The sequence below is a fragment of the Taudactylus pleione genome, unplaced genomic scaffold (genome assembly GCF_031769625.1).
Source record: "Taudactylus pleione unplaced genomic scaffold, aTauple2 ptg000467l, whole genome shotgun sequence".
NCBI lineage: Eukaryota > Metazoa > Chordata > Amphibia > Anura > Myobatrachidae > Taudactylus > Taudactylus pleione.
Genome location: NW_028284869.1, coordinates 1 through 144,179, shown reverse-complemented (window position 1 = coordinate 144,179; position 144,179 = coordinate 1). Strand labels below are relative to the sequence as shown.

Here is a 144,179-nt window from a genome sequence, read left to right as displayed (position 1 = left end):
CCATATCCCATAAGTGCTACACATACCAACAAAGCTTCCCATTTGTTGAAAGGGCATTTCTTGGTCAGTGTATTCCTGATTTCTTCAAAACAAGAAACATTCTCTAAGGAGCTTATGATCTTAAAAAATGAAAAGAATACACAAGAAAAATCATGCGTTGGCCAGTGCGACACATACCAACAAAGCTTCCCGTTTTTTGAAAGGGCATTTCTTGGTCAGTGTATTCCTAATTCCTTCAAAACAAGAATAATTCTCTAAGGAGTTTATGATCTTAAAAATTGAATACAAACTATGCGTTGGCCGGCAATCGAACCCGGGTCAACCACCAACGCTTCCTGGTTTTCAAAAGGGCATTTGTTAGTCAAATCTGTAAGCCACAACACCTGATTGTATGATTTCAATGCTCTACACTGTTAATCCATTAATTGACTGCAATGCACTTCTTTTGATGATGGAAAATATTAATACAATGCACAAATTAGGTTAAAAATGCAAATGAATAAATAAACATGATCTACACTGAAGTCCACTTTTTGGCACTTTTGGAAAAGAGAATTTGAATCAAATGTTAAAGCAGATAATAGGAAAATATATTTAATAGCCTAATTTACATAAGACTATTCAGAGTTGGATATTTTTAAGATGCCATAAATCTAGTATTCTGTGAATGACAAAGCCATGACTCTGTCCATACCCCATAAGTGCTACACATACCAAGAAAGCTTCCCATTTGTTGAAAGGGCATTTCTTGGTCAGTGTATTCCTGATTTCTTCAAAACAAGAAACATTCTCTAAGGAGCTTATGATCTTAAAAAATGAAAAGAATACACTGTTAATCCAGTAATTGACTGCAATGCACTTCTTTTGATGATGGAAAATATTAATACAATGCACAAAATAGGTTTAAAATGTAAATGAATAAATAAACATGATGTCCACTGAAGTCCACTTTTTGGCACTTTTGGAAAAGAGAATTTGAATCACATGCTAAAGCAGATAATAGGAAAATATATTTAATAGCCTAATTTACATAAGACTATTCAGAGCTGGATATTTTTAAGATGTCATAAATCTAGTATTCTCTGAATGACAAAGCCATGACTCTGTCCATATCCCATAAGAGCTACACATACCAACAAAGCTTCCCATTTGTTGAAAGGGCATTTCTTGGTCAGTGTATTCCTGATTTCTTCAAAACAAGAAACATTCTCTAAGGAGCTTATGATCTTAAAAAATGAAAAGAATACACTGTTAATCCAGTAATTGACTGCAATGCACTTCTTTTGATGATGGAAAATATTAATACAATGCACAAAATAGGTTTAAAATGTAAATGAATAAATAAACATGATGTCCACTGAAGTCCACATTTTGGCACTTTTGGAAAAGAGAATTTGAATCACATGCTAAAGCAGATAATAGGAAAATATATTTAATAGCCTAATTTACATAAGACTATTCAGAGCTGGATATTTTTAAGATGCCATAAATCTAGTATTCTCTGAATGACAAAGCCATGACTCTGTCCATATCCCATAAGTGCTACACATACCAACAAAGCTTCCCATTTGTTGAAAGGGCATTTCTTGGTCAGTGTATTCCTGATTTCTTCAAAACAAGAAACATTCTCTAAGGAGCTTATGATCTTAAAAAATGAAAAGAATACACTGTTAATCCAGTAATTGACTGCAATGCACTTCTTTTGATGATGGAAAATATTAATACAATGCACAAAATAGGTTTAAAATGTAAATGAATAAATAAACATGATGTCCACTGAAGTCCACTTTTTGGCACTTTTGAAAAAGAGAATTTGAATCACATGCTAAAGCAGATAATAGGAAAATATATTTAATAGCCTAATTTACATAAGACTATTCAGAGCTGGATATTTTTAAGATGCCATAAATCTAGTATTCTCTGAATGACAAAGCCATGACTCTGTCCATATCCCATAAGTGCTACACATACCAACAAAGCTTCCCATTTGTTGAAAGGGCATTTCTTGGTCAGTGTATTCCTGATTTCTTCAAAACAAGAAACATTCTCTAAGGAGCTTATGATCTTAAAAAATGAAAAGAATACACAAGAAAAATCATGCGTTGGCCAGTGCGACACATACCAACAAAGCTTCCCGTTTTTTGAAAGGGCATTTCTTGGTCAGTGTATTCCTAATTCCTTCAAAACAAGAATAATTCTCTAAGGAGTTTATGATCTTAAAAATTGAATACAAACTATGCGTTGGCCGGGAATCGAACCCGGGTCAACTGCTTGGAAGGCAGCTATGCTCACCACTATTCCACCAACTCTTCCTGGTTTTTAAAAGGGCATTTGTTAGTCAAATCTGTAAGCCACAACACCTGATTGTATGATTTCAATGCTCTACACTGTTAATCCATTAATTGACTGCAATGCACTTCTTTTGATGATGGAAAATATTAATACAATGCACAAATTAGGTTAAAAATGCAAATGAATAAATAAACATGATGTACACTGAAGTCCACTTTTTGGCACTTTTGGAAAAGAGTATTTGAATCAAATGTTAAAGAAGATAATAGGAAAATATATTTAATAGCCTAATTTACATAAGACTATTTAGAGTTGGATATTTTTAAGATGCCATAAATCTAGTATTCTGTGAATGACAGAGCCATGACTCTGTCCATACCCCATAAGTGCTACACATACCAAGAAAGCTTCCCATTTGTTGAAAGGGCATTTCTTGGTCAGTGTATTCCTGATTTCTTCAAAACAAGAAACATTCTCTAAGGAGCTTATGATCTTAAAAAATGAAAAGAATACACTGTTAATCCAGTAATTGACTGCAATGCACTTCTTCTGATGATGGAAAATATTAATACAATGCACAAAATAGGTTTAAAATGTAAATGAATAAATAAACATGATGTCCACTGAAGTCCACATTTTGGCACTTTTGGAAAAGAGAATTTGAATCACATGCTAAAGCAGATAATAGGAAAATATATTTAATAGCCTAATTTACATAAGACTATTCAGAGCTGGATATTTTTAAGATGCCATAAATCTAGTATTCTCTGAATGACAAAGCCATGACTCTGTCCATATCCCATAAGTGCTACACATACCAACAAAGCTTCCCATTTGTTGAAAGGGCATTTCTTGGTCAGTGTATTCCTGATTTCTTCAAAACAAGAAACATTCTCTAAGGAGCTTATGATCTTAAAAAATGAAAAGAATACACTGTTAATCCAGTAATTGACTGCAATGCACTTCTTTTGATGATGGAAAATATTAATACAATGCACAAAATAGGTTTAAAATGTAAATGAATAAATAAACATGATGTCCACTGAAGTCCACTTTTTGGCTCTTTTGGAAAAGAGAATTTGAATCACATGCTAAAGCAGATAATAGGAAAATATATTTAATAGCCTAATTTACATAAGACTATTCAGAGCTGGATATTTTTAAGATGCCATAAATCTAGTATTCTCTGAATGACAAAGCCATGACTCTGTCCATATCCCATAAGTGCTACACATTCCAAGAAAGCTTCCCATTTGTTGAAAGGGCATTTCTTGGTCAGTGTATTCCTGATTTCTTCAAAACAAGAAACATTCTCTAAGGAGCTTATGATCTTAAATTAAAATTAATACAATGCACAAAATAGGTTTAAAATGTAAATGAATAAATAAACATGATGTCCACTGAAGTCCACTTTTTGGCACTTTTGGAAAAGAGAATTTGAATCACATGCTAAAGCAGATAATAGGAAAATATATTTAATAGCCTAATTTACATAAGACTATTCAGAGCTGGATATTTTTAAGATGCCATAAATCTAGTATTCTCTGAATGACAAAGCCATGACTCTGTCCATATCCCATAAGTGCTACACATACCAACAAAGCTTCCCATTTGTTGAAAGGGCATTTCTTGGTCAGTGTATTCCTGATTTCTTCAAAACAAGAAACATTCTCTAAGGAGCTTATGATCTTAAAAAATGAAAAGAATACACAAGAAAAATCATGCGTTGGCCAGTGCGACACATACCAACAAAGCTTCCCATTTTTTGAAAGGGCATTTCTTGGTCAGTGTATTCCTAATTCCTTCAAAACAAGAATAATTCTCTAAGGAGTTTATGATCTTAAAAATTGAATACAAACTATGCGTTGGCCGGGAATCGAACCCGGGTCAACCACCAACGCTTCCTGGTTTTCAAAAGGGCATTTGTTAGTCAAATCTGTTAGCCACAACACCTGATTGTATGATTTCAATGCTCTACACTGTTAATCCATTAATTGACTGCACTTCTTTTGATGATGGAAAATATTAATACAATGCACAAATTAGGTTAAAAATGCAAATGAATAAATAAACATGATGTACACTGAAGTCCACTTTTTGGCACTTTTGGAAAAGAGAATTTGAATCAAATGTTAAAGCAGATAATAGGAAAATATATTTAATAGCCTAATTTACATAAGACTATTCAGAGTTGGATATTTTTAAGATGCCATAAATCTAGTATTCTGTGAATGACAAAGCCATGACTCTGTCCATACCCCATAAGTGCTACACATACCAAGAAAGCTTCCCATTTGTTGAAAGGGCATTTCTTGGTCAGTGTATTCCTGATTTCTTCAAAACAAGAAACATTCTCTAAGGAGCTTATGATCTTAAAAAATGAAAAGAATACACTGTTAATCCAGTAATTGACTGCAATGCACTTCTTTTGATGATGGAAAAAATTAATACAATGCACAAAATAGGTTTAAAATGTAAATGAATAAATAAACATGATGTCCACTGAAGTCCACTTTTTGGCACTTTTGGAAAAGAGAATTTGAATCACATGCTAAAGCAGATAATAGGAAAATATATTTAATAGCCTAATTTACATAAGACTATTCAGAGCTGGATATTTTTAAGATGCCATAAATCTAGTATTCTCTGAATGACAAAGCCATGACTCTGTCCATATCCCATAAGTGCTACACATACCAACAAAGCTTCCCATTTGTTGAAAGGGCATTTCTTGGTCAGTGTATTCCTGATTTCTTCAAAACAAGAAACATTCTCTAAGGAGCTTATGATCTTAAAAAATGAAAAGAATACACTGTTAATCCAGTAATTGACTGCAATGCACTTCTTTTGATGATGGAAAATATTAATACAATGCACAAAATAGGTTTAAAATGTAAATGAATAAATAAACATGATGTCCACTGAAGTCCACATTTTGGCACTTTTGGAAAAGAGAATTTGAATCACATGCTAAAGCAGATAATAGGAAAATATATTTAATAGCCTAATTTACATAAGATTATTCAGAGCTGGATATTTTTAAGATGCCATAAATCTAGTATTCTCTGAATGACAAAGCCATGACTCTGTCCATATCCCATAAGTGCTACACATACCAACAAAGCTTCCCATTTGTTGAAAGGGCATTTCTTGGTCAGTGTATTCCTGATTTCATCAAAACAAGAAACATTCTCTAAGGAGCTTATGATCTTAAAAAATGAAAAGAATACACAAGAAAAATCATGCGTTGGCCAGTGCGACACATACCAACAAAGCTTCCCGTTTTTTGAAAGGGCATTTCTTGGTCAGTGTATTCCTAATTCCTTCAAAACAAGAATAATTCTCTAAGGAGTTTATGATCTTAAAAATTGAATACAAACTATGCGTTGGCCGGGAATCGAACCCGGGTCAACCACCAATGCTTCCTGGTTTTCAAAAGGGCATTTGTTAGTCAAATCTGTAAGCCACAACACCTGATTGTATGATTTCAATGCTCTACACTGTTAATCCATTAATTGACTGCAATGCACTTCTTTTGATGATGGAAAATATTAATACAATGCACAAATTAGGTTAAAAATGCAAATGAATAAATAAACATGATGTACACTTAAGTCCACTTTTTGGCACTTTTGGAAAAGAGAATTTGAATCAAATGTTAAAGCAGATAATAGGAAAATATATTTAATAGCCTAATTTACATAAGACTATTCAGAGTTGGATATTTTTAAGATGCCATAAATCTAGTATTCTGTGAATGACAAAGCCATGACTCTGTCCATACCCCATAAGTGCTACACATACCAAGAAAGCTTCCCATTTGTTGAAAGGGCATTTCTTGGTCAGTGTATTCCTGATTTCTTCAAAACAAGAAACATTCTCTAAGGAGCTTATGATCTTAAAAAATGAAAAGAATACACTGTTAATCCAGTAATTGACTGCAATGCACTTCTTTTGATGATGGAAAATATTAATACAATGCACAAAATAGGTTTAAAATGTAAATGAATAAATAAACATGATGTCCACTGAAGTCCACATTTTGGCACTTTTGGAAAAGATAATTTGAATCACATGCTAAAGCAGATAATAGGAAAATATATTTAATAGCCTAATTTACATAAGACTATTCAGAGCTGGATATTTTTAAGATGCCATAAATCTAGTATTCTCTGAATGACAAAGCCATGACTCAGTCCATATCCCATAAGTGCTACACATACCAACAAAGCTTCCCATTTGTTGAAAGGGCATTTCTTGGTCAGTGTATTCCTGATTTCTTCAAAACAAGAAACATTCTCTAAGGAGCTTATGATCTTAAAAAATGAAAAGAATACACTGTTAATCCAGTAATTGACTGCAATGCACTTCTTTTGATGATGGAAAATATTAATACAATGCACAAAATAGGTTTAAAATGTAAATGAATAAATAAACATGATGTCCACTGAAGTCCACTTTTTGGCTCTTTTGGAAAAGAGAATTTGAATCGCATGCTAAAGCAGATAATAGGAAAATATATTTAATAGCCTAATTTACATAAGACTATTCAGAGCTGGATATTTTTAAGATGCCATAAATCTAGTATTCTCTGAATGACAAAGCCATGACTCTGTCCATATCCCATAAGTGCTACACATACCAAGAAAGCTTCCCATTTGTTGAAAGGGCATTTCTTGGTCAGTGTATTCCTGATTTCTTCAAAACAAGAAACATTCTCTAAGGAGCTTATGATCTTAAAAAATGAAAAGAATACACTGTTAATCCAGTAATTGACTGCAATGCACTTCTTTTGATGATGGAAAATATTAATACAATGCACAAAATAGGTTTAAAATGTAAATGAATAAATAAACATGATGTCCACTGAAGTCCACTTTTTGGCACTTTTGGAAAAGAGAATTTGAATCACATGCTAAAGCAGATAATAGGAAAATATATTTAATAGCCTAATTTACATAAGACTATTCAGAGCTGGATATTTTTAAGATGCCATAAATCTAGTATTCTCTGAATGACAAAGCCATGACTCTGTCCATATCCCATAAGTGCTACACATACCAACAAAGCTTCCCATTTGTTGAAAGGGCATTTCTTGGTCAGTGTATTCCTGATTTCTTCAAAACAAGAAACATTCTCTAAGGAGCTTATGATCTTAAAAAATGAAAAGAATACACAAGAAAAATCATGCGTTGGCCAGTGCGACACATACCAACAAAGCTTCCCGATTTTTGAAAGGGCATTTCTTGGTCAGTGTATTCCTAATTCCTTCAAAACAAGAATAATTCTCTAAGGAGTTATACCACCAACCACCAACGCTTCCTGGTTTTTAAAAGGGCATTTGTTAGTCAAATCTGTAAGCCACAACACCTGATTGTATGATTTCAATGCTCTACACTGTTAATCCATTAATTGACTGCAATGCACTTCTTTTGATGATGGAAAATATTAATACAATGCACAAATTAGGTTAAAAATGCAAATGAATAAATAAACATGATGTACACTGAAGTCCACTTTTTGGCACTTTTGGAAAAGAGTATTTGAATCAAATGTTAAAGCAGATAATAGGAAAATATATTTAATAGCCTAATTTACATAAGACTATTTAGAGTTGGATATTTTTAAGATGCCATAAATCTAGTATTCTGTGAATGACAAAGCCATGACTCTGTCCATACCACATAAGTGCTACACATACCAAGAAAGCTTCCCATTTGTTGAAAGGGCATTTCTTGGTCAGTGTATTCCTGATTTCTTCAAAACAAGAAACATTCTCTAAGGAGCTTATGATCTTAAAAAATGAAAAGAATACACTGTTAATCCAGTAATTGACTGCAATGCACTTCTTTTGATGATGGAAAATATTAATACAATGCACAAATTAGGTTAAAAATGCAAATGAATAAATAAACATGATGTACACTGAAGTCCACATTTTGGCACTTTTGGAAAAGAGTATTTGAATCAAATGTTAAAGCAGATAATAGGAAAATATATTTAATAGCCTAATTTACATAAGACTATTTAGAGTTGGATATTTTTAAGATGCCATAAATCTAGTATTCTGTGAATGACAAAGCCATGACTCTGTCCATACCCCATAAGTGCTACACATACCAAGAAAGCTTCCCATTTGTTGAAAGGGCATTTCTTGGTCAGTGTATTCCTGATTTCTTCAAAACAAGAAACATTCTCTAAGGAGCTTATGATCTTAAAAAATGAAAAGAATACACTGTTAATCCAGTAATTGACTGCAATGCACTTCTTTTGATGATGGAAAATATTAATACAATGCACAAAATAGGTTTAAAATGTAAATGAATAAATAAACATGATGTCCACTGAAGTCCACTTTTTGGCACTTTTGGAAAAGAGAATTTGAATCACATGCTAAAGCAGATAATAGGAAAATATATTTAATAGCCTAATTTACATAAGACTATTCAGAGCTGGATATTTTTAAGATGCCATAAATCTAGTATTCTCTGAATGACAAAGCCATGACTCTGTCCATATCCCATAAGTGCTACACATACCAACAAAGCTTCCCATTTGTTGAAAGGGCATTTCTTGGTCAGTGTATTCCTGATTTCTTCAAAACAAGAAACATTCTCTAAGGAGCTTATGATCTTAAAAAATGAAAATAATACACTGTTAATCCAGTAATTGACTGCAATGCACTTCTTTTGATGATGGAAAATATTAATACAATGCACAAAATAGGTTTAAAATGTAAATGAATAAATAAACATGATGTCCACTTTTTGGCACTTTTGGAAAAGAGAATTTGAATCACATGCTAAAGCAGATAATAGGAAAATATATTTAATAGCCTAATTTATATAAGACTATTCAGAGCTGGATATTTTTAAGATGCCATAAATCTAGTATTCTCTGAATGACAAAGCCATGACTCTGTCCATATCCCATAAGTGCTACACATACCAACAAAGCTTCCCATTTGTTGAAAGGGCATTTCTTGGTCAGTGTATTCCTGATTTCTTCAAAACAAGAAACATTCTCTAAGGAGCTTATGATCTTAAAAAATGAAAAGAATACACTGTTAATCCAGTAATTGACTGCAATGCACTTCTTTTGATGATGGAAAATATTAATACAATGCACAAAATAGGTTTAAAATGTAAATGAATAAATAAACATGATGTCCACTGAAGTCCACTTTTTGGCTCTTTTGGAAAAGAGAATTTGAATCACATGCTAAAGCAGATAATAGGAAAATATATTTAATAGCCTAATTTACATAAGACTATTCAGAGCTGGATATTTTTAAGATGCCATAAATCTAGTATTCTCTGAATGACAAAGCCATGACTCTGTCCATATCCCATAAGTGCTACACATACCAAGAAAGCTTCCCATTTGTTGAAAGGGCATTTCTTGGTCAGTGTATTCCTGATTTCTTCAAAACAAGAAACATTCTCTAAGGAGCTTATGATCTTAAAAAATGAAAAGAATACACTGTTAATCCAGTAATTGACTGCAATGCACTTCTTTTGATGATGGAAAATATTAATACAATGCACAAAATAGGTTTAAAATGTAAATGAATAAATAAACATGATGTCCACTGAAGTCCACTTTTTGGCACTTTTGGAAAAGAGAATTTGAATCACATGCTAAAGCAGATAATAGGAAAATATATTTAATAGCCTAATTTACATAAGACTATTCAGAGCTGGATATTTTTAAGATGCCATAAATCTAGTATTCTCTGAATGACAAAGCCATGACTCTGTCCATATCCCATAAGTGCTACACATACCAACAAAGCTTCCCATTTGTTGAAAGGGCATTTCTTGGTCAGTGTATTCCTGATTTCTTCAAAACAAGAAACATTCTCTAAGGAGCTTATGATCTTAAAAAATGAAAAGAATACACAAGAAAAATCATGCGTTGGCCAGTGCGACACATACCAACAAAGCTTCCCGTTTTTTGAAAGGGCATTTCTTGGTCAGTGTATTCCTAATTCCTTCAAAACAAGAATAATTCTCTAAGGAGTTTATGATCTTAAAAATTGAATACAAACTATGTGTTGGCTGGGAATCGAACCCAGGTCAACTGCTTGGAAGGCAGCTATGCTCACCACTATACCACCAACGCTTCCTGGTTTTTAAAAGGGCATTTGTTAGTCAAATCTGTAAGCCACAACACCTGATTGTATGATTTCAATGCTCTACACTGTTAATCCATTAATTGACTGCAATGCACTTCTTTTGATGATGGAAAATATTAATACAATGCACAAATTAGGTTAAAAATGCAAATGAATAAATAAACATGATGTACACTGAAGTCCACTTTTTGGCACTTTTGGAAAAGAGAATTTGAATCAAATGTTAAAGCAGATAATAGGAAAATATATTTAATAGCCTAATTTACATAAGACTATTCAGAGTTGGATATTTTTAAGATGCCATAAATCTAGTATTCTGTGAATGACAAAGCCATGACTTTGTCCATACCCCATAAGTGCTACACATACCAAGAAAGCTTCCCATTTGTTGAAAGGGCATTTCTTGGTCAGTGTATTCCTGATTTCTTCAAAACAAGAAACATTCTCTAAGGAGCTTATGATCTTAAAAAATGAAAAGAATACACTGTTAATCCAGTAATTGACTGCAATGCACTTCTTTTGATGATGGAAAATATTAATACAATGCACAAAATAGGTTTAAAATGTAAATGAATAAATAAACATGATGTCCACTGAAGTCCACTTTTTGGCACTTTTGGAAAAGAGAATTTGAATCACATGCTAAAGCAGATAATAGGAAAATATATTTAATAGCCTAATTTACATAAGACTATTCAGAGCTGGATATTTTTAAGATGCCATAAATCTAGTATTCTCTGAATGACAAAGCCATGACTCTGTCCATATCCCATAAGTGCTACACATACCAACAAAGCTTCCCATTTGTTGAAAGGGCATTTCTTGGTCAGTGTATTCCTGATTTCTTCAAAACAAGAAACATTCTCTAAGGAGCTTATGATCTTAAAAAATGAAAAGAATACACAAGAAAAATCATGCGTTGGCCAGTGCGACACATACCAACAAAGCTTCCCGTTTTTTGAAAGGGCATTTCTTGGTCAGTGTATTCCTAATTCCTTCAAAACTAGAATAATTCTCTATCGAACCCAGGTCAACTGCTTGGAAGGCAGCTATGCTCACCACTATACCACCAACGCTTCCTGGTTTTTAAAAGGGCATTTGTTAGTCAAATCTGTAAGCCACAACACCTGATTGTATGATTTCAATGCTCTACACTGTTAATCCATTAATTGACTGCAATGCACTTCTTTTGATGATGGAAAATATTAATACAATGCACAAATTAGGTTAAAAATGCAAATGAATAAATAAACATGATGTACACTGAAGTCCACTTTTTGGCACTTTTGGAAAAGCGAATTTGAATCAAATGTTAAAGCAGATAATAGGAAAATATATTTAATAGCCTAATTTACATAAGACTATTCAGAGTTGGATATTTTTAAGATGCCATAAATCTAGTATTCTGTGAATGACAAAGCCATGACTTTGTCCATACCCCATAAGTGCTACACATACCAAGAAAGCTTCCCATTTGTTGAAAGGGCATTTCTTGGTCAGTGTATTCCTGATTTCTTCAAAACAAGAAACATTCTCTAAGGAGCTTATGATCTTAAAAAATGAAAAGAATACACTGTTAATCCAGTAATTGACTGCAATGCACTTCTTTTGATGATGGAAAATATTAATACAATGCACAAAATAGGTTTAAAATGTAAATGAATAAATAAACATGATGTCCACTGAAGTCCACTTTTTGGCACTTTTGGAAAAGAGAATTTGAATCACATGCTAAAGCAGATAATAGGAAAATATATTTAATAGCCTAATTTACATAAGACTATTCAGAGCTGGATATTTTTAAGATGCCATAAATCTAGTATTCTCTGAATGACAAAGCCATGACTCTGTCCATATCCCATAAGTGCTACACATACCAACAAAGCTTCCCATTTGTTGAAAGGGCATTTCTTGGTCAGTGTATTCCTGATTTCTTCAAAACAAGAAACATTCTCTAAGGAGCTTATGATCTTAAAAAATGAAAAGAATACACAAGAAAAATCATGCGTTGGCCAGTGCGACACATACCAACAAAGCTTCCCGTTTTTTGAAAGGGCATTTCTTGGTCAGTGTATTCCTAATTCCTTCAAAACAAGAATAATTCTCTATCGAACCCAGGTCAACTGCTTGGAAGGCAGCTATGCTCACCACTATACCACCAACGCTTCCTGGTTTTTAAAAGGGCATTTGTTAGTCAAATCTGTAAGCCACAACACCTGATTGTATGATTTCAATGCTCTACACTGTTAATCAATTAATTGACTGCAATGCACTTCTTTTGATGATGGAAAATATTAATACAATGCACAAATTAGGTTAAAAATGCAAATGAATAAATAAACATGATGTACACTGAAGTCCACTTTTTGGCACTTTTGGAAAAGAGAATTTGAATCAAATGTTAAAGCAGATATTAGGAAAATATATTTAATAGCCTAATTTACATAAGACTATTCAGAGTTGGATATTTTTAAGATGCCATAAATCTAGTATTCTGTGAATGACAAAGCCATGACTCTGTCCATACCCCATAAGTGCTACACATACCAAGAAAGCTTCCCATTTGTTGAAAGGGCATTTCTTGGTCAGTGTATTCCTGATTTCTTCAAAACAAGAAACATTCTCTAAGGAGCTTATGATCTTAAAAAATGAAAAGAATACACTGTTAATCCAGTAATTGACTGCAATGCACTTCTTTTGATGATGGAAAATATTAATACAATGCACAAAATAGGTTTAAAATGTAAATGAATAAATAAACATGATGTCCACTGAAGTCCACTTTTTGGCACTTTTGGAAAAGAGAATTTGAATCACATGCTAAAGCAGATAATAGGAAAATATATTTAATAGCCTAATTTACATAAGACTATTCAGAGCTGGATATTTTTAAGATGTCATAAATCTAGTATTCTCTGAATGACAAAGCCATGACTCTGTCCATATCCCATAAGAGCTACACATACCAACAAAGCTTCCCATTTGTTGAAAGGGCATTTCTTGGTCAGTGTATTCCTGATTTCTTCAAAACAAGAAACATTCTCTAAGGAGCTTATGATCTTAAAAAATGAAAAGAATACACTGTTAATCCAGTAATTGACTGCAATGCACTTCTTTTGATGATGGAAAATATTAATACAATGCACAAAATAGGTTTAAAATGTAAATGAATAAATAAACATGATGTCCACTGAAGTCCACTTTTTGGCACTTTTGGAAAAGAGAATTTGAATCACATGCTAAAGCAGATAATAGGAAAATATATTTAATAGCCTAATTTACATAAGACTATTCAGAGCTGGATATTTTTAAGATGCCTTAAATCTAGTATTCTCTGAATGACAAAGCCATGACTCTGCCCATATCCCATAAGTTCTACACATACCAACAAAGCTTCCCATTTGTTGAAAGGGCATTTCTTGGTCAGTGTATTCCTGATTTCTTCAAAACAAGAAACATTCTCTAAGGAGCTTATGATCTTAAAAAATGAAAAGAATACACAAGAAAAATCATGCGTTGGCCAGTGCGACACATACCAACAAAGCTTCCCGTTTTTTGAAAGGGCATTTCTTGGTCAGTGTATTCCTAATTCCTTCAAAACAAGAATAATTCTCTATCGAACCCAGGTCAACTGCTTGGAAGGCAGCTATGCTCACCACTATACCACCAACGCTTCCTGGTTTTTAAAAGGGCATTTGTTAGTCAAATCTGTAAGCCACAACACCTGATTGTATGATTTCAATGCTCTACACTGTTAATCCATTAATTGACTGCAATGCACTTCTTTTGATGATGGAAAATATTAATACAATGCACAAATTAGGTTAAAAATGCAAATGAATAAATAAACATGATGTACACTGAAGTCCACTTTTTGGCACTTTTGGAAAAGCGAATTTGAATCAAATGTTAAAGCAGATAATAGGAAAATATATTTAATAGCCTAATTTACATAAGACTATTCAGAGTTGGATATTTTTAAGATGCCATAAATCTAGTATTCTGTGAATGACAAAGCCATGACTTTGTCCATACCCCATAAGTGCTACACATACCAAGAAAGCTTCCCATTTGTTGAAAGGGCATTTCTTGGTCAGTGTATTCCTGATTTCTTCAAAACAAGAAACATTCTCTAAGGAGCTTATGATCTTAAAAAATGAAAAGAATACACTGTTAATCCAGTAATTGACTGCAATGCACTTCTTTTGATGATGGAAAATATTAATACAATGCACAAAATAGGTTTAAAATGTAAATGAATAAATAAACATGATGTCCACTGAAGTCCACTTTTTGGCACTTTTGGAAAAGAGAATTTGAATCACATGCTAAAGCAGATAATAGGAAAATATATTTAATAGCCTAATTTACATAAGACTATTCAGAGCTGGATATTTTTAAGATGCCATAAATCTAGTATTCTCTGAATGACAAAGCCATGACTCTGTCCATATCCCATAAGTGCTACACATACCAACAAAGCTTCCCATTTGTTGAAAGGGCATTTCTTGGTCAGTGTATTCCTGATTTCTTCAAAACAAGAAACATTCTCTAAGGAGCTTATGATCTTAAAAAATGAAAAGAATACACAAGAAAAATCATGCGTTGGCCAGTGCGACACATACCAACAAAGCTTCCCGTTTTTTGAAAGGGCATTTCTTGGTCAGTGTATTCCTAATTCCTTCAAAACAAGAATAATTCTCTATCGAACCCAGGTCAACTGCTTGGAAGGCAGCTATGCTCACCACTATACCACCAACGCTTCCTGGTTTTTAAAAGGGCATTTGTTAGTCAAATCTGTAAGCCACAACACCTGATTGTATGATTTCAATGCTCTACACTGTTAATCAATTAATTGACTGCAATGCACTTCTTTTGATGATGGAAAATATTAATACAATGCACAAATTAGGTTAAAAATGCAAATGAATAAATAAACATGATGTACACTGAAGTCCACTTTTTGGCACTTTTGGAAAAGAGAATTTGAATCAAATGTTAAAGCAGATATTAGGAAAATATATTTAATAGCCTAATATACATAAGACTATTCAGAGTTGGATATTTTTAAGATGCCATAAATCTAGTATTCTGTGAATGACAAAGCCATGACTCTGTCCATACCCCATAAGTGCTACACATACCAAGAAAGCTTCCCATTTGTTGAAAGGGCATTTCTTGGTCAGTGTATTCCTGATTTCTTCAAAACAAGAAACATTCTCTAAGGAGCTTATGATCTTAAAAAATGAAAAGAATACACTGTTAATCCAGTAATTGACTGCAATGCACTTCTTTTGATGATGGAAAATATTAATACAATGCACAAAATAGGTTTAAAATGTAAATGAATAAATAAACATGATGTCCACTGAAGTCCACTTTTTGGCACTTTTGGAAAAGAGAATTTGAATCACATGCTAAAGCAGATAATAGGAAAATATATTTAATAGCCTAATTTACATAAGACTATTCAGAGCTGGATATTTTTAAGATGTCATAAATCTAGTATTCTCTGAATGACAAAGCCATGACTCTGTCCATATCCCATAAGAGCTACACATACCAACAAAGCTTCCCATTTGTTGAAAGGGCATTTCTTGGTCAGTGTATTCCTGATTTCTTCAAAACAAGAAACATTCTCTAAGGAGCTTATGATCTTAAAAAATGAAAAGAATACACTGTTAATCCAGTAATTGACTGCAATGCACTTCTTTTGATGATGGAAAATATTAATACAATGCACAAAATAGGTTTAAAATGTAAATGAATAAATAAACATGATGTCCACTGAAGTCCACTTTTTGGCACTTTTGGAAAAGAGAATTTGAATCACATGCTAAAGCAGATAATAGGAAAATATATTTAATAGCCTAATTTACATAAGACTATTCAGAGCTGGATATTTTTAAGATGCCTTAAATCTAGTATTCTCTGAATGACAAAGCCATGACTCTGCCCATATCCCATAAGTGCTACACATACCAACAAAGCTTCCCATTTGTTGAAAGGGCATTTCTTGGTCAGTGTATTCCTGATTTCTTCAAAACAAGAAACATTCTCTAAGGAGCTTATGATCTTAAAAAATGAAAAGAATACACAAGAAAAATCATGCGTTGGCCAGTGCTACACATACCAACAAAGCTTCCCGTTTTTTGAAAGGGCATTTCTTGGTCAGTGTATTCCTAATTCCTTCAAAACAAGAATAATTCTCTAAGGAGTTTATGATCTTAAAAATTGAATACAAACTATGCGTTGGCCGGGAATCGAACCCGGGTCAACTGCTTGGAAGGCAGCTATGCTCACCACTATACCACCAACGCTTCCTTGTTTTCAAAAGGGCATTTTTAGTCAAATCTGTAAGCCACAACACCTGATTGTATGATTTCAATGCTCTACACTGTTAATCCATTAATTGACTGCAATGCACTTCTTTTGATGATGGAAAATATTAATACAATGCACAAATTAGGTTAAAAATGCAAATGAATAAATAAACATGATGTACACTGAAGTCCACTTTTTGGCACTTTTGGAAAAGAGAATTTGAATCAAATGTTAAAGCAGATAATAGGAAAATATATTTAATAGCCTAATTTACATAAGACTATTCAGAGTTGGATATTTTTAAGATGCCATAAATCTAGTATTCTGTGAATGACAAAGCCATGACTCTGTCCATACCCCATAAGTGCTACACATACCAAGAAAGCTTCCCATTTGTTGAAAGGGCATTTCTTGGTCAGTGTATTCCTGATTTCTTCAAAACAAGAAACATTCTCTAAGGAGCTTATGATCTTAAAAAATGAAAAGAATACACTGTTAATCCAGTAATTGACTGCAATGCACTTCTTTTGATGATGGAAAATATTAATACAATGCACAAAATAGGTTTAAAATGTAAATGAATAAATAAACATGATGTCCACTGAAGTCCACTTTTTGGCACTTTTGGAAAAGAGAATTTGAATCACATGCTAAAGCAGATAATAGGAAAATATATTTAATAGCCTAATTTACATAAGACTATTCAGAGCTGGATATTTTTAAGATGCCATAAATCTAGTATTCTCTGAATGACAAAGCCATGACTCTGTCCATACCCCATAAGTGCTACACATACCAACAAATCTTCCCATTTGTTGAAAGGGCATTTCTTGGACAGTGTATTCCTGATTTCTTCAAAACAAGAAACATTCTCAATGGAGCTTATGATCTTAAAAAATGAAAAGAATACACTGTTAATCCAGTAATTGACTGCAAATGCACTTCTGTGTATACACATACCAAGAAAGCTTCCCATTTGTTGAAAGGGCATTTCTTGGTCAGTGTATTCCTGATTTCTTCAAAACAAGAAACATTCTCTAAGGAGCTTATGATCTTAAAAAATGAAAAGAATACACAAGAAAAATCATGCGTTGGCCAGTGCTACACATACCAACAAAGCTTCCCGTTTTTTGAAAGGGCATTTCTTGGTCAGTGTATTCCTAATTCCTTCAAAACAAGAATAATTCTCTAAGGAGTTTATGATCTTAAAAATTGAATACAAACTATGCGTTGGCCGGGAATCGAACCCGGGTCAACTGCTTGGAAGGCAGCTATGCTCACCACTATACCACCAACGCTTCCTGGTTTTCAAAAGGGCATTTTTAGTCAAATCTGTAAGCCACAACACCTGATTGTATGATTTCAATGCTCTACACTGTTAATCCATTAATTGACTGCAATGCACTTCTTTTGATGATGGAAAATATTAATACAATGCACAAATTAGGTTAAAAATGCAAATGAATAAATAAACATGATGTACACTGAAGTCCACTTTTTGGCACTTTTGGAAAAGAGAATTTGAATCAAATGTTAAAGCAGATAATAGGAAAATATATTTAATAGCCTAATTTACATAAGACTATTCAGAGTTGGATATTTTTAAGATGCCATAAATCTAGTATTCTGTGAATGACAAAGCCATGACTCTGTCCATACCCCATAAGTGCTACACATACCAAGAAAGCTTCCCATTTGTTGAAAGGGCATTTCTTGGTCAGTGTATTCCTGATTTCTTCAAAACAAGAAACATTCTCTAAGGAGCTTATGATCTTAAAAAATGAAAAGAATACACTGTTAATCCAGTAATTGACTGCAATGCACTTCTTTTGATGATGGAAAATATTAATACAATGCACAAAATAGGTTTAAAATGTAAATGAATAAATAAACATGATGTCCACTGAAGTCCACTTTTTGGCACTTTTGGAAAAGAGAATTTGAATCACATGCTAAAGCAGATAATAGGAAAATATATTTAATAGCCTAATTTACATAAGACTATTCAGAGCTGGATATTTTTAAGATGCCATAAATCTAGTATTCTCTGAATGACAAAGCCATGACTCTGTCCATACCCCATAAGTGCTACACATACCAACAAATCTTCCCATTTGTTGAAAGGGCATTTCTTGGACAGTGTATTCCTGATTTCTTCAAAACAAGAAACATTCTCAATGGAGCTTATGATCTTAAAAAATGAAAAGAATACACTGTTAATCCAGTAATTGACTGCAAATGCACTTCTGTGTATACACATACCAAGAAAGCTTCCCATTTGTTGAAAGGGCATTTCTTGGTCAGTGTATTCCTGATTTCTTCAAAACAAGAAACATTCTCTAAGGAGCTTATGATCTTAAAAAATGAAAAGAATACACAAGAAAAATCATGCGTTGGCCAGTGCTACACATACCAACAAAGCTTCCCGTTTTTTGAAAGGGCATTTCTTGGTCAGTGTATTCCTAATTCCTTCAAAACAAGAATAATTCTCTAAGGAGTTTATGATCTTAAAAATTGAATACAAACTATGCGTTGGCCGGGAATCGAACCCGGGTCAACTGCTTGGAAGGCAGCTATGCTCACCACTATACCACCAACGCTTCCTGGTTTTCAAAAGGGCATTTTTAGTCAAATCTGTAAGCCACAACACCTGATTGTATGATTTCAATGCTCTACACTGTTAATCCATTAATTGACTGCAATGCACTTCTTTTGATGATGGAAAATATTAATACAATGCACAAATTAGGTTAAAAATGCAAATGAATAAATAAACATGATGTACACTGAAGTCCACTTTTTGGCACTTTTGGAAAAGAGAATTTGAATCAAATGTTAAAGCAGATAATAGGAAAATATATTTAATAGCCTAATTTACATAAGACTATTCAGAGTTGGATATTTTTAAGATGCCATAAATCTAGTATTCTGTGAATGACAAAGCCATGACTCTGTCCATACCCCATAAGTGCTACACATACCAAGAAAGCTTCCCATTTGTTGAAAGGGCATTTCTTGGTCAGTGTATTCCTGATTTCTTCAAAACAAGAAACATTCTCTAAGGAGCTTATGATCTTAAAAAATGAAAAGAATACACTGTTAATCCAGTAATTGACTGCAATGCACTTCTTTTGATGATGGAAAATATTAATACAATGCACAAAATAGGTTTAAAATGTAAATGAATAAATAAACATGATGTCCACTGAAGTCCACTTTTTGGCACTTTTGGAAAAGAGAATTTGAATCACATGCTAAAGCAGATAATAGGAAAATATATTTAATAGCCTAATTTACATAAGACTATTCAGAGCTGGATATTTTTAAGATGCCATAAATCTAGTATTCTCTGAATGACAAAGCCATGACTCTGTCCATACCCCATAAGTGCTACACATACCAACAAATCTTCCCATTTGTTGAAAGGGCATTTCTTGGACAGTGTATTCCTGATTTCTTCAAAACAAGAAACATTCTCAATGGAGCTTATGATCTTAAAAAATGAAAAGAATACACTGTTAATCCAGTAATTGACTGCAAATGCACTTCTGTGTATACACATACCAAGAAAGCTTCCCATTTGTTGAAAGGGCATTTCTTGGTCAGTGTATTCCTGATTTCTTCAAAACAAGAAACATTCTCTAAGGAGCTTATGATCTTAAAAAATGAAAAGAATACACAAGAAAAATCATGCGTTGGCCAGTGCTACACATACCAACAAAGCTTCCCGTTTTTTGAAAGGGCATTTCTTGGTCAGTGTATTCCTAATTCCTTCAAAACAAGAATAATTCTCTAAGGAGTTTATGATCTTAAAAATTGAATACAAACTATGCGTTGGCCGGGAATCGAACCCGGGTCAACTGCTTGGAAGGCAGCTATGCTCACCACTATACCACCAACGCTTCCTGGTTTTCAAAAGGGCATTTTTAGTCAAATCTGTAAGCCACAACACCTGATTGTATGATTTCAATGCTCTACACTGTTAATCCATTAATTGACTGCAATGCACTTCTTTTGATGATGGAAAATATTAATACAATGCACAAATTAGGTTAAAAATGCAAATGAATAAATAAACATGATGTACACTGAAGTCCACTTTTTGGCACTTTTGGAAAAGAGAATTTGAATCAAATGTTAAAGCAGATAATAGGAAAATATATTTAATAGCCTAATTTACATAAGACTATTCAGAGTTGGATATTTTTAAGATGCCATAAATCTAGTATTCTGTGAATGACAAAGCCATGACTCTGTCCATACCCCATAAGTGCTACACATACCAAGAAAGCTTCCCATTTGTTGAAAGGGCATTTCTTGGTCAGTGTATTCCTGATTTCTTCAAAACAAGAAACATTCTCTAAGGAGCTTATGATCTTAAAAAATGAAAAGAATACACTGTTAATCCAGTAATTGACTGCAATGCACTTCTTTTGATGATGGAAAATATTAATACAATGCACAAAATAGGTTTAAAATGTAAATGAATAAATAAACATGATGTCCACTGAAGTCCACTTTTTGGCACTTTTGGAAAAGAGAATTTGAATCACATGCTAAAGCAGATAATAGGAAAATATATTTAATAGCCTAATTTACATAAGACTATTCAGAGCTGGATATTTTTAAGATGCCATAAATCTAGTATTCTCTGAATGACAAAGCCATGACTCTGTCCATACCCCATAAGTGCTACACATACCAACAAAGCTTCCCATTTGTTGAAAGGGCATTTCTTGGACAGTGTATTCCTGATTTCTTCAAAACAAGAAACATTCTCAATGGAGCTTATGATCTTAAAAAATGAAAAGAATACACTGTTAATCCAGTAATTGACTGCAAATGCACTTCTGTGTATACACATACCAAGAAAGCTTCCCATTTGTTGAAAGGCCATTTCTTGGTCAGTGTATTCCTGATTTCTTCAAAACAAGAAACATTCTCTAAGGAGCTTATTATCTTAAAAAATGAAAAGAATACACAAGAAAAATCATGCGTTGGCCAGTGCGACACATACCAACAAAGCTTCCCGTTTTTTGAAAGGGCATTTCTTGGTCAGTGTATTCCTAATTCCTTCAAAACAAGAATAATTCTCTATCGAACCCAGGTCAACTGCTTGGAAGGCAGCTATGCTCACCACTATACCACCAACGCTTCCTGGTTTTTAAAAGGGCATTTGTTAGTCAAATCTGTAAGCCACAACACCTGATTGTATGATTTCAATGCTCTACACTGTTAATCAATTAATTGACTGCAATGCACTTCTTTTGATGATGGAAAATATTAATACAATGCACAAATTAGGTTAAAAATGCAAATGAATAAATAAACATGATGTACACTGAAGTCCACTTTTTGGCACTTTTGGAAAAGAGAATTTGAATCAAATGTTAAAGCAGATATTAGGAAAATATATTTAATAGCCTAATATACATAAGACTATTCAGAGTTGGATATTTTTAAGATGCCATAAATCTAGTATTCTGTGAATGACAAAGCCATGACTCTGTCCATACCCCATAAGTGCTACACATACCAAGAAAGCTTCCCATTTGTTGAAAGGGCATTTCTTGGTCAGTGTATTCCTGATTTCTTCAAAACAAGAAACATTCTCTAAGGAGCTTATGATCTTAAAAAATGAAAAGAATACACTGTTAATCCAGTAATTGACTGCAATGCACTTCTTTTGATGATGGAAAATATTAATACAATGCACAAAATAGGTTTAAAATGTAAATGAATAAATAAACATGATGTCCACTGAAGTCCACTTTTTGGCACTTTTGGAAAAGAGAATTTGAATCACATGCTAAAGCAGATAATAGGAAAATATATTTAATAGCCTAATTTACATAAGACTATTCAGAGCTGGATATTTTTAAGATGTCATAAATCTAGTATTCTCTGAATGACAAAGCCATGACTCTGTCCATATCCCATAAGAGCTACACATACCAACAAAGCTTCCCATTTGTTGAAAGGGCATTTCTTGGTCAGTGTATTCCTGATTTCTTCTAAACAAGAAACATTCTCTAAGGAGCTTATGATCTTAAAAAATGAAAAGAATACACTGTTAATCCAGTAATTGACTGCAATGCACTTCTTTTGATGATGGAAAATATTAATACAATGCACAAAATAGGTTTAAAATGTAAATGAATAAATAAACATGATGTCCACTGAAGTCCACTTTTTGGCACTTTTGGAAAAGAGAATTTGAATCACATGCTAAAGCAGATAATAGGAAAATATATTTAATAGCCTAATTTACATAAGACTATTCAGAGCTGGATATTTTTAAGATGCCTTAAATCTAGTATTCTCTGAATGACAAAGCCATGACTCTGCCCATATCCCATAAGTGCTACACATACCAACAAAGCTTCCCATTTGTTGAAAGGGCATTTCTTGGTCAGTGTATTCCTGATTTCTTCAAAACAAGAAACATTCTCTAAGGAGCTTATGATCTTAAAAAATGAAAAGAATACACAAGAAAAATCATGCGTTGGCCAGTGCGACACATACCAACAAAGCTTCCCGTTTTTTGAAAGGGCATTTCTTGGTCAGTGTATTCCTAATTCCTTCAAAACAAGAATAATTCTCTAAGGAGTTTATGATCTTAAAAATTGAATACAAACTATGCGTTGGCCGGGAATCGAACCCGGGTCAATTGCTTGGAAGGCAGATATGCTCACCACTATACCACCAACGCTTCCTGGTTTTCAAAAGGGCATTTGTTAGTCAAATCTGTAAGCCACAACAACTGATTGTATGATTTCAATGCTCTACACTGTTAATCCATTAATTGACTGCAATGCACTTCTTTTGATGATGGAAAATATTAATACAATGCACAAATTAGGTTAAAAATGCAAATGAATAAATAAACATGATGTACACTGAAGTCCACTTTTTGGCACTTTTGGAAAAGAGAATTTGAATCAAATATTAAAGCAGATAATAGGAAAATATATTTAATAGCCTAATTTACATAAGACTATTCAGAGTTGGATATTTTTAAGATGCCATAAATCTAGTATTCTGTGAATGACAAAGCCATGACTCTGTCCATACCCCATAAGTGCTACACATACCAAGAAAGCTTCCCATTTGTTGAAAGGGCATTTCTTGGTCAGTGTATTCCTGATTTCTTCAAAACAAGAAACATTCTCTAAGGAGCTTATGATCTTAAAAAATGAAAAGAATACACTGTTAATCCAGTAATTGACTGCAATGCACTTCTTTTGATGATGGAAAATATTAATACAATGCACAAAATAGGTTTAAAATGTAAATGAATAAATAAACATGATGTCCACTGAAGTCCACTTTTTGGCACTTTTGGAAAAGAGAATTTGAATCACATGCTAAAGCAGATAATAGGAAAATATATTTAATAGCCTAATTTACATAAGACTATTCAGAGCTGGATATTTTTAAGATGCCATAAATCTAGTATTCTCTGAATGACAAAGCCATGACTCTGTCCATACCCCATAAGTGCTACACATACCAACAAAGCTTCCCATTTGTTGAAAGGGCATTTCTTGGACAGTGTATTCCTGATTTCTTCAAAACAAGAAACATTCTCAATGGAGCTTATGATCTTAAAAAATGAAAAGAATACACTGTTAATCCAGTAATTGACTGCAAATGCACTTCTGTGTATACACATACCAAGAAAGCTTCCCATTTGTTGAAAGGCCATTTCTTGGTCAGTGTATTCCTGATTTCTTCAAAACAAGAAACATTCTCTAAGGAGCTTATTATCTTAAAAAATGAAAAGAATACACAAGAAAAATCATGCGTTGGCCAGTGCGACACATACCAACAAAGCTTCCCGTTTTTTGAAAGGGCATTTCTTGGTCAGTGTATTCCTAATTCCTTCAAAACAAGAATAATTCTCTATCGAACCCAGGTCAACTGCTTGGAAGGCAGCTATGCTCACCACTATACCACCAACGCTTCCTGGTTTTTAAAAGGGCATTTGTTAGTCAAATCTGTAAGCCACAACACCTGCTTGTATGATTTCAATGCTCTACACTGTTAATCCATTAATTGACTGCAATGCACTTCTTTTGATGATGGAAAATATTAATACAATGCACAAATTAGGTTAAAAATGCAAATGAATAAATAAACATGATGTACACTGAAGTCCACTTTTTGGCACTTTTGGAAAAGAGAATTTGAATCAAATATTAAAGCAGATAATAGGAAAATATATTTAATAGCCTAATTTACATAAGACTATTCAGAGTTGGATATTTTTAAGATGCCATAAATCTAGTATTCTGTGAATGACAAAGCCATGACTCTGTCCATACCCCATAAGTGCTACACATACCAAGAAAGCTTCCCATTTGTTGAAAGGGCATTTCTTGGTCAGTGTATTCCTGATTTCTTCAAAACAAGAAACATTCTCTAAGGAGCTTATGATCTTAAAAAATGAAAAGAATACACTGTTAATCCAGTAATTGACTGCAATGCACTTCTTTTGATGATGGAAAATATTAATACAATGCACAAAATAGGTTTAAAATGTAAATGAATAAATAAACATGATGTCCACTGAAGTCCACTTTCTGCCACTTTTGGAAAAGAGAATTTGAATCACATGCTAAAGCAGATAATAGGAAAATATATTTAATAGCCTAATTTATATAAGACTATTCAGAGCTGGATATTTTTAAGATGCCATAAATCTAGTATTCTCTGAATGACAAAGCCATGACTCTGTCCATACCCCATAAGTGCTACACATACCAACAAATCTTCCCATTTGTTGAAAGGGCATTTCTTGGACAGTGTATTCCTGATTTCTTCAAAACAAGAAACATTCTCAATGGAGCTTATGATCTTAAAAAATGAAAAGAATACACTGTTAATCCAGTAATTGACTGCAAATGCACTTCTGTGTATACACATACCAAGAAAGCTTCCCATTTGTTGAAAGGGCATTTCTTGGTCAGTGTATTCCTGATTTCTTCAAAACAAGAAACATTCTCTAAGGAGCTTATGATCTTAAAAAATGAAAAGAATACACAAGAAAAATCATGCGTTGGCCAGTGCTACACATACCAACAAAGCTTCCCGTTTTTTGAAAGGGCATTTCTTGGTCAGTGTATTCCTAATTCCTTCAAAACAAGAATAATTCTCTAAGGAGTTTATGATCTTAAAAATTGAATACAAACTATGCGTTGGCCGGGAATCGAACCCGGGTCAACTGCTTGGAAGGCAGGTATGCTCACCACTATACCACCAACGCTTCCTGGTTTTCAAAAGGGCATTTTTAGTCAAATCTGTAAGCCACAACACCTGATTGTATGATTTCAATGCTCTACACTGTTAATCCATTAATTGACTGCAATGCACTTCTTTTGATGATGGAAAATATTAATACAATGCACAAATTAGGTTAAAAATGCAAATGAATAAATAAACATGATGTACACTGAAGTCCACTTTTTGGCACTTTTGGAAAAGAGAATTTGAATCAAATGTTAAAGCAGATAATAGGAAAATATATTTAATAGCCTAATTTACATAAGACTATTCAGAGTTGGATATTTTTAAGATGCCATAAATCTAGTATTCTGTGAATGACAAAGCCATGACTCTGTCCATACCCCATAAGTGCTACACATACCAAGAAAGCTTCCCATTTGTTGAAAGGGCATTTCTTGGTCAGTGTATTCCTGATTTCTTCAAAACAAGAAACATTCTCTAAGGAGCTTATGATCTTAAAAAATGAAAAGAATACACTGTTAATCCAGTAATTGACTGCAATGCACTTCTTTTGATGATGGAAAATATTAATACAATGCACAAAATAGGTTTAAAATGTAAATGAATAAATAAACATGATGTCCACTGAAGTCCACTTTTTGGCACTTTTGGAAAAGAGAATTTGAATCACATGCTAAAGCAGATAATAGGAAAATATATTTAATAGCCTAATTTACATAAGACTATTCAGAGCTGGATATTTTTAAGATGCCATAAATCTAGTATTCTCTGAATGACAAAGCCATGACTCTGTCCATACCCCATAAGTGCTACACATACCAACAAAGCTTCCCATTTGTTGAAAGGGCATTTCTTGGACAGTGTATTCCTGATTTCTTCAAAACAAGAAACATTCTCAATGGAGCTTATGATCTTAAAAAATGAAAAGAATACACTGTTAATCCAGTAATTGACTGCAAATGCACTTCTGTGTATACACATACCAAGAAAGCTTCCCATTTGTTGAAAGGCCATTTCTTGGTCAGTGTATTCCTGATTTCTTCAAAACAAGAAACATTCTCTAAGGAGCTTATTATCTTAAAAAATGAAAAGAATACACAAGAAAAATCATGCGTTGGCCAGTGCGACACATACCAACAAAGCTTCCCGTTTTTTGAAAGGGCATTTCTTGGTCAGTGTATTCCTAATTCCTTCAAAACAAGAATAATTCTCTATCGAACCCAGGTCAACTGCTTGGAAGGCAGCTATGCTCACCACTATACCACCAACGCTTCCTGGTTTTTAAAAGGGCATTTGTTAGTCAAATCTGTAAGCCACAACACCTGCTTGTATGATTTCAATGCTCTACACTGTTAATCCATTAATTGACTGCAATGCACTTCTTTTGATGATGGAAAATATTAATACAATGCACAAATTAGGTTAAAAATGCAAATGAATAAATAAACATGATGTACACTGAAGTCCACTTTTTGGCACTTTTGGAAAAGAGAATTTGAATCAAATGTTAAAGCAGATATTAGGAAAATATATTTAATAGCCTAATTTACATAAGACTATTCAGAGTTGGATATTTTTAAGATGCCATAAATCTAGTATTCTGTGAATGACAAAGCCATGACTCTGTCCATACCCCATAAGTGCTACACATACCAAGAAAGCTTCCCATTTGTTGAAAGGGCATTTCTTGGTCAGTGTATTCCTGATTTCTTCAAAACAAGAAACATTCTCTAAGGAGCTTATGATCTTAAAAAATGAAAAGAATACACTGTTAATCCAGTAATTGACTGCAATGCACTTCTTTTGATGATGGAAAATATTAATACAATGCACAAAATAGGTTTAAAATGTAAATGAATAAATAAACATGATGTCCACTGAAGTCCACTTTTTGGCACTTTTGGAAAAGAGAATTTGAATCACATGCTAAAGCAGATAATAGGAAAATATATTTAATAGCCTAATTTACATAAGACTATTCAGAGCTGGATATTTTTAAGATGTCATAAATCTAGTATTCTCTGAATGACAAAGCCATGACTCTGTCCATATCCCATAAGAGCTACACATACCAACAAAGCTTCCCATTTGTTGAAAGGGCATTTCTTGGTCAGTGTATTCCTGATTTCTTCAAAACAAGAAACATTCTCTAAGGAGCTTATGATCTTAAAAAATGAAAAGAATACACTGTTAATCCAGTAATTGACTGCAATGCACTTCTTTTGATGATGGAAAATATTAATACAATGCACAAAATAGGTTTAAAATGTAAATGAATAAATAAACATGATGTCCACTGAAGTCCACTTTTTGGCACTTTTGGAAAAGAGAATTTGAATCACATGCTAAAGCAGATAATAGGAAAATATATTTAATAGCCTAATTTACATAAGACTATTCAGAGCTGGATATTTTTAAGATGCCTTAAATCTAGTATTCTCTGAATGACAAAGCCATGACTCTGCCCATATCCCATAAGTGCTACACATACCAACAAAGCTTCCCATTTGTTGAAAGGGCATTTCTTGGTCAGTGTATTCCTGATTTCTTCAAAACAAGAAACATTCTCTAAGGAGCTTATGATCTTAAAAAATGAAAAGAATACACAAGAAAAATCATGCGTTGGCCAGTGCGACACATACCAACAAAGCTTCCCGTTTTTTGAAAGGGCATTTCTTGGTCAGTGTATTCCTAATTCCTTCAAAACAAGAATAATTCTCTAAGGAGTTTATGATCTTAAAAATTGAATACAAACTATGCGTTGGCCGGGAATCGAACCCGGGTCAACTGCTTGGAAGACAGCTATGCTCACCACTATACCACCAACGCTTCCTGGTTTTCAAAAGGGCATTTGTTAGTCAAATCTGTAAGCCACAATACCTGATTGTATGATTTCAATGCTCTACACAGTTAATCCAGTAATTGACTGCAATGCACTTCTTTTGATGATGGAAAATATTAATACAATGCACAAAATAGGTTTAAAATGTAAATGAATAAATAAACATGATGTCCACTGAAGTCCACTTTTTGGCACTTTTGGAAAAGAGAATTTGAATCAAATGTTAAAGCAGATCATAGGAAAATATATTTAATAGCCTAATTTACATAAGACTATTCAGAGTTGGATATTTTTAAGATGCCATAAATCTAGTATTCTGTGAATGACAAAGCCATGACTCTGTCCATACCCCATAAGTGCTACACATACCAAGAAAGCTTCCCATTTGTTGAAAGGGCATTTCTTGGTCAGTGTATTCCTGATTTCTTCAAAACAAGAAACATTCTCTAAGGAGCTTATGATCTTAAAAAATGAAAAGAATACACTGTTAATCCAGTAATTGACTGCAATGCACTTCTTTTGATGATGGAAAATATTAATACAATGCACAAAATAGGTTTAAAATGTAAATGAATAAATAAACATGATGTCCACTGAAGTCCACTTTTTGGCACTTTTGGAAAAGAGAATTTGAATCACATGCTAAAGCAGATAATAGGAAAATATATTTAATAGCCTAATTTACATAAGACTATTCAGAGCTGGATATTTTTAAGATGCCATAAATCTAGTATTCTCTGAATGACAAAGCCATGACTCTGTCCATATCCCATAAGTGCTACACATACCAACAAAGCTTCCCATTTGTTGAAAGGGCATTTCTTGGTCAGTGTATTCCTGATTTCTTCAAAACAAGAAACATTCTCTAAGGAGCTTATGATCTTAAAAAATGAAAAGAATACACAAGAAAAATCATGCTTTGGCCAGTGCTACACATACCAACAAAGCTTCCCGTTTTTTGAAAGGGCATTTCTTGGTCAGTGTATTCCTAATTCCTTCAAAACAAGAATAATTCTCTAAGGAGTTTATGATCTTAAAAATTGAATACAAACTATGCGTTGGCCGGGAATTGAACCGGGGTCAACTGCTTGGAAGGCAGCTATGCTCACCACTATACCACCAACGCTTCCTGGTTTTCAAAAGGGCATTTGTTAGTCAAATCTGTAATCCACAATACCTGATTGTATGATTTCAATGCTCTACACTGTTAATCCAGTAATTGACTGCAATGCACTTCTTTTGATGATGGAAAATATTAATACAATGCACAAAATAGGTTTAAAATGTAAATGAATAAATAAACATGATGTCCACTGAAGTCCACTTTTTGGCACTTTTGGAAAAGAGAATTTGAATCACATGCTAAAGCAGATAATAGGAAAATATATTTAATAGCCTAATTTACATAAGACTATTCAGAGCTGGATATTTTTAAGATGCAATAAATCTAGTATTCTCTGAATGACAAAGCCATGACTCTGTCCATATCCCATAAGTGCTACACATACCAACAAAGCTTCCCATTTGTTGAAAGGGCATTTCTTGGTCAGTGTATTCCTGATTTCTTCAAAACAAGAAACATTCTCTAAGGAGCTTATGATCTTAAAAAATGAAAAGAATACACTGTTAATCCAGTAATTGACTGCAATGCACTTCTTTTGATGATGGAAAATATTAATACAATGCACAAAATAGGTTTAAAATGTAAATGAATAAATAAACATGATGTCCACTGAAGTTCACTTTTTGGCACTTTTGGAAAAGAGAATTTGAATCACATGCTAAAGCAGATAATAGGAAAATATATTTAATAGCCTAATTTACATAAGACTATTCAGAGCTGGATATTTTTAAGATGCCATAAATCTAGTATTCTCTGAATGACAAAGCCATGACTCTGTCCATATCCCATAAGTGCTACACATACCAACAAAGCTTCCCATTTGTTGAAAGGGCATTTCTTGGTCAGTGTATTCCTGATTTCTTCAAAACAAGAAACATTCTCTAAGGAGCTTATGATCTTAAAAAATGAAAAGAATACACTGTTAATCCAGTAATTGACTGCAATGCACTTCTTTTGATGATGGAAAATATTAATACAATGCACAAAATAGGTTTAAAATGTAAATGAATAAATAAACATGATGTCCACTGAAGTCCGCTTTTTGGCACTTTTGGAAAAGAGAATTTGAATCACATGCTAAAGCAGATAATAGGAAAATATATTTAATAGCCTAATTTACATAAGACTATTCAGAGCTGGATATTTTTAAGATGCCATAAATCTAGTATTCTCTGAATGACAAAGCCATGACTCTGTCCATATCCCATAAGTGCTACACATACCAACAAAGCTTCCCATTTGTTGAAAGGGCATTTCTTGGTCAGTGTATTCCTGATTTCTTCAAAACAAGAAACATTCTCTAAGGAGCTTATGATCTTAAAAAATGAAAAGAATACACAAGAAAAATCATGCGTTGGCCAGTGCTACACATACCAAACTATGCTCTGTCCATATCCCATAAGTGCTACACATACCAACAAAGCTTCCCATTTGTTGAAAGGGCATTTCTTGGTCAGTGTATTCCTGATTTCTTCAAAACAAGAAACATTCTCTAAGGAGCTTATGATCTTAAAAAATGAAAAGAATACACTGTTAATCCAGTAATTGACTGCAATGCACTTCTTTTGATGATGGAAAATATTAATACAATGCACAAAATAGGTTTAAAATGTAAATGAATAAATAAACATGATGTCCACTGAAGTCCACTTTTTGGCACTTTTGGAAAAGAGAATTTGAATCACATGCTAAAGCAGATAATAGGAAAATATATTTAATAGCCTAATTTACATAAGACTATTCAGAGCTGGATATTTTTAAGATGCCATAAATCTAGTATTCTCTGAATGACAAAGCCATGACTCTGTCCATACCCCATAAGTGCTACACATACCAACAAAGCTTCCCATTTGTTGAAAGGGCATTTCTTGGACAGTGTATTCCTGATTTCTTCAAAACAAGAAACATTCTCAATGGAGCTTATGATCTTAAAAAATGAAAAGAATACACTGTTAATCCAGTAATTGACTGCAAATGCACTTCTGTGTATACACATACCAAGAAAGCTTCCCATTTGTTGAAAGGCCATTTCTTGGTCAGTGTATTCCTGATTTCTTCAAAACAAGAAACATTCTCTAAGGAGCTTATTATCTTAAAAAATGAAAAGAATACACAAGAAAAATCATGCGTTGGCCAGTGCGACACATACCAACAAAGCTTCCCGTTTTTTGAAAGGGCATTTCTTGGTCAGTGTATTCCTAATTCCTTCAAAACAAGAATAATTCTCTATCGAACCCAGGTCAACTGCTTGGAAGGCAGCTATGCTCACCACTATACCACCAACGCTTCCTGGTTGTTAAAAGGGCATTTGTTAGTCAAATCTGTAAGCCACAACACCTGCTTGTATGATTTCAATGCTCTACACTGTTAATCCATTAATTGACTGCAATGCACTTCTTTTGATGATGGAAAATATTAATACAATGCACAAATTAGGTTAAAAATGCAAATGAATAAATAAACATGATGTACACTGAAGTCCACTTTTTGGCACTTTTGGAAAAGAGAATTTGAATCAAATGTTAAAGCAGATATTAGGAAAATATATATAATAGCCTAATTTACATAAGACTATTCAGAGTTGGATATTTTTAAGATGCCATAAATCTAGTATTCTGTGAATGACAAAGCCATGACTCTGTCCATACCCCATAAGTGCTACACATACCAAGAAAGCTTCCCATTTGTTGAAAGGGCATTTCTTGGTCAGTGTATTCCTGATTTCTTCAAAACAAGAAACATTCTCTAAGGAGCTTATGATCTTAAAAAATGAAAAGAATACACTGTTAATCCAGTAATTCACTGCAATGCACTTCTTTTGATGATGGAAAATATTAATACAATGCACAAAATAGGTTTAAAATGTAAATGAATAAATAAACATGATGTCCACTGAAGTCCGCTTTTTGGCACTTTTGGAAAAGAGAATTTGAATCACATGCTAAAGCAGATAATAGGAAAATATATTTAATAGCCTAATTTACATAAGACTATTCAGAGCTGGATATTTTTAAGATGCCATAAATCTAGTATTCTCTGAATGACAAAGCCATGACTCTGTCCATATCCCATAAGTGCTACACATACCAACAAAGCTTCCCATTTGTTGAAAGGGCATTTCTTGGTCAGTGTATTCCTGATTTCTTCAAAACAAGAAACATTCTCTAAGGAGCTTATGATCTTAAAAAATGAAAAGAATACACTGTTAATCCAGTAATTGACTGCAATGCACTTCTTTTGATGATGGAAAATATTAATACAATGCACAAAATAGGTTTAAAATGTAAATGAATAAATAAACATGATGTCCACTGAAGTCCACTTTTTGGCACTTTTGGAAAAGAGAATTTGAATCACATGCTAAAGCAGATAATAGGAAAATATATTTAATAGCCTAATTTACATAAGACTATTCAGAGCTGGATATTTTTAAGATGCCATAAATCTAGTATTCTCTGAATGACAAAGCCATGACTCTGTCCATATCCCATAAGTGCTACACATACCAACAAAGCTTCCCATTTGTTGAAAGGGCATTTCTTGGTCAGTGTATTCCTGATTTCTTCAAAACAAGAAACATTCTCTAAGGAGCTTATGATCTTAAAAAATGAAAAGAATACACAAGAAAAATCATGCGTTGGCCAGTGCTACACACACAAACAAAGCTTCCCGTTTTTTGAAAGGGCATTTCTTGGTCAGTGTATTCCTAATTCCTTCAAAACAAGAATAATTCTCTAAGGAGTTTATGATCTTAAAAAGTGAATGCAAACTATGCGTTGGCCGGGAATCGAACCTGGGTCAACTGCTTGGAAGGCAGCTATGCTCACCACTATACCACCAACGCTTCCTGGTTTTCAGAAGGGCAGTTGTTAGTCAAATCTGTAAGCCACAATACCTGATTGTATGATTTCAATGCTCTACACTGTTAATCCATTAATTGACTGCAATGCACTTCTTTTGATGATGGAAAATATTAATACAATGCACAAAATAGGTTAAAAATGCAAATGAATAAATAAACATGATGTACACTGAAGTCCACTTTTTGGCACTTTTGGAAAAGAGAATTTGAATCAAATGTTAAAGCAGATCATAGGAAAATATATTTAATAGCCTAATTTACATAAGACTATTCAGAGTTGGATATTTTTAAGATGCCATAAATCTAGTATTCTGTGAATGACAAAGCCATGACTCTGTCCATACCCCATAAGTGCTACACATACCAAGAAAGCTTCTCATTTGTTGAAAGGGCATTTCTTGGTCAGTGTATTCCTGATTTCTTCAAAACAAGAAACATTCTCTAAGGAGCTTATGATCTTAAAAAATGAAAAGAATACACTGTTAATCCAGTAATTGACTGCAATGCACTTCTTTTGATGATGGAAAATATTAATACAATGCACAAAATAGGTTTAAAATGTAAATGAATAAATAAACATGATGTCCACTGAAGTCCACTTTTTGGCACTTTTGGAAAAGAGAATTTGAATCACATGCTAAAGCAGATAATAGGAAAATATATTTAATAGCCTAATTTACATAAGACTATTCAGAGCTGGATATTTTTAAGATGCCATAAATCTAGTATTCTCTGAATGACAAAGCCATGACTCTGTCCATATCCCATAAGTGCTACACATACCAACAAAGCTTCCCATTTGTTGAAAGGGCATTTCTTGGTCAGTGTATTCCTGATTTCTTCAAAACAAGAAACATTCTCTAAGGAGCTTATGATCTTAAAAAATGAAAAGAATACACTGTTAATCCAGTAATTGACTGCAATGCACTTCTTTTGATGATGGAAAATATTAATACAATGCACAAAATAGGTTTAAAATGTAAATGAATAAATAAACATGATGTCCACTGAAGTCCACTTTTTGGCACTTTTGGAAAAGAGAATTTGAATCACATGCTAAAGCAGATAATAGGAAAATATATTTAATAGCCTAATTTACATAAGACTATTCAGAGCTGGATATTTTTAAGATGCCATAAATCTAGTATTCTCTGAATGACAAAGCCATGACTCTGTCCATATCCCATAAGTGCTACACATACCAAGAAAGCTTCCCATTTGTTGAAAGGGCATTTCTTGGTCAGTGTATTCCTGATTTCTTCAAAACAAGAAACATTCTCTAAGGAGCTTATGATCTTAAAAAATGAAAAGAATACACAAGAAAAATCATGCTTTGGCCAGTGCTACACATACCAACAAAGCTTCCCGTTTTTTGAAAGGGCATTTCTTGGTCAGTGTATTCCTAATTCCTTCAAAACAAGAATAATTCTCTAAGGAGTTTGGATGATCTTAAAAATTGAATACAAACTATGCGTTGGCCGGGAATTGAACGGGGGTCAACTGCTTGGAAGGCAGCTATGCTCACCACTATACCACCAACGCTTCCTGGTTTTCAAAAGGGCATTTGTTAGTCAAATCTGTAAGCCACAACACCTGATTGTATGATTTCAATGCTCTACACTGTTAATCCATTAATTGACTGCAATGCACTTCTTTTGATGATGGAAAAAATTAATACAATGCACAAATTAGGTTAAAAATGCAAATGAATAAATAAACATGATGTACACTGAAGTCCACTTTTTGGCACTTTTGGAAAAGAGAATTTGAATCAAATGTTAAAGCAGATAATAGGAAAATATATTTAATAGCCTAATTTACATAAGACTATTCAGAGTTGGATATTTTTAAGATGCCATAAATCTAGTATTCTGTGAATGACAAAGCCATGACTCTGTCCATACCCCATAAGTGCTACACATACCAAGAAAGCTTCCCATTTGTTGAAAGGGCAATTCTTGGTCAGTGTATTCCTGATTTCTTCAAAACAAGAAACATTCTCTAAGGAGCTTATGATCTTAAAAAATGAAAAGAATACACTGTTAATCCAGTAATTGACTGCAATGCACTTCTTTTGATGATGGAAAATATTAATACAATGCACAAAATAGGTTTAAAATGTAAATGAATAAATAAACATGATGTCCACTGAAGTCCACTTTTTGGCACTTTTGGAAAAGAGAATTTGAATCACATGCTAAAGCAGATAATAGGAAAATATATTTAATAGCCTAATTTACATAAGACTATTCAGAGCTGGATATTTTTAAGATGCCTTAAATCTAGTATTCTCTGAATGACAAAGCCATGACTCTGCCCATATCCCATAAGTGCTACACATACCAACAAAGCTTCCCATTTGTTGAAAGGGCATTTCTTGGTCAGTGTATTCCTGATTTCTTCAAAACAAGAAACATTCTCTAAGGAGCTTATGATCTTAAAAAATGAAAAGAATACACAAGAAAAATCATGCGTTGGCCAGTGCGACACATACCAACAAAGCTTCCCGTTTTTTGAAAGGGCATTTCTTGGTCAGTGTATTCCTAATTCCTTCAAAACAAGAATAATTCTCTAAGGAGTTTATGATCTTAAAAATTGAATACAAACTATGCGTTGGCCGGGAATCGAACCCGGGTCAACTGCTTGGAAGGTAGCTATGCTCACCACTATACCACCAACGCTTCCTGGTTTTCAAAAGGGCATTTGTTAGTCAAATCTGTAAGCCACAATACCTGATTGTATGATTTCAATGCTCTACACAGTTAATCCAGTAATTGACTGCAATGCACTTCTTTTGATGATGGAAAATATTAATACAATGCACAAAATAGGTTTAAAATGTAAATGAATAAATAAACATGATGTCCACTGAAGTCCACTTTTTGGCACTTTTGGAAAAGAGAATTTGAATCACATGCTAAAGCAGATAATAGGAAAATATATTTAATAGCCTAATTTACATAAGACTATTCAGAGCTGGATATTTTTAAGATGCCATAAATCTAGTATTCTCTGAATGACAAAGCCATGACTCTGTCCATATCCCATAAGTGCTACACATACCAACAAAGCTTCCCATTTGTTGAAAGGGCATTTCTTGGTCAGTGTATTCCTGATTTCTTCAAAACAAGAAACATTCTCTAAGGAGCTTATGATCTTAAAAAATGAAAAGAATACACTGTTAATCCAGTAATTGACTGCAATGCACTTCTTTTGATGATGGAAAATATTAATACAATGCACAAAATAGGTTTAAAATGTAAATGAATAAATAAACATGATGTCCACTGAAGTCCACTTTTTGGCACTTTTGGAAAAGAGAATTTGAATCACATGCTAAAGCAGATAATAGGAAAATATATTTAATAGCCTAATTTACATAAGACTATTCAGAGCTGGATATTTTTAAGATGCCATAAATCTAGTATTCTCTGAATGACAAAGCCATGACTCTGTCCATATCCCATAAGTGCTACACATACCAACAAAGCTTCCCATTTGTTGAAAGGGCATTTCTTGGTCAGTGTATTCCTGATTTCTTCAAAACAAGAAACATTCTCTAAGGAGCTTATGATCTTAAAAAATGAAAAGAATACACTGTTAATCCAGTAATTGACTGCAATGCACTTCTTTTGATGATGGAAAATATTAATACAATGCACAAAATAGGTTTAAAATGTAAATGAATAAATAAACATGATGTCCACTGAAGTCCACTTTTTGGCACTTTTGGAAAAGAGAATTTGAATCACATGCTAAAGCAGATAATAGGAAAATATATTTAATAGCCTAATTTACATAAGACTATTCAGAGCTGGATATTTTTAAGATGCCTTAAATCTAGTATTCTCTGAATGACAAAGCCATGACTCTGCCCATATCCCATAAGTGCTACACATACCAACAAAGCTTCCCATTTGTTGAAAGGGCATTTCTTGGTCAGTGTATTCCTGATTTCTTCAAAACAAGAAACATTCTCTAAGGAGCTTATGATCTTAAAAAATGAAAAGAATACACAAGAAAAATCATGCGTTGGCCAGTGCGACACATACCAACAAAGCTTCCCGTTTTTTGAAAGGGCATTTCTTGGTCAGTGTATTCCTAATTCCTTCAAAACAAGAATAATTCTCTAAGGAGTTTATGATCTTAAAAATTGAATACAAACTATGCATTGGCCGGGAATCGAACCCGGGTCAACTGCTTGGAAGGCAGCTATGCTCACCACTACACCACCAACGCTTCCTGGTTTTCAAAAGGGCATTTGTTAGTCAAATCTGTAAGCCACAATACCTGATTGTATGATTTCAATGCTCTACACAGTTAATCCAGTAATTGACTGCAATGCACTTCTTTTGATGATGGAAAATATTAATACAATGCACAAAATAGGTTTAAAATGTAAATGAATAAATAAACATGATGTCCACTGAAGTCCACTTTTTGGCACTTTTGGAAAAGAGAATTTGAATCACATGCTAAAGCAGATAATAGGAAAATATATTTAATAGCCTAATTTACATAAGACTATTCAGAGCTGGATATTTTTAAGATGCCATAAATCTAGTATTCTCTGAATGACAAAGCCATGACTCTGTCCATATCCCATAAGTGCTACACATACCAACAAAGCTTCCCATTTGTTGAAAGGGCATTTCTTGGTCAGTGTATTCCTGATTTCTTCAAAACAAGAAACATTCTCTAAGGAGCTTATGATCTTAAAAAATGAAAAGAATACACTGTTAATCCAGTAATTGACTGCAATGCACTTCTTTTGATGATGGAAAATATTAATACAATGCACAAAATAGGTTTAAAATGTAAATGAATAAATAAACATGATGTCCACTGAAGTCCACTTTTTGGCACTTTTGGAAAAGAGAATTTGAATCACATGCTAAAGCAGATAATAGGAAAATATATTTAATAGCCTAATTTACATAAGACTATTCAGAGCTGGATATTTTTAAGATGCCATAAATCTAGTATTCTCTGAATGACAAAGCCATGACTCTGTCCATATCCCATAAGTGCTACACATACCAACAAAGCTTCCCATTTGTTGAAAGGGCATTTCTTGGTCAGTGTATTCCTGATTTCTTCAAAACAAGAAACATTCTCTAAGGAGCTTATGATCTTAAAAAATGAAAAGAATACACTGTTAATCCAGTAATTGACTGCAATGCACTTCTTTTGATGATGGAAAATATTAATACAATGCACAAAATAGGTTTAAAATGTAAATGAATAAATAAACATGATGTCCACTGAAGTCCACTTTTTGGCACTTTTGGAAAAGAGAATTTGAATCACATGCTAAAGCAGATAATAGGAAAATATATTTAATAGCCTAATTTACATAAGACTATTCAGAGCTGGATATTTTTAAGATGTCATAAATCTAGTATTCTCTGAATGACAAAGCCATGACTCTGTCCATATCCCATAAGAGCTACACATACCAACAAAGCTTCCCATTTGTTGAAAGGGCATTTCTTGGTCAGTGTATTCCTGATTTCTTCAAAACAAGAAACATTCTCTAAGGAGCTTATGATCTTAAAAAATGAAAAGAATACACTGTTAATCCAGTAATTGACTGCAATGCACTTCTTTTGATGATGGAAAATATTAATACAATGCACAAAATAGGTTTAAAATGTAAATGAATAAATAAACATGATGTCCACTGAAGTCCACTTTTTGGCACTTTTGGAAAAGAGAATTTGAATCACATGCTAAAGCAGATAATAGGAAAATATATTTAATAGCCTAATTTACATAAGACTATTCAGAGCTGGATATTTTTAAGATGCCTTAAATCTAGTATTCTCTGAATGACAAAGCCATGACTCTGCCCATATCCCATAAGTGCTACACATACCAACAAAGCTTCCCATTTGTTGAAAGGGCATTTCTTGGTCAGTGTATTCCTGATTTCTTCAAAACAAGAAACATTCTCTAAGGAGCTTATGATCTTAAAAAATGAAAAGAATACACAAGAAAAATCATGCTTTGGCCAGTGCTACACATACCAACAAAGCTTCCCGTTTTTTGAAAGGGCATTTCTTGGTCAGTGTATTCCTAATTCCTTCAAAACAAGAATAATTCTCTAAGGAGTTTATGATCTTAAAAATTGAATACAAACTATGCGTTGGCCGGGAATTGAACCGGGGTCAACTGCTTGGAAGGCAGCTATGCTCACCACTATACCACCAACGCTTCCTGGTTTTCAAAAGGGCATTTGTTAGTCAAATCTGTAATCCACAATACCTGATTGTATGATTTCAATGCTCTACACTGTTAATCCAGTAATTGACTGCAATGCACTTCTTTTGATGATGGAAAATATTAATACAATGCACAAAATAGGTTTAAAATGTAAATGAATAAATAAACATGATGTCCACTGAAGTCCACTTTTTGGCACTTTTGGAAAAGAGAATTTGAATCACATGCTAAAGCAGATAATAGGAAAATATATTTAATAGCCTAATTTACATAAGACTATTCAGAGCTGGATATTTTTAAGATGCAATAAATCTAGTATTCTCTGAATGACAAAGCCATGACTCTGTCCATATCCCATAAGTGCTACACATACCAACAAAGCTTCCCATTTGTTGAAAGGGCATTTCTTGGTCAGTGTATTCCTGATTTCTTCAAAACAAGAAACATTCTCTAAGGAGCTTATGATCTTAAAAAATGAAAAGAATACACTGTTAATCCAGTAATTGACTGCAATGCACTTCTTTTGATGATGGAAAATATTAATACAATGCACAAAATAGGTTTAAAATGTAAATGAATAAATAAACATGATGTCCACTGAAGTCCACTTTTTGGCACTTTTGGAAAAGAGAATTTGAATCACATGCTAAAGCAGATAATAGGAAAATATATTTAATAGCCTAATTTACATAAGACTATTCAGAGCTGGATATTTTTAAGATGCCATAAATCTAGTATTCTCTGAATGACAAAGCCATGACTCTGTCCATATCCCATAAGTGCTACACATACCAACAAAGCTTCCCATTTGTTGAAAGGGCATTTCTTGGTCAGTGTATTCCTGATTTCTTCAAAACAAGAAACATTCTCTAAGGAGCTTATGATCTTAAAAAATGAAAAGAATACACTGTTAATCCAGTAATTGACTGCAATGCACTTCTTTTGATGATGGAAAATATTAATACAATGCACAAAATAGGTTTAAAATGTAAATGAATAAATAAACATGATGTCCACTGAAGTCCGCTTTTTGGCACTTTTGGAAAAGAGAATTTGAATCACATGCTAAAGCAGATAATAGGAAAATATATTTAATAGCCTAATTTACATAAGACTATTCAGAGCTGGATATTTTTAAGATGCCATAAATCTAGTATTCTCTGAATGACAAAGCCATGACTCTGTCCATATCCCATAAGTGCTACACATACCAACAAAGCTTCCCATTTGTTGAAAGGGCATTTCTTGGTCAGTGTATTCCTGATTTCTTCAAAACAAGAAACATTCTCTAAGGAGCTTATGATCTTAAAAAATGAAAAGAATACACAAGAAAAATCATGCGTTGGCCAGTGCTACACATACCAAACTATGCTCTGTCCATATCCCATAAGTGCTACACATACCAACAAAGCTTCCCATTTGTTGAAAGGGCATTTCTTGGTCAGTGTATTCCTGATTTCTTCAAAACAAGAAACATTCTCTAAGGAGCTTATGATCTTAAAAAATGAAAAGAATACACTGTTAATCCAGTAATTGACTGCAATGCACTTCTTTTGATGATGGAAAATATTAATACAATGCACAAAATAGGTTTAAAATGTAAATGAATAAATAAACATGATGTCCACTGAAGTCCACTTTTTGGCACTTTTGGAAAAGAGAATTTGAATCACATGCTAAAGCAGATAATAGGAAAATATATTTAATAGCCTAATTTACATAAGACTATTCAGAGCTGGATATTTTTAAGATGCCATAAATCTAGTATTCTCTGAATGACAAAGCCATGACTCTGTCCATATCCCATAAGTGCTACACATACCAACAAAGCTTCCCATTTGTTGAAAGGGCATTTCTTGGTCAGTGTATTCCTGATTTCTTCAAAACAAGAAACATTCTCTAAGGAGCTTATGATCTTAAAAAATGAAAAGAATACACTGTTAATCCAGTAATTGACTGCAATGCACTTCTTTTGATGATGGAAAATATTAATACAATGCACAAAATAGGTTTAAAATGTAAATGAATAAATAAACATGATGTCCACTGAAGTCCGCTTTTTGGCACTTTTGGAAAAGAGAATTTGAATCACATGCTAAAGCAGATAATAGGAAAATATATTTAATAGCCTAATTTACATAAGACTATTCAGAGCTGGATATTTTTAAGATGCCATAAATCTAGTATTCTCTGAATGACAAAGCCATGACTCTGTCCATATCCCATAAGTGCTACACATACCAACAAAGCTTCCCATTTGTTGAAAGGGCATTTCTTGGTCAGTGTATTCCTGATTTCTTCAAAACAAGAAACATTCTCTAAGGAGCTTATGATCTTAAAAAATGAAAAGAATACACAAGAAAAATCATGCGTTGGCCAGTGCTACACATACCAAACTATGCTCTGTCCATATCCCATAAGTGCTACACATACCAACAAAGCTTCCCATTTGTTGAAAGGGCATTTCTTGGTCAGTGTATTCCTGATTTCTTCAAAACAAGAAACATTCTCTAAGGAGCTTATGATCTTAAAAAATGAAAAGAATACACTGTTAATCCAGTAATTGACTGCAATGCACTTCTTTTGATGATGGAAAATATTAATACAATGCACAAAATAGGTTTAAAATGTAAATGAATAAATAAACATGATGTCCACTGAAGTCCGCTTTTTGGCACTTTTGGAAAAGAGAATTTGAATCACATGCTAAAGCAGATAATAGGAAAATATATTTAATAGCCTAATTTACATAAGACTATTCAGAGCTGGATATTTTTAAGATGCCATAAATCTAGTATTCTCTGAATGACAAAGCCATGACTCTGTCCATATCCCATAAGTGCTACACATACCAACAAAGCTTCCCATTTGTTGAAAGGGCATTTCTTGGTCAGTGTATTCCTGATTTCTTCAAAACAAGAAACATTCTCTAAGGAGCTTATGATCTTAAAAAATGAAAAGAATACACTGTTAATCCAGTAATTGACTGCAATGCACTTCTTTTGATGATGGAAAATATTAATACAATGCACAAAATAGGTTTAAAATGTAAATGAATAAATAAACATGATGTCCACTGAAGTCCACTTTTTGGCACTTTTGGAAAAGAGAATTTGAATCACATGCTAAAGCAGATAATAGGAAAATATATTTAATAGCCTAATTTACATAAGACTATTCAGAGCTGGATATTTTTAAGATGCCATAAATCTAGTATTCTCTGAATGACAAAGCCATGACTCTGTCCATATCCCATAAGTGCTACACATACCAAGAAAGCTTCCCATTTGTTGAAAGGGCATTTCTTGGTCAGTGTATTCCTGATTTCTTCAAAACAAGAAACATTCTCTAAGGAGCTTATGATCTTAAAAAATGAAAAGAATACACAAGAAAAATCATGCTTTGGCCAGTGCTACACATACCAACAAAGCTTCCCGTTTTTTGAAAGGGCATTTCTTGGTCAGTGTATTCCTAATTCCTTCAAAACAAGAATAATTCTCTAAGGAGTTTGGATGATCTTAAAAATTGAATACAAACTATGCGTTGGCCGGGAATTGAACGGGGGTCAACTGCTTGGAAGGCAGCTATGCTCACCACTATACCACCAACGCTTCCTGGTTTTCAAAAGGGCATTTGTTAGTCAAATCTGTAAGCCACAACACCTGATTGTATGATTTCAATGCTCTACACTGTTAATCCATTAATTGACTGCAATGCACTTCTTTTGATGATGGAAAAAATTAATACAATGCATAAATTAGGTTAAAAATGCAAATGAATAAATAAACATGATGTACACTGAAGTCCACTTTTTGGCACTTTTGGAAAAGAGAATTTGAATCAAATGTTAAAGCAGATAATAGGAAAATATATTTAATAGCCTAATTTACATAAGACTATTCAGAGTTGGATATTTTTAAGATGCCATAAATCTAGTATTCTGTGAATGACAAAGCCATGACTCTGTCCATACCCCATAAGTGCTACACATACCAAGAAAGCTTCCCATTTGTTGAAAGGGCAATTCTTGGTCAGTGTATTCCTGATTTCTTCAAAACAAGAAACATTCTCTAAGGAGCTTATGATCTTAAAAAATGAAAAGAATACACTGTTAATCCAGTAATTGACTGCAATGCACTTCTTTTGATGATGGAAAATATTAATACAATGCACAAAATAGGTTTAAAATGTAAATGAATAAATAAACATGATGTCCACTGAAGTCCACTTTTTGGCACTTTTGGAAAAGAGAATTTGAATCACATGCTAAAGCAGATAATAGGAAAATATATTTAATAGCCTAATTTACATAAGACTATTCAGAGCTGGATATTTTTAAGATGCCTTAAATCTAGTATTCTCTGAATGACAAAGCCATGACTCTGCCCATATCCCATAAGTGCTACACATACCAACAAAGCTTCCCATTTGTTGAAAGGGCATTTCTTGGTCAGTGTATTCCTGATTTCTTCAAAACAAGAAACATTCTCTAAGGAGCTTATGATCTTAAAAAATGAAAAGAATACACAAGAAAAATCATGCGTTGGCCAGTGCGACACATACCAACAAAGCTTCCCGTTTTTTGAAAGGGCATTTCTTGGTCAGTGTATTCCTAATTCCTTCAAAACAAGAATAATTCTCTAAGGAGTTTATGATCTTAAAAATTGAATACAAACTATGCGTTGGCCGGGAATCGAACCCGGGTCAACTGCTTGGAAGGTAGCTATGCTCACCACTATACCACCAACGCTTCCTGGTTTTCAAAAGGGCATTTGTTAGTCAAATCTGTAAGCCACAATACCTGATTGTATGATTTCAATGCTCTACACAGTTAATCCAGTAATTGACTGCAATGCACTTCTTTTGATGATGGAAAATATTAATACAATGCACAAAATAGGTTTAAAATGTAAATGAATAAATAAACATGATGTCCACTGAAGTCCACTTTTTGGCACTTTTGGAAAAGAGAATTTGAATCACATGCTAAAGCAGATAATAGGAAAATATATTTAATAGCCTAATTTACATAAGACTATTCAGAGCTGGATATTTTTAAGATGCCATAAATCTAGTATTCTCTGAATGACAAAGCCATGACTCTGTCCATATCCCATAAGTGCTACACATACCAACAAAGCTTCCCATTTGTTGAAAGGGCATTTCTTGGTCAGTGTATTCCTGATTTCTTCAAAACAAGAAACATTCTCTAAGGAGCTTATGATCTTAAAAAATGAAAAGAATACACTGTTAATCCAGTAATTGACTGCAATGCACTTCTTTTGATGATGGAAAATATTAATACAATGCACAAAATAGGTTTAAAATGTAAATGAATAAATAAACATGATGTCCACTGAAGTCCACTTTTTGGCACTTTTGGAAAAGAGAATTTGAATCACATGCTAAAGCAGATAATAGGAAAATATATTTAATAGCCTAATTTACATAAGACTATTCAGAGCTGGATATTTTTAAGATGCCATAAATCTAGTATTCTCTGAATGACAAAGCCATGACTCTGTCCATATCCCATAAGTGCTACACATACCAACAAAGCTTCCCATTTGTTGAAAGGGCATTTCTTGGTCAGTGTATTCCTGATTTCTTCAAAACAAGAAACATTCTCTAAGGAGCTTATGATCTTAAAAAATGAAAAGAATACACTGTTAATCCAGTAATTGACTGCAATGCACTTCTTTTGATGATGGAAAATATTAATACAATGCACAAAATAGGTTTAAAATGTAAATGAATAAATAAACATGATGTCCACTGAAGTCCACTTTTTGGCACTTTTGGAAAAGAGAATTTGAATCACATGCTAAAGCAGATAATAGGAAAATATATTTAATAGCCTAATTTACATAAGACTATTCAGAGCTGGATATTTTTAAGATGCCTTAAATCTAGTATTCTCTGAATGACAAAGCCATGACTCTGCCCATATCCCATAAGTGCTACACATACCAACAAAGCTTCCCATTTGTTGAAAGGGCATTTCTTGGTCAGTGTATTCCTGATTTCTTCAAAACAAGAAACATTCTCTAAGGAGCTTATGATCTTAAAAAATGAAAAGAATACACAAGAAAAATCATGCGTTGGCCAGTGCGACACATACCAACAAAGCTTCCCGTTTTTTGAAAGGGCATTTCTTGGTCAGTGTATTCCTAATTCCTTCAAAACAAGAATAATTCTCTAAGGAGTTTATGATCTTAAAAATTGAATACAAACTATGCATTGGCCGGGAATCGAACCCGGGTCAACTGCTTGGAAGGCAGCTATGCTCACCACTACACCACCAACGCTTCCTGGTTTTCAAAAGGGCATTTGTTAGTCAAATCTGTAAGCCACAATACCTGATTGTATGATTTCAATGCTCTACACAGTTAATCCAGTAATTGACTGCAATGCACTTCTTTTGATGATGGAAAATATTAATACAATGCACAAAATAGGTTTAAAATGTAAATGAATAAATAAACATGATGTCCACTGAAGTCCACTTTTTGGCACTTTTGGAAAAGAGAATTTGAATCACATGCTAAAGCAGATAATAGGAAAATATATTTAATAGCCTAATTTACATAAGACTATTCAGAGCTGGATATTTTTAAGATGCCATAAATCTAGTATTCTCTGAATGACAAAGCCATGACTCTGTCCATATCCCATAAGTGCTACACATACCAACAAAGCTTCCCATTTGTTGAAAGGGCATTTCTTGGTCAGTGTATTCCTGATTTCTTCAAAACAAGAAACATTCTCTAAGGAGCTTATGATCTTAAAAAATGAAAAGAATACACTGTTAATCCAGTAATTGACTGCAATGCACTTCTTTTGATGATGGAAAATATTAATACAATGCACAAAATAGGTTTAAAATGTAAATGAATAAATAAACATGATGTCCACTGAAGTCCACTTTTTGGCACTTTTGGAAAAGAGAATTTGAATCACATGCTAAAGCAGATAATAGGAAAATATATTTAATAGCCTAATTTACATAAGACTATTCAGAGCTGGATATTTTTAAGATGCCATAAATCTAGTATTCTCTGAATGACAAAGCCATGACTCTGTCCATATCCCATAAGTGCTACACATACCAACAAAGCTTCCCATTTGTTGAAAGGGCATTTCTTGGTCAGTGTATTCCTGATTTCTTCAAAACAAGAAACATTCTCTAAGGAGCTTATGATCTTAAAAAATGAAAAGAATACACTGTTAATCCAGTAATTGACTGCAATGCACTTCTTTTGATGATGGAAAATATTAATACAATGCACAAAATAGGTTTAAAATGTAAATGAATAAATAAACATGATGTCCACTGAAGTCCACTTTTTGGCACTTTTGGAAAAGAGAATTTGAATCACATGCTAAAGCAGATAATAGGAAAATATATTTAATAGCCTAATTTACATAAGACTATTCAGAGCTGGATATTTTTAAGATGCCATAAATCTAGTATTCTCTGAATGACAAAGCCATGACTCTGTCCATATCCCATAAGTGCTACACATACCAACAAAGCTTCCCATTTGTTGAAAGGGCATTTCTTGGTCAGTGTATTCCTGATTTCTTCAAAACAAGAAACATTCTCTAAGGAGCTTATGATCTTAAAAAATGAAAAGAATACACTGTTAATCCAGTAATTGACTGCAATGCACTTCTTTTGATGATGGAAAATATTAATACAATGCACAAAATAGGTTTAAAATGTAAATGAATAAATAAACATGATGTCCACTGAAGTCCACTTTTTGGCACTTTTGGAAAAGAGAATTTGAATCACATGCTAAAGCAGATAATAGGAAAATATATTTAATAGCCTAATTTACATAAGACTATTCAGAGCTGGATATTTTTAAGATGTCATAAATCTAGTATTCTCTGAATGACAAAGCCATGACTCTGTCCATATCCCATAAGAGCTACACATACCAACAAAGCTTCCCATTTGTTGAAAGGGCATTTCTTGGTCAGTGTATTCCTGATTTCTTCAAAACAAGAAACATTCTCTAAGGAGCTTATGATCTTAAAAAATGAAAAGAATACACTGTTAATCCAGTAATTGACTGCAATGCACTTCTTTTGATGATGGAAAATATTAATACAATGCACAAAATAGGTTTAAAATGTAAATGAATAAATAAACATGATGTCCACTGAAGTCCACTTTTTGGCACTTTTGGAAAAGAGAATTTGAATCACATGCTAAAGCAGATAATAGGAAAATATATTTAATAGCCTAATTTACATAAGACTATTCAGAGCTGGATATTTTTAAGATGCCTTAAATCTAGTATTCTCTGAATGACAAAGCCATGACTCTGCCCATATCCCATAAGTGCTACACATACCAACAAAGCTTCCCATTTGTTGAAAGGGCATTTCTTGGTCAGTGTATTCCTGATTTCTTCAAAACAAGAAACATTCTCTAAGGAGCTTATGATCTTAAAAAATGAAAAGAATACACAAGAAAAATCATGCTTTGGCCAGTGCTACACATACCAACAAAGCTTCCCGTTTTTTGAAAGGGCATTTCTTGGTCAGTGTATTCCTAATTCCTTCAAAACAAGAATAATTCTCTAAGGAGTTTATGATCTTAAAAATTGAATACAAACTATGCGTTGGCCGGGAATTGAACCGGGGTCAACTGCTTGGAAGGCAGCTATGCTCACCACTATACCACCAACGCTTCCTGGTTTTCAAAAGGGCATTTGTTAGTCAAATCTGTAATCCACAATACCTGATTGTATGATTTCAATGCTCTACACTGTTAATCCAGTAATTGACTGCAATGCACTTCTTTTGATGATGGAAAATATTAATACAATGCACAAAATAGGTTTAAAATGTAAATGAATAAATAAACATGATGTCCACTGAAGTCCACTTTTTGGCACTTTTGGAAAAGAGAATTTGAATCACATGCTAAAGCAGATAATAGGAAAATATATTTAATAGCCTAATTTACATAAGACTATTCAGAGCTGGATATTTTTAAGATGCCTTAAATCTAGTATTCTCTGAATGACAAAGCCATGACTCTGCCCATATCCCATAAGTGCTACACATACCAACAAAGCTTCCCATTTGTTGAAAGGGCATTTCTTGGTCAGTGTATTCCTGATTTCTTCAAAACAAGAAACATTCTCTAAGGAGCTTATGATCTTAAAAAATGAAAAGAATACACAAGAAAAATCATGCGTTGGCCAGTGCGACACATACCAACAAAGCTTCCCATTTGTTGAAAGGGCATTTCTTGGTCAGTGTATTCCTAATTCCTTCAAAACAAGAATAATTCTCTAAGGAGTTTATGATCTTAAAAATTGAATACAAACTATGCGTTGGCCGGGAATCGAACCCGGGTCAACTGCTTGGAAGACAGCTATGCTCACCACTATACCACCAACGCTTCCTGGTTTTCAAAAGGGCATTTGTTAGTCAAATCTGTAATCCACAATACCTGATTGTATGATTTCAATGCTCTACACTGTTAATCCAGTAATTGACTGCAATGCACTTCTTTTGATGATGGAAAATATTAATACAATGCACAAAATAGGTTTAAAATGTAAATGAATAAATAAACATGATGTCCACTGAAGTCCACTTTTTGGCACTTTTGGAAAAGAGAATTTGAATCACATGCTAAAGCAGATAATAGGAAAATATATTTAATAGCCTAATTTACATAAGACTATTCAGAGCTGGATATTTTTAAGATGCAATAAATCTATTATTCTCTGAATGACAAAGCCATGACTCTGTCCATATCCCATAAGTGCTACACATACCAACAAAGCTTCCCATTTGTTGAAAGGGCATTTCTTGGTCAGTGTATTCCTGATTTCTTCAAAACAAGAAACATTCTCTAAGGAGCTTATGATCTTAAAAAATGAAAAGAATACACTGTTAATCCAGTAATTGACTGCAATGCACTTCTTTTGATGATGGAAAATATTAATACAATGCACAAAATAGGTTTAAAATGTAAATGAATAAATAAACATGATGTCCACTGAAGTCCACTTTTTGGCACTTTTGGAAAAGAGAATTTGAATCACATGCTAAAGCAGATAATAGGAAAATATATTTAATAGCCTAATTTACATAAGACTATTCAGAGCTGGATATTTTTAAGATGCCATAAATCTAGTATTCTCTGAATGACAAAGCCATGACTCTGTCCATATCCCATAAGTGCTACACATACCAACAAAGCTTCCCATTTGTTGAAAGGGCATTTCTTGGTCAGTGTATTCCTGATTTCTTCAAAACAAGAAACATTCTCTAAGGAGCTTATGATCTTAAAAAATGAAAAGAATACACTGTTAATCCAGTAATTGACTGCAATGCACTTCTTTTGATGATGGAAAATATTAATACAATGCACAAAATAGGTTTAAAATGTAAATGAATAAATAAACATGATGTCCACTGAAGTCCGCTTTTTGGCACTTTTGGAAAAGAGAATTTGAATCACATGCTAAAGCAGATAATAGGAAAATATATTTAATAGCCTAATTTACATAAGACTATTCAGAGCTGGATATTTTTAAGATGCCATAAATCTAGTATTCTCTGAATGACAAAGCCATGACTCTGTCCATATCCCATAAGTGCTACACATACCAACAAAGCTTCCCATTTGTTGAAAGGGCATTTCTTGGTCAGTGTATTCCTGATTTCTTCAAAACAAGAAACATTCTCTAAGGAGCTTATGATCTTAAAAAATGAAAAGAATACACAAGAAAAATCATGCGTTGGCCAGTGCTACACATACCAAACTATGCTCTGTCCATATCCCATAAGTGCTACACATACCAACAAAGCTTCCCATTTGTTGAAAGGGCATTTCTTGGTCAGTGTATTCCTGATTTCTTCAAAACAAGAAACATTCTCTAAGGAGCTTATGATCTTAAAAAATGAAAAGAATACACTGTTAATCCAGTAATTGACTGCAATGCACTTCTTTTGATGATGGAAAATATTAATACAATGCACAAAATAGGTTTAAAATGTAAATGAATAAATAAACATGATGTCCACTGAAGTCCGCTTTTTGGCACTTTTGGAAAAGAGAATTTGAATCACATGCTAAAGCAGATAATAGGAAAATATATTTAATAGCCTAATTTACATAAGACTATTCAGAGCTGGATATTTTTAAGATGCCATAAATCTAGTATTCTCTGAATGACAAAGCCATGACTCTGTCCATATCCCATAAGTGCTACACATACCAACAAAGCTTCCCATTTGTTGAAAGGGCATTTCTTGGTCAGTGTATTCCTGATTTCTTCAAAACAAGAAACATTCTCTAAGGAGCTTATGATCTTAAAAAATGAAAAGAATACACTGTTAATCCAGTAATTGACTGCAATGCACTTCTTTTGATGATGGAAAATATTAATACAATGCACAAAATAGGTTTAAAATGTAAATGAATAAATAAACATGATGTCCACTGAAGTCCACTTTTTGGCACTTTTGGAAAAGAGAATTTGAATCACATGCTAAAGCAGATAATAGGAAAATATATTTAATAGCCTAATTTACATAAGACTATTCAGAGCTGGATATTTTTAAGATGCCATAAATCTAGTATTCTCTGAATGACAAAGCCATGACTCTGTCCATATCCCATAAGTGCTACACATACCAACAAAGCTTCCCATTTGTTGAAAGGGCATTTCTTGGTCAGTGTATTCCTGATTTCTTCAAAACAAGAAACATTCTCTAAGGAGCTTATGATCTTAAAAAATGAAAAGAATACACTGTTAATCCAGTAATTGACTGCAATGCACTTCTTTTGATGATGGAAAATATTAATACAATGCACAAAATAGGTTTAAAATGTAAATGAATAAATAAACATGATGTCCACTGAAGTCCACTTTTTGGCACTTTTGGAAAAGAGAATTTGAATCACATGCTAAAGCAGATAATAGGAAAATATATTTAATAGCCTAATTTACATAAGACTATTCAGAGCTGGATATTTTTAAGATGCCTTAAATCTAGTATTCTCTGAATGACAAAGCCATGACTCTGCCCATATCCCATAAGTGCTACACATACCAACAAAGCTTCCCATTTGTTGAAAGGGCATTTCTTGGTCAGTGTATTCCTGATTTCTTCAAAACAAGAAACATTCTCTAAGGAGCTTATGATCTTAAAAAATGAAAAGAATACACAAGAAAAATCATGCGTTGGCCAGTGCGACACATACCAACAAAGCTTCCCGTTTTTTGAAAGGGCATTTCTTGGTCAGTGTATTCCTAATTCCTTCAAAACAAGAATAATTCTCTAAGGAGTTTATGATCTTAAAAATTGAATACAAACTATGCATTGGCCGGGAATCGAACCCGGGTCAACTGCTTGGAAGGCAGCTATGCTCACCACTACACCACCAACGCTTCCTGGTTTTCAAAAGGGCATTTGTTAGTCAAATCTGTAAGCCACAATACCTGATTGTATGATTTCAATGCTCTACACAGTTAATCCAGTAATTGACTGCAATGCACTTCTTTTGATGATGGAAAATATTAATACAATGCACAAAATAGGTTTAAAATGTAAATGAATAAATAAACATGATGTCCACTGAAGTCCACTTTTTGGCACTTTTGGAAAAGAGAATTTGAATCACATGCTAAAGCAGATAATAGGAAAATATATTTAATAGCCTAATTTACATAAGACTATTCAGAGCTGGATATTTTTAAGATGCCATAAATCTAGTATTCTCTGAATGACAAAGCCATGACTCTGTCCATATCCCATAAGTGCTACACATACCAACAAAGCTTCCCATTTGTTGAAAGGGCATTTCTTGGTCAGTGTATTCCTGATTTCTTCAAAACAAGAAACATTCTCTAAGGAGCTTATGATCTTAAAAAATGAAAAGAATACACTGTTAATCCAGTAATTGACTGCAATGCACTTCTTTTGATGATGGAAAATATTAATACAATGCACAAAATAGGTTTAAAATGTAAATGAATAAATAAACATGATGTCCACTGAAGTCCACTTTTTGGCACTTTTGGAAAAGAGAATTTGAATCACATGCTAAAGCAGATAATAGGAAAATATATTTAATAGCCTAATTTACATAAGACTATTCAGAGCTGGATATTTTTAAGATGCCATAAATCTAGTATTCTCTGAATGACAAAGCCATGACTCTGTCCATATCCCATAAGTGCTACACATACCAACAAAGCTTCCCATTTGTTGAAAGGGCATTTCTTGGTCAGTGTATTCCTGATTTCTTCAAAACAAGAAACATTCTCTAAGGAGCTTATGATCTTAAAAAATGAAAAGAATACACTGTTAATCCAGTAATTGACTGCAATGCACTTCTTTTGATGATGGAAAATATTAATACAATGCACAAAATAGGTTTAAAATGTAAATGAATAAATAAACATGATGTCCACTGAAGTCCACTTTTTGGCACTTTTGGAAAAGAGAATTTGAATCACATGCTAAAGCAGATAATAGGAAAATATATTTAATAGCCTAATTTACATAAGACTATTCAGAGCTGGCTATTTTTAAGATGACATAAATCTAGTATTCTCTGAATGACAAAGCCATGACTCTGTCCATATCCCATAAGTGCTACACATACCAACAAAGCTTCCCATTTGTTGAAAGGGCATTTCTTGGTCAGTGTATTCCTGATTTCTTCAAAACAAGAAACATTCTCTAAGGAGCTTATGATCTTAAAAAATGAAAAGAATACACAAGAAAAATCATGCTTTGGCCAGTGCTACACATACCAACAAAGCTTCCCGTTTTTTGAAAGGGCATTTCTTGGTCAGTGTATTCCTAATTCCTTCAAAACAAGAATAATTCTCTAAGGAGTTTGGATGATCTTAAAAATTGAATACAAACTATGCGTTGGCCGGGAATTGAACCGGGGTCAACTGCTTGGAAGGCAGCTATGCTCACCACTATACCACCAACGCTTCCTGGTTTTCAAAAGGGCATTTGTTAGTCAAATCTGTAAGCCACAACACCTGATTGTATGATTTCAATGCTCTACACTGTTAATCCATTAATTGACTGCAATGCACTTCTTTTGATGATGGAAAATATTAATACAATGCACAAATTAGGTTAAAAATGCAAATGAATAAATAAACATGATGTACACTGAAGTCCACTTTTTGGCACTTTTGGAAAAGAGAATTTGAATCAAATGTTAAAGCAGATAATAGGAAAATATATTTAATAGCCTAATTTACATAAGACTATTCAGAGTTGGATATTTTTAAGATGCCATAAATCTAGTATTCTGTGAATGACAAAGCCATGACTCTGTCCATACCCCATAAGTGCTACACATACCAAGAAAGCTTCCCATTTGTTGAAAGGGCAATTCTTGGTCAGTGTATTCCTGATTTCTTCAAAACAAGAATCATTCTCTAAGGAGCTTATGATCTTAAAAAATGAAAAGAATACACTGTTAATCCAGTAATTGACTGCAATGCACTTCTTTTGATGATGGAAAATATTAATACAATGCACAAAATAGGTTTAAAATGTAAATGAATAAATAAACATGATGTCCACTGAAGTCCACTTTTTGGCACTTTTGGAAAAGAGAATTTGAATCACATGCTAAAGCAGATAATAGGAAAATATATTTAATAGCCTAATTTACATAAGACTATTCAGAGCTGGATATTTTTAAGATGCCTTAAATCTAGTATTCTCTGAATGACAAAGCCATGACTCTGCCCATATCCCATAAGTGCTACACATACCAACAAAGCTTCCCATTTGTTGAAAGGGCATTTCTTGGTCAGTGTATTCCTGATTTCTTCAAAACAAGAAACATTCTCTAAGGAGCTTATGATCTTAAAAAATGAAAAGAATACACAAGAAAAATCATGCGTTGGCCAGTGCGACACATACCAACAAAGCTTCCCGTTTTTTGAAAGGGCATTTCTTGGTCAGTGTATTCCTAATTCCTTCAAAACAAGAATAATTCTCTAAGGAGTTTATGATCTTAAAAATTGAATACAAACTATGCGTTGGCCGGGAATCGAACCCGGGTCAACTGCTTGGAAGGCAGCTATGCTCACCACTATACCACCAACGCTTCCTGGTTTTCAAAAGGGCATTTGTTAGTCAAATCTGTAAGCCACAACACCTGATTGTATGATTTCAATGCTCTACACTGTTAATCCATTAATTGACTGCAATGCACTTCTTTTGATGATGGAAAATATTAATACAATGCACAAATTAGGTTAAAAATGCAAATGAATAAATAAACATGATGTACACTGAAGTCCACTTTTTGGCACTTTTGGAAAAGAGAATTTGAATCAAATGTTAAAGCAGATAATAGGAAAATATATTTAATAGCCTAATTTACATAAGACTATTCAGAGTTGGATATTTTTAAGATGCCATAAATCTAGTATTCTGTGAATGACAAAGCCATGACTCTGTCCATACCCCATAAGTGCTACACATACCAAGAAAGCTTCCCATTTGTTGAAAGGGCAATTCTTGGTCAGTGTATTCCTGATTTCTTCAAAACAAGAATCATTCTCTAAGGAGCTTATGATCTTAAAAAATGAAAAGAATACACTGTTAATCCAGTAATTGACTGCAATGCACTTATTTTGATGATGGAAAATATTAATACAATGCACAAAATAGGTTTAAAATGTAAATGAATAAATAAACATGATGTCCACTGAAGTCCACTTTTTGGCACTTTTGGAAAAGAGAATTTGAATCACATGCTAAAGCAGATAATAGGAAAATATATTTAATAGCCTAATTTACATAAGACTATTCAGAGCTGGATATTTTTAAGATGCCTTAAATCTAGTATTCTCTGAATGACAAAGCCATGACTCTGCCCATATCCCATAAGTGCTACACATACCAACAAAGCTTCCCATTTGTTGAAAGGGCATTTCTTGGTCAGTGTATTCCTGATTTCTTCAAAACAAGAAACATTCTCTAAGGAGCTTATGATCTTAAAAAATGAAAAGAATACACAAGAAAAATCATGCGTTGGCCAGTGCGACACATACCAACAAAGCTTCCCGTTTTTTGAAAGGGCATTTCTTGGTCAGTGTATTCCTAATTCCTTCAAAACAAGAATAATTCTCTAAGGAGTTTATGATCTTAAAAATTGAATACAAACTATGCGTTGGCCGGGAATCGAACCCGGGTCAACTGCTTGGAAGGCAGCTATGCTCACCACTATACCACCAACGCTTCCTGGTTTTCAAAAGGGCATTTGTTAGTCAAATCTGTAAGCCACAATACCTGATTGTATGATTTCAATGCTCTACACAGTTAATCCAGTAATTGACTGCAATGCACTTCTTTTGATGATGGAAAATATTAATACAATGCACAAAATAGGTTTAAAATGTAAATGAATAAATAAACATGATGTCCACTGAAGTCCACTTTTTGGCACTTTTGGAAAAGAGAATTTGAATCAAATGTTAAAGCAGATCATAGGAAAATATATTTAATAGCCTAATTTACATAAGACTATTCAGAGTTGGATATTTTTAAGATGCCATAAATCTAGTATTCTGTGAATGACAAAGCCATGACTCTGTCCATACCCCATAAGTGCTACACATACCAAGAAAGCTTCCCATTTGTTGAAAGGGCATTTCTTGGTCAGTGTATTCCTGATTTCTTCAAAACAAGAAACATTCTCTAAGGAGCTTATGATCTTAAAAAATGAAAAGAATACACTGTTAATCCAGTAATTGACTGCAATGCACTTCTTTTGATGATGGAAAATATTAATACAATGCACAAAATAGGTTTAAAATGTAAATGAATAAATAAACATGATGTCCACTGAAGTCCACTTTTTGGCACTTTTGGAAAAGAGAATTTGAATCACATGCTAAAGCAGATAATAGGAAAATATATTTAATAGCCTAATTTACATAAGACTATTCAGAGCTGGATATTTTTAAGATGCCATAAATCTAGTATTCTCTGAATGACAAAGCCATGACTCTGTCCATATCCCATAAGTGCTACACATACCAACAAAGCTTCCCATTTGTTGAAAGGGCATTTCTTGGTCAGTGTATTCCTGATTTCTTCAAAACAAGAAACATTCTCTAAGGAGCTTATGATCTTAAAAAATGAAAAGAATACACAAGATAAATCATGCTTTGGCCAGTGCTACACATACCAACAAAGCTTCCCGTTATTTGAAAGGGCATTTCTTGGTCAGTGTATTCCTAATTCCTTCAAAACAAGAATAATTCTCTAAGGAGTTTATGATCTTAAAAATTGAACCCGGGTCAACTGCTTGGAAGTCAGCTATGCTCACCACTATACCACCAACGCTTCCTGGTTTTCAAAAGGGCATTTGTTAGTCAAATCTGTAAGCCACAACACCTGATTGTATGATTTCAATGCTCTACACTGTTAATCCATTAATTGACTGCAATGCACTTCTTTTGATGATGGAAAATATTAATACAATGCACAAATTAGGTTAAAAATGCAAATGAATAAATAAACATGATGTACACTGAAGTCCACTTTTTGGCACTTTTGGAAAAGAGAATTTGAATCACATGCTAAAGCAGATAATAGGAAAATATATTTAATAGCCTAATTTACATAAGACTATTCAGAGCTGGACATTTTTAAGATGCCATAAATCTAGTATTCTCTGAATGACAAAGCCATGACTCTGTCCATATCCCATAAGTGCTACACATACCAACAAAGCGTCCCATTTGTTGAAAGGGCATTTCTTGGTCAGTGTATTCCTGATTTCTTCAAAACAAGAAACATTCTCTAAGGAGCTTATGATCTTAAAAAATGAAAAGAATACACAAGAAAAATCATGCGTTGGCCAGTGCTACACATACCAACAAAGCTTCCCGTTTTTAGAAAGGGCATTTCTTGGTCAGTGTATTCCGAATTCCTTCAAAACAAGAATAATTCTCTAAGGAGTTTATGATCTTAAAAATTGAACACAAACTATGCGTTGGCCGGGAATCGAACCCGGGTCATGCTTGGAAGGCAGCTATGCTCACCACTATACCACCAATGCTTCCCGGTTTTCAAAAGGGCATTTGTTAGTCAAATCTGTAAGCCACAACGCCTGATTGTATGATTTCAATGCTCTACACTGTTAATCCATTAATTGACTGCAATGCACTTCTTTTGATGATGATAAATATTAATACAATGCACAAATTAGGTTAAAAATGCAAATGAATAAATAAACATGATGTACACTGAAGTCCACTTTTTGGCACTTTTGGAAAAGAGAATTTGAATCACATGCTAAAGCAGATAATAGGAAAATATATTTTATAGTCTAATTTACATAAGACTATTCAGAGCTGGATATTTTTAAGATGTCATAAATCTAGTAGTCTCTGAATGACAAAGCCATGACTCTGTCCATATCCCATAAGTGCTACACATACCAAGAAAGCTTCCCATTTGTTGAAAGGGCATTTCTTGGTCAGTGTATTCCTGATTTCTTCAAAACAAGAAACATTCTCTAAGGAGCTTATGATCTTAAAAAATGAAAAGAATACACAAGAAAAATCATGCGTTGGCCAGTGCTACACATACCAACAAAGCTTCCCGTTTTTAGAAAGGGCATTTCTTGGTCAGTGTATTCCGAATTCCTTCAAAACAAGAATAATTCTCTAAGGAGTTTATGATCTTAAAAATTGAACACAAACTATGCGTTGGCCGGGAATCGAACCCGGGTCATGCTTGGAAGGCAGCTATGCTCACCACTATACCACCAATGCTTCCCGGTTTTCAAAAGGGCATTTGTTAGTCAAATCTGTAAGCCACAATGCCTGATTGTATGATTTCAATGCTCTACACTGTTAATCCATTAATTGACTGCAATGCACTTCTTTTGATGATGATAAATATTAATACAATGCACAAATTAGGTTAAAAATGCAAATGAATACATAAACATGATGTACACTGAAGTCCACTTTTTGGCACTTTTGGAAAAGAGAATTTGAATCAAATGTTAAAGCAGATAATAGGAAAATATATTTAATAGCCTAATTTACATAAGACTATTCAGAGTTGGATATTTTTAAGATGCCTTAAATCTAGTATTCTGTGAATGACAAAGCCAAGACTCTGTCCATACCCCATAAGTGCTACACATACCAAGAAAGCTTCCCATTTGTTGAAAGGGCATTTCTTGGTCAGTGTATTCCTGATTTCATCAAAACAAGAAACATTCTCTAAGGAGCTTATGATCTTAAAAAATGAAAAGAATACACAAGAAAAATCGTGCGTTGGCCAGTGCTACACATACCAACAAAGCTTCCCGTTTTTTGAAAGGGCATTTCTTGGTCAGTGTATTCCTAATTCCTTCAAAACAAAAAAAATTCTCAAAGGAGCTTATGCTCACCACTATACCACCAACGCTTCCCGGTTTTCAAAAGGGCATTTGTTAGTCAAATCTGTAAGCCACAACACCTGATTGTATGATTTCAATGCTCTACACTGTTAATCCATTAATTGACTGCAATGCACTTCTTTTGATGATGGAAAATATTAATACAATGCACAAATTAGGTTAAAAATGCAAATGAATGCATAAACATGATGTACACTGAAGTCCACTTTTTGGCACTTTTGGAAAAGAGAATTTGAATCAAATGTTAAAGCAGATAATAGGAAAATATATTTAATAGCCTAATTTACATAAGACTATTCAGAGTTGGATATTTTTAAGATGCCTTAAATCTAGTATTCTGTGAATGACAAAGCCAAGACTCTGTCCATACCCCATAAGTGCTACACATACCAAAAAACATTCTCTAAGGAGCTTATGATCTTAAAAAATGAAAAGAATACACAAGAAAAATCATGCGTTGGCAAGTGCTACACATACCAACAAAGCTTCCCGTTTTTTGAAAGGGCATTTCTAGGTCAGTGTATTCCTAATTCCTTCAAAACAAGAATAATTCTCTAAGGAGTTTATGATCTTAAAAATTGAATACAAACTATGCGTTGGCCGGGAATCGAACCCGGGTCAACTGCTTGGAAGGCAGCTATGCTCACCACTATACCACCAACGCTTCCTGGTTTTCAAAAGGGCATTTTTAGTCAAATCTGTAAGCCACAACACCTGATTGTATGATTTCAATGCTCTACACTGTTAATCCATTAATTGACTGCAATGCACTTCTTTTGATGATGGAAAATATTAATACAATGCACAAATTAGGTTAAAAATGCAAATGAATAAATAAACATGATGTACACTGAAGTCCACTTTTTGGCACTTTTGGAAAAGAGAATTTGAATCAAATGTTAAAGCAGATAATAGGAAAATATATTTAATAGCCTAATTTACATAAGACTATTCAGAGTTGGATATTTTTCAGATGCCTTAAATCTAGTATTCTGTGAATGACAAAGCCAAGACTCTGTCCATACCCCATAAGTGCTACACATACCGAGAAAGCTTCCCATTTGTTGAAAGGGCATTTCTTGGTCAGTGTATTCCTGATTTCATCAAAACAAGAAACATTCTCTAAGGAGCTTATGATCTTAAAAAATGAAAAGAATACACAAGAAAAATCGTGCGTTGGCCAGTGCTACACATACCAACAAAGCTTCCCGTTTTTTGAAAGGGCATTTCTTGGTCAGTGTATTCCTAATTCCTTCAAAACAAAAAAAATTCTCAAAGGAGCTTATGCTCACCACTATACCACCAACGCTTCCCGGTTTTCAAAAGGGCATTTGTTAGTCAAATCTGTAAGCCACAACACCTGATTGTATGATTTCAATGCTCTACACTGTTAATCCATTAATTGACTGCAATGCACTTCTTTTGATGATGGAAAATATTAATACAATGCACAAATTAGGTTAAAAATGCAAATGAATGCATAAACATGATGTACACTGAAGTCCACTTTTTGGCACTTTTGGAAAAGAGAATTTGAATCAAATGTTAAAGCAGATAATAGGAAAATATATTTAATAGCCTAATTTACATAAGACTATTCAGAGTTGGATATTTTTAAGATGCCTTAAATCTAGTATTCTGTGAATGACAAAGCCAAGACTCTGTCCATACCCCATAAGTGCTACACATACCAAAAAACATTCTCTAAGGAGCTTATGATCTTAAAAAATGAAAAGAATACACAAGAAAAATCATGCGTTGGCAAGTGCTACACATACCAACAAAGCTTCCCGTTTTTTGAAAGGGCATTTCTAGGTCAGTGTATTCCTAATTCCTTCAAAACAAGAATAATTCTCTAAGGAGTTTATGATCTTAAAAATTGAATACAAACTATGCGTTGGCCGGGAATCGAACCCGGGTCAACTGCTTGGAAGGCAGCTATGCTCACCACTATACCACCAACGCTTCCTGGTTTTCAAAAGGGCATTTGTTAGTCAAATCTGTAAGCCACAACACCTGATTGTATGATTTCAATGCTCTACACTGTTAATCCATTAATTGACTGCAATGCACTTCTTTTGATGATGGAAAATATTAATACAATGCACAAATTAGGTTAAAAATGCAAATGAATAAATAAACATGATGTACACTGAAGTCCACTTTTTGGCACTTTTGGAAAAGAGAATTTGAATCACATGCTAAAGCAGATAATAGGAAAATATATTTAATAGCCTAATTTACATAAGACTATTCAGAGCTGGACATTTTTAAGATGCCATAAATCTAGTATTCTCTGAATGACAAAGCCATGACTCTGTCCATATCCCATAAGTGCTACACATACCAACAAAGCGTCCCATTTGTTGAAAGGGCATTTCTTGGTCAGTGTATTCCTGATTTCTTCAAAACAAGAAACATTCTCTAAGGAGCTTATGATCTTAAAAAATGAAAAGAATACACTGTTAATCCAGTAATTGACTGCAATGCACTTCTTTTGATGATGGAAAATATTAATACAATGCACAAAATAGGTTTAAAATGTAAATGAATAAATAAACATGATGTCCACTGAAGTCCACTTTTTGGCACTTTTGGAAAAGAGAATTTGAATCACATGCTAAAGCAGATAATAGGAAAATATATTTAATAGCCTAATTTACATAAGACTATTCAGAGCTGGATATTTTTAAGATGTCATAAATCTAGTATTCTCTGAATGACAAAGCCATGACTCTGTCCATATCCCATAAGAGCTACACATACCAACAAAGCTTCCCATTTGTTGAAAGGGCATTTCTTGGTCAGTGTATTCCTGATTTCTTCAAAACAAGAAACATTCTCTAAGGAGCTTATGATCTTAAAAAATGAAAAGAATACACTGTTAATCCAGTAATTGACTGCAATGCACTTCTTTTGATGATGGAAAATATTAATACAATGCACAAAATAGGTTTAAAATGTAAATGAATAAATAAACATGATGTCCACTGAAGTCCACTTTTTGGCACTTTTGGAAAAGAGAATTTGAATCACATGCTAAAGCAGATAATAGGAAAATATATTTAATAGCCTAATTTACATAAGACTATTCAGAGCTGGATATTTTTAAGATGCCTTAAATCTAGTATTCTCTGAATGACAAAGACATGACTCTGCCCATATCCCATAAGTGCTACACATACCAACAAATCTTCCCATTTGTTGAAAGGGCATTTCTTGGACAGTGTATTCCTGATTTCTTCAAAACAAGAAACATTCTCAATGGAGCTTATGATCTTAAAAAATGAAAAGAATACACTGTTAATCCAGTAATTGACTGCAAATGCACTTCTGTGTATACACATACCAAGAAAGCTTCCCATTTGTTGAAAGGGCATTTCTTGGTCAGTGTATTCCTGATTTCTTCAAAACAAGAAACATTCTCTAAGGAGCTTATGATCTTAAAAAATGAAAAGAATACACAAGAAAAATCATGCGTTGGCCAGTGCTACACATACCAACAAAGCTTCCCGTTTTTTGAAAGGGCATTTCTTGGTCAGTGTATTCCTAATTCCTTCAAAACAAGAATAATTCTCTAAGGAGTTTATGATCTTAAAAATTGAATACAAACTATGCGTTGGCCGGGAATCGAACCCGGGTCAACTGCTTGGAAGGCAGCTATGCTCACCACTATACCACCAACGCTTCCTGGTTTTCAAAAGGGCATTTTTAGTCAAATCTGTAAGCCACAACACCTGATTGTATGATTTCAATGCTCTACACTGTTAATCCATTAATTGACTGCAATGCACTTCTTTTGATGATGGAAAATATTAATACAATGCACAAATTAGGTTAAAAATGCAAATGAATAAATAAACATGATGTACACTGAAGTCCACTTTTTGGCACTTTTGGAAAAGAGAATTTGAATCAAATGTTAAAGCAGATAATAGGAAAATATATTTAATAGCCTAATTTACATAAGACTATTCAGAGTTGGATATTTTTCAGATGCCTTAAATCTAGTATTCTGTGAATGACAAAGCCAAGACTCTGTCCATACCCCATAAGTGCTACACATACCGAGAAAGCTTCCCATTTGTTGAAAGGGCATTTCTTGGTCAGTGTATTCCTGATTTCATCAAAACAAGAAACATTCTCTAAGGAGCTTATGATCTTAAAAAATGAAAAGAATACACAAGAAAAATCGTGCGTTGGCCAGTGCTACACATACCAACAAAGCTTCCCGTTTTTTGAAAGGGCATTTCTTGGTCAGTGTATTCCTAATTCCTTCAAAACAAAAAAAATTCTCAAAGGAGCTTATGCTCACCACTATACCACCAACGCTTCCCGGTTTTCAAAAGGGCATTTGTTAGTCAAATCTGTAAGCCACAACACCTGATTGTATGATTTCAATGCTCTACACTGTTAATCCATTAATTGACTGCAATGCACTTCTTTTGATGATGGAAAATATTAATACAATGCACAAATTAGGTTAAAAATGCAAATGAATGCATAAACATGATGTACACTGAAGTCCACTTTTTGGCACTTTTGGAAAAGAGAATTTGAATCAAATGTTAAAGCAGATAATAGGAAAATATATTTAATAGCCTAATTTACATAAGACTATTCAGAGTTGGATATTTTTAAGATGCCTTAAATCTAGTATTCTGTGAATGACAAAGCCAAGACTCTGTCCATACCCCATAAGTGCTACACATACCAAAAAACATTCTCTAAGGAGCTTATGATCTTAAAAAATGAAAAGAATACACAAGAAAAATCATGCGTTGGCAAGTGCTACACATACCAACAAAGCTTCCCGTTTTTTGAAAGGGCATTTCTAGGTCAGTGTATTCCTAATTCCTTCAAAACAAGAATAATTCTCTAAGGAGTTTATGATCTTAAAAATTGAATACAAACTATGCGTTGGCCGGGAATCGAACCCGCCAACGCTTCCTGGTTTTCAAAAGGGCATTTGTTAGTCAAATCTGTAAGCCACAACACCTGATTGTATGATTTCAATGCTCTACACTGTTAATCCATTAATTGACTGCAATGCACTTCTTTTGATGATGGAAAATATTAATACAATGCACAAATTAGGTTAAAAATGCAAATGAATAAATAAACATGATGTACACTGAAGTCCACTTTTTGGCACTTTTGGAAAAGAGAATTTGAATCACATGCTAAAGCAGATAATAGGAAAATATATTTAATAGCCTAATTTACATAAGACTATTCAGAGCTGGACATTTTTAAGATGCCATAAATCTAGTATTCTCTGAATGACAAAGCCATGACTCTGTCCATATCCCATAAGTGCTACACATACCAACAAAGCGTCCCATTTGTTGAAAGGGCATTTCTTGGTCAGTGTATTCCTGATTTCTTCAAAACAAGAAACATTCTCTAAGGAGCTTATGATCTTAAAAAATGAAAAGAATACACTGTTAATCCAGTAATTGACTGCAATGCACTTCTTTTGATGATGGAAAATATTAATACAATGCACAAAATAGGTTTAAAATGTAAATGAATAAATAAACATGATGTCCACTGAAGTCCACTTTTTGGCACTTTTGGAAAAGAGAATTTGAATCACATGCTAAAGCAGATAATAGGAAAATATATTTAATAGCCTAATTTACATAAGACTATTCAGAGCTGGATATTTTTAAGATGTCATAAATCTAGTATTCTCTGAATGACAAAGCCATGACTCTGTCCATATCCCATAAGAGCTACACATACCAACAAAGCTTCCCATTTGTTGAAAGGGCATTTCTTGGTCAGTGTATTCCTGATTTCTTCAAAACAAGAAACATTCTCTAAGGAGCTTATGATCTTAAAAAATGAAAAGAATACACTGTTAATCCAGTAATTGACTGCAATGCACTTCTTTTGATGATGGAAAATATTAATACAATGCACAAAATAGGTTTAAAATGTAAATGAATAAATAAACATGATGTCCACTGAAGTCCACTTTTTGGCACTTTTGGAAAAGAGAATTTGAATCACATGCTAAAGCAGATAATAGGAAAATATATTTAATAGCCTAATTTACATAAGACTATTCAGAGCTGGATATTTTTAAGATGCCTTAAATCTAGTATTCTCTGAATGACAAAGACATGACTCTGCCCATATCCCATAAGTGCTACACATACCAACAAATCTTCCCATTTGTTGAAAGGGCATTTCTTGGACAGTGTATTCCTGATTTCTTCAAAACAAGAAACATTCTCAATGGAGCTTATGATCTTAAAAAATGAAAAGAATACACTGTTAATCCAGTAATTGACTGCAAATGCACTTCTGTGTATACACATACCAAGAAAGCTTCCCATTTGTTGAAAGGGCATTTCTTGGTCAGTGTATTCCTGATTTCTTCAAAACAAGAAACATTCTCTAAGGAGCTTATGATCTTAAAAAATGAAAAGAATACACAAGAAAAATCATGCGTTGGCCAGTGCTACACATACCAACAAAGCTTCCCATTTTTTGAAAGGGCATTTCTTGGTCAGTGTATTCCTAATTCCTTCAAAACAAGAATAATTCTCTAAGGAGTTTATGATCTTAAAAATTGAATACAAACTATGCGTTGGCCGGGAATCGAACCCGGGTCAACTGCTTGGAAGGCAGCCATGCTCACCACTATACCACCAACGCTTCCTGGTTTTCAAAAGGGCATTTTTAGTCAAATCTGTAAGCCACAACACCTGATTGTATGATTTCAATGCTCTACACTGTTAATCCATTAATTGACTGCAATGCACTTCTTTTGATGATGGAAAATATTAATACAATGCACAAATTAGGTTAAAAATGCAAATGAATAAATAAACATGATGTACACTGAAGTCCACTTTTTGGCACTTTTGGAAAAGAGAATTTGAATCAAATGTTAAAGCAGATAATAGGAAAATATATTTAATAGCCTAATTTACATAAGACTATTCAGAGTTGGATATTTTTCAGATGCCTTAAATCTAGTATTCTGTGAATGACAAAGCCAAGACTCTGTCCATACCCCATAAGTGCTACACATACCGAGAAAGCTTCCCATTTGTTGAAAGGGCATTTCTTGGTCAGTGTATTCCTGATTTCATCAAAACAAGAAACATTCTCTAAGGAGCTTATGATCTTAAAAAATGAAAAGAATACACAAGAAAAATCGTGCGTTGGCCAGTGCTACACATACCAACAAAGCTTCCCGTTTTTTGAAAGGGCATTTCTTGGTCAGTGTATTCCTAATTCCTTCAAAACAAAAAAAATTCTCAAAGGAGCTTATGCTCACCACTATACCACCAACGCTTCCCGGTTTTCAAAAGGGCATTTGTTAGTCAAATCTGTAAGCCACAACACCTGATTGTATGATTTCAATGCTCTACACTGTTAATCCATTAATTGACTGCAATGCACTTCTTTTGATGATGGAAAATATTAATACAATGCACAAATTAGGTTAAAAATGCAAATGAATGCATAAACATGATGTACACTGAAGTCCACTTTTTGGCACTTTTGGAAAAGAGAATTTGAATCAAATGTTAAAGCAGATAATAGGAAAATATATTTAATAGCCTAATTTACATAAGACTATTCAGAGTTGGATATTTTTAAGATGCCTTAAATCTAGTATTCTGTGAATGACAAAGCCAAGACTCTGTCCATACCCCATAAGTGCTACACATACCAAAAAACATTCTCTAAGGAGCTTATGATCTTAAAAAATGAAAAGAATACACAAGAAAAATCATGCGTTGGCAAGTGCTACACATACCAACAAAGCTTCCCGTTTTTTGAAAGGGCATTTCTAGGTCAGTGTATTCCTAATTCCTTCAAAACAAGAATAATTCTCTAAGGAGTTTATGATCTTAAAAATTGAATACAAACTATGCGTTGGCCGGGAATCGAACCCGGGTCAACTGCTTGGAAGGCAGCTATGCTCACCACTATACCACCAACGCTTCCTGGTTTTCAAAAGGGCATTTGTTAGTCAAATCTGTAAGCCACAACACCTGATTGTATGATTTCAATGCTCTACACTGTTAATCCATTAATTGACTGCAATGCACTTCTTTTGATGATGGAAAATATTAATACAATGCACAAATTAGGTTAAAAATGCAAATGAATAAATAAACATGATGTACACTGAAGTCCACTTTTTGGCACTTTTGGAAAAGAGAATTTGAATCACATGCTAAAGCAGATAATAGGAAAATATATTTAATAGCCTAATTTACATAAGACTATTCAGAGCTGGACATTTTTAAGATGCCATAAATCTAGTATTCTCTGAATGACAAAGCCATGACTCTGTCCATATCCCATAAGTGCTACACATACCAACAAAGCGTCCCATTTGTTGAAAGGGCATTTCTTGGTCAGTGTATTCCTGATTTCTTCAAAACAAGAAACATTCTCTAAGGAGCTTATGATATTAAAAAATGAAAAGAATACACAAGAAAAATCATGCGTTGGCCAGTGCTACACATACCAACAAAGCTTCCCGTTTTTAGAAAGGGCATTTCTTGGTCAGTGTATTCCGAATTCCTTCAAAACAAGAATAATTCTCTAAGGAGTTTATGATCTTAAAAATTGAACACAAACTATGCGTTGGCCGGGAATCGAACCCGGGTCATGCTTGGAAGGCAGCTATGCTCACCACTATACCACCAATGCTTCCCGGTTTTCAAAAGGGCATTTGTTAGTCAAATCTGTAAGCCACAACGCCTGATTGTATGATTTCAATGCTCTACACTGTTAATCCATTAATTGACTGCAATGCACTTCTTTTGATGATGATAAATATTAATACAATGCACAAATTAGGTTAAAAATGCAAATGAATAAATAAACATGATGTACACTGAAGTCCACTTTTTGGCACTTTTGGAAAAGAGAATTTGAATCACATGCTAAAGCAGATAATAGGAAAATATATTTTATAGCCTAATTTACATAAGACTATTCAGAGTTGTATATTTTTCAGATGCCTTAAATCTAGTATTCTGTGAATGACAAAGCCAAGACTCTGTCCATACCCCATAAGTGCTACACATACCGAGAAAGCTTCCCATTTGTTGAAAGGGCATTTCTTGGTCAGTGTATTCCTGATTTCATCAAAACAAGAAACATTCTCTAAGGAGCTTATGATCTTAAAAAATGAAAAGAATACACAAGAAAAATCGTGCGTTGGCCAGTGCTACACATACCAACAAAGCTTCCCATTTTTTGAAAGGGCATTTCTTGGTCAGTGTATTCCTAATTCCTTCAAAACAAAAAAAATTCTCAAAGGAGCTTATGCTCACCACTATACCACCAACGCTTCCCGGTTTTCAAAAGGGCATTTGTTAGTCAAATCTGTAAGCCACAACACCTGATTGTATGATTTCAATGCTCTACACTGTTAATCCATTAATTGACTGCAATGCACATCTTTTGATGATGGAAAATATTAATACAATGCACAAATTAGGTTAAAAATGCAAATGAATACATAAACATGATGTACACTGAAGTCCACTTTTTGGCACTTTTGGAAAAGAGAATTTGAATCAAATGTTAAAGCAGATAATAGGAAAATATATTTAATAGCCTAATTTACATAAGACTATTCAGAGTTGGATATTTTTAAGATGCCTTAAATCTAGTATTCTGTGAATGACAAAGCCAAGACTCTGTCCATACCCCATAAGTGCTACACATACCAAGAAAGCTTCCCATTTGTTGAAAGGGCATTTCTTGGTCAGTGTATTCCTGATTTCTTCAAAACAAGAAACATTCTCTAAGGAGCTTATGATCTTAAAAAATGAAAAGAATACACAAGAAAAATCATGCGTTGGCCAGTGCTACACATACCAACAAAGCTTCCCGTTTTTAGAAAGGGCATTTCTTGGTCAGTGTATTCCGAATTCCTTCAAAACAAGAATAATTCTCTAAGGAGTTTATGATCTTAAAAATTGAACACAAACTATGCGTTGGCCGGGAATCGAACTCGGGTCATGCTTGGAAGGCAGCTATGCTCACCACTATACCACCAATGCTTCCCGGTTTTCAAAAGGGCATTTGTTAGTCAAATCTGTAAGCCACAATGCCTGATTGTATGATTTCAATGCTCTACACTGTTAATCCATTAATTGACTGCAATGCACTTCTTTTGATGATGATAAATATTAATACAATGCACAAATTAGGTTAAAAATGCAAATGAATAAATAAACATGATGTACACTGAAGTCCACTTTTTGGCACTTTTGGAAAAGAGAATTTGAATCACATGCTAAAGCAGATAATAGGAAAATATATTTTATAGCCTAATTTACATAAGACTATTCAGAGCTGGATATTTTTAAGATGTCATAAATCTAGTAGTCTCTGAATGACAAAGCCATGACTCTGTCCATATCCCATAAGTGCTACACATACCAAGAAAGCTTCCCATTTGTTGAAAGGGCATTTCTTGGTCAGTGTATTCCTGATTTCTTCAAAACAAGAAACATTCTCTAAGGAGCTTATGATCTTAAAAAATGAAAAGAATACACAAGAAAAATCATGCGTTGGCCAGTGCTACACATACCAACAAAGCTTCCCGTTTTTAGAAAGGGCATTTCTTGGTCAGTGTATTCCGAATTCCTTCAAAACAAGAATAATTCTCTAAGGAGTTTATGATCTTAAAAATTGAACACAAACTATGCGTTGGCCGGGAATCGAACCCGGGTCATGCTTGGAAGGCAGCTATGCTCACCACTATACCACCAATGCTTCCCGGTTTTCAAAAGGGCATTTGTTAGTCAAATCTGTAAGCCACAACGCCTGATTGTATGATTTCAATGCTCTACACTGTTAATCCATTAATTGACTGCAATGCACTTCTTTTGATGATGATAAATATTAATACAATGCACAAATTAGGTTAAAAATGCAAATGAATAAATAAACATGATGTACACTGAAGTCCACTTTTTGGCACTTTTGGAAAAGAGAATTTGAATCACATGCTAAAGCAGATAATAGGAAAATATATTTTATAGCCTAATTTACATAAGACTATTCAGAGCTGGATATTTTTAAGATGTCATAAATCTAGTAGTCTCTGAATGACAAAGCCATGACTCTGTCCATATCCCATAAGTGCTACACATACCAAGAAAGCTTCCCATTTGTTGAAAGGGCATTTCTTGGTCAGTGTATTCCTGATTTCTTCAAAACAAGAAACATTCTCTAAGGAGCTTATGATCTTAAAAAATGAAAAGAATACACAAGAAAAATCATGCGTTGGCCAGTGCTACACATACCAACAAAGCTTCCCGTTTTTTGAAAGGGCATTTCTTGGTCAGTGTATTCCTAATTCCTTCAAAACAAGAATAATTCTCTAAGGAGTTTATGATCTTAAAAATTGAATACAAACTATGTGTTGGCCGGGAATCGAACCCGGGTCAACTGCTTGGAAGGCAGCTATGCTCACCACTATACCACCAACGCTTCCCGGTATTCAAAAGGGCATTTGTTAGTCAAATCTGTAAGCCACAACACCTGATTGTATGATTTCAATGCTCTACACTGTTAATCCATTAATTGACTGCAATGCACTTCTTTTGATGATGGAAAATATTAATACAATGCACAAATTAGGTTCAAAATGCAAATGAATAAATAAACATGATGTACACTGAAGTCCACTTTTTGGCACTTTTGGAAAAGAGAATTTGAATCAAATGTTAAAGCAGATAATAGGAAAATATATTTAATAGCCTAATTTACATAAGACTATTCAGAGTTGGATATTTTTCAGATGCCTTAAATCTAGTATTCTGTGAATGACAAAGCCAAGACTCTGTCCATACCCCATAAGTGCTACACATACCGAGAAAGCTTCCCATTTGTTGAAAGGGCATTTCTTGGTCAGTGTATTCCTGATTTCATCAAAACAAGAAACATTCTCTAAGGAGCTTATGATCTTAAAAAATGAAAAGAATACACAAGAAAAATCGTGCGTTGGCCAGTGCTACACATACCAACAAAGCTTCCCATTTTTTGAAAGGGCATTTCTTGGTCAGTGTATTCCTAATTCCTTCAAAACAAAAAAAATTCTCAAAGGAGCTTATGCTCACCACTATACCACCAACGCTTCCCGGTTTTCAAAAGGGCATTTGTTAGTCAAATCTGTAAGCCACAACACCTGATTGTATGATTTCAATGCTCTACACTGTTAATCCATTAATTGACTGCAATGCACATCTTTTGATGATGGAAAATATTAATACAATGCACAAATTAGGTTAAAAATGCAAATTAATACATAAACATGATGTACACTGAAGTCCACTTTTTGGCACTTTTGGAAAAGAGAATTTGAATCAAATGTTAAAGCAGATAATAGGAAAATATATTTAATAGCCTAATTTACATAAGACTATTCAGAGTTGGATATTTTTAAGATGCCTTAAATCTAGTATTCTGTGAATGACAAAGCCAAGACTCTGTCCATACCCCATAAGTGCTACACATACCAAGAAAGCTTCCCATTTGTTGAAAGGGCATTTCTTGGTCAGTGTATTCCTGATTTCTTCAAAACAAGAAACATTCTCTAAGGAGCTTATGATCTTAAAAAATGAAAAGAATACACAAGAAAAATCATGCGTTGGCCAGTGCTACACATACCAACAAAGCTTCCCGTTTTTAGAAAGGGCATTTCTTGGTCAGTGTATTCCGAATTCCTTCAAAACAAGAATAATTCTCTAAGGAGTTTATGATCTTAAAAATTGAACACAAACTATGCGTTGGCCGGGAATCGAACCCGGGTCATGCTTGGAAGGCAGCTATGCTCACCACTATACCACCAATGCTTCCCGGTTTTCAAAAGGGCATTTGTTAGTCAAATCTGTAAGCCACAATGCCTGATTGTATGATTTCAATGCTCTACACTGTTAATCCATTAATTGACTGCAATGCACTTCTTTTGATGATGATAAATATTAATACAATGCACAAATTAGGTTAAAAATGCAAATGAATAAATAAACATGATGTACACTGAAGTCCACTTTTTGGCACTTTTGGAAAAGAGAATTTGAATCACATGCTAAAGCAGATAATAGGAAAATATATTTTATAGCCTAATTTACATAAGACTATTCAGAGCTGGATATTTTTAAGATGTCATAAATCTAGTAGTCTCTGAATGACAAAGCCATGACTCTGTCCATATCCCATAAGTGCTACACATACCAAGAAAGCTTCCCATTTGTTGAAAGGGCATTTCTTGGTCAGTGTATTCCTGATTTCTTCAAAACAAGAAACATTCTCTAAGGAGCTTATGATCTTAAAAAATGAAAAGAATACACAAGAAAAATCATGCGTTGGCCAGTGCTACACATACCAACAAAGCTTCCCGTTTTTAGAAAGGGCATTTCTTGGTCAGTGTATTCCGAATTCCTTCAAAACAAGAATAATTCTCTAAGGAGTTTATGATCTTAAAAATTGAACACAAACTATGCGTTGGCCGGGAATCGAACCCGGGTCATGCTTGGAAGGCAGCTATGCTCACCACTATACCACCAATGCTTCCCGGTTTTCAAAAGGGCATTTGTTAGTCAAATCTGTAAGCCACAACGCCTGATTGTATGATTTCAATGCTCTACACTGTTAATCCATTAATTGACTGCAATGCACTTCTTTTGATGATGATAAATATTAATACAATGCACAAATTAGGTTAAAAATGCAAATGAATAAATAAACATGATGTACACTGAAGTCCACTTTTTGGCACTTTTGGAAAAGAGAATTTGAATCACATGCTAAAGCAGATAATAGGAAAATATATTTTATAGCCTAATTTACATAAGACTATTCAGAGCTGGATATTTTTAAGATGTCATAAATCTAGTAGTCTCTGAATGACAAAGCCATGACTCTGTCCATATCCCATAAGTGCTACACATACCAAGAAAGCTTCCCATTTGTTGAAAGGGCATTTCTTGGTCAGTGTATTCCTGATTTCTTCAAAACAAGAAACATTCTCTAAGGAGCTTATGATCTTAAAAAATGAAAAGAATACACAAGAAAAATCATGCGTTGGCCAGTGCTACACATACCAACAAAGCTTCCCGTTTTTTGAAAGGGCATTTCTTGGTCAGTGTATTCCTAATTCCTTCAAAACAAGAATAATTCTCTAAGGAGTTTATGATCTTAAAAATTGAATACAAACTATGTGTTGGCCGGGAATCGAACCCGGGTCAACTGCTTGGAAGGCAGCTATGCTCACCACTATACCACCAACGCTTCCCGGTATTCAAAAGGGCATTTGTTAGTCAAATCTGTAAGCCACAACACCTGATTGTATGATTTCAATGCTCTACACTGTTAATCCATTAATTGACTGCAATGCACTTCTTTTGATGATGGAAAATATTAATACAATGCACAAATTAGGTTCAAAATGCAAATGAATAAATAAACATGATGTACACTGAAGTCCACTTTTTGGCACTTTTGGAAAAGAGAATTTGAATCAAATGTTAAAGCAGATAATAGGAAAATATATTTAATAGCCTAATTTACATAAGACTATTCAGAGTTGGATATTTTTCAGATGCCTTAAATCTAGTATTCTGTGAATGACAAAGCCAAGACTCTGTCCATACCCCATAAGTGCTACACATACCGAGAAAGCTTCCCATTTGTTGAAAGGGCATTTCTTGGTCAGTGTATTCCTGATTTCATCAAAACAAGAAACATTCTCTAAGGAGCTTATGATCTTAAAAAATGAAAAGAATACACAAGAAAAATCGTGCGTTGGCCAGTGCTACACATACCAACAAAGCTTCCCATTTTTTGAAAGGGCATTTCTTGGTCAGTGTATTCCTAATTCCTTCAAAACAAAAAAAATTCTCAAAGGAGCTTATGCTCACCACTATACCACCAACGCTTCCCGGTTTTCAAAAGGGCATTTGTTAGTCAAATCTGTAAGCCACAACACCTGATTGTATGATTTCAATGCTCTACACTGTTAATCCATTAATTGACTGCAATGCACATCTTTTGATGATGGAAAATATTAATACAATGCACAAATTAGGTTAAAAATGCAAATGAATACATAAACATGATGTACACTGAAGTCCACTTTTTGGCACTTTTGGAAAAGAGAATTTGAATCAAATGTTAAAGCAGATAATAGGAAAATATATCTAATAGCCTAATTTACATAAGACTATTCAGAGTTGGATATTTTTAAGATGCCTTAAATCTAGTATTCTGTGAATGACAAAGCCAAGACTCTGTCCATACCCCATAAGTGCTACACATACCAAGAAAGCTTCCCATTTGTTGAAAGGGCATTTCTTGGTCAGTGTATTCCTGATTTCTTCAAAACAAGAAACATTCTCTAAGGAGCTTATGATCTTAAAAAATGAAAAGAATACACAAGAAAAATCATGCGTTGGCCAGTGCTACACATACCAACAAAGCTTCCCGTTTTTAGAAAGGGCATTTCTTGGTCAGTGTATTCCGAATTCCTTCAAAACAAGAATAATTCTCTAAGGAGTTTATGATCTTAAAAATTGAACACAAACTATGCGTTGGCCGGGAATCGAACCCGGGTCATGCTTGGAAGGCAGCTATGCTCACCACTATACCACCAATGCTTCCCGGTTTTCAAAAGGGCATTTGTTAGTCAAATCTGTAAGCCACAATGCCTGATTGTATGATTTCAATGCTCTACACTGTTAATCCATTAATTGACTGCAATGCACTTCTTTTGATGATGATAAATATTAATACAATGCACAAATTAGGTTAAAAATGCAAATGAATAAATAAACATGATGTACACTGAAGTCCACTTTTTGGCACTTTTGGAAAAGAGAATTTGAATCACATGCTAAAGCAGATAATAGGAAAATATATTTTATAGCCTAATTTACATAAGACTATTCAGAGCTGGATATTTTTAAGATGTCATAAATCTAGTAGTCTCTGAATGACAAAGCCATGACTCTGTCCATATCCCATAAGTGCTACACATACCAAGAAAGCTTCCCATTTGTTGAAAGGGCATTTCTTGGTCAGTGTATTCCTGATTTCTTCAAAACAAGAAACATTCTCTAAGGAGCTTATGATCTTAAAAAATGAAAAGAATACACAAGAAAAATCATGCGTTGGCCAGTGCTACACATACCAACAAAGCTTCCCGTTTTTAGAAAGGGCATTTCTTGGTCAGTGTATTCCGAATTCCTTCAAAACAAGAATAATTCTCTAAGGAGTTTATGATCTTAAAAATTGAACACAAACTATGCGTTGGCCGGGAATCGAACCCGGGTCATGCTTGGAAGGCAGCTATGCTCACCACTATACCACCAATGCTTCCCGGTTTTCAAAAGGGCATTTGTTAGTCAAATCTGTAAGCCACAACGCCTGATTGTATGATTTCAATGCTCTACACTGTTAATCCATTAATTGACTGCAATGCACTTCTTTTGATGATGATAAATATTAATACAATGCACAAATTAGGTTAAAAATGCAAATGAATAAATAAACATGATGTACACTGAAGTCCACTTTTTGGCACTTTTGGAAAAGAGAATTTGAATCACATGCTAAAGCAGATAATAGGAAAATATATTTTATAGCCTAATTTACATAAGACTATTCAGAGCTGGATATTTTTAAGATGTCATAAATCTAGTAGTCTCTGAATGACAAAGCCATGACTCTGTCCATATCCCATAAGTGCTACACATACCAAGAAAGCTTCCCATTTGTTGAAAGGGCATTTCTTGGTCAGTGTATTCCTGATTTCTTCAAAACAAGAAACATTCTCTAAGGAGCTTATGATCTTAAAAAATGAAAAGAATCCACAAGAAAAATCATGCGTTGGCCAGTGCTACACATACCAACAAAGCTTCCCGTTTTTTGAAAGGGCATTTCTAGGTCAGTGTATTCCTAATTCCTTCAAAACAAGAATAATTCTCTAAGGAGTTTATGATCTTAAAAATTGAACACAAACTATGCGTTGGCCGGGAATCGAACCCGGGTCAACTGCTTGGAAGGCATCTATGCTCACCACTATACCACCAACGCTTCCCGGTATTCAAAAGGGCATTTGTTAGTCAAATCTGTAAGCCACAACACCTGATTGTATGATTTCAATGCTCTACACTGTTAATCCATTAATTGACTGCAATGCACTTCTTTTGATGATGGAAAATATTAATACAATGCACAAATTAGGTTCAAAATGCAAATGAATAAATAAACATGATGTACACTGAAGTCCACTTTTTGGCACTTTTGGAAAAGAGAATTTGAATCAAATGTTAAAGCAGATAATAGGAAAATATATTTAATAGCCTAATTTACATAAGACTATTCAGAGTTGGATATTTTTCAGATGCCTTAAATCTAGTATTCTGTGAATGACAAAGCCAAGACTCTGTCCATACCCCATAAGTGCTACACATACCGAGAAAGCTTCCCATTTGTTGAAAGGGCATTTCTTGGTCAGTGTATTCCTGATTTCATCAAAACAAGAAACATTCTCTAAGGAGCTTATGATCTTAAAAAATGAAAAGAATACACAAGAAAAATCGTGCGTTGGCCAGTGCTACACATACCAACAAAGCTTCCCATTTTTTGAAAGGGCATTTCTTGGTCAGTGTATTCCTAATTCCTTCAAAACAAAAGAAATTCTCAAAGGAGCTTATGCTCACCACTATACCACCAACGCTTCCCGGTTTTCAAAAGGGCATTTGTTAGTCAAATCTGTAAGCCACAACACCTGATTGTATGATTTCAATGCTCTACACTGTTAATCCATTAATTGACTGCAATGCACATCTTTTGATGATGGAAAATATTAATACAATGCACAAATTAGGTTAAAAATGCAAATGAATACATAAACATGATGTACACTGAAGTCCACTTTTTGGCACTTTTGGAAAAGAGAATTTGAATCAAATGTTAAAGCAGATAATAGGAAAATATATTTAATAGCCTAATTTACATAAGACTATTCAGAGTTGGATATTTTTAAGATGCCTTAAATCTAGTATTCTGTGAATGACAAAGCCAAGACTCTGTCCATACCCCATAAGTGCTACACATACCAAGAAAGCTTCCCATTTGTTGAAAGGGCATTTCTTGGTCAGTGTATTCCTGATTTCTTCAAAACAAGAAACATTCTCTAAGGAGCTTATGATCTTAAAAAATGAAAAGAATACACAAGAAAAATCATGCGTTGGCCAGTGCTACACATACCAACAAAGCTTCCCGTTTTTAGAAAGGGCATTTCTTGGTCAGTGTATTCCGAATTCCTTCAAAACAAGAATAATTCTCTAAGGAGTTTATGATCTTAAAAATTGAACACAAACTATGCGTTGGCCGGGAATCGAACCCGGGTCATGCTTGGAAGGCAGCTATGCTCACCACTATACCACCAATGCTTCCCGGTTTTCAAAAGGGCATTTGTTAGTCAAATCTGTAAGCCACAATGCCTGATTGTATGATTTCAATGCTCTACACTGTTAATCCATTAATTGACTGCAATGCACTTCTTTTGATGATGATAAATATTAATACAATGCACAAATTAGGTTAAAAATGCAAATGAATAAATAAACATGATGTACACTGAAGTCCACTTTTTGGCACTTTTGGAAAAGAGAATTTGAATCACATGCTAAAGCAGATAATAGGAAAATATATTTTATAGCCTAATTTACATAAGACTATTCAGAGCTGGATATTTTTAAGATGTCATAAATCTAGTAGTCTCTGAATGACAAAGCCATGACTCTGTCCATATCCCATAAGTGCTACACATACCAAGAAAGCTTCCCATTTGTTGAAAGGGCATTTCTTGGTCAGTGTATTCCTGATTTCTTCAAAACAAGAAACATTCTCTAAGGAGCTTATGATCTTAAAAAATGAAAAGAATACACAAGAAAAATCATGCGTTGGCCAGTGCTACACATACCAACAAAGCTTCCCGTTTTTAGAAAGGGCATTTCTTGGTCAGTGTATTCCGAATTCCTTCAAAACAAGAATAATTCTCTAAGGAGTTTATGATCTTAAAAATTGAACACAAACTATGCGTTGGCCGGGAATCGAACCCGGGTCATGCTTGGAAGGCAGCTATGCTCACCACTATACCACCAATGCTTCCCGGTTTTCAAAAGGGCATTTGTTAGTCAAATCTGTAAGCCACAACGCCTGATTGTATGATTTCAATGCTCTACACTGTTAATCCATTAATTGACTGCAATGCACTTCTTTTGATGATGATAAATATTAATACAATGCACAAATTAGGTTAAAAATGCAAATGAATAAATAAACATGATGTACACTGAAGTCCACTTTTTGGCACTTTTGGAAAAGAGAATTTGAATCACATGCTAAAGCAGATAATAGGAAAATATATTTTATAGCCTAATTTACATAAGACTATTCAGAGCTGGATATTTTTAAGATGTCATAAATCTAGTAGTCTCTGAATGACAAAGCCATGACTCTGTCCATATCCCATAAGTGCTACACATACCAAGAAAGCTTCCCATTTGTTGAAAGGGCATTTCTTGGTCAGTGTATTCCTGATTTCTTCAAAACAAGAAACATTCTCTAAGGAGCTTATGATCTTAAAAAATGAAAAGAATACACAAGAAAAATCATGCGTTGGCCAGTGCTACACATACCAACAAAGCTTCCCGTTTTTTGAAAGGGCATTTCTTGGTCAGTGTATTCCTAATTCCTTCAAAACAAGAATAATTCTCTAAGGAGTTTATGATCTTAAAAATTGAATACAAACTATGTGTTGGCCGGGAATCGAACCCGGGTCAACTGCTTGGAAGGCAGCTATGCTCACCACTATACCACCAACGCTTCCCGGTATTCAAAAGGGCATTTGTTAGTCAAATCTGTAAGCCACAACACCTGATTGTATGATTTCAATGCTCTACACTGTTAATCCATTAATTGACTGCAATGCACTTCTTTTGATGATGGAAAATATTAATACAATGCACAAATTAGGTTCAAAATGCAAATGAATAAATAAACATGATGTACACTGAAGTCCACTTTTTGGCACTTTTGGAAAAGAGAATTTGAATCAAATGTTAAAGCAGATAATAGGAAAATATATTTAATAGCCTAATTTACATAAGACTATTCAGAGTTGGATATTTTTCAGATGCCTTAAATCTAGTATTCTGTGAATGACAAAGCCAAGACTCTGTCCATACCCCATAAGTGCTACACATACCGAGAAAGCTTCCCATTTGTTGAAAGGGCATTTCTTGGTCAGTGTATTCCTGATTTCATCAAAACAAGAAACATTCTCTAAGGAGCTTATGATCTTAAAAAATGAAAAGAATACACAAGAAAAATCGTGCGTTGGCCAGTGCTACACATACCAACAAAGCTTCCCATTTTTTGAAAGGGCATTTCTTGGTCAGTGTATTCCTAATTCCTTCAAAACAAAAAAAATTCTCAAAGGAGCTTATGCTCACCACTATACCACCAACGCTTCCCGGTTTTCAAAAGGGCATTTGTTAGTCAAATCTGTAAGCCACAACACCTGATTGTATGATTTCAATGCTCTACACTGTTAATCCATTAATTGACTGCAATGCACATCTTTTGATGATGGAAAATATTAATACAATGCACAAATAAGGTTAAAAATGCAAATGAATACATAAACATGATGTACACTGAAGTCCACTTTTTGGCACTTTTGGAAAAGAGAATTTGAATCAAATGTTAAAGCAGATAATAGGAAAATATATTTAATAGCCTAATTTACATAAGACTATTCAGAGTTGGATATTTTTAAGATGCCTTAAATCTAGTATTCTGTGAATGACAAAGCCAAGACTCTGTCCATACCCCATAAGTGCTACACATACCAAGAAAGCTTCCCATTTGTTGAAAGGGCATTTCTTGGTCAGTGTATTCCTGATTTCTTCAAAACAAGAAACATTCTCTAAGGAGCTTATGATCTTAAAAAATGAAAAGAATACACAAGAAAAATCATGCGTTGGCCAGTGCTACACATACCAACAAAGCTTCCCGTTTTTAGAAAGGGCATTTCTTGGTCAGTGTATTCCGAATTCCTTCAAAACAAGAATAATTCTCTAAGGAGTTTATGATCTTAAAAATTGAACACAAACTATGCGTTGGCCGGGAATCGAACCCGGGTCATGCTTGGAAGGCAGCTATGCTCACAACTATACCACCAATGCTTCCCGGTTTTCAAAAGGGCATTTGTTAGTCAAATCTGTAAGCCACAATGCCTGATTGTATGATTTCAATGCTCTACACTGTTAATCCATTAATTGACTGCAATGCACTTCTTTTGATGATGATAAATATTAATACAATGCACAAATTAGGTTAAAAATGCAAATGAATAAATAAACATGATGTACACTGAAGTCCACTTTTTGGCACTTTTGGAAAAGAGAATTTGAATCACATGCTAAAGCAGATAATAGGAAAATATATTTTATAGCCTAATTTACATAAGACTATTCAGAGCTGGATATTTTTAAGATGTCATAAATCTAGTAGTCTCTGAATGACAAAGCCATGACTCTGTCCATATCCCATAAGTGCTACACATACCAAGAAAGCTTCCCATTTGTTGAAAGGGCATTTCTTGGTCAGTGTATTCCTGATTTCTTCAAAACAAGAAACATTCTCTAAGGAGCTTATGATCTTAAAAAATGAAAAGAATACACAAGAAAAATCATGCGTTGGCCAGTGCTACACATACCAACAAAGCTTCCCGTTTTTAGAAAGGGCATTTCTTGGTCAGTGTATTCCGAATTCCTTCAAAACAAGAATAATTCTCTAAGGAGTTTATGATCTTAAAAATTGAACACAAACTATGCGTTGGCCGGGAATCGAACCCGGGTCATGCTTGGAAGGCAGCTATGCTCACCACTATACCACCAATGCTTCCCGGTTTTCAAAAGGGCATTTGTTAGTCAAATCTGTAAGCCACAACGCCTGATTGTATGATTTCAATGCTCTACACTGTTAATCCATTAATTGACTGCAATGCACTTCTTTTGATGATGATAAATATTAATACAATGCACAAATTAGGTTAAAAATGCAAATGAATAAATAAACATGATGTACACTGAAGTCCACTTTTTGGCACTTTTGGAAAAGAGAATTTGAATCACATGCTAAAGCAGATAATAGGAAAATATATTTTATAGCCTAATTTACATAAGACTATTCAGAGCTGGATATTTTTAAGATGTCATAAATCTAGTAGTCTCTGAATGACAGAGCCATGACTCTGTCCATATCCCATAAGTGCTACACATACCAAGAAAGCTTCCCATTTGTTGAAAGGGCATTTCTTGGTCAGTGTATTCCTGATTTCTTCAAAACAAGAAACATTCTCTAAGGAGCTTATGATCTTAAAAAATGAAAAGAATACACAAGAAAAATCATGCGTTGGCCAGTGCTACACATACCAACAAAGCTTCCCGTTTTTTGAAAGGGCATTTCTTGGTCAGTGTATTCCTAATTCCTTCAAAACAAGAATAATTCTCTAAGGAGTTTATGATCTTAAAAATTGAATACAAACTATGTGTTGGCCGGGAATCGAACCCGGGTCAACTGCTTGGAAGGCAGCTATGCTCACCACTATACCACCAATGCTTCCCGGTATTCAAAAGGGCATTTGTTAGTCAAATCTGTAAGCCACAACACCTGATTGTATGATTTCAATGCTCTACACTGTTAATCCATTAATTGACTGCAATGCACTTCTTTTGATGATGGAAAATATTAATACAATGCACAAATTAGGTTCAAAATGCAAATGAATAAATAAACATGATGTACACTGAAGTCCACTTTTTGGCACTTTTGGAAAAGAGAATTTGAATCAAATGTTAAAGCAGATAATAGGAAAATATATTTAATAGCCTAATTTACATAAGACTATTCAGATTTGGATATTTTTCAGATGCCTTAAATCTAGTATTCTGTGAATGACAAAGCCAAGACTCTGTCCATACCCCATAAGTGCTACACATACCGAGAAAGCTTCCCATTTGTTGAAAGGGCATTTCTTGGTCAGTGTATTCCTGATTTCATCAAAACAAGAAACATTCTCTAAGGAGCTTATGATCTTAAAAAATGAAAAGAATACACAAGAAAAATCGTGCGTTGGCCAGTGCTACACATACCAACAAAGCTTCCCATTTTTTGAAAGGGCATTTCTTGGTCAGTGTATTCCTAATTCCTTCAAAACAAAAAAAATTCTCAAAGGAGCTTATGCTCACCACTATACCACCAACGCTTCCCGGTTTTCAAAAGGGCATTTGTTAGTCAAATCTGTAAGCCACAACACCTGATTGTATGATTTCAATGCTCTACACTGTTAATCCATTAATTGACTGCAATGCACATCTTTTGATGATGGAAAATATTAATACAATGCACAAATTAGGTTAAAAATGCAAATGAATACATAAACATGATGTACACTGAAGTCCACTTTTTGGCACTTTTGGAAAAGAGAATTTGAATCAAATGTTAAAGCAGATAATAGGAAAATATATTTAATAGCCTAATTTACATAAGACTATTCAGAGTTGGATATTTTTAAGATGCCTTAAATCTAGTATTCTGTGAATGACAAAGCCAAGACTCTGTCCATACCCCATAAGTGCTACACATACCAAGAAAGCTTCCCATTTGTTGAAAGGGCATTTCTTGGTCAGTGTATTCCTGATTTCTTCAAAACAAGAAACATTCTCTAAGGAGCTTATGATCTTAAAAAATGAAAAGAATACACAAGAAAAATCATGCGTTGGCCAGTGCTACACATACCAACAAAGCTTCCCGTTTTTAGAAAGGGCATTTCTTGGTCAGTGTATTCCGAATTCCTTCAAAACAAGAATAATTCTCTAAGGAGTTTATGATCTTAAAAATTGAACACAAACTATGCGTTGGCCGGGAATCGAACCCGGGTCATGCTTGGAAGGCAGCTATGCTCACCACTATACCACCAATGCTTCCCGGTTTTCAAAAGGGCATTTGTTAGTCAAATCTGTAAGCCACAATGCCTGATTGTATGATTTCAATGCTCTACACTGTTAATCCATTAATTGACTGCAATGCACTTCTTTTGATGATGATAAATATTAATACAATGCACAAATTAGGTTAAAAATGCAAATGAATAAATAAACATGATGTACACTGAAGTCCACTTTTTGGCACTTTTGGAAAAGAGAATTTGAATCACATGCTAAAGCAGATAATAGGAAAATATATTTTATAGCCTAATTTACATAAGACTATTCAGAGCTGGATATTTTTAAGATGTCATAAATCTAGTAGTCTCTGAATGACAAAGCCATGACTCTGTCCATATCCCATAAGTGCTACACATACCAAGAAAGCTTCCCATTTGTTGAAAGGGCATTTCTTGGTCAGTGTATTCCTGATTTCTTCAAAACAAGAAACATTCTCTAAGGAGCTTATGATCTTAAAAAATGAAAAGAATACACAAGAAAAATCATGCGTTGGCCAGTGCTACACATACCAACAAAGCTTCCCGTTTTTAGAAAGGGCATTTCTTGGTCAGTGTATTCCGAATTCCTTCAAAACAAGAATAATTCTCTAAGGAGTTTATGATCTTAAAAATTGAACACAAACTATGCGTTGGCCGGGAATCGAACCCGGGTCATGCTTGGAAGGCAGCTATGCTCACCACTATACCACCAATGCTTCCCGGTTTTCAAAAGGGCATTTGTTAGTCAAATCTGTAAGCCACAACGCCTGATTGTATGATTTCAATGCTCTACACTGTTAATCCATTAATTGACTGCAATGCACTTCTTTTGATGATGATAAATATTAATACAATGCACAAATTAGGTTAAAAATGCAAATGAATAAATAAACATGATGTACACTGAAGTCCACTTTTTGGCACTTTTGGAAAAGAGAATTTGAATCACATGCTAAAGCAGATAATAGGAAAATATATTTTATAGCCTAATTTACATAAGACTATTCAGAGCTGGATATTTTTAAGATGTCATAAATCTAGTAGTCTCTGAATGACAAAGCCATGACTCTGTCCATATCCCATAAGTGCTACACATACCAAGAAAGCTTCCCATTTGTTGAAAGGGCATTTCTTGGTCAGTGTATTCCTGATTTCTTCAAAACAAGAAACATTCTCTAAGGAGCTTATGATCTTAAAAAATGAAAAGAATACACAAGAAAAATCATGCGTTGGCCAGTGCTACACATACCAACAAAGCTTCCCGTTTTTTGAAAGGGCATTTCTTGGTCAGTGTATTCCTAATTCCTTCAAAACAAGAATAATTCTCTAAGGAGTTTATGATCTTAAAAATTGAATACAAACTATGTGTTGGCCGGGAATCGAACCCGGGTCAACTGCTTGGAAGGCAGCTATGCTCACCACTATACCACCAACGCTTCCCGGTATTCAAAAGGGCATTTGTTAGTCAAATCTGTAAGCCACAACACCTGATTGTATGATTTCAATGCTCTACACTGTTAATCCATTAATTGACTGCAATGCACTTCTTTTGATGATGGAAAATATTAATACAATGCACAAATTAGGTTCAAAATGCAAATGAATAAATAAACATGATGTACACTGAAGTCCACTTTTTGGCACTTTTGGAAAAGAGAATTTGAATCAAATGTTAAAGCAGATAATAGGAAAATATATTTAATAGCCTAATTTACATAAGACTATTCAGATTTGGATATTTTTCAGATGCCTTAAATCTAGTATTCTGTGAATGACAAAGCCAAGACTCTGTCCATACCCCATAAGTGCTACACATACCGAGAAAGCTTCCCATTTGTTGAAAGGGCATTTCTTGGTCAGTGTATTCCTGATTTCATCAAAACAAGAAACATTCTCTAAGGAGCTTATGATCTTAAAAAATGAAAAGAATACACAAGAAAAATCGTGCGTTGGCCAGTGCTACACATACCAACAAAGCTTCCCATTTTTTGAAAGGGCATTTCTTGGTCAGTGTATTCCTAATTCCTTCAAAACAAAAAAAATTCTCAAAGGAGCTTATGCTCACCACTATACCACCAATGCTTCCCGGTTTTCAAAAGGGCATTTGTTAGTCAAATCTGTAAGCCACAACACCTGATTGTATGATTTCAATGCTCTACACTGTTAATCCATTAATTGACTGCAATGCACATCTTTTGATGATGGAAAATATTAATACAATGCACAAATTAGGTTAAAAATGCAAATGAATACATAAACATGATGTACACTGAAGTCCACTTTTTGGCACTTTTGGAAAAGAGAATTTGAATCAAATGTTAAAGCAGATAATAGGAAAATATATTTAATAGCCTAATTTACATAAGACTATTCAGAGTTGGATATTTTTAAGATGCCTTAAATCTAGTATTCTGTGAATGACAAAGCCAAGACTCTGTCCATACCCCATAAGTGCTACACATACCAAGAAAGCTTCCCATTTGTTGAAAGGGCATTTCTTGGTCAGTGTATTCCTGATTTCTTCAAAACAAGAAACATTCTCTAAGGAGCTTATGATCTTAAAAAATGAAAAGAATACACAAGAAAAATCATGCGTTGGCCAGTGCTACACATACCAACAAAGCTTCCCGTTTTTAGAAAGGGCATTTCTTGGTCAGTGTATTCCGAATTCCTTCAAAACAAGAATAATTCTCTAAGGAGTTTATGATCTTAAAAATTGAACACAAACTATGCGTTGGCCGGGAATCGAACCCGGGTCATGCTTGGAAGGCAGCTATGCTCACCACTATACCACCAATGCTTCCCGGTTTTCAAAAGGGCATTTGTTAGTCAAATCTGTAAGCCACAATGCCTGATTGTATGATTTCAATGCTCTACACTGTTAATCCATTAATTGACTGCAATGCACTTCTTTTGATGATGATAAATATTAATACAATGCACAAATTAGGTTAAAAATGCAAATGAATAAATAAACATGATGTACACTGAAGTCCACTTTTTGGCACTTTTGGAAAAGAGAATTTGAATCACATGCTAAAGCAGATAATAGGAAAATATATTTTATAGCCTAATTTACATAAGACTATTCAGAGCTGGATATTTTTAAGATGTCATAAATCTAGTAGTCTCTGAATGACAAAGCCATGACTCTGTCCATATCCCATAAGTGCTACACATACCAAGAAAGCTTCCCATTTGTTGAAAGGGCATTTCTTGGTCAGTGTATTCCTGATTTCTTCAAAACAAGAAACATTCTCTAAGGAGCTTATGATCTTAAAAAATGAAAAGAATACACAAGAAAAATCATGCGTTGGCCAGTGCTACACATACCAACAAAGCTTCCCGTTTTTAGAAAGGGCATTTCTTGGTCAGTGTATTCCGAATTCCTTCAAAACAAGAATAATTCTCTAAGGAGTTTATGATCTTAAAAATTGAACACAAACTATGCGTTGGCCGGGAATCGAACCCGGGTCATGCTTGGAAGGCAGCTATGCTCACCACTATACCACCAATGCTTCCCGGTTTTCAAAAGGGCATTTGTTAGTCAAATCTGTAAGCCACAACGCCTGATTGTATGATTTCAATGCTCTACACTGTTAATCCATTAATTGACTGCAATGCACTTCTTTTGATGATGATAAATATTAATACAATGCACAAATTAGGTTAAAAATGCAAATGAATAAATAAACATGATGTACACTGAAGTCCACTTTTTGGCACTTTTGGAAAAGAGAATTTGAATCACATGCTAAAGCAGATAATAGGAAAATATATTTTATAGCCTAATTTACATAAGACTATTCAGAGCTGGATATTTTTAAGATGTCATAAATCTAGTAGTCTCTGAATGACAAAGCCATGACTCTGTCCATATCCCATAAGTGCTACACATACCAAGAAAGCTTCCCATTTGTTGAAAGGGCATTTCTTGGTCAGTGTATTCCTGATTTCTTCAAAACAAGAAACATTCTCTAAGGAGCTTATGATCTTAAAAAATGAAAAGAATACACAAGAAAAATCATGCGTTGGCCAGTGCTACACATACCAACAAAGCTTCCCGTTTTTTGAAAGGGCATTTCTTGGTCAGTGTATTCCTAATTCCTTCAAAACAAGAATAATTCTCTAAGGAGTTTATGATCTTAAAAATTGAATACAAACTATGTGTTGGCCGGGAATCGAACCCGGGTCAACTGCTTGGAAGGCAGCTATGCTCACCACTATACCACCAACGCTTCCCGGTATTCAAAAGGGCATTTGTTAGTCAAATCTGTAAGCCACAACACCTGATTGTATGATTTCAATGCTCTACACTGTTAATCCATTAATTGACTGCAATGCACTTCTTTTGATGATGGAAAATATTAATACAATGCACAAATTAGGTTCAAAATGCAAATGAATAAATAAACATGATGTACACTGAAGTCCACTTTTTGGCACTTTTGGAAAAGAGAATTTGAATCAAATGTTAAAGCAGATAATAGGAAAATATATTTAATAGCCTAATTTACATAAGACTATTCAGATTTGGATATTTTTCAGATGCCTTAAATCTAGTATTCTGTGAATGACAAAGCCAAGACTCTGTCCATACCCCATAAGTGCTACACATACCGAGAAAGCTTCCCATTTGTTGAAAGGGCATTTCTTGGTCAGTGTATTCCTGATTTCATCAAAACAAGAAACATTCTCTAAGGAGCTTATGATCTTAAAAAATGAAAAGAATACACAAGAAAAATCGTGCGTTGGCCAGTGCTACACATACCAACAAAGCTTCCCATTTTTTGAAAGGGCATTTCTTGGTCAGTGTATTCCTAATTCCTTCAAAACAAAAAAAATTCTCAAAGGAGCTTATGCTCACCACTATACCACCAACGCTTCCCGGTTTTCAAAAGGGCATTTGTTAGTCAAATCTGTAAGCCACAACACCTGATTGTATGATTTCAATGCTCTACACTGTTAATCCATTAATTGACTGCAATGCACATCTTTTGATGATGGAAAATATTAATACAATGCACAAATTAGGTTAAAAATGCAAATGAATACATAAACATGATGTACACTGAAGTCCACTTTTTGGCACTTTTGGAAAAGAGAATTTGAATCAAATGTTAAAGCAGATAATAGGAAAATATATTTAATAGCCTAATTTACATAAGACTATTCAGAGTTGGATATTTTTAAGATGCCTTAAATCTAGTATTCTGTGAATGACAAAGCCAAGACTCTGTCCATACCCCATAAGTGCTACACATACCAAGAAAGCTTCCCATTTGTTGAAAGGGCATTTCTTGGTCAGTGTATTCCTGATTTCTTCAAAACAAGAAACATTCTCTAAGGAGCTTATGATCTTAAAAAATGAAAAGAATACACAAGAAAAATCATGCGTTGGCCAGTGCTACACATACCAACAAAGCTTCCCGTTTTTAGAAAGGGCATTTCTTGGTCAGTGTATTCCGAATTCCTTCAAAACAAGAATAATTCTCTAAGGAGTTTATGATCTTAAAAATTGAACACAAACTATGCGTTGGCCGGGAATCGAACCCGGGTCATGCTTGGAAGGCAGCTATGCTCACCACTATACCACCAATGCTTCCCGGTTTTCAAAAGGGCATTTGTTAGTCAAATCTGTAAGCCACAATGCCTGATTGTATGATTTCAATGCTCTACACTGTTAATCCATTAATTGACTGCAATGCACTTCTTTTGATGATGATAAATATTAATACAATGCACAAATTAGGTTAAAAATGCAAATGAATAAATAAACATGATGTACACTGAAGTCCACTTTTTGGCACTTTTGGAAAAGAGAATTTGAATCACATGCTAAAGCAGATAATAGGAAAATATATTTTATAGCCTAATTTACATAAGACTATTCAGAGCTGGATATTTTTAAGATGTCATAAATCTAGTAGTCTCTGAATGACAAAGCCATGACTCTGTCCATATCCCATAAGTGCTACACATACCAAGAAAGCTTCCCATTTGTTGAAAGGGCATTTCTTGGTCAGTGTATTCCTGATTTCTTCAAAACAAGAAACATTCTCTAAGGAGCTTATGATCTTAAAAAATGAAAAGAATACACAAGAAAAATCATGCGTTGGCCAGTGCTACACATACCAACAAAGCTTCCCGTTTTTAGAAAGGGCATTTCTTGGTCAGTGTATTCCGAATTCCTTCAAAACAAGAATAATTCTCTAAGGAGTTTATGATCTTAAAAATTGAACACAAACTATGCGTTGGCCGGGAATCGAACCCGGGTCATGCTTGGAAGGCAGCTATGCTCACCACTATACCACCAATGCTTCCCGGTTTTCAAAAGGGCATTTGTTAGTCAAATCTGTAAGCCACAACGCCTGATTGTATGATTTCAATGCTCTACACTGTTAATCCATTAATTGACTGCAATGCACTTCTTTTGATGATGATAAATATTAATACAATGCACAAATTAGGTTAAAAATGCAAATGAATAAATAAACATGATGTACACTGAAGTCCACTTTTTGGCACTTTTGGAAAAGAGAATTTGAATCACATGCTAAAGCAGATAATAGGAAAATATATTTTATAGCCTAATTTACATAAGACTATTCAGAGCTGGATATTTTTAAGATGTCATAAATCTAGTAGTCTCTGAATGACAAAGCCATGACTCTGTCCATATCCCATAAGTGCTACACATACCAAGAAAGCTTCCCATTTGTTGAAAGGGCATTTCTTGGTCAGTGTATTCCTGATTTCTTCAAAACAAGAAACATTCTCTAAGGAGCTTATGATCTTAAAAAATGAAAAGAATACACAAGAAAAATCATGCGTTGGCCAGTGCTACACATACCAACAAAGCTTCCCGTTTTTTGAAAGGGCATTTCTTGGTCAGTGTATTCCTAATTCCTTCAAAACAAGAATAATTCTCTAAGGAGTTTATGATCTTAAAAATTGAATACAAACTATGTGTTGGCCGGGAATCGAACCCGGGTCAACTGCTTGGAAGGCAGCTATGCTCACCACTATACCACCAACGCTTCCCGGTATTCAAAAGGGCATTTGTTAGCCAAATCTGTAAGCCACAACACCTGATTGTATGATTTCAATGCTCTACACTGTTAATCCATTAATTGACTGCAATGCACTTCTTTTGATGATGGAAAATATTAATACAATGCACAAATTAGGTTCAAAATGCAAATGAATAAATAAACATGATGTACACTGAAGTCCACTTTTTGGCACTTTTGGAAAAGAGAATTTGAATCAAATGTTAAAGCAGATAATAGGAAAATATATTTAATAGCCTAATTTACATAAGACTATTCAGAGTTGGATATTTTTCAGATGCCTTAAATCTAGTATTCTGTGAATGACAAAGCCAAGACTCTGTCCATACCCCATAAGTGCTACACATACCGAGAAAGCTTCCCATTTGTTGAAAGGGCATTTCTTGGTCAGTGTATTCCTGATTTCATCAAAACAAGAAACATTCTCTAAGGAGCTTATGATCTTAAAAAATGAAAAGAATACACAAGAAAAATCGTGCGTTGGCCAGTGCTACACATACCAACAAAGCTTCCCATTTTTTGAAAGGGCATTTCTTGGTCAGTGTATTCCTAATTCTTTCAAAACAAAAAAAATTCTCAAAGGAGCTTATGCTCACCACTATACCACCAACGCTTCCCGGTTTTCAAAAGGGCATTTGTTAGTCAAATCTGTAAGCCACAACACCTGATTGTATGATTTCAATGCTCTACACTGTTAATCCATTAATTGACTGCAATGCACTTCTTTTGATGATGGAAAATATTAATACAATGCACAAATTAGGTTAAAAATGCAAATGAATACATAAACATGATGTACACTGAAGTCCACTTTTTGGCACTTTTGGAAAAGAGAAATTGAATCAAATGTTAAAGCAGATAATAGGAAAATATATTTAATAGCCTAATTTACATAAGACTATTCAGAGTTGGATATTTTTAAGATGCCTTAAATCTAGTATTCTGTGAATGACAAAGCCAAGACTCTGTCCATACCCCATAAGTGCTACACATACCAAGAAAGCTTCCCATTTGTTGAAAGGGCATTTCTTGGTCAGTGTATTCCTGATTTCATCAAAACAAGAAACATTCTCTAAGGAGCTTATGATCTTAAAAAATGAAAAGAATACACAAGAAAAATCGTGCGTTGGCCAGTGCTACACATACCAACAAAGCTTCCCGTTTTTTGAAAGGGCATTTCTTGGTCAGTGTATTCCTAATTCCTTCAAAACAAAAAAAATTCTCTAAGGAGTTTATGATCTTAAAAATTGAACACAAACTATGCGTTGGCCGGGAATCGAACCCGGGTCATGCTTGGAAGGCAGCTATGCTCACCACTATACCACCAATGCTTCCCGGTTTTCAAAAGGGCATTTGTTAGTCAAATCTGTAAGCCACAACGCCTGATTGTATGATTTCAATGCTCTACACTGTTAATCCATTAATTGACTGCAATGCACTTCTTTTGATGATGATAAATATTAATACAATGCACAAATTAGGTTAAAAATGCAAATGAATAAATAAACATGATGTACACTGAAGTCCACTTTTTGGCACTTTTGGAAAAGAGAATTTGAATCACATGCTAAAGCAGATAATAGGAAAATATATTTTATAGCCTAATTTACATAAGACTATTCAGAGCTGGATATTTTTAAGATGTCATAAATCTAGTAGTCTCTGAATGACAAAGCCATGACTCTGTCCATATCCCATAAGTGCTACACATACCAAGAAAGCTTCCCATTTGTTGAAAGGGCATTTCTTGGTCAGTGTATTCCTGATTTCTTCAAAACAAGAAACATTCTCTAAGGAGCTTATGATCTTAAAAAATGAAAAGAATACACAAGAAAAATCATGCGTTGGCCAGTGCTACACATACCAACAAAGCTTCCCGTTTTTTGAAAGGGCATTTCTTGGTCAGTGTATTCCTAATTCCTTCAAAACAAGAATAATTCTCTAAGGAGTTTATGATCTTAAAAATTGAATACAAACTATGTGTTGGCCGGGAATCGAACCCGGGTCAACTGCTTGGAAGGCAGCTATGCTCACCACTATACCACCAACGCTTCCCGGTATTCAAAAGGGCATTTGTTAGTCAAATCTGTAAGCCACAACACCTGATTGTATGATTTCAATGCTCTACACTGTTAATCCATTAATTGACTGCAATGCACTTCTTTTGATGATGGAAAATATTAATACAATGCACAAATTAGGTTCAAAATGCAAATGAATAAATAAACATGATGTACACTGAAGTCCACTTTTTGGCACTTTTGGAAAAGAGAATTTGAATCAAATGTTAAAGCAGATAATAGGAAAATATATTTAATAGCCTAATTTACATAAGACTATTCAGAGTTGGATATTTTTCAGATGCCTTAAATCTAGTATTCTGTGAATGACAAAGCCAAGACTCTGTCCATACCCCATAAGTGCTACACATACCGAGAAAGCTTCCCATTTGTTGAAAGGGCATTTCTTGGTCAGTGTATTCCTGATTTCATCAAAACAAGAAACATTCTCTAAGGAGCTTATGATCTTAAAAAATGAAAAGAATACACAAGAAAAATCGTGCGTTGGCCAGTGCTACACATACCAACAAAGCTTCCCATTTTTTGAAAGGGCATTTCTTGGTCAGTGTATTCCTAATTCCTTCAAAACAAAAAAAATTCTCAAAGGAGCTTATGCTCACCACTATACCACCAACGCTTCCCGGTTTTCAAAAGGGCATTTGTTAGTCAAATCTGTAAGCCACAACACCTGATTGTATGATTTCAATGCTCTACACTGTTAATCCATTAATTGACTGCAATGCACTTCTTTTGATGATGGAAAATATTAATACAATGCACAAATTAGGTTAAAAATGCAAATGAATACATAAACATGATGTACACTGAAGTCCACTTTTTGGCACTTTTGGAAAAGAGAATTTGAATCAAATGTTAAAGCAGATAATAGGAAAATATATTTAATAGCCTAATTTACATAAGACTATTCAGAGTTGGATATTTTTAAGATGCCTTAAATCTAGTATTCTGTGAATGACAAAGCCAAGACTCTGTCCATACCCCATAAGTGCTACACATACCAAGAAAGCTTCCCATTTGTTGAAAGGGCATTTCTTGGTCAGTGTATTCCTGATTTCTTCAAAACAAGAAACATTCTCTAAGGAGCTTATGATCTTAAAAAATGAAAAGAATACACAAGAAAAATCATGCGTTGGCCAGTGCTACACATACCAACAAAGCTTCCCGTTTTTAGAAAGGGCATTTCTTGGTCAGTGTATTCCGAATTCCTTCAAAACAAGAATAATTCTCTAAGGAGTTTATGATCTTAAAAATTGAACACAAACTATGCGTTGGCCGGGAATCGAACCCGGGTCATGCTTGGAAGGCAGCTATGCTCACCACTATACCACCAATGCTTCCCGGTTTTCAAAAGGGCATTTGTTAGTCAAATCTGTAAGCCACAACGCCTGATTGTATGATTTCAATGCTCTACACTGTTAATCCATTAATTGACTGCAATGCACTTCTTTTGATGATGATAAATATTAATACAATGCACAAATTAGGTTAAAAATGCAAATGAATAAATAAACATGATGTACACTGAAGTCCACTTTTTGGCACTTTTGGAAAAGAGAATTTGAATCACATGCTAAAGCAGATAATAGGAAAATATATTTTATAGCCTAATTTACATAAGACTATTCAGAGCTGGATATTTTTAAGATGTCATAAATCTAGTAGTCTCTGAATGACAAAGCCATGACTCTGTCCATATCCCATAAGTGCTACACATACCAAGAAAGCTTCCCATTTGTTGAAAGGGCATTTCTTGGTCAGTGTATTCCTGATTTCTTCAAAACAAGAAACATTCTCTAAGGAGCTTATGATCTTAAAAAATGAAAAGAATACACAAGAAAAATCATGCGTTGGCCAGTGCTACACATACCAACAAAGCTTCCCGTTTTTAGAAAGGGCATTTCTTGGTCAGTGTATTCCGAATTCCTTCAAAACAAGAATAATTCTCTAAGGAGTTTATGATCTTAAAAATTGAACACAAACTATGCGTTGGCCGGGAATCGAACCCGGGTCATGCTTGGAAGGCAGCTATGCTCACCACTATACCACCAATGCTTCCCGGTTTTCAAAAGGGCATTTGTTAGTCAAATCTGTAAGCCACAACGCCTGATTGTATGATTTCAATGCTCTACACTGTTAATCCATTAATTGACTGCAATGCACTTCTTTTGATGATGATAAATATTAATACAATGCACAAATTAGGTTAAAAATGCAAATGAATAAATAAACATGATGTACACTGAAGTCCACTTTTTGGCACTTTTGGAAAAGAGAATTTGAATCACATGCTAAAGCAGATAATAGGAAAATATATTTTATAGCCTAATTTACATAAGACTATTCAGAGCTGGATATTTTTAAGATGTCATAAATCTAGTAGTCTCTGAATGACAAAGCCATGACTCTGTCCATATCCCATAAGTGCTACACATACCAAGAAAGCTTCCCATTTGTTGAAAGGGCATTTCTTGGTCAGTGTATTCCTGATTTCTTCAAAACAAGAAACATTCTCTAAGGAGCTTATGATCTTAAAAAATGAAAAGAATACACAAGAAAAATCATGCGTTGGCCAGTGCTACACATACCAACAAAGCTTCCCGTTTTTAGAAAGGGCATTTCTTGGTCAGTGTATTCCGAATTCCTTCAAAACAAGAATAATTCTCTAAGGAGTTTATGATCTTAAAAATTGAACACAAACTATGCGTTGGCCGGGAATCGAACCCGGGTCATGCTTGGAAGGCAGCTATGCTCACCACTATACCACCAATGCTTCCCGGTTTTCAAAAGGGCATTTGTTAGTCAAATCTGTAAGCCACAACGCCTGATTGTATGATTTCAATGCTCTACACTGTTAATCCATTAATTGACTGCAATGCACTTCTTTTGATGATGATAAATATTAATACAATGCACAAATTAGGTTAAAAATGCAAATGAATAAATAAACATGATGTACACTGAAGTCCACTTTTTGACACTTTTGGAAAAGAGAATTTGAATCACATGCTAAAGCAGATAATAGGAAAATATATTTTATAGCCTAATTTACATAAGACTATTCAGAGCTGGATATTTTTAAGATGTCATAAATCTAGTAGTCTCTGAATGACAAAGCCATGACTCTGTCCATATCCCATAAGTGCTACACATACCAAGAAAGCTTCCCATTTGTTGAAAGGGCATTTCTCGGTCAGTGTATTCCTGATTTCTTCAAAACAAGAAACATTCTCTAAGGAGCTTATGATCTTAAAAAATGAAAAGAATACACAAGAAAAATCATGCGTTGGCCAGTGCTACACATACCAACAAAGCTTCCCGTTTTTTGAAAGGGCATTTCTTGGTCAGTGTATTCCTAATTCCTTCAAAACAAGAATAATTCTCTAAGGAGTTTATGATCTTAAAAATTGAATACAAACTATGTGTTGGCCGGGAATCGAACCCGGGTCAACTGCTTGGAAGGCAGCTATGCTCACCACTATACCACCAACGCTTCCCGGTATTCAAAAGGGCATTTGTTAGTCAAATCTGTAAGCCACAACACCTGATTGTATGATTTCAATGCTCTACACTGTTAATCCATTAATTGACTGCAATGCACTTCTTTTGATGATGGAAAATATTAATACAATGCACAAATTAGGTTCAAAATGCAAATGAATAAATAAACATGATGTACACTGAAGTCCACTTTTTGGCACTTTTGGAAAAGAGAATTTGAATCAAATGTTAAAGCAGATAATAGGAAAATATATTTAATAGCCTAATTTACATAAGACTATTCAGAGTTGGATATTTTTCAGATGCCTTAAATCTAGTATTCTGTGAATGACAAAGCCAAGACTCTGTCCATACCCCATAAGTGCTACACATACCGAGAAAGCTTCCCATTTGTTGAAAGGGCATTTCTTGGTCAGTGTATTCCTGATTTCATCAAAACAAGAAACATTCTCTAAGGAGCTTATGATCTTAAAAAATGAAAAGAATACACAAGAAAAATCGTGCGTTGGCCAGTGCTACACATACCAACAAAGCTTCCCATTTTTTGAAAGGGCATTTCTTGGTCAGTGTATTCCTAATTCCTTCAAAACAAAAAAAATTCTCAAAGGAGCTTATGCTCACCACTATACCACCAACGCTTCCCGGTTTTCAAAAGGGCATTTGTTAGTTAAATCTGTAAGCCACAACACCTGATTGTATGATTTCAATGCTCTACACTGTTAATCCATTAATTGACTGCAATGCACTTCTTTTGATGATGGAAAATATTAATACAATGCACAAATTAGGTTAAAAATGCAAATGAATACATAAACATGATGTACACTGAAGTCCACTTTTTGGCACTTTTGGAAAAGAGAATTTGAATCAAATGTTAAAGCAGATAATAGGAGTATATATTTAATAGCCTAATTTACATAAGACTATTCAGAGTTGGATATTTTTAAGATGCCTTAAATCTAGTATTCTGTGAATGACAAAGCCAAGACTCTGTCCATACCCCATAAGTGCTACACATACCAAGAAAGCTTCCCATTTGTTGAAAGGGCATTTCTTGGTCAGTGTATTCCTGATTTCTTCAATAGAAGAAACATTCTCTAAGGAGCTTATGATCTTAAAAAATGAAAAGAATACACAAGAAAAATCATGCGTTAGCAAGTGCAACACATACCAACAAAGCTTCCCGTTTTTTGAAAGGGCATTTCTAGGTCAGTGTATTCCTAATTCCTTCAAAACAAGAATAATTCTCTAAGGAGTTTATGATCTTAAAAATTGAATACAAACTATGCGTTGGCCGGGAATCGAACCCGGGTCAACTGCTTGGAAGGCAGCTATGCTCACCACTATACCACCAACGCTTCCCGGTATTCAAAAGGGCATTTGTTAGTCAAATCTGTAAGCCACAACACCTGATTGTATGATTTCAATGCTCTACACTGTTAATCCATTAATTGACTGCAATGCACTTCTTTTGATGATGGAAAATATTAATACAATGCACAAATTAGGTTCAAAATGCAAATGAATAAATAAACATGATGTACACTGAAGTCCACTTTTTGGCACTTTTGGAAAAGAGAATTTGAATCAAATGTTAAAGCAGATAATAGGAAAATATATTTAATAGCCTAATTTACATAAGACTATTCAGAGTTGGATATTTTTCAGATGCCTTAAATCTAGTATTCTGTGAATGACAAAGCCAAGACTCTGTCCATACCCCATAAGTGCTACACATACCGAGAAAGCTTCCCATTTGTTGAAAGGGCATTTCTTGGTCAGTGTATTCCTGATTTCATCAAAACAAGAAACATTCTCTAAGGAGCTTATGATCTTAAAAAATGAAAAGAATACACAAGAAAAATCGTGCGTTGGCCAGTGCTACACATACCAACAAAGCTTCCCGTTTTTTGAAAGGGCATTTCTTGGTCAGTGTATTCCTAATTCCTTCAAAACAAAAAAAATTCTCAAAGGAGCTTATGCTCACCACTATACCACCAACGCTTCCCGGTTTTCAAAAGGGCATTTGTTAGTCAAATCTGTAAGCCACAACACCTGATTGTATGATTTCAATGCTCTACACTGTTAATCCACTAATTGACTGCAATGCACTTCTTTTGATGATGGAAAATATTAATACAATGCACAAATTAGGTTAAAAATGCAAATGAATACATAAACATGATGTACACTGAAGTCCACTTTTTGGCACTTTTGGAAAAGAGAATTTGAATCAAATGTTAAAGCAGATAATAGGAAAATATATTTAATAGCCTAATTTACATAAGACTATTCAGAGTTGGATATTTTTAAGATGCCTTAAATCTAGTATTCTGTGAATGACAAAGCCAAGACTCTGTCCATACCCCATAAGTGCTACACATACCAAGAAAGCTTCCCATTTGTTGAAAGGGCATTTCTTGGTCAGTGTATTCCTGATTTCTTCAATAGAAGAAACATTCTCTAAGGAGCTTATGATCTTAAAAAATGAAAAGAATACACAAGAAAAATCATGCGTTGGCAAGTGCTACACATACCAACAAAGCTTCCCGTTTTTTGAAAGGGCATTTCTAGGTCAGTGTATTCCTAATTCCTTCAAAACAAGAATAATTCTCTAAGGAGTTTATGATCTTAAAAATTGAATACAAACTATGCGTTGGCCGGGAATCGAACCCGGGTCAACTGCTTGGAAGGCAGCTATGCTCACCACTATACCACCAACGCTTCCTGGTTTTCAAAAGGGCATTTGTTAGTCAAATCTGTAAGCCACAACACCTGATTGTATGATTTCAATGCTCTACACTGTTAATCCATTAATTGACTGCAATGCACTTCTTTTGATGATGGAAAATATTAATACAATGCACAAATTAGGTTAAAAATGCAAATGAATAAATAAACATGATGTACACTGAAGTCCACTTTTTGGCACTTTTGGAAAAGAGAATTTGAATCACATGCTAAAGCAGATAATAGGAAAATATATTTAATAGCCTAATTTACATAAGACTATTCAGAGCTGGACATTTTTAAGATGCCATAAATCTAGTATTCTCTGAATGACAAAGCCATGACTCTGTCCATATCCCATAAGTGCTACACATACCAAAAAAGCGTCCCATTTGTTGAAAGGGCATTTCTTGGTCAGTGTATTCCTGATTTCTTCAAAACAAGAAACATTCTCTAAGGAGCTTATGATCTTAAAAAATGAAAAGAATACACAAGAAAAATCATGCGTTGGCCAGTGCTACACATACCAACAAAGCTTCCCGTTTTTAGAAAGGGCATTTCTTGGTCAGTGTATTCCGAATTCCTTCAAAACAAGAATAATTCTCTAAGGAGTTTATGATCTTAAAAATTGAACACAAACTATGCGTTGGCCGGGAATCGAACCCGGGTCATGCTTGGAAGGCAGCTATGCTCACCACTATACCACCAATGCTTCCCGGTTTTCAAAAGGGCATTTGTTAGTCAAATCTGTAAGCCACAACGCCTGATTGTATGATTTCAATGCTCTACACTGTTAATCCATTAATTGACTGCAATGCACTTCTTTTGATGATGGAAAATATTAATACAATGCACAAATTAGGTTCAAAATGCAAATGAATAAATAAACATGATGTACACTGAAGTCCACTTTTTGGCACTTTTGGAAAAGAGAATTTGAATCAAATGTTAAAGCAGATAATAGGAAAATATATTTAATAGCCTAATTTACATAAGACTATTCAGAGTTGGATATTTTTCAGATGCCTTAAATCTAGTATTCTGTGAATGACAAAGCCAAGACTCTGTCCATACCCCATAAGTGCTACACATACCGAGAAAGCTTCCCATTTGTTGAAAGGGCATTTCTTGGTCAGTGTATTCCTGATTTCATCAAAACAAGAAACATTCTCTAAGGAGCTTATGATCTTAAAAAATGAAAAGAATACACAAGAAAAATCGTGCGTTGGCCAGTGCTACACATACCAACAAAGCTTCCCATTTTTTGAAAGGGCATTTCTTGGTCAGTGTATTCCTAATTCCTTCAAAACAAAAAAAATTCTCAAAGGAGCTTATGCTCACCACTATACCACCAACGCTTCCCGGTTTTCAAAAGGGCATTTGTTAGTCAAATCTGTAAGCCACAACACCTGATTGTATGATTTCAATGCTCTACACTGTTAATCCATTAATTGACTGCAATGCACTTCTTTTGATGATGGAAAATATTAATACAATGCACAAATTAGGTTAAAAATGCAAATGAATACATAAACATGATGTACACTGAAGTCCACTTTTTGGCACTTTTGGAAAAGAGAATTTGAATCAAATGTTAAAGCAGATAATAGGAAAATATATTTAATAGCCTAATTTACATAAGACTATTCAGAGTTGGATATTTTTAAGATGCCTTAAATCTAGTATTCTGTGAATGACAAAGCCAAGACTCTGTCCATACCCCATAAGTGCTACACATACCAAGAAAGCTTCCCATTTGTTGAAAGGGCATTTCTTGGTCAGTGTATTCCTGATTTCTTCAATAGAAGAAACATTCTCTAAGGAGCTTATGATCTTAAAAAATGAAAAGAATACACAAGAAAAATCATGCGTTAGCAAGTGCAACACATACCAACAAAGCTTCCCGTTTTTTGAAAGGGCATTTCTTGGTCAGTGTATTCCTAATTCCTTCAAAACAAGAATAATTCTCTAAGGAGTTTATGATCTTAAAAATTGAATACAAACTATGCGTTGGCCGGGAATCGAACCCGGGTCAACTGCTTGGAAGGCAGCTATGCTCACCACTATACCACCAACGCTTCCTGGTTTTCAAAAGGGCATTTGTTAGTCAAATCTGTAAGCCACAACACCTGATTGTATGATTTCAATGCTCTACACTGTTAATCCATTAATTGACTGCAATGCACTTCTTTTGATGATGGAAAATATTAATACAATGCACAAATTAGGTTCAAAATGCAAATGAATAAATAAACATGATGTACACTGAAGTCCACTTTTTGGCACTTTTGGAAAAGAGAATTTGAATCAAATGTTAAAGCAGATAATAGGAAAATATATTTAATAGCCTAATTTACATAAGACTATTCAGAGTTGGATATTTTTCAGATGCCTTAAATCTAGTATTCTGTGAATGACAAAGCCAAGACTCTGTCCATACCCCATAAGTGCTACACATACCGAGAAAGCTTCCCATTTGTTGAAAGGGCATTTCTTGGTCAGTGTATTCCTGATTTCATCAAAACAAGAAACATTCTCTAAGGAGCTTATGATCTTAAAAAATGAAAAGAATACACAAGAAAAATCGTGCGTTGGCCAGTGTTACACATACCAACAAAGCTTCCCGTTTTTTGAAAGGGCATTTCTTGGTCAGTGTATTCCTAATTCCTTCAAAACAAAAAAAATTCTCAAAGGAGCTTATGCTCACCACTATACCACCAACGCTTCCCGGTTTTCAAAAGGGCATTTGTTAGTCAAATCTGTAAGCCACAACACCTGATTGTATGATTTCAATGCTCTACACTGTTAATCCATTAATTGACTGCAATGCACTTCTTTTGATGATGGAAAATATTAATACAATGCACAAATTAGGTTAAAAATGCAAATGAATGCATAAACATGATGTACACTGAAGTCTACTTTTTGGCACTTTTGGAAAAGAGAATTTGAATCAAATGTTAAAGCAGATAATAGGAAAATATATTTAATAGCCTAATTTACATAAGACTATTCAGAGTTGGATATTTTTAAGATGCCTTAAATCTAGTATTCTGTGAATGACAAAGCCAAGACTCTGTCCATACCCCATAAGTGCTACACATACCAAAAAACATTCTCTAAGGAGCTTATGATCTTAAAAAATGAAAAGAATACACAAGAAAAATCATGCGTTGGCAAGTGCTACACATACCAACAAAGCTTCCCGTTTTTTGAAAGGGCATTTCTAGGTCAGTGTATTCCTAATTCCTTCAAAACAAGAATAATTCTCTAAGGAGTTTATGATCTTAAAAATTGAATACAAACTATGCGTTGGCCGGGAATCGAATCCGGGTCAACTGCTTGGAAGGCAGCTATGCTCACCACTATACCACCAACGCTTCCTGGTTTTCAAAAGGGCATTTGTTAGTCAAATCTGTAAGCCACAACACCTGATTGTATGATTTCAATGCTCTACACTGTTAATCCATTAATTGACTGCAATGCACTTCTTTTGATGATGGAAAATATTAATACAATGCACAAATTAGGTTAAAAATGCAAATGAATAAATAAACATGATGTACACTGAAGTCCACTTTTTGGCACTTTTGGAAAAGAGAATTTGAATCAAATGTTAAAGCAGATAATAGGAAAATATATTTAATAGCCTAATTTACATAAGACTATTCAGAGTTGGATATTTTTCAGATGCCTTAAATCTAGTATTCTGTGAATGACAAAGCCAAGACTCTGTCCATACCCCATAAGTGCTACACATACCGAGAAAGCTTCCCATATGTTGAAAGGGCATTTCTTGGTCAGTGTATTCCTGATTTCATCAAAACAAGAAACATTCTCTAAGGAGCTTATGATCTTAAAAAATGAAAAGAATACACAAGAAAAATAATGCGTTGGCCAGTGCTACACATACCAACAAAGCTTCCCGTTTTTTGAAAGGGCATTTCTTGGTCAGTGTATTCCTAATTCCTTCAAAACAAAAAAAATTCTCAAAGGAGCTTATGCTCACCACTATACCACCAACGCTTCCCGGTTTTCAAAAGGGCATTTGTTAGTCAAATCTGTAAGCCACAACACCTGATTGTATGATATCAATGCTCTACACTGTTAATCCATTAATTGAATGCAATGCACTTCTTTTGATGATGGAAAATATTAATACAATGCACAAATTAGGTTAAAAATGCAAATGAATAAATAAACATGATGTACACTGAAGTCCACTTTTTGGCACTTTTGGAAAAGAGAATTTGTATCACATGCTAAAGCAGATAATAGGAAAATATATGTAATAGCCTAATTTACATAAGACTATTCAGAGCTGGATATTTTTAAGATGCCATAAATCTAGTATTCTCTGAATGACAAAGCCATGACTCTGTCCATATCCCATAAGTGCTACACATACCAACAAAGCTTCCCATTTGTTGAAAGGGCATTTCTTGGTCAGTGTATTCCTGATTTCTTCAAAACAAGAAACATTCTCTAAGGAGCTTATGATCTTAAAAAATGAAAAGAATACACAAGAAAAATCATGCGTTGGCCAGTGCTACACATACCAACAAAGCTTCCCGTTTTTTGAAAGGGCATTTCTTGGTCAGTGTATTCCTAATTCCTTCAAAACAAGAAAAATTCTCAAAGGAGCTTATGCTCACCACTATACCACCAACGCTTCCTGGTTTTCAAAAGGGCATTTGTTAGTCAAATCTGTAAGCCACAACACCTGATTGTATGATTTCAATGCTCTACACTGTTAATCCATTAATTGACTGCAATGCACTTCTTTTGATGATGGAAAATATTAATACAATGCACAAATTAGGTTAAAAATGCAAATGAATAAATAAACATGATGTACACTGAAGTCCACTTTTTGGCACTTTTGGAAAAGAGAATTTGAATCAAATGTTAAAGCAGATAATAGGAAAATATATTTAATAGCCTAATTTACATAAGACTATTCAGAGCTGGATATTTTTAAGATGCCATAAATCTAGTATTCTCTGAATGACAAAGCCATGACTCTGTCCATATCCCATAAGTGCTACACATACCAACAAAGCTTCCCATTTGTTGAAAGGGCATTTCTTGGTCAGTGTATTCCTGATTTCTTCAAAACAAGAAACATTCTCTAAGGAGCTTATGATCTTAAAAAATGAAGAGAATACACAAGAAAAATCATGCGTTGGCCAGTGCTACACATACCAACAAAGCTTCCCGTTTTTTGAAAGGGCATTTCTTGGTCAGTGTATTCCTAATTCCTTCAAAACAAAAAAAATTCTCAAAGGAGCTTATGCTCACCACTATACCACCAACGCTTCCCGGTATTCAAAAGGGCATTTGTTAGTCAAATCTGTAAGCCACAACACCTGATTGTATGATTTCAATGCTCTACACTGTTAATCCATTAATTGACTGCAATGCACTTCTTTTGATGATGGAAAATATTAATACAATGCACAAATTAGGTTCAAAATGCAAATGAATAAATAAACATGATGTACACTGAAGTCCACTTTTTGGCACTTTTGGAAAAGAGAATTTGAATCAAATGTTAAAGCAGATAATAGGAAAATATATTTAATAGCCTAATTTACATAAGACTATTCAGAGTTGGATATTTTTCAGATGCCTTAAATCTAGTATTCTGTTAATGACAAAGCCAAGACTCTGTCCATACCCCATAAGTGCTACACATACCGAGAAAGCTTCCCATTTGTTGAAAGGGCATTTCTTGGTCAGTGTATTCCTGATTTCATCAAAACAAGAAACATTCTCTAAGGAGCTTACGATCTTAAAAAATGAAAAGAATACACAATAAAAATCATGCGTTGGCCAGTGCTACACATACCAACAAAGCTTCCCATTTTTGAAAGGGCATTTCTTGGTCAGTGTATTCCTAATTCCTTCAAAACAAAAAAAATTCTCAAAGGAGCTTATGCTCACCACTATACCACCAACGCTTCCCGGTTTTCAAAAGGGCATTTGTTAGTCAAATCTGTAAGCCACAACACCTGATTGTATGATATCAATGTTCTACACTGTTAATCCATTAATTGACTGCAATGCACTTCTTTTGATGATGGAAAATATTAATACAATGCACAAATTAGGTTAAAAATGCAAATGAATAAATAAACATGATGTACACTGAAGTCCACTTTTTGGCACTTTTGGAAAAGAGAATTTGAATCACATGCTAAAGCAGATAATAGGAAAATATATTTAATAGCCTAATTTACATAAGACTATTCAGAGCTGGATATTTTTAAGATGCCATAAATCTAGTATTCTCTGAATGACAAAGCCATGACTCTGTCCATATCCCATAAGTGCTACACATACCAACAAAGCTTCCCATTTGTTGAAAGGGCATTTCTTGGTCAGTGTATTCCTGATTTCTTCAAAACAAGAAACATTCTCTAAGGAGCTTATGATCTTAAAAAATGAAAAGAATACACAAGAAAAATCATGCGTTGGCCAGTGCTACACATACCAACAAAGCTTCCCATTTTTTGAAAGGGCATTTCTTGGTCAGTGTATTCCTAATTCCTTCAAAACAAGAAAAATTCTCAAAGGAGCTTATGCTCACCACTATACCACCAACGCTTCCTGGTTTTCAAAAGGGCATTTGTTAGTCAAATCTGTAAGCCACAACACCTGATTGTATGATTTCAATGCTCTACACTGTTAATCCATTAATTGACTGCAATGCACTTCTTTTGATGATGGAAAATATTAATAGAATGCACAAATTAGGTTAAAAATGCAAATGAATAAATAAACATGATGTACACTGAAGTCCACTTTTTGGCACTTTTGGAAAAGAGAATTTGAATCAAATGTTAAAGCAGATAATAGGAAAAAATATTTAATAGCCTAATTTACATAAGACTATTCAGAGTTGGATATTTTTAAGATGCCATAAATCTAGTATTCTGTGAATGACAAAGCCATGACTCTGTCCATATCCCATAAGTGCTACACATACCAAGAAAGCTTCCCATTTGTTGAAAGGGCATTTCTTGGTCAGTGTATTCCTGATTTCTTCAAAACAAGAAACATTCTCTAAGGAGCTTATGATCTTAAAAAATGAAAAGAATACACAAGAAAAATCATGCTTTGGCCAGTGCTACACATACCAACAAAGCTTCCCGTTTTTAGAAAGGGCATTTCTTGGTCAGTGTATTCCGAATTCCTTCAAAACAAGAATAATTCTCTAAGGAGTTTATGATCTTAAAAATTGAACACAAACTATGCGTTGGCCGGGAATCGAACCCGGGTCATGCTTGGAAGGCAGCTATGCTCACCACTATACCACCAATGCTTCCCGGTTTTCAAAAGGGCATTTGTTAGTCAAATCTGTAAGCCACAACGCCTGATTGTATGATTTCAATGCTCTACACTGTTAATCCATTAATTGACTGCAATGCACTTCTTTTGATGATGATAAATATTAATACAATGCACAAATTAGGTTAAAAATGCAAATGAATAAATAAACATGATGTACACTGAAGTCCACTTTTTGGCACTTTTGGAAAAGAGAATTTGAATCACATGCTAAAGCAGATAATAGGAAAATATATTTTATAGCCTAATTTACATAAGACTATTCAGAGCTGGATATTTTTAAGATGTCATAAATCTAGTAGTCTCTGAATGACAAAGCCATGACTCTGTCCATATCCCATAAGTGCTACACATACCAAGAAAGCTTCCCATTTGTTGAAAGGGCATTTCTTGGTCAGTGTATTCCTGATTTCTTCAAAACAAGAAACATTCTCTAAGGAGCTTATGATCTTAAAAAATGAAAAGAATACACAAGAAAAATCATGCGGTGGCCAGTGCTACACATACCAACAAAGCTTCCCGTTTTTTGAAAGGGCATTTCTTGGTCAGTGTATTCCTAATTCCTTCAAAACAAGAAAAATTCTCAAAGGAGCTTATGCTCACCACTATACCACCAACGCTTCCTGGTTTTCAAAAGGGCATTTGTTAGTCAAATCTGTAAGCCACAACACCTGATTGTATGATTTCAATGCTCTACACTGTTAATCCATTAATTGACTGCAATGCACTTCTTTTGATGATGGATAATATTAATACAATGCACAAATTAGGTTAAAAATGCAAATGAATAAATAAACATGATGTACACTGAAGTCCACTTTTTGGCACTTTTGGAAAAGAGAATTTGAATCAAATGTTAAAGCAGATAATAGGAAAATATATTTAATAGCCTAATTTACATAAGACTATTCAGAGTTGGATATTTTTAAGATGCCATAAATCTAGTATTCTGTGAATGACAAAGCCATGACTCTGTCCATATCCCATAAGTGCTACACATACCAAGAAAGCTTCCCATTTGTTGAAAGGGCATTTCTTGGTCAGTGTATTCCTGATTTCTTCAAAACAAGAAACATTCTCTAAGGAGCTTATGATCTTAAAAAATGAAAAGAATACACAAGAAAAATCATGCGTTGGCCAGTGCTACACATACCAACAAAGCTTCCCGTTTTTAGAAAGGGCATTTCTTGGTCAGTGTATTCCGAATTCCTTCAAAACAAGAATAATTCTCTAAGGAGTTTATGATCTTAAAAATTGAACACAAACTATGCGTTGGCCGGGAATCGAACCCGGGTCATGCTTGGAAGGCAGCTATGCTCACCACTATACCACCAATGCTTCCCGGTTTTCAAAAGGGCATTTGTTAGTCAAATCTGTAAGCCACAACGCCTGATTGTATGATTTCAATGCTCTACACTGTTAATCCATTAATTGACTGCAATGCACTTCTTTTGATGATGGAAAATATTAATACAAAGCACAAATTAGGTTCAAAATGCAAATGAATAAATAAACATGATGTACACTGAAGTCCACTTTTTGGCACTTTTGGAAAAGAGAATTTGAATCACATGCTAAAGCAGATAATAGGAAAATATATTTTATAGCCTAATTTACATAAGACTATTCAGAGCTGGATATTTTTAAGATGTCATAAATCTAGTAGTCTCTGAATGACAAAGCCATGACTCTGTCCATATCCCATAAGTGCTACACATACCAAGAAAGCTTCCCATTTGTTGAAAGGGCATTTCTTGGTCAGTGTATTCCTGATTTCTTCAAAACAAGAAACATTCTCTAAGGAGCTTATGATCTTAAAAAATGAAAAGAATACACAAGAAAAATCATGCGTTGGCCAGTGCTACACATACCAACAAAGCTTCCCGTTTTTTGAAAGGGCATTTCTTGGTCAGTGTATTCCTAATTCCTTCAAAACAAGAATAATTCTCTAAGGAGTTTATGATCTTAAAAATTGAATACAAACTATGTGTTGGCCGGGAATCGAACCCGGGTCAACTGCTTGGAAGGCAGCTATGCTCACCACTATACCACCAATGCTTCCCGGTTTTCAAAAGGGCATTTGTTAGTCAAATCTGTAAGCCACAACGCCTGATTGTATGATTTCAATGCTCTACACTGTTAATCCATTAATTGACTGCAATGCACTTCTTTTGATGATGGAAAATATTAATACAAAGCACAAATTAGGTTCAAAATGCAAATGAATAAATAAACATGATGTACACTGAAGTCCACTTTTTGGCACTTTTGGAAAAGAGAATTTGAATCAAATGTTAAAGCAGATAATAGGAAAATATATTTAATAGCCTAATTTACATAAGACTATTCAGAGTTGGATATTTTTCAGATGCCTTAAATCTAGTATTCTGTGAATGACAAAGCCAAGACTCTGTCCATACCCCATAAGTGCTACACATACCGAGAAAGCTTCCCATTTGTTGAAAGGGCATTTCTTGGTCAGTGTATTCCTGATTTCATCAAAACAAGAAACATTCTCTAAGGAGCTTATGATCTGAAAAAATGAAAAGAATACACAAGAAAAATCGTGCGTTGGCCAGTGCTACACATACCAACAAAGCTTCCCGTTTTTTGAAAGGGCATTTCTTGGTCAGTGTATTCCTAATTCCTTCAAAACAAAAAAAATTCTCAAAGGAGCTTATGCTCACCACTATACCACCAACGCTTCCCGGTTTTCAAAAGGGCATTTGTTAGTCAAATCTGTAAGCCACAACACCTGATTGTATGATTTCAATGCTCTACACTGTTAATCCATTAATTGACTGCAATGCACTTCTTTTGATGATGGAAAATATTAATACAATGCACAAATTAGGTTAAAAATGCAAATGAATACATAAACATGATGTACACTGAAGTCCACTTTTTGGCACTTTTGGAAAAGAGAATTTGAATCAAATGTTAAAGCAGATAATAGGAAAATATATTTAATAGCCTAATTTACATAAGACTATTCAGAGTTGGATATTTTTCAGATGCCTTAAATCTAGTATTCTGTGAATGACAAAGCCAAGACTCTGTCCATACCCCATAAGTGCTACACATACCGAGAAAGCTTCCCATTTGTTGAAAGGGCATTTCTTGGTCAGTGTATTCCTGATTTCATCAAAACAAGAAACATTCTCTAAGGAGCTTATGATCTTAAAAAATGAAAAGAATACACAAGAAAAATAATGCGTTGGCCAGTGCTACACATACCAACAAAGCTTCCCGTTTTTTGAAAGGGCATTTCTTGGTCAGTGTATTCCTAATTCCTTCAAAACAAAAAAAATTCTCAAAGGAGCTTATGCTCACCACTATACCACCAACGCTTCCCGGTTTTCAAAAGGGCATTTGTTAGTCAAATCTGTAAGCCACAACACCTGATTGTATGATATCAATGCTCTACACTGTTAATCCATTAATTGACTGCAATGCACTTCTTTTGATGATGGAAAATATTAATACAATGCACAAATTAGGTTAAAAATGCAAATGAATAAATAAACATGATGTACACTGAAGTCCACTTTTTGGCACTTTTGGAAAAGAGAATTTGTATCACATGCTAAAGCAGATAATAGGAAAATATATGTAATAGCCTAATTTACATAAGACTATTCAGAGCTGGATATTTTTAAGATGCCATAAATCTAGTATTCTCTGAATGACAAAGCCATGACTCTGTCCATATCCCATAAGTGCTACACATACCAACAAAGCTTCCCATTTGTTGAAAGGGCATTTCTTGGTCAGTGTATTCCTGATTTCTTCAAAACAAGAAACATTCTCTAAGGAGCTTATGATCTTAAAAAATGAAAAGAATACACAAGAAAAATCATGCGTTGGCCAGTGCTACACATACCAACAAAGCTTCCCGTTTTTTGAAAGGGCATTTCTTGGTCAGTGTATTCCTAATTCCTTCAAAACAAGAAAAATTCTCAAAGGAGCTTATGCTCACCACTATACCACCAACGCTTCCTGGTTTTCAAAAGGGCATTTGTTAGTCAAATCTGTAAGCCACAACACCTGATTGTATGATTTCAATGCTCTACACTGTTAATCCATTAATTGACTGCAATGCACTTCTTTTGATGATGGAAAATATTAATACAATGCACAAATTAGGTTAAAAATGCAAATGAATAAATAAACATGATGTACACTGAAGTCCACTTTTTGGCACTTTTGGAAAAGAGAATTTGAATCAAATGTTAAAGCAGATAATAGGAAAATATATTTAATAGCCTAATTTACATAAGACTATTCAGAGCTGGATATTTTTAAGATGCCATAAATCTAGTATTCTCTGAATGACAAAGCCATGACTCTGTCCATATCCCATAAGTGCTACACATACCAACAAAGCTTCCCATTTGTTGAAAGGGCATTTCTTGGTCAGTGTATTCCTGATTTCTTCAAAACAAGAAACATTCTCTAAGGAGCTTATGATCTTAAAAAATGAAGAGAATACACAAGAAAAATCATGCGTTGGCCAGTGCTACACATACCAACAAAGCTTCCCGTTTTTTGAAAGGGCATTTCTTGGTCAGTGTATTCCTAATTCCTTCAAAACAAAAAAAATTCTCAAAGGAGCTTATGCTCACCACTATACCACCAACGCTTCCCGGTATTCAAAAGGGCATTTGTTAGTCAAATCTGTAAGCCACAACACCTGATTGTATGATTTCAATGCTCTACACTGTTAATCCATTAATTGACTGCAATGCACTTCTTTTGATGATGGAAAATATTAATACAATGCACAAATTAGGTTCAAAATGCAAATGAATAAATAAACATGATGTACACTGAAGTCCACTTTTTGGCACTTTTGGAAAAGAGAATTTGAATCAAATGTTAAAGCAGATAATAGGAAAATATATTTAATAGCCTAATTTACATAAGACTATTCAGAGTTGGATATTTTTCAGATGCCTTAAATCTAGTATTCTGTTAATGACAAAGCCAAGACTCTGTCCATACCCCATAAGTGCTACACATACCGAGAAAGCTTCCCATTTGTTGAAAGGGCATTTCTTGGTCAGTGTATTCCTGATTTCATCAAAACAAGAAACATTCTCTAAGGAGCTTACGATCTTAAAAAATGAAAAGAATACACAAGAAAAATCATGCGTTGGCCAGTGCTACACATACCAACAAAGCTTCCCGTTTTTTGAAAGGGCATTTCTTGGTCAGTGTATTCCTAATTCCTTCAAAACAAAAAAAATTCTCAAAGGAGCTTATGCTCACCACTATACCACCAACGCTTCCCGGTTTTCAAAAGGGCATTTGTTAGTCAAATCTGTAAGCCACAACACCTGATTGTATGATATCAATGTTCTACACTGTTAATCCATTAATTGACTGCAATGCACTTCTTTTGATGATGGAAAATATTAATACAATGCACAAATTAGGTTAAAAATGCAAATGAATAAATAAACATGATGTACACTGAAGTCCACTTTTTGGCACTTTTGGAAAAGAGAATTTGAATCACATGCTAAAGCAGATAATAGGAAAATATATTTAATAGCCTAATTTACATAAGACTATTCAGAGCTGGATATTTTTAAGATGCCATAAATCTAGTATTCTCTGAATGACAAAGCCATGACTCTGTCCATATCCCATAAGTGCTACACATACCAACAAAGCTTCCCATTTGTTGAAAGGGCATTTCTTGGTCAGTGTATTCCTGATTTCTTCAAAACAAGAAACATTCTCTAAGGAGCTTATGATCTTAAAAAATGAAAAGAATACACAAGAAAAATCATGCGTTGGCCAGTGCTACACATACCAACAAAGCTTCCCGTTTTTAGAAAGGGCATTTCTTGGTCAGTGTATTCCGAATTCCTTCAAAACAAGAATAATTCTCTAAGGAGTTTATGATCTTAAAAATTGAACACAAACTATGCGTTGGCCGGGAATCGAACCCGGGTCATGCTTGGAAGGCAGCTATGCTCACCACTATACCACCAATGCTTCCCGGTTTTCAAAAGGGCATTTGTTAGTCAAATCTGTAAGCCACAACGCCTGATTGTATGATTTCAATGCTCTACACTGTTAATCCATTAATTGACTGCAATGCACTTCTTTTGATGATGATAAATATTAATACAATGCACAAATTAGGTTAAAAATGCAAATGAATAAATAAACATGATGTACACTGAAGTCCACTTTTTGGCACTTTTGGAAAAGAGAATTTGAATCACATGCTAAAGCAGATAATAGGAAAATATATTTTATAGCCTAATTTACATAAGACTATTCAGAGCTGGATATTTTTAAGATGTCATAAATCTAGTAGTCTCTGAATGACAAAGCCATGACTCTGTCCATATCCCATAAGTGCTACACATACCAAGAAAGCTTCCCATTTGTTGAAAGGGCATTTCTTGGTCAGTGTATTCCTGATTTCTTCAAAACAAGAAACATTCTCTAAGGAGCTTATGATCTTAAAAAATGAAAAGAATACACAAGAAAAATCATGCGGTGGCCAGTGCTACACATACCAACAAAGCTTCCCGTTTTTTGAAAGGGCATTTCTTGGTCAGTGTATTCCTAATTCCTTCAAAACAAGAAAAATTCTCAAAGGAGCTTATGCTCACCACTATACCACCAACGCTTCCTGGTTTTGAAAAGGGCATTTGTTAGTCAAATCTGTAAGCCACAACACCTGATTGTATGATTTCAATGCTCTACACTGTTAATCCATTAATTGACTGCAATGCACTTCTTTTGATGATGGATAATATTAATACAATGCACAAATTAGGTTAAAAATGCAAATGAATAAATAAACATGATGTACACTGAAGTCCACTTTTTGGCACTTTTGGAAAAGAGAATTTGAATCAAATGTTAAAGCAGATAATAGGAAAATATATTTAATAGCCTAATTTACATAAGACTATTCAGAGTTGGATATTTTTAAGATGCCATAAATCTAGTATTCTGTGAATGACAAAGCCATGACTCTGTCCATATCCCATAAGTGCTACACATACCAAGAAAGCTTCCCATTTGTTGAAAGGGCATTTCTTGGTCAGTGTATTCCTGATTTCTTCAAAACAAGAAACATTCTCTAAGGAGCTTATGATCTTAAAAAATGAAAAGAATACACAAGAAAAATCATGCGTTGGCCAGTGCTACACATACCAACAAAGCTTCCCGTTTTTAGAAAGGGCATTTCTTGGTCAGTGTATTCCGAATTCCTTCAAAACAAGAATAATTCTCTAAGGAGTTTATGATCTTAAAAATTGAACACAAACTATGCGTTGGCCGGGAATCGAACCCGGGTCATGCTTGGAAGGCAGCTATGCTCACCACTATACCACCAATGCTTCCCGGTTTTCAAAAGGGCATTTGTTAGTCAAATCTGTAAGCCACAACGCCTGATTGTATGATTTCAATGCTCTACACTGTTAATCCATTAATTGACTGCAATGCACTTCTTTTGATGATGGAAAATATTAATACAATGCACAAATTAGGTTCAAAATGCAAATGAATACATAAACATGATGTACACTGAAGTCCACTTTTTGGCACTTTTGGAAAAGAGAATTTGAATCAAATGTTAAAGCAGATAATAGGAAAATATATTTAATAGCCTAATTTACATAAGACTATTCAGAGTTGGATATTTTTAAGATGCCTTAAATCTAGTAGTCTCTGAATGACAAAGCCATGACTCTGTCCATATCCCATAAGTGCTACACATACCAAGAAAGCTTCCCATTTGTTGAAAGGGCATTTCTTGGTCAGTGTATTCCTGATTTCTTCAAAACAAGAAACATTCTCTAAGGAGCTTATGATCTTAAAAAATGAAAAGAATACACAAGAAAAATCATGCGTTGGCCAGTGCTACACATACCAACAAAGCTTCCCGTTTTTTGAAAGGGCATTTCTTGGTCAGTGTATTCCTAATTCCTTCAAAACAAGAATAATTCTCTAAGGAGTTTATGATCTTAAAAATTGAATACAAACTATGTGTTGGCCGGGAATCGAACCCGGGTCAACTGCTTGGAAGGCAGCTATGCTCACCACTATACCACCAATGCTTCCCGGTTTTCAAAAGGGCATTTGTTAGTCAAATCTGTAAGCCACAACGCCTGATTGTATGATTTCAATGCTCTACACTGTTAATCCATTAATTGACTGCAATGCACTTCTTTTGATGATGGAAAATATTAATACAAAGCACAAATTAGGTTCAAAATGCAAATGAATAAATAAACATGATGTACACTGAAGTCCACTTTTTGGCACTTTTGGAAAAGAGAATTTGAATCAAATGTTAAAGCAGATAATAGGAAAATATATTTAATAGCCTAATTTACATAAGACTATTCAGAGTTGGATATTTTTCAGATGCCTTAAATCTAGTATTCTGTGAATGACAAAGCCAAGACTCTGTCCATACCCCATAAGTGCTACACATACCGAGAAAGCTTCCCATTTGTTGAAAGGGCATTTCTTGGTCAGTGTATTCCTGATTTCATCAAAACAAGAAACATTCTCTAAGGAGCTTATGATCTTAAAAAATGAAAAGAATACACAAGAAAAATCGTGCGTTGGCCAGTGCTACACATACCAACAAAGCTTCCCGTTTTTTGAAAGGGCATTTCTTGGTCAGTGTATTCCTAATTCCTTCAAAACAAAAAAAATTCTCAAAGGAGCTTATGCTCACCACTATACCACCAACGCTTCCCGGTTTTCAAAAGGGCATTTGTTAGTCAAATCTGTAAGCCACAACACCTGATTGTATGATTTCAATGCTCTACACTGTTAATCCATTAATTGACTGCAATGCACTTCTTTTGATGATGGAAAATATTAATACAATGCACAAATTAGGTTAAAAATGCAAATGAATACATAAACATGATGTACACTGAAGTCCACTTTTTGGCACTTTTGGAAAAGAGAATTTGAATCAAATGTTAAAGCAGATAATAGGAAAATATATTTAATAGCCTAATTTACATAAGACTATTCAGAGTTGGATATTTTTAAGATGCCTTAAATCTAGTATTCTGTGAATGACAAAGCCAAGACTCTGTCCATACCCCATAAGTGCTACACATACCAAGAAAGCTTCCCATTTGTTGAAAGGGCATTTCTTGGTCAGTGTATTCCTGATTTCTTCAATAGAAGAAACATTCTCTAAGGAGCTTATGATCTTAAAAAACGAAAAGAATACACAAGAAAAATCATGCGTTGGCAAGTGCTACACATACCAACAAAGCTTCCCGTTTTTTGAAAGGGCATTTCTAGGTCAGTGTATTCCTAATTCCTTCAAAACAAGAATAATTCTCTAAGGAGTTTATGATCTTAAAAATTGAATACAAACTATGCGTTGGCCAGGAATCGAACTATGCGTTGGCCAGGAATCGAACCCGGGTGAACTGCTTGGAAGGCAGCTATGCTCACCACTATACCACCAACGCTTCCTGGTTTTCAAAAGGGCATTTGTTAGTCAAATCTGTAAGCCACAACACCTGATTGTATGATTTCAATGCTCTACACTGTTAATCCATTAATTGACTGCAATGCACTTCTTTTGATGATGGAAAATATTAATACAATGCACAAATTAGGTTCAAAATTCAAATGAATAAATAAACATGATGTACACTGAAGTCCACTTTTTGGCACTTTTGGAAAAGAGAATTTGAATCAAATGTTAAAGCAGATAATAGGAAAATATATTTAATAGCCTAATTTACATAAGACTATTCAGAGTTGGATATTTTTCAGATGCCTTAAATCTAGTATTCTGTGAATGACAAAGCCAAGACTCTGTCCATACCCCATAAGTGCTACACATACCGAGAAAGCTTCCCATTTGTTGAAAGGGCATTTCTTGGTCAGTGTATTCCTGATTTCTTCAAAACAAGAAACATTCTCTAAGGAGCTTATGATCTTAAAAAATGAAAAGAATACACAAGAAAAATCGTGCGTTGGCCAGTGCTACACATACCAACAAAGCTTCCCGTTTTTTGAAAGGACATTTCTTGGTCAGTGTATTCCTAATTCCTTCAAAACAAAAAAAATTCTCTAAGGAGTTTATGATCTTAAAAATTGAATACAAACTATGCGTTGGCCAGGAATCGAACTATGCGTTGGCCAGGAATCGAACCCGGGTGAACTGCTTGGAAGGCAGCTATGCTCACCACTATACCACCAACGCTTCCTGGTTTTCAAAAGGGCATTTGTTAGTCAAATCTGTAAGCCACAACACCTGATTGTATGATTTCAATGCTCTACACTGTTAATCCATTAATTGACTGCAATGCACTTCTTTTGATGATGGAAAATATTAATACAATGCACAAATTAGGTTCAAAATGCAAATGAATAAATAAACATGATGTACACTGAAGTCCACTTTTTGGCACTTTTGGAAAAGAGAATTTGAATCAAATGTTAAAGCAGATAATAGGAAAATATATTTAATAGCCTAATTTACATAAGACTATTCAGAGTTGGATATTTTTCAGATGCCTTAAATCTAGTATTCTGTGAATGACAAAGCCAAGACTCTGTCCATACCCCATAAGTGCTACACATACCGAGAAAGCTTCCCATTTGTTGAAAGGGCATTTCTTGGTCAGTGTATTCCTGATTTCTTCAAAACAAGAAACATTCTCTAAGGAGCTTATGATCTTAAAAAATGAAAAGAATACACAAGAAAAATCGTGCGTTGGCCAGTGCTACACATACCAACAAAGCTTCCCGTTTTTTGAAAGGACATTTCTTGGTCAGTGTATTCCTAATTCCTTCAAAACAAAAAAAATTCTCAAAGGAGCTTATGCTCACCACTATACCACCAACGCTTCCCGGTTTTCAAAAGGGCATTTGTTAGTCAAATCTGTAAGCCACAACACCTGATTGTATGATTTCAATGCTCTACACTGTTAATCCATTAATTGACTGCAATGCACTTCTTTTGATGATGGAAAATATTAATACAATGCACAAATTAGGTTCAAAATGCAAATGAATACATAAACATGATGTACACTGAAGTCCACTTTTTGGCACTTTTGGAAAAGAGAATTTGAATCAAATGTTAAAGCAGATAATAGGAAAATATATTTAATAGCCTAATTTACATAAGACTATTCAGAGTTGGATATTTTTAAGATGCCTTAAATCTAGTATTCTGTGAATGACAAAGCCAAGACTCTGTCCATACCCCATAAGTGCTACACATACCAAGAAAGCTTCCCATTTGTTGAAAGGGCATTTCTTGGTCAGTGTATTCCTGATTTCTTCAATAGAAGAAACATTCTCTAAGGAGCTTATGATCTTAAAAAACGAAAAGAATACACAAGAAAAATCATGCGTTGGCAAGTGCTACACATACCAACAAAGCTTCCCGTTTTTTGAAAGGGCATTTCTAGGTCAGTGTATTCCTAATTCCTTCAAAACAAGAATAATTCTCTAAGGAGTTTATGATCTTAAAAATTGAATACAAACTATGCGTTGGCCAGGAATCGAACTATGCGTTGGCCAGGAATCGAACCCGGGTGAACTGCTTGGAAGGCAGCTATGCTCACCACTATACCACCAACGCTTCCTGGTTTTCAAAAGGGCATTTGTTAGTCAAATCTGTAAGCCACAACACCTGATTGTATGATTTCAATGCTCTACACTGTTAATCCATTAATTGACTGCAATGCACTTCTTTTGATGATGGAAAATATTAATACAATGCACAAATTAGGTTCAAAATGCAAATGAATAAATAAACATGATGTACACTGAAGTCCACTTTTTGGCACTTTTGGAAAAGAGAATTTGAATCAAATGTTAAAGCAGATAATAGGAAAATATATTTAATAGCCTAATTTACATAAGACTATTCAGAGTTGGATATTTTTCAGATGCCTTAAATCTAGTATTCTGTGAATGACAAAGCCAAGACTCTGTCCATACCCCATAAGTGCTACACATACCGAGAAAGCTTCCCATTTGTTGAAAGGGCATTTCTTGGTCAGTGTATTCCTGATTTCATCAAAACAAGAAACATTCTCTAAGGAGCTTATGATCTTAAAAAATGAAAAGAATACACAAGAAAAATCGTGCGTTGGCCAGTGCTACACATACCAACAAAGCTTCCCGTTTTTTGAAAGGGCATTTCTTGGTCAGTGTATTCCTAATTCCTTCAAAACAAAAAAAATTCTCAAAGGAGCATATGCTCACCACTATACCACCAACGCTTCCCGGTTTTCAAAAGGGCATTTGTTAGTCAAATCTGTAAGCCACAACACCTGATTGTATGATTTCAATGCTCTACACTGTTAATCCATTAATTGACTGCAATGCACTTCTTTTGATGATGGAAAATATTAATACAATGCACAAATTAGGTTAAAAATGCAAATGAATGCATAAACATGATGTACACTGAAGTCCACTTTTTGGCACTTTTGGAAAAGAGAATTTGAATCAAATGTTAAAGCAGATAATAGGAAAATATATTTAATAGCCTAATTTACATAAGACTATTCAGAGTTGGATATTATTAAGATGCCTTAAATCTAGTATTCTGTGAATGACAAAGCCAAGACTCTGTCCATACCCCATAAGTGCTACACATACCAAAAAACATTCTCTAAGGAGCTTATGATCTTAAAAAATGAAAAGAATACACAAGAAAAATCATGCGTTGGCAAGTGCTACACATACCAACAAAGCTTCCCGTTTTTTGAAAGGGCAATTCTAGGTCAGTGTATTCCTAATTCCTTCAAAACAAGAATAATTCTCTAAGGAGTTTATGATCTTAAAAATTGAATACAAACTATGCGTTGGCCGGGAATCGAACCCGGGTCAACTGCTTGGAAGGCAGCTATGCTCACCACTATACCACCAACGCTTCCCGGTTTTCAAAAGGGCATTTGTTAGTCAAATCTGTAAGCCACAACGCCTGATTGTATGATTTCAATGCTCTACACTGTTAATCCATTAATTGACTGCAATGCACTTCTTTTGATGATGATAAATATTAATACAATGCACAAATTAGGTTCAAAATGCAAATGAATAAATAAACATGATGTACACTGAAGTCCACTTTTTGGCACTTTTGGAAAAGAGAATTTGAATCAAATGTTAAAGCAGATAATAGGAAAATATATTTAATAGCCTAATTTACATAAGACTATTCAGAGTTGGATATTTTTCAGATGCCTTAAATCTAGTATTCTGTGAATGACAAAGCCAAGACTCTGTCCATACCCCATAAGTGCTACACATACCGAGAAAGCTTCCCATTTGTTGAAAGGGCATTTCTTGGTCAGTGTATTCCTGATTTCATCAAAACAAGAAACATTCTCTAAGGAGCTTATGATCTTAAAAAATGAAAAGAATACACAAGAAAAATCATGCGTTGGCCAGTGCTACACATACCAACAAAGCTTCCCGTTTTTTGAAAGGGCATTTCTTGGTCAGTGTATTCCTAATTCCTTCAAAACAAAAAAAATTCTCAAAGGAGCTTATGCTCACCACTATACCACCAACGCTTCCCGGTTTTCAAAAGGGCATTTGTTAGTCAAATCTGTAAGCCACAACACCTGATTGTATGATATCAATGCTCTACACTGTTAATCCATTAATTGACTGCAATGCACTTCTTTTGATGATGGAAAATATTAATACAATGCACAAATTAGGTTAAAAATGCAAATGAATAAATAAACATGATGTACACTGAAGTCCACTTTTTGGCACTTTTGGAAAAGAGAATTTGTATCACATGCTAAAGCAGATAATAGGAAAATATATTTAATAGCCTAATTTACATAAGACTATTCAGAGCTGGATATTTTTAAGATGCCATAAATCTAGTATTCTCTGAATGACAAAGCCATGACTCTGTCCATATCCCATAAGTGCTACACATACCAACAAAGCTTCCCATTTGTTGAAAGGGCATTTCTTGGTCAGTGTATTCCTGATTTCTTCAAAACAAGAAACATTCTCTAAGGAGCTTATGATCTTAAAAAATGAAAAGAATACACAAGAAAAATCATGCGTTGGCCAGTGCTACACATACCAACAAAGCTTCCCGTTTTTTGAAAGGGCATTTCTTGGTCAGTGTATTCCTAATTCCTTCAAAACAAGAAAAATTCTCAAAGGAGCTTATGCTCACCACTATACCACCAACGCTTCCTGGTTTTCAAAAGGGCATTTGTTAGTCAAATCTGTAAGCCACAACACCTGATTGTATGATTTCAATGCTCTACACTGTTAATCCATTAATTGACTGCAATGCACTTCTTTTGATGATGGAAAATATTAATACAATGCACAAATTAGGTTAAAAATGCAAATGAATAAATAAACATGATGTACACTGAAGTCCACTTTTTGGCACTTTTGGAAAAGAGAATTTGAATCAAATGTTAAAGCAGATAATAGGAAAATATATTTAATAGCTTAATTTACATAAGACTATTCAGAGCTGGATATTTTTAAGATGCCATAAATCTAGTATTCTCTGAATGACAAAGCCATGACTCTGTCCATATCCCATAAGTGCTACACATACCAACAAAGCTTCCCATTTGTTGAAAGGGCATTTCTTGGTCAGTGTATTCCTGATTTCTTCAAAACAAGAAACATTCTCTAAGGAGCTTATGATCTTAAAAAATGAAGAGAATACACAAGAAAAATCATGCGTTGGCCAGTGCTACACATACCAACAAAGCTTCCCGTTTTTTGAAAGGGCATTTCTAGGTCAGTGTATTCCTAATTCCTTCAAAACAAGAATAATTCTCTAAGGAGTTTATGATCTTAAAAATTGAATACAAACTATGCGTTGGCCGGGAATCGAACCCGGGTCAACTGCTTGGAAGGCAGCTATGCTCACCACTATACCACCAATGCTTCCCGGTATTCAAAAGGGCATTTGTTAGTCAAATCTGTAAGCCACAACACCTGATTGTATGATTTCAATGCTCTACACTGTTAATCCATTAATTGACTGCAATGCACTTCTTTTGATGATGGAAAATATTAATACAATGCACAAATTAGGTTCAAAATGCAAATGAATAAATAAACATGATGTACACTGAAGTCCACTTTTTGGCACTTTTGGAAAAGAGAATTTGAATCAAATGTTAAAGCAGATAATAGGAAAATATATTTAATAGCCTAATTTACATAAGACTATTCAGAGTTGGATATTTTTCAGATGCCTTAAATCTAGTATTCTGTGAATGACAAAGCCAAGACTCTGTCCATACCCCATAAGTGCTACACATACCGAGAAAGCTTCCCATTTGTTGAAAGGGCATTTCTTGGTCAGTGTATTCCTGATTTCATCAAAACAAGAAACATTCTCTAAGGAGCTTATGATCTTAAAAAATGAAAAGAATACACAAGAAAAATCATGCGTTGGCCAGTGCTACACATACCAACAAAGCTTCCCGTTTTTTGAAAGGGCATTTCTTGGTCAGTGTATTCCTAATTCCTTCAAAACAAAAAAAATTCTCAAAGGAGCTTATGCTCACCACTATACCACCAACGCTTCCCGGTTTTCAAAAGGGCATTTGTTAGTCAAATCTGTAAGCCACAACACCTGATTGTATGATATCAATGCTCTACACTGTTAATCCATTAATTGACTGCAATGCACTTCTTTTGATGATGGAAAATATTAATACAATGCACAAATTAGGTTAAAAATGCAAATGAATGCATAAACATGATGTACACTGAAGTCCACTTTTTGGCACTTTTGGAAAAGAGAATTTGAATCACATGCTAAAGCAGATAATAGGAAAATATATTTAATAGCCTAATTTACATAAGACTATTCAGAGCTGGATATTTTTAAGATGCCATAAATCTAGTATTCTCTGAATGACAAAGCCATGACTCTGTCCATATCCCATAAGTGCTACACATACCAACAAAGCTTCCCATTTGTTGAAAGGGCATTTCTTGGTCAGTGTATTCCTGATTTCTTCAAAACAAGAAACATTCTCTAAGGAGCTTATGATCTTAAAAAATGAAAAGAATACACAAGAAAAATCATGCGTTGGCCAGTGCTACACATACCAACAAAGCTTCCCATTTTTTGAAAGGGCATTTCTTGGTCAGTGTATTCCTAATTCCTTCAAAACAAGAAAAATTCTCAAAGGAGCTTATGCTCACCACTATACCACCAACGCTTCCTGGTTTTCAAAAGGGCATTTGTTAGTCAAATCTGTAAGCCACAACACCTGATTGTATGATTTCAATGCTCTACACTGTTAATCCATTAATTGACTGCAATGCACTTCTTTTGATGATGGAAAATATTAATACAATGCACAAATTAGGTTAAAAATGCAAATGAATGCATAAACATGATGTACACTGAAGTCCACTTTTTGGCACTTTTGGAAAACAGAATTTGAATCAAATGTTAAAGCAGATAATAGGAAAATATATTTAATAGCCTAATTTACATAAGACTATTCAAAGTTGGATATTTTTAAGATGCCTTAAATCTAGTATTCTGTGAATGACAAAGCCAAGACTCTGTCCATACCCCATAAGTGCTACACATACCAAAAAACATTCTCTAAGGAGCTTATGATCTTAAAAAATGAAAAGAATACACAAGAAAAATCATGCGTTGGCAAGTGCTACACATACCAACAAAGCTTCCCGTTTTTTGAAAGGGCATTTCTAGGTCAGTGTATTCCTAATTCCTTCAAAACAAGAATAATTCTCTAAGGAGTTTATGATCTTAAAAATTGAATACAAACTATGCGTTGGCCGGGAATCGAACCCGGGTCAACTGCTTGGAAGGCAGCTATGCTCACCACTATACCACCAACGCTTCCTGGTTTTCAAAAGGGCATTTGTTAGTCAAATCTGTAAGCCACAACGCCTGATTGTATGATTTCAATGCTCTACACTGTTAATCCATTAATTGACTGCAATGCACTTCTTTTGATGATGGAAAATATTAATACAAAGCACAAATTAGGTTCAAAATGCAAATGAATAAATAAACATGATGTACACTGAAGTCCACTTTTTGGCACTTTTGGAAAAGAGAATTTGAATCAAATGTTAAAGCAGATAATAGGAAAATATATTTAATAGCCTAATTTACATAAGACTATTCAGAGTTGGATATTTTTCAGATGCCTTAAATCTAGTATTCTGTGAATGACAAAGCCAAGACTCTGTCCATACCCCATAAGTGCTACACATACCGAGAAAGCTTCCCATTTGTTGAAAGGGCATTTCTTGGTCAGTGTATTCCTGATTTCATCAAAACAAGAAACATTCTCTAAGGAGCTTATGATCTTAAAAAATGAAAAGAATACACAAGAAAAATCGTGCGTTGGCCAGTGCTACACATACCAACAAAGCTTCCCGTTTTTTGAAAGGGCATTTCTTGGTCAGTGTATTCCTAATTCCTTCAAAACAAAAAAAATTCTCAAAGGAGCTTATGCTCACCACTATACCACCAACGCTTCCCGGTTTTCAAAAGGGCATTTGTTAGTCAAATCTGTAAGCCACAACACCTGATTGTATGATTTCAATGCTCTACACTGTTAATCCATTAATTGACTGCAATGCACTTCTTTTGATGATGGAAAATATTAATACAATGCACAAATTAGGTTAAAAATGCAAATGAATACATAAACATGATGTACACTGAAGTCCACTTTTTGGCACTTTTGGAAAAGAGAATTTGAATCAAATGTTAAAGCAGATAATAGGAAAATATATTTAATAGCCTAATTTACATAAGACTATTCAGAGTTGGATATTTTTAAGATGCCTTAAATCTAGTATTCTGTGAATGACAAAGCCAAGACTCTGTCCATACCCCATAAGTGCTACACATACCAAGAAAGCTTCCCATTTGTTGAAAGGGCATTTCTTGGTCAGTGTATTCCTGATTTCTTCAATAGAAGAAACATTCTCTAAGGAGCTTATGATCTTAAAAAACGAAAAGAATACACAAGAAAAATCATGCGTTGGCAAGTGCTACACATACCAACAAAGCTTCCCGTTTTTTGAAAGGGCATTTCTAGGTCAGTGTATTCCTAATTCCTTCAAAACAAGAATAATTCTCTAAGGAGTTTATGATCTTAAAAATTGAATACAAACTATGCGTTGGCCAGGTATCGAACCCGGGTCAACTGCTTGGAAGGCAGCTATGCTCACCACTATACCACCAACGCTTCCTGGTTTTCAAAAGGGCATTTGTTAGTCAAATCTGTAAGCCACAACACCTGATTGTATGATTTCAATGCTCTACACTGTTAATCCATTAATTGACTGCAATGCACTTCTTTTGATGATGGAAAATATTAATACAATGCACAAATTAGGTTCAAAATGCAAATGAATAAATAAACATGATGTACACTGAAGTCCACTTTTTGGCACTTTTGGAAAAGAGAATTTGAATCAAATGTTAAAGCAGATAATAGGAAAATATATTTAATAGCCTAATTTACATAAGACTATTCAGAGTTGGATATTTTTCAGATGCCTTAAATCTAGTATTCTGTGAATGACAAAGCCAAGACTCTGTCCATACCCCATAAGTGCTACACATACCGAGAAAGCTTCCCATTTGTTGAAAGGGCATTTCTTGGTCAGTGTATTCCTGATTTCATCAAAACAAGAAACATTCTCTAAGGAGCTTATGATCTTAAAAAATGAAAAGAATACACAAGAAAAATCGTGCGTTGGCCAGTGCTACACATACCAACAAAGCTTCCCGTTTTTTGAAAGGGCATTTCTTGGTCAGTGTATTCCTAATTCCTTCAAAACAAAAAAAATTCTCAAAGGAGCTTATGCTCACCACTATACCACCAACGCTTCCCGGTTTTCAAAAGGGCATTTGTTAGTCAAATCTGTAAGCCACAACACCTGATTGTATGATTTCAATGCTCTACACTGTTAATCCATTAATTGACTGCAATGCACTTCTTTTGATGATGGAAAATATTAATACAATGCACAAATTAGGTTAAAAATGCAAATGAATGCATAAACATGATGTACACTGAAGTCCACTTTTTGGCACTTTTGGAAAAGAGAATTTGAATCAAATGTTAAAGCAGATAATAGGAAAATATATTTAATAGCCTAATTTACATAAGACTATTCAGAGTTGGATATTTTTCAGATGCCTTAAATCTAGTATTCTGTGAATGACAAAGCCAAGACTCTGTCCATACCCCATAAGTGCTACACATACCAAAAAACATTCTCTAAGGAGCTTATGATCTTAAAAAATGAAAAGAATACACAAGAAAAATCATGCGTTGGCAAGTGCTACACATACCAACAAAGCTTCCCGTTTTTTGAAAGGGCATTTCTAGGTCAGTGTATTCCTAATTCCTTCAAAACAAGAATAATTCTCTAAGGAGTTTATGATCTTAAAAATTGAATACAAACTATGCGTTGGCCGGGAATCGAACCCGGGTCAACTGCTTGGAAGGCAGCTATGCTCACCACTACACCACCAACGCTTCCTGGTTTTCAAAAGGGCATTTGTTAGTCAAATCTGTAAGCCACAACACCTGATTGTATGATTTCAATGCTCTACACTGTTAATCCATTAATTGACTGCAATGCACTTCTTTTGATGATGGAAAATATTAATACAATGCACAAATTAGGTTAAAAATGCAAATGAATAAATAAACATGATGTACACTGAAGTCCACTTTTTGGCACTTTTGGAAAAGAGAATTTGAATCACATGCTAAAGCAGATAATAGGAAAATATATTTAATAGCCTAATTTACATAAGACTATTCAGAGCTGGACATTTTTCAGATGCCATAAATCTAGTATTCTCTGAATGACAAAGCCATGACTCTGTCCATATCCCATAAGTGCTACACATACCAACAAAGCGTCCCATTTGTTGAAAGGGCATTTCTTGGTCAGTGTATTCCTGATTTCTTCAAAACAAGAAACATTCTCTAAGGAGCTTATGATCTTAAAAAATGAAAAGAATACACAAGAAAAATCATGCGTTGGCCAGTGCTACACATACCAACAAAGCTTCCCGTTTTTAGAAAGGGCATTTCTTGGTCAGTGTATTCCGAATTCCTTCAAAACAAGAATAATTCTCTAAGGAGTTTATGATCTTAAAAATTGAACACAAACTATGCGTTGGCCGGGAATCGAACCCGGGTCATGCTTGGAAGGCAGCTATGCTCACCACTATACCACCAATGCTTCCCGGTTTTCAAAAGGGCATTTGTTAGTCAAATCTGTAAGCCACAACGCCTGATTGTATGATTTCAATGCTCTACACTGTTAATCCATTAATTGACTGCAATGCACTTCTTTTGATGATGATAAATATTAATACAATGCACAAATTAGGTTCAAAATGCAAATGAATAAATAAACATGATGTACACTGAAGTCCACTTTTTGGCACTTTTGGAAAAGAGAATTTGAATCAAATGTTAAAGCAGATAATAGGAAAATATATTTAATAGCCTAATTTACATAAGACTATTCAGAGTTGGATATTTTTCAGATGCCTTAAATCTAGTATTCTGTGAATGACAAAGCCAAGACTCTGTCCATACCCCATAAGTGCTACACATACCGAGAAAGCTTCCCATTTGTTGAAAGGGCATTTCTTGGTCAGTGTATTCCTGATTTCTTCAAAACAAGAAACATTCTCTAAGGAGCTTATGATCTTAAAAAATGAAAAGAATACACAAGAAAAATCGTGCGTTGGCCAGTGCTACACATACCAACAAAGCTTCCCGTTTTTTGAAAGGGCATTTCTTGGTCAGTGTATTCCTAATTCCTTCAAAACAAAAAAAATTCTCAAAGGAGCTTATGCTCACCACTATACCACCAACGCTTCCCGGTTTTCAAAAGGGCATTTGTTAGTCAAATCTGTAAGCCACAACACCTGATTGTATGATTTCAATGCTCTACACTGTTAATCCATTAATTGACTGCAATGCACTTCTTTTGATGATGGAAAATATTAATACAATGCACAAATTAGGTTAAAAATGCAAATGAATAAATAAACATGATGTACACTGAAGTCCACTTTTTGGCACTTTTGGAAAAGAGAATTTGAATCACATGCTAAAGCAGATAATAGGAAAATATATTTAATAGCCTAATTTACATAAGACTATTCAGAGCTGGACATTTTTCAGATGCCATAAATCTAGTATTCTCTGAATGACAAAGCCATGACTCTGTCCATATCCCATAAGTGCTACACATACCAACAAAGCGTCCCATTTGTTGAAAGGGCATTTCTTGGTCAGTGTATTCCTGATTTCTTCAAAACAAGAAACATTCTCTAAGGAGCTTATGATCTTAAAAAATGAAAAGAATACACAAGAAAAATCATGCGTTGGCCAGTGCTACACATACCAACAAAGCTTCCCGTTTTTAGAAAGGGCATTTCTTGGTCAGTGTATTCCGAATTCCTTCAAAACAAGAATAATTCTCTAAGGAGTTTATGATCTTAAAAATTGAACACAAACTATGCGTTGGCCGGGAATCGAACCCGGGTCATGCTTGGAAGGCAGCTATGCTCACCACTATACCACCAATGCTTCCCGGTTTTCAAAAGGGCATTTGTTAGTCAAATCTGTAAGCCACAACGCCTGATTGTATGATTTCAATGCTCTACACTGTTAATCCATTAATTGACTGCAATGCACTTCTTTTGATGATGATAAATATTAATACAATGCACAAATTAGGTTCAAAATGCAAATGAATAAATAAACATGATGTACACTGAAGTCCACTTTTTGGCACTTTTGGAAAAGAGAATTTGAATCAAATGTTAAAGCAGATAATAGGAAAATATATTTAATAGCCTAATTTACATAAGACTATTCAGAGTTGGATATTTTTCAGATGCCTTAAATCTAGTATTCTGTGAATGACAAAGCCAAGACTCTGTCCATACCCCATAAGTGCTACACATACCGAGAAAGCTTCCCATTTGTTGAAAGGGCATTTCTTGGTCAGTGTATTCCTGATTTCTTCAAAACAAGAAACATTCTCTAAGGAGCTTATGATCTTAAAAAATGAAAAGAATACACAAGAAAAATCGTGCGTTGGCCAGTGCTACACATACCAACAAAGCTTCCCGTTTTTTGAAAGGGCATTTCTTGGTCAGTGTATTCCTAATTCCTTCAAAACAAAAAAAATTCTCAAAGGAGCTTATGCTCACCACTATACCACCAACGCTTCCCGGTTTTCAAAAGGGCATTTGTTAGTCAAATCTGTAAGCCACAACACCTGATTGTATGATTTCAATGCTCTACACTGTTAATCCATTAATTGACTGCAATGCACTTCTTTTGATGATGGAAAATATTAATACAATGCACAAATTAGGTTAAAAATGCAAATGAATACATAAACATGATGTACACTGAAGTCCACTTTTTGGCACTTTTGGAAAAGAGAATTTGAATCAAATGTTAAAGCAGATAATAGGAAAATATATTTAATAGCCTAATTTACATAAGACTATTCAGAGTTGGATATTTTTAAGATGCCTTAAATCTAGTATTCTGTGAATGACAAAGCCAAGACTCTGTCCATACCCCATAAGTGCTACACATACCAAGAAAGCTTCCCATTTGTTGAAAGGGCATTTCTTGGTCAGTGTATTCCTGATTTCTTCAATAGAAGAAACATTCTCTAAGGAGCTTATGATCTTAAAAAACGAAAAGAATACACAAGAAAAATCATGCGTTGGCAAGTGCTACACATACCAACAAAGCTTCCCGTTTTTTGAAAGGGCATTTCTAGGTCAGTGTATTCCTAATTCCTTCAAAACAAGAATAATTCTCTAAGGAGTTTATGATCTTAAAAATTGAATACAAACTATGCGTTGGCCAGGAATCGAACTATGCGTTGGCCAGGAATCGAACCCGGGTGAACTGCTTGGAAGGCAGCTATGCTCACCACTATACCACCAACGCTTCCTGGTTTTCAAAAGGGCATTTGTTAGTCAAATCTGTAAGCCACAACACCTGATTGTATGATTTCAATGCTCTACACTGTTAATCCATTAATTGACTGCAATGCACTTCTTTTGATGATGGAAAATATTAATACAATGCACAAATTAGGTTCAAAATTCAAATGAATAAATAAACATGATGTACACTGAAGTCCACTTTTTGGCACTTTTGGAAAAGAGAATTTGAATCAAATGTTAAAGCAGATAATAGGAAAATATATTTAATAGCCTAATTTACATAAGACTATTCAGAGTTGGATATTTTTCAGATGCCTTAAATCTAGTATTCTGTGAATGACAAAGCCAAGACTCTGTCCATACCCCATAAGTGCTACACATACCGAGAAAGCTTCCCATTTGTTGAAAGGGCATTTCTTGGTCAGTGTATTCCTGATTTCTTCAAAACAAGAAACATTCTCTAAGGAGCTTATGATCTTAAAAAATGAAAAGAATACACAAGAAAAATCGTGCGTTGGCCAGTGCTACACATACCAACAAAGCTTCCCGTTTTTTGAAAGGACATTTCTTGGTCAGTGTATTCCTAATTCCTTCAAAACAAAAAAAATTCTCAAAGGAGCTTATGCTCACCACTATACCACCAACGCTTCCCGGTTTTCAAAAGGGCATTTGTTAGTCAAATCTGTAAGCCACAACACCTGATTGTATGATTTCAATGCTCTACACTGTTAATCCATTAATTGACTGCAATGCACTTCTTTTGATGATGGAAAATATTAATACAATGCACAAATTAGGTTCAAAATGCAAATGAATACATAAACATGATGTACACTGAAGTCCACTTTTTGGCACTTTTGGAAAAGAGAATTTGAATCAAATGTTAAAGCAGATAATAGGAAAATATATTTAATAGCCTAATTTACATAAGACTATTCAGAGTTGGATATTTTTAAGATGCCTTAAATCTAGTATTCTGTGAATGACAAAGCCAAGACTCTGTCCATACCCCATAAGTGCTACACATACCAAGAAAGCTTCCCATTTGTTGAAAGGGCATTTCTTGGTCAGTGTATTCCTGATTTCTTCAATAGAAGAAACATTCTCTAAGGAGCTTATGATCTTAAAAAACGAAAAGAATACACAAGAAAAATCATGCGTTGGCAAGTGCTACACATACCAACAAAGCTTCCCGTTTTTTGAAAGGGCATTTCTAGGTCAGTGTATTCCTAATTCCTTCAAAACAAGAATAATTCTCTAAGGAGTTTATGATCTTAAAAATTGAATACAAACTATGCATTGGCCAGGAATCGAACTATGCGTTGGCCAGGAATCGAACCCGGGTGAACTGCTTGGAAGGCAGCTATGCTCACCACTATACCACCAACGCTTCCTGGTTTTCAAAAGGGCATTTGTTAGTCAAATCTGTAAGCCACAACACCTGATTGTATGATTTCAATGCTCTACACTGTTAATCCATTAATTGACTGCAATGCACTTCTTTTGATGATGGAAAATATTAATACAATGCACAAATTAGGTTCAAAATGCAAATGAATAAATAAACATGATGTACACTGAAGTCCACTTTTTGGCACTTTTGGAAAAGAGAATTTGAATCAAATGTTAAAGCAGATAATAGGAAAATATATTTAATAGCCTAATTTACATAAGACTATTCAGAGTTGGATATTTTTCAGATGCCTTAAATCTAGTATTCTGTGAATGACAAAGCCAAGACTCTGTCCATACCCCATAAGTGCTACACATACCGAGAAAGCTTCCCATTTGTTGAAAGGGCATTTCTTGGTCAGTGTATTCCTGATTTCATCAAAACAAGAAACATTCTCTAAGGAGCTTATGATCTTAAAAAATGAAAAGAATACACAAGAAAAATCGTGCGTTGGCCAGTGCTACACATACCAACAAAGCTTCCCGTTTTTTGAAAGGGCATTTCTTGGTCAGTGTATTCCTAATTCCTTCAAAACAAAAAAAATTCTCAAAGGAGCATATGCTCACCACTATACCACCAACGCTTCCCGGTTTTCAAAAGGGCATTTGTTAGTCAAATCTGTAAGCCACAACACCTGATTGTATGATTTCAATGCTCTACACTGTTAATCCATTAATTGACTGCAATGCACTTCTTTTGATGATGGAAAATATTAATACAATGCACAAATTAGGTTAAAAATGCAAATGAATGCATAAACATGATGTACACTGAAGTCCACTTTTTGGCACTTTTGGAAAAGAGAATTTGAATCAAATGTTAAAGCAGATAATAGGAAAATATATTTAATAGCCTAATTTACATAAGACTATTCAGAGTTGGATATTATTAAGATGCCTTAAATCTAGTATTCTGTGAATGACAAAGCCAAGACTCTGTCCATACCCCATAAGTGCTACACATACCAAAAAACATTCTCTAAGGAGCTTATGATCTTAAAAAATGAAAAGAATACACAAGAAAAATCATGCGTTGGCAAGTGCTACACATACCAGCAAAGCTTCCCGTTTTTTGAAAGGGCAATTCTAGGTCAGTGTATTCCTAATTCCTTCAAAACAAGAATAATTCTCTAAGGAGTTTATGATCTTAAAAATTGAATACAAACTATGCGTTGGCCGGGAATCAAACCCGGGTCAACTGCTTGGAAGGCAGCTATGCTCACCACTATACCACCAACGCTTCCTGGTTTTCAAAAGGGCATTTGTTAGTCAAATCTGTAAGCCACAACACCTGATTGTATGATTTCAATGCTCTACACTGTTAATCCATTAATTGACTGCAATGCACTTCTTTTGATGATGGAAAATATTAATACAATGCACAAATTAGGTTAAAAATGCAAATGAATAAATAAACATGATGTACACTGAAGTCCACTTTTTGGCACTTTTGGAAAAGAGAATTTGAATCACATGCTAAAGCAGATAATAGGAAAATATATTTAATAGCCTAATTTACATAAGACTATTCAGAGCTGGACATTTTTAAGATGCCATAAATCTAGTATTCTCTGAATGACAAAGCCATGACTCTGTCCATATCCCATAAGTGCTACACATACCAACAAAGCGTCCCATTTGTTGAAAGGGCATTTCTTGGTCAGTGTATTCCTGATTTCTTCAAAACAAGAAACATTCTCTAAGGAGCTTATGATCTTAAAAAATGAAAAGAATACACAAGAAAAATCATGCGTTGGCCAGTGCTACACATACCAACAAAGCTTCCCGTTTTTAGAAAGGGCATTTCTTGGTCAGTGTATTCCGAATTCCTTCAAAACAAGAATAATTCTCTAAGGAGTTTATGATCTTAAAAATTGAACACAAACTATGCGTTGGCTGGGAATCGAACCCGGGTCATGCTTGGAAGGCAGCTATGCTCACCACTATACCACCAATGCTTCCCGGTTTTCAAAAGGGCATTTGTTAGTCAAATCTGTAAGCCACAACGCCTGATTGTATGATTTCAATGCTCTACACTGTTAATCCATTAATTGACTGCAATGCACTTCTTTTGATGATGATAAATATTAATACAATGCACAAATTAGGTTCAAAATGCAAATGAATAAATAAACATGATGTACACTGAAGTCCACTTTTTGGCACTTTTGGAAAAGAGAATTTGAATCAAATGTTAAAGCAGATAATAGGAAAATATATTTAATAGCCTAATTTACATAAGACTATTCAGAGTTGGATATTTTTCAGATGCCTTAAATCTAGTATTCTGTGAATGACAAAGCCAAGACTCTGTCCATACCCCATAAGTGCTACACATACCGAGAAAGCTTCCCATTTGTTGAAAGGGCATTTCTTGGTCAGTGTATTCCTGATTTCATCAAAACAAGAAACATTCTCTAAGGAGCTTATGATCTTAAAAAATGAAAAGAATACACAAGAAAAATCATGCGTTGGCCAGTGCTACACATACCAACAAAGCTTCCCGTTTTTTGAAAGGGCATTTCTTGGTCAGTGTATTCCTAATTCCTTCAAAACAAAAAAAATTCTCAAAGGAGCTTATGCTCACCACTATACCACCAACGCTTCCCGGTTTTCAAAAGGGCATTTGTTAGTCAAATCTGTAAGCCACAACACCTGATTGTATGATATCAATGCTCTACACTGTTAATCCATTAATTGACTGCAATGCACTTCTTTTGATGATGGAAAATATTAATACAATGCACAAATTAGGTTAAAAATGCAAATGAATAAATAAACATGATGTACACTGAAGTCCACTTTTTGGCACTTTTGGAAAAGAGAATTTGTATCACATGCTAAAGCAGATAATAGGAAAATATATTTAATAGCCTAATTTACATAAGACTATTCAGAGCTGGATATTTTTAAGATGCCATAAATCTAGTATTCTCTGAATGACAAAGCCATGACTCTGTCCATATCCCATAAGTGCTACACATACCAACAAAGCTTCCCATTTGTTGAAAGGGCATTTCTTGGTCAGTGTATTCCTGATTTCTTCAAAACAAGAAACATTCTCTAAGGAGCTTATGATCTTAAAAAATGAAAAGAATACACAAGAAAAATCATGCGTTGGCCAGTGCTACACATACCAACAAAGCTTCCCGTTTTTTGAAAGGGCATTTCTTGGTCAGTGTATTCCTAATTCCTTCAAAACAAGAAAAATTCTCAAAGGAGCTTATGCTCACCACTATACCACCAACGCTTCCTGGTTTTCAAAAGGGCATTTGTTAGTCAAATCTGTAAGCCACAACACCTGATTGTATGATTTCAATGCTCTACACTGTTAATCCATTAATTGACTGCAATGCACTTCTTTTGATGATGGAAAATATTAATACAATGCACAAATTAGGTTAAAAATGCAAATGAATAAATAAACATGATGTACACTGAAGTCCACTTTTTGGCACTTTTGGAAAAGAGAATTTGAATCAAATGTTAAAGCAGATAATAGGAAAATATATTTAATAGCTTAATTTACATAAGACTATTCAGAGCTGGATATTTTTAAGATGCCATAAATCTAGTATTCTCTGAATGACAAAGCCATGACTCTGTCCATATCCCATAAGTGCTACACATACCAACAAAGCTTCCCATTTGTTGAAAGGGCATTTCTTGGTCAGTGTATTCCTGATTTCTTCAAAACAAGAAACATTCTCTAAGGAGCTTATGATCTTAAAAAATGAAGAGAATACACAAGAAAAATCATGCGTTGGCCAGTGCTACACATACCAACAAAGCTTCCCGTTTTTTGAAAGGGCATTTCTAGGTCAGTGTATTCCTAATTCCTTCAAAACAAGAATAATTCTCGAAGGAGTTTATGATCTTAAAAATTGAATACAAACTATGCGTTGGCCGGGAATCGAACCCGGGTCAACTGCTTGGAAGGCAGCTATGCTCACCACTATACCACCAATGCTTCCCGGTATTCAAAAGGGCATTTGTTAGTCAAATCTGTAAGCCACAACACCTGATTGTATGATTTCAATGCTCTACACTGTTAATCCATTAATTGACTGCAATGCACTTCTTTTGATGATGGAAAATATTAATACAATGCACAAATTAGGTTCAAAATGCAAATGAATAAATAAACATGATGTACACTGAAGTCCACTTTTTGGCACTTTTGGAAAAGAGAATTTGAATCAAATGTTAAAGCAGATAATAGGAAAATATATTTAATAGCCTAATTTACATAAGACTATTCAGAGTTGGATATTTTTCAGATGCCTTAAATCTAGTATTCTGTGAATGACAAAGCCAAGAATCTGTCCATACCCCATAAGTGCTACACATACCGAGAAAGCTTCCCATTTGTTGAAAGGGCATTTCTTGGTCAGTGTATTCCTGATTTCTTCAAAACAAGAAACATTCTCTAAGGAGCTTATGATCTTAAAAAATGAAAAGAATACACAAGAAAAATCATGCGTTGGCCAGTGCTACACATACCAACAAAGCTTCCCATTTTTTGAAAGGGCATTTCTTGGTCAGTGTATTCCTAATTCCTTCAAAACAAGAAAAATTCTCAAAGGAGCTTATGCTCACCACTATACCACCAACGCTTCCTGGTTTTCAAAAGGGCATTTGTTAGTCAAATCTGTAAGCCACAACACCTGATTGTATGATTTCAATGCTCTACACTGTTAATCCATTAATTGACTGCAATGCACTTCTTTTGATGATGGAAAATATTAATACAATGCACAAATTAGGTTAAAAATGCAAATGAATGCATAAACATGATGTACACTGAAGTCCACTTTTTGGCACTTTTGGAAAAGAGAATTTGAATCAAATGTTAAAGCAGATAATAGGAAAATATATTTAATAGCCTAATTTACATAAGACTATTCAAAGTTGGATATTTTTAAGATGCCTTAAATCTAGTATTCTGTGAATGACAAAGCCAAGACTCTGTCCATACCCCATAAGTGCTACACATACCAAAAAACATTCTCTAAGGAGCTTATGATCTTAAAAAATGAAAAGAATACACAAGAAAAATCATGCGTTGGCAAGTGCTACACATACCAACAAAGCTTCCCGTTTTTTGAAAGGGCATTTCTAGGTCAGTGTATTCCTAATTCCTTCAAAACAAGAATAATTCTCTAAGGAGTTTATGATCTTAAAAATTGAATACAAACTATGCGTTGGCCGGGAATCGAACCCGGGTCAACTGCTTGGAAGGCAGCTATGCTCACCACTATACCACCAACGCTTCCTGGTTTTCAAAAGGGCATTTGTTAGTCAAATCTGTAAGCCACAACACCTGATTGTATGATTTCAATGCTCTACACTGTTAATCCATTAATTGACTGCAATGCACTTCTTTTGATGATGGAAAATATTAATACAATGCACAAATTAGGTTAAAAATGCAAATGAATAAATAAACATGATGTACACTGAAGTCCACTTTTTGGCACTTTTGGAAAAGAGAATTTGAATCACATGCTAAAGCAGATAATAGGAAAATATATTTAATAGCCTAATTTACATAAGACTATTCAGAGCTGGACATTTTTAAGATGCCATAAATCTAGTATTCTCTGAATGACAAAGCCATGACTCTGTCCATATCCCATAAGTGCTACACATACCAACAAAGCGTCCCATTTGTTGAAAGGGCATTTCTTGGTCAGTGTATTCCTGATTTCTTCAAAACAAGAAACATTCTCTAAGGAGCTTATGATCTTAAAAAATGAAAAGAATACACAAGAAAAATCATGCGTTGGCCAGTGCTACACATACCAACAAAGCTTCCCGTTTTTAGAAAGGGCATTTCTTGGTCAGTGTATTCCGAATTCCTTCAAAACAAGAATAATTCTCTAAGGAGTTTATGATCTTAAAAATTGAACACAAACTATGCGTTGGCTGGGAATCGAACCCGGGTCATGCTTGGAAGGCAGCTATGCTCACCACTATACCACCAATGCTTCCCGGTTTTCAAAAGGGCATTTGTTAGTCAAATCTGTAAGCCACAACGCCTGATTGTATGATTTCAATGCTCTACACTGTTAATCCATTAATTGACTGCAATGCACTTCTTTTGATGATGATAAATATTAATACAATGCACAAATTAGGTTCAAAATGCAAATGAATAAATAAACATGATGTACACTGAAGTCCACTTTTTGGCACTTTTGGAAAAGAGAATTTGAATCAAATGTTAAAGCAGATAATAGGAAAATATATTTAATAGCCTAATTTACATAAGACTATTCAGAGTTGGATATTTTTCAGATGCCTTAAATCTAGTATTCTGTGAATGACAAAGCCAAGACTCTGTCCATACCCCATAAGTGCTACACATACCGAGAAAGCTTCCCATTTGTTGAAAGGGCATTTTTTGGTCAGTGTATTCCTGATTTCATCAAAACAAGAAACATTCTCTAAGGAGCTTATGATCTTAAAAAATGAAAAGAATACACAAGAAAAATCATGCGTTGGCCAGTGCTACACATACCAACAAAGCTTCCCGTTTTTTGAAAGGGCATTTCTTGGTCAGTGTATTCCTAATTCCTTCAAAACAAAAAAAATTCTCAAAGGAGCTTATGCTCACCACTATACCACCAACGCTTCCCGGTTTTCAAAAGGGCATTTGTTAGTCAAATCTGTAAGCCACAACACCTGATTGTATGATATCAATGCTCTACACTGTTAATCCATTAATTGACTGCAATGCACTTCTTTTGATGATGGAAAATATTAATACAATGCACAAATTAGGTTAAAAATGCAAATGAATAAATAAACATGATGTACACTGAAGTCCACTTTTTGGCACTTTTGGAAAAGAGAATTTGTATCACATGCTAAAGCAGATAATAGGAAAATATATTTAATAGCCTAATTTACATAAGACTATTCAGAGCTGGATATTTTTAAGATGCCATAAATCTAGTATTCTCTGAATGACAAAGCCATGACTCTGTCCATATCCCATAAGTGCTACACATACCAACAAAGCTTCCCATTTGTTGAAAGGGCATTTCTTGGTCAGTGTATTCCTGATTTCTTCAAAACAAGAAACATTCTCTAAGGAGCTTATGATCTTAAAAAATGAAAAGAATACACAAGAAAAATCATGCGTTGGCCAGTGCTACACATACCAACAAAGCTTCCCGTTTTTTGAAAGGGCATTTCTTGGTCAGTGTATTCCTAATTCCTTCAAAACAAAAAAAATTCTCAAAGGAGCTTATGCTCACCACTATACCACCAACGCTTCCCGGTTTTCAAAAGGGCATTTATAGTCAAATCTGTAAGCCACAACACCTGATTGTATGATATCAATGCTCTACACTGTTAATCCATTAATTGACTGCAATGCACTTCTTTTGATGATGGAAAATATTAATACAATGCACAAATTAGGTTAAAAATGCAAATGAATGCATAAACATGATGTACACTGAAGTCCACTTTTTGGCACTTTTGGAAAAGAGAATTTGTATCACATGCTAAAGCAGATAATAGGAAAATATATTTAATAGCCTAATTTACATAAGACTATTCAGAGCTGGATATTTTTAAGATGCCATAAATCTAGTATTCTCTGAATGACAAAGCCATGACTCTGTCCATATCCCATAAGTGCTACACATACCAACAAAGCTTCCCATTTGTTGAAAGGGCATTTCTTGGTCAGTGTATTCCTGATTTCTTCAAAACAAGAAACATTCTCTAAGGAGCTTATGATCTTAAAAAATGAAAAGAATACACAAGAAAAATCATGCGTTGGCCAGTGCTACACATACCAACAAAGCTTCCCGTTTTTTGAAAGGGCATTTCTTGGTCAGTGTATTCCTAATTCCTTCAAAACAAGAAAAATTCTCAAAGGAGCTTATGCTCACCACTATACCACCAACGCTTCCTGGTTTTCAAAAGGGCATTTGTTAGTCAAATCTGTAAGCCACAACACCTGATTGTATGATTTCAATGCTCTACACTGTTAATCCATTAATTGACTGCAATGCACTTCTTTTGATGATGGAAAATATTAATACAATGCACAAATTAGGTTAAAAATGCAAATGAATAAATAAACATGATGTACACTGAAGTCCACTTTTTGGCACTTTTGGAAAAGAGAATTTGAATCAAATGTTAAAGCAGATAATAGGAAAATATATTTAATAGCTTAATTTACATAAGACTATTCAGAGCTGGATATTTTTAAGATGCCATAAATCTAGTATTCTCTGAATGACAAAGCCATGACTCTGTCCATATCCCATAAGTGCTACACATACCAACAAAGCTTCCCATTTGTTGAAAGGGCATTTCTTGGTCAGTGTATTCCTGATTTCTTCAAAACAAGAAACATTCTCTAAGGAGCTTATGATCTTAAAAAATGAAGAGAATACACAAGAAAAATCATGCGTTGGCCAGTGCTACACATACCAACAAAGCTTCCCGTTTTTTGAAAGGGCATTTCTAGGTCAGTGTATTCCTAATTCCTTCAAAACAAGAATAATTCTCTAAGGAGTTTATGATCTTAAAAATTGAATACAAACTATGCGTTGGCCGGGAATCGAACCCGGGTCAACTGCTTGGAAGGCAGCTATGCTCACCACTATACCACCAATGCTTCCCGGTATTCAAAAGGGCATTTGTTAGTCAAATCTGTAAGCCACAACACCTGATTGTATGATTTCAATGCTCTACACTGTTAATCCATTAATTGACTGCAATGCACTTCTTTTGATGATGGAAAATATTAATACAATGCACAAATTAGGTTCAAAATGCAAATGAATAAATAAACATGATGTACACTGAAGTCCACTTTTTGGCACTTTTGGAAAAGAGAATTTGAATCAAATGTTAAAGCAGATAATAGGAAAATATATTTAATAGCCTAATTTACATAAGACTATTCAGAGTTGGATATTTTTCAGATGCCTTAAATCTAGTATTCTGTGAATGACAAAGCCAAGACTCTGTCCATACCCCATAAGTGCTACACATACCGAGAAAGCTTCCCATTTGTTGAAAGGGCATTTCTTGGTCAGTGTATTCCTGATTTCATCAAAACAAGAAACATTCTCTAAGGAGCTTATGATCTTAAAAAATGAAAAGAATACACAAGAAAAATCATGCGTTGGCCAGTGCTACACATACCAACAAAGCTTCCCGTTTTTTGAAAGGGCATTTCTTGGTCAGTGTATTCCTAATTCCTTCAAAACAAAAAAAATTCTCAAAGGAGCTTATGCTCACCACTATACCACCAACGCTTCCCGGTTTTCAAAAGGGCATTTGTTAGTCAAATCTGTAAGCCACAACACCTGATTGTATGATATCAATGCTCTACACTGTTAATCCATTAATTGACTGCAATGCACTTCTTTTGATGATGGAAAATATTAATACAATGCACAAATTAGGTTAAAAATGCAAATGAATGCATAAACATGATGTACACTGAAGTCCACTTTTTGGCACTTTTGGAAAAGAGAATTTGAATCACATGCTAAAGCAGATAATAGGAAAATATATTTAATAGCCTAATTTACATAAGACTATTCAGAGCTGGATATTTTTAAGATGCCATAAATCTAGTATTCTCTGAATGACAAAGCCATGACTCTGTCCATATCCCATAAGTGCTACACATACCAACAAAGCTTCCCATTTGTTGAAAGGGCATTTCTTGGTCAGTGTATTCCTGATTTCTTCAAAACAAGAAACATTCTCTAAGGAGCTTATGATCTTAAAAAATGAAAAGAATACACAAGAAAAATCATGCGTTGGCCAGTGCTACACATACCAACAAAGCTTCCCATTTTTTGAAAGGGCATTTCTTGGTCAGTGTATTCCTAATTCCTTCAAAACAAGAAAAATTCTCAAAGGAGCTTATGCTCACCACTATACCACCAACGCTTCCTGGTTTTCAAAAGGGCATTTGTTAGTCAAATCTGTAAGCCACAACACCTGATTGTATGATTTCAATGCTCTACACTGTTAATCCATTAATTGACTGCAATGCACTTCTTTTGATGATGGAAAATATTAATACAATGCACAAATTAGGTTAAAAATGCAAATGAATGCATAAACATGATGTACACTGAAGTCCACTTTTTGGCACTTTTGGAAAAGAGAATTTGAATCAAATGTTAAAGCAGATAATAGGAAAATATATTTAATAGCCTAATTTACATAAGACTATTCAAAGTTGGATATTTTTAAGATGCCTTAAATCTAGTATTCTGTGAATGACAAAGCCAAGACTCTGTCCATACCCCATAAGTGCTACACATACCAAAAAACATTCTCTAAGGAGCTTATGATCTTAAAAAATGAAAAGAATACACAAGAAAAATCATGCGTTGGCAAGTGCTACACATACCAACAAAGCTTCCCGTTTTTTGAAAGGGCATTTCTAGGTCAGTGTATTCCTAATTCCTTCAAAACAAGAATAATTCTCTAAGGAGTTTATGATCTTAAAAATTGAATACAAACTATGCGTTGGCCGGGAATCGAACCCGGGTCAACTGCTTGGAAGGCAGCTATGCTCACCACTATACCACCAACGCTTCCTGGTTTTCAAAAGGGCATTTGTTAGTCAAATCTGTAAGCCACAACACCTGATTGTATGATTTCAATGCTCTACACTGTTAATCCATTAATTGACTGCAATGCACTTCTTTTGATGATGGAAAATATTAATACAATGCACAAATTAGGTTAAAAATGCAAATGAATAAATAAACATGATGTACACTGAAGTCCACTTTTTGGCACTTTTGGAAAAGAGAATTTGAATCACATGCTAAAGCAGATAATAGGAAAATATATTTAATAGCCTAATTTACATAAGACTATTCAGAGCTGGACATTTTTAAGATGCCATAAATCTAGTATTCTCTGAATGACAAAGCCATGACTCTGTCCATATCCCATAAGTGCTACACATACCAACAAAGCGTCCCATTTGTTGAAAGGGCATTTCTTGGTCAGTGTATTCCTGATTTCTTCAAAACAAGAAACATTCTCTAAGGAGCTTATGATCTTAAAAAATGAAAAGAATACACAAGAAAAATCATGCGTTGGCCAGTGCTACACATACCAACAAAGCTTCCCGTTTTTAGAAAGGGCATTTCTTGGTCAGTGTATTCCGAATTCCTTCAAAACAAGAATAATTCTCTAAGGAGTTTATGATCTTAAAAATTGAACACAAACTATGCGTTGGCTGGGAATCGAACCCGGGTCATGCTTGGAAGGCAGCTATGCTCACCACTATACCACCAATGCTTCCCGGTTTTCAAAAGGGCATTTGTTAGTCAAATCTGTAAGCCACAACGCCTGATTGTATGATTTCAATGCTCTACACTGTTAATCCATTAATTGACTGCAATGCACTTCTTTTGATGATGATAAATATTAATACAATGCACAAATTAGGTTCAAAATGCAAATGAATAAATAAACATGATGTACACTGAAGTCCACTTTTTGGCACTTTTGGAAAAGAGAATTTGAATCAAATGTTAAAGCAGATAATAGGAAAATATATTTAATAGCCTAATTTACATAAGACTATTCAGAGTTGGATATTTTTCAGATGCCTTAAATCTAGTATTCTGTGAATGACAAAGCCAAGACTCTGTCCATACCCCATAAGTGCTACACATACCGAGAAAGCTTCCCATTTGTTGAAAGGGCATTTTTTGGTCAGTGTATTCCTGATTTCATCAAAACAAGAAACATTCTCTAAGGAGCTTATGATCTTAAAAAATGAAAAGAATACACAAGAAAAATCATGCGTTGGCCAGTGCTACACATACCAACAAAGCTTCCCGTTTTTTGAAAGGGCATTTCTTGGTCAGTGTATTCCTAATTCCTTCAAAACAAAAAAAATTCTCAAAGGAGCTTATGCTCACCACTATACCACCAACGCTTCCCGGTTTTCAAAAGGGCATTTGTTAGTCAAATCTGTAAGCCACAACACCTGATTGTATGATATCAATGCTCTACACTGTTAATCCATTAATTGACTGCAATGCACTTCTTTTGATGATGGAAAATATTAATACAATGCACAAATTAGGTTAAAAATGCAAATGAATAAATAAACATGATGTACACTGAAGTCCACTTTTTGGCACTTTTGGAAAAGAGAATTTGTATCACATGCTAAAGCAGATAATAGGAAAATATATTTAATAGCCTAATTTACATAAGACTATTCAGAGCTGGATATTTTTAAGATGCCATAAATCTAGTATTCTCTGAATGACAAAGCCATGACTCTGTCCATATCCCATAAGTGCTACACATACCAACAAAGCTTCCCATTTGTTGAAAGGGCATTTCTTGGTCAGTGTATTCCTGATTTCTTCAAAACAAGAAACATTCTCTAAGGAGCTTATGATCTTAAAAAATGAAAAGAATACACAAGAAAAATCATGCGTTGGCCAGTGCTACACATACCAACAAAGCTTCCCGTTTTTTGAAAGGGCATTTCTTGGTCAGTGTATTCCTAATTCCTTCAAAACAAAAAAATTCTCAAAGGAGCTTATGCTCACCACTATACCACCAACGCTTCCCGGTTTTCAAAAGGGCATTTATAGTCAAATCTGTAAGCCACAACACCTGATTGTATGATATCAATGCTCTACACTGTTAATCCATTAATTGACTGCAATGCACTTCTTTTGATGATGGAAAATATTAATACAATGCACAAATTAGGTTAAAAATGCAAATGAATGCATAAACATGATGTACACTGAAGTCCACTTTTTGGCACTTTTGGAAAAGAGAATTTGTATCACATGCTAAAGCAGATAATAGGAAAATATATTTAATAGCCTAATTTACATAAGACTATTCAGAGCTGGATATTTTTAAGATGCCATAAATCTAGTATTCTCTGAATGACAAAGCCATGACTCTGTCCATATCCCATAAGTGCTACACATACCAACAAAGCTTCCCATTTGTTGAAAGGGCATTTCTTGGTCAGTGTATTCCTGATTTCTTCAAAACAAGAAACATTCTCTAAGGAGCTTATGATCTTAAAAAATGAAAAGAATACACAAGAAAAATCATGCGTTGGCCAGTGCTACACATACCAACAAAGCTTCCCGTTTTTTGAAAGGGCATTTCTTGGTCAGTGTATTCCTAATTCCTTCAAAACAAGAAAAATTCTCAAAGGAGCTTATGCTCACCACTATACCACCAACGCTTCCTGGTTTTCAAAAGGGCATTTGTTAGTCAAATCTGTAAGCCACAACACCTGATTGTATGATTTCAATGCTCTACACTGTTAATCCATTAATTGACTGCAATGCACTTCTTTTGATGATGGAAAATATTAATACAATGCACAAATTAGGTTAAAAATGC

The 144,179-nt window shown here is 34.3% G+C and overlaps 43 non-coding genes across 43 annotated transcripts; all 43 read right to left on the bottom strand.

Moving 5' to 3' along the window:
• Positions 1-10,344: 10,344 nt before the first annotated feature.
• TRNAG-UCC (transfer RNA glycine (anticodon UCC)) lies at positions 10,345-10,416 on the bottom strand. The gene has a single exon. It is a non-coding gene; the product is annotated as a tRNA-Gly (tRNA).
• A 6,261-nt stretch (positions 10,417-16,677) lies between these two features.
• Positions 16,678-16,749, bottom strand: TRNAG-UCC (transfer RNA glycine (anticodon UCC)). Its single transcript has one exon. It is a non-coding gene; the product is annotated as a tRNA-Gly (tRNA).
• A 1,230-nt stretch (positions 16,750-17,979) lies between these two features.
• On the bottom strand, positions 17,980-18,051 carry TRNAG-UCC (transfer RNA glycine (anticodon UCC)). The gene has a single exon. It is a non-coding gene; the product is annotated as a tRNA-Gly (tRNA).
• Positions 18,052-19,281: 1,230 nt separating this feature from the next.
• TRNAG-UCC (transfer RNA glycine (anticodon UCC)) lies at positions 19,282-19,353 on the bottom strand. The gene has a single exon. It is a non-coding gene; the product is annotated as a tRNA-Gly (tRNA).
• Positions 19,354-20,583: 1,230 nt separating this feature from the next.
• TRNAG-UCC (transfer RNA glycine (anticodon UCC)) lies at positions 20,584-20,655 on the bottom strand. Its single transcript has one exon. It is a non-coding gene; the product is annotated as a tRNA-Gly (tRNA).
• A 5,294-nt stretch (positions 20,656-25,949) lies between these two features.
• Positions 25,950-26,021, bottom strand: TRNAG-UCC (transfer RNA glycine (anticodon UCC)). The gene has a single exon. It is a non-coding gene; the product is annotated as a tRNA-Gly (tRNA).
• Positions 26,022-28,759: 2,738 nt separating this feature from the next.
• Positions 28,760-28,831, bottom strand: TRNAG-UCC (transfer RNA glycine (anticodon UCC)). Its single transcript has one exon. It is a non-coding gene; the product is annotated as a tRNA-Gly (tRNA).
• A 4,908-nt stretch (positions 28,832-33,739) lies between these two features.
• On the bottom strand, positions 33,740-33,811 carry TRNAG-UCC (transfer RNA glycine (anticodon UCC)). The gene has a single exon. It is a non-coding gene; the product is annotated as a tRNA-Gly (tRNA).
• Positions 33,812-36,438: 2,627 nt separating this feature from the next.
• On the bottom strand, positions 36,439-36,510 carry TRNAG-UCC (transfer RNA glycine (anticodon UCC)). The gene has a single exon. It is a non-coding gene; the product is annotated as a tRNA-Gly (tRNA).
• Positions 36,511-37,996: 1,486 nt separating this feature from the next.
• Positions 37,997-38,068, bottom strand: TRNAG-UCC (transfer RNA glycine (anticodon UCC)). The gene has a single exon. It is a non-coding gene; the product is annotated as a tRNA-Gly (tRNA).
• Positions 38,069-44,732: 6,664 nt separating this feature from the next.
• Positions 44,733-44,804, bottom strand: TRNAG-UCC (transfer RNA glycine (anticodon UCC)). Its single transcript has one exon. It is a non-coding gene; the product is annotated as a tRNA-Gly (tRNA).
• Positions 44,805-46,290: 1,486 nt separating this feature from the next.
• TRNAG-UCC (transfer RNA glycine (anticodon UCC)) lies at positions 46,291-46,362 on the bottom strand. The gene has a single exon. It is a non-coding gene; the product is annotated as a tRNA-Gly (tRNA).
• A 3,044-nt stretch (positions 46,363-49,406) lies between these two features.
• TRNAG-UCC (transfer RNA glycine (anticodon UCC)) lies at positions 49,407-49,478 on the bottom strand. Its single transcript has one exon. It is a non-coding gene; the product is annotated as a tRNA-Gly (tRNA).
• Positions 49,479-52,413: 2,935 nt separating this feature from the next.
• Positions 52,414-52,485, bottom strand: TRNAG-UCC (transfer RNA glycine (anticodon UCC)). The gene has a single exon. It is a non-coding gene; the product is annotated as a tRNA-Gly (tRNA).
• A 2,627-nt stretch (positions 52,486-55,112) lies between these two features.
• TRNAG-UCC (transfer RNA glycine (anticodon UCC)) lies at positions 55,113-55,184 on the bottom strand. Its single transcript has one exon. It is a non-coding gene; the product is annotated as a tRNA-Gly (tRNA).
• A 1,067-nt stretch (positions 55,185-56,251) lies between these two features.
• On the bottom strand, positions 56,252-56,323 carry TRNAG-UCC (transfer RNA glycine (anticodon UCC)). The gene has a single exon. It is a non-coding gene; the product is annotated as a tRNA-Gly (tRNA).
• A 3,776-nt stretch (positions 56,324-60,099) lies between these two features.
• TRNAG-UCC (transfer RNA glycine (anticodon UCC)) lies at positions 60,100-60,171 on the bottom strand. Its single transcript has one exon. It is a non-coding gene; the product is annotated as a tRNA-Gly (tRNA).
• A 1,229-nt stretch (positions 60,172-61,400) lies between these two features.
• TRNAG-UCC (transfer RNA glycine (anticodon UCC)) lies at positions 61,401-61,472 on the bottom strand. Its single transcript has one exon. It is a non-coding gene; the product is annotated as a tRNA-Gly (tRNA).
• Positions 61,473-63,122: 1,650 nt separating this feature from the next.
• On the bottom strand, positions 63,123-63,194 carry TRNAG-UCC (transfer RNA glycine (anticodon UCC)). The gene has a single exon. It is a non-coding gene; the product is annotated as a tRNA-Gly (tRNA).
• A 2,910-nt stretch (positions 63,195-66,104) lies between these two features.
• Positions 66,105-66,176, bottom strand: TRNAG-UCC (transfer RNA glycine (anticodon UCC)). The gene has a single exon. It is a non-coding gene; the product is annotated as a tRNA-Gly (tRNA).
• A 1,229-nt stretch (positions 66,177-67,405) lies between these two features.
• TRNAG-UCC (transfer RNA glycine (anticodon UCC)) lies at positions 67,406-67,477 on the bottom strand. Its single transcript has one exon. It is a non-coding gene; the product is annotated as a tRNA-Gly (tRNA).
• Positions 67,478-70,925: 3,448 nt separating this feature from the next.
• On the bottom strand, positions 70,926-70,997 carry TRNAG-UCC (transfer RNA glycine (anticodon UCC)). The gene has a single exon. It is a non-coding gene; the product is annotated as a tRNA-Gly (tRNA).
• A 2,730-nt stretch (positions 70,998-73,727) lies between these two features.
• TRNAG-UCC (transfer RNA glycine (anticodon UCC)) lies at positions 73,728-73,799 on the bottom strand. The gene has a single exon. It is a non-coding gene; the product is annotated as a tRNA-Gly (tRNA).
• Positions 73,800-79,331: 5,532 nt separating this feature from the next.
• Positions 79,332-79,403, bottom strand: TRNAG-UCC (transfer RNA glycine (anticodon UCC)). Its single transcript has one exon. It is a non-coding gene; the product is annotated as a tRNA-Gly (tRNA).
• Positions 79,404-84,935: 5,532 nt separating this feature from the next.
• TRNAG-UCC (transfer RNA glycine (anticodon UCC)) lies at positions 84,936-85,007 on the bottom strand. The gene has a single exon. It is a non-coding gene; the product is annotated as a tRNA-Gly (tRNA).
• A 2,730-nt stretch (positions 85,008-87,737) lies between these two features.
• On the bottom strand, positions 87,738-87,809 carry TRNAG-UCC (transfer RNA glycine (anticodon UCC)). Its single transcript has one exon. It is a non-coding gene; the product is annotated as a tRNA-Gly (tRNA).
• Positions 87,810-90,539: 2,730 nt separating this feature from the next.
• TRNAG-UCC (transfer RNA glycine (anticodon UCC)) lies at positions 90,540-90,611 on the bottom strand. Its single transcript has one exon. It is a non-coding gene; the product is annotated as a tRNA-Gly (tRNA).
• Positions 90,612-92,623: 2,012 nt separating this feature from the next.
• Positions 92,624-92,695, bottom strand: TRNAG-UCC (transfer RNA glycine (anticodon UCC)). The gene has a single exon. It is a non-coding gene; the product is annotated as a tRNA-Gly (tRNA).
• A 3,448-nt stretch (positions 92,696-96,143) lies between these two features.
• On the bottom strand, positions 96,144-96,215 carry TRNAG-UCC (transfer RNA glycine (anticodon UCC)). Its single transcript has one exon. It is a non-coding gene; the product is annotated as a tRNA-Gly (tRNA).
• A 1,294-nt stretch (positions 96,216-97,509) lies between these two features.
• TRNAG-UCC (transfer RNA glycine (anticodon UCC)) lies at positions 97,510-97,581 on the bottom strand. Its single transcript has one exon. It is a non-coding gene; the product is annotated as a tRNA-Gly (tRNA).
• Positions 97,582-98,875: 1,294 nt separating this feature from the next.
• On the bottom strand, positions 98,876-98,947 carry TRNAG-UCC (transfer RNA glycine (anticodon UCC)). Its single transcript has one exon. It is a non-coding gene; the product is annotated as a tRNA-Gly (tRNA).
• Positions 98,948-100,959: 2,012 nt separating this feature from the next.
• Positions 100,960-101,031, bottom strand: TRNAG-UCC (transfer RNA glycine (anticodon UCC)). The gene has a single exon. It is a non-coding gene; the product is annotated as a tRNA-Gly (tRNA).
• Positions 101,032-102,261: 1,230 nt separating this feature from the next.
• On the bottom strand, positions 102,262-102,333 carry TRNAG-UCC (transfer RNA glycine (anticodon UCC)). Its single transcript has one exon. It is a non-coding gene; the product is annotated as a tRNA-Gly (tRNA).
• Positions 102,334-119,147: 16,814 nt separating this feature from the next.
• On the bottom strand, positions 119,148-119,219 carry TRNAG-UCC (transfer RNA glycine (anticodon UCC)). Its single transcript has one exon. It is a non-coding gene; the product is annotated as a tRNA-Gly (tRNA).
• A 1,940-nt stretch (positions 119,220-121,159) lies between these two features.
• TRNAG-UCC (transfer RNA glycine (anticodon UCC)) lies at positions 121,160-121,231 on the bottom strand. Its single transcript has one exon. It is a non-coding gene; the product is annotated as a tRNA-Gly (tRNA).
• A 1,876-nt stretch (positions 121,232-123,107) lies between these two features.
• On the bottom strand, positions 123,108-123,179 carry TRNAG-UCC (transfer RNA glycine (anticodon UCC)). The gene has a single exon. It is a non-coding gene; the product is annotated as a tRNA-Gly (tRNA).
• A 1,294-nt stretch (positions 123,180-124,473) lies between these two features.
• TRNAG-UCC (transfer RNA glycine (anticodon UCC)) lies at positions 124,474-124,545 on the bottom strand. The gene has a single exon. It is a non-coding gene; the product is annotated as a tRNA-Gly (tRNA).
• Positions 124,546-125,775: 1,230 nt separating this feature from the next.
• Positions 125,776-125,847, bottom strand: TRNAG-UCC (transfer RNA glycine (anticodon UCC)). The gene has a single exon. It is a non-coding gene; the product is annotated as a tRNA-Gly (tRNA).
• A 6,090-nt stretch (positions 125,848-131,937) lies between these two features.
• Positions 131,938-132,009, bottom strand: TRNAG-UCC (transfer RNA glycine (anticodon UCC)). Its single transcript has one exon. It is a non-coding gene; the product is annotated as a tRNA-Gly (tRNA).
• A 2,658-nt stretch (positions 132,010-134,667) lies between these two features.
• TRNAG-UCC (transfer RNA glycine (anticodon UCC)) lies at positions 134,668-134,739 on the bottom strand. The gene has a single exon. It is a non-coding gene; the product is annotated as a tRNA-Gly (tRNA).
• A 1,230-nt stretch (positions 134,740-135,969) lies between these two features.
• TRNAG-UCC (transfer RNA glycine (anticodon UCC)) lies at positions 135,970-136,041 on the bottom strand. Its single transcript has one exon. It is a non-coding gene; the product is annotated as a tRNA-Gly (tRNA).
• Positions 136,042-139,344: 3,303 nt separating this feature from the next.
• Positions 139,345-139,416, bottom strand: TRNAG-UCC (transfer RNA glycine (anticodon UCC)). The gene has a single exon. It is a non-coding gene; the product is annotated as a tRNA-Gly (tRNA).
• A 1,876-nt stretch (positions 139,417-141,292) lies between these two features.
• Positions 141,293-141,364, bottom strand: TRNAG-UCC (transfer RNA glycine (anticodon UCC)). The gene has a single exon. It is a non-coding gene; the product is annotated as a tRNA-Gly (tRNA).
• Between the last annotated feature and the right edge of the window lie 2,815 nt (positions 141,365-144,179).